A 144,179-nucleotide genomic window follows, 5' to 3' on the forward strand; every position below is an offset into this window, starting at 1 on the left:
AGGGACCTACCAGTCAAGATTATTTGTGCGTAGGGGTGCATCATCTGGCGCCTGGTCCTGGTCATCCTCGCCATTGCCCATGCCGTGAACTAACTCCATCACCTCGGGCTCGAACAAATAAGGACGTAATGGTCCATCGTCTGGCTCAATATTCTCACCATCGTCGCTTACTGAACCGGATTCAGATTCAGTTCCTAAAACTACATTTTCGCAGGAAAGCCGAGAGGATGTTTCTGACTCGCTATCATCGCTGGATACCTCGTACAATCCTTCTTCTTTGTCTGGTATATTTGCCCTTCCACGTTCATTCTGCATAGACGCCATGGTTTGTTATTGTTTCGTCTTCCTGAGTTTTCCTCACTTCCGGTTTGGCTGAATCGATCATTTCGTTTCTAAAAAAGTTCGGGGAAGCTGCAATAAAGTGCTTCTAACATGCGTAAGGCAATTATTATATTTTTTTAATCAGGTGTGATTGTTTCGGTACGTAATTATGCTTGTATATAAGTTAAAACGAAACTATTTGGGGTTCAATTTCCACTATCCCTTTAAGCACGTGGCTGGCAAGTCGAACCTGGTGGCAGATTGCCTCTCCAGAGTCGTCATCGGAGCAAACAAAGGAGTCCGATGGAGGTGTTTCGGGGGGGATTTTAGCCTTTGCAGACCATTTACATGCACACAACCTAAATAACACACTACAGGAAAGGGAAAACCTTAAAAAGGATGATAGGGTTTCTTTTAAGAACTGGAACAGAAATCTGTTAAAATGTTTAACTCTGAATTCAGGAGCTTATTTTATTCCTATATAATTTCAAGCAGGAAATTATGCAATATTACGCTAATGCAATATGTTTATTTTGCCATTTAAAATATTCTCACCCCACATTCATGTTCTTAATTATAAAAAAACGGAGCATTAAAAAGGAGATTGGATGGAAGTCAATGGGACTGAAAACCCTTTTTCACAGCCAGTTTTTTCTTTTTACACTTTTTTCACACAAAAAAAAACCCACGCAACTAAAATGCGTTTGTTTACTTGCGAACACGCTGAAGACAAAGACGACAAAATAACGAGAGATGCTGGTCAAACACATAATGCCCTGGATTTTTATTTCATTTTGTGACAATTCAAGAGGATTTTTAGTCTTTCCCATGTGTGTGTGTGTGTGTGTGTGTGTGGTTGAAGGGTCTACAAAAACAAAACAAACTGGGCCAGTGGAATCGGCTTTGGGATTGTGGTACAGACAGAGAAACTACAAGTAGCCTTGTTCAGTACCAAACTCTTCACAGAAGAGAGCGATGATTTTTTTTTGTAACGGTTATTTCTTTTTGTATGTCCCGAATGAAGGCACCCGATAACGTGTGGTTCGTGGCCTTTTAGCCGACAGGAGAGTTTCTAAAAGTAGAGAAAAACTGCTTTTTTATTTTATTTTCATACATCATGATGTAGAAGCTGGAATGATAAGGTCAGTTACTGCATTTTTTTTTACTCCCTTATATTTATTTTTTGATCAACAAGTAACAAAAGAATGAAGTGAGGGGAATTATAATGAAAAAATAAATGTGTGGGGGATACAAAAATATTTATTCTTAAAAATAAAAAAAAGGTTATCTTTGAGAGATTAAGTAAATAAAACCATCCGGTGCCAGACGGCGGAAATCATACAGAAGCAGCATTAAATCAACAAACAAATGATATAGTGCTTAGATAAATCAGAAGCAGCAAAGTCTTCTGGGAAAGATTCATCCCCCCCATTGTTTTGTTCCTCGTCTCAGGAATATTATATGTATGGAAGATCATTGTGGAAACTGACAAACTGATGCTTACGACAAACAAATCACACCCGTCGTGGTTTTTCTTCTCCGGCCCTGCGCCTGAATGCAACATGACGGGAACATCGTGGAAGTTCGTCCTACAGAAATCAGACGAGCCCCCGGCCATGTTCACAACATCCAAAATGATATTTTTTTTTTAAGTTTTCTTTTTTAATCTAGCTAAACACTGATAAGGGGGGAACCGGTGAGGGGTACAGTGTGTACAAAAAAAAAAGGGGGTTTGGGGTGAACGGATTTAAAAATAAAAAACATGAACGGGAAAATAAAGGTTTGTAAACACGGCACAATAAATAGATCCAACAGCAGGTCCCGCACCATGTGATGATGACATACATTTCTCTCACACTCGCACCAGTTTGTCGTTCTCTTGTTTTAATTTAGTTTTTTTTTTTTTATATCTCGAGTGCAAAACATCACAAATGAACAATTCTGTATTCAAGTAATGTTATATACAAGAACAAAGGGGTGGGGGTGTGTGGGAGGGTATTACAAATATGCAGTACTGTACATATAATTGTCATATTAAGAATTTACAGACGATCTCTTATCAACAGTAACAAATAGGGGAAATGGGGGGGAAGGGGAGGAAGAAAAAAAGATTTGTACGAGACGAGCATTGCAGTTAAGTCCCAAAACAGTTGCAGAGGAAACCAAGTCTTGCTCATTCCGCCACCAATAACGAACGATGCATAGCACCTAAAAAAGAAAATGGGGGTTCCTCTCCCCCTCCCCCCTACGTGACCTCCATGGCCACTGTGTTCTCTGACAGACTGTTCAGTGCTGGCTTCTCTTGTTCGTGATTCTCCCTGAAAACACAACGAAAACACAGTTAGCTGCGAGTAACGGCATCAAAAACCCACTGGTATCACTGGTACAACCCTAATTGTCAATTCAGGCCAAAAATGTTGATAAAAATGTCATATCTAAATATTTCCCCCCTACTTCTTTGGGTTGAATCGTTAAATCAACTTCAGTCCCGATTAAACTACCAAATATTTTACAGGATTTTAACCATTACAATAGTTTTTTTCCCCATACATATTTGGAGAAAGGGGGATTTTTCTTTTTTTCACAGCCTTGGATATGTCAAAAATAAGCAACAACATTGATTTTGGTTCATTATTAGTTTTTGAGTTACATTTTAAACGTACTTTTAATCATTAATTTAAACAATTTCCTATTCCAAAAACTGCCACAACATTATTTCCCACTTAAATCTTTTGATCAACTTTAGTCTTGATCAAAACTACGAAATATTCAATTATTTTCTGCATTTCAATGATGTAATATAGGCCTTTTTCCTTTCCTGGAGCCTCTTAAAAACATTTCTTTACCAATATCGTGCGGGCCAATCTTTAACCTTCATGGTCCTTTTTTTTATTAGCAATATATTTAACAAAATGAGGAATTTTATCCCTAAATTGTAAAGCGGAATGCATCCAACTGGTCTGTTTTATACCAATGTGTTTAACAGTGAAAAATATACCAAAATAGACCAGTTGGATGCGTTTCACTTTACAATTCAGGGATAACATTATTTAATTTTTTGTTGCCTTGTCAGTATTTTTCAACATGTATATATATAATTTTTGAATGTTATTTTATTTCCATTTGAGAAGTTTTTTCTCCCAAATTGGTATCAATAAAGTACTTATTTTATCTTAACATCATACTCCCACTGGACCTGGACTTTAACACCCCACACACACACTCAGACACACACATCCAGCACCACACACTTTTTACGCTGCTATGGACAGTCTTGCACTAATGTGGTTTTTCAAAGATATTGAAGCTGTTATTTGGTATATATTAATTGTTGTGCTTTTAATATGTGCATATGTATAAATGTGTCGGTTGATTGTGTATATATATATATATATTTGTTTTTGTATTCGGGATTGTGGGAAACGGTATTCAAGATAAGATAGGACTTTATTCATCCCGAAGGAAGTTGTTGTGCCAGAGATACAAAAATACAATAAACACAGCAGCACAGTATTAATAAAACTGTACACTAACAGTGCGGCAAAAAGAGCAATTCAAAACACAGGAAACATAGCCGGTCGCATATTCCGATCTCTCCGTCTGTACACACAAACTGAAAGATTGACAATAAAGTTGATTTGACTTTCACCTTCTCATCCCCACACTGGATGTTTTCCTCACCTGGGCACTATGTCCAGCGGCGAGGCGGAGGTCGCGGTGACCTTGGGTTTCTGACAGTTGGCGGCTGCGAGTTTTAAGGCGGACGTGGACATGGTGGTGCTGCTCAGCGTCCGGGGGGCGTGGACGCGCTTTCCGGTGGGAACCCCCAGGCGGAGGCTGTTGTTTCCCAGCAGGACCTGAGTGGTGTTAGTGGTGTTGGGGTGGTGGTGGGCGGTGCCGTTGTTGTTACTGGTGGCCGAGGGGTGGAGCAGGGAGGGAGTCGGGGAGGAAGAGGAAGGTGGAGCCACTGTGCTCGAGAGGTGAGAGCCCTTGTAGACACCTGGGGGTCAAAAGAGGGTGGGTGGATGTCAGGAAACATATCACTCGTCACCGGCTTGAAATTCAATATCAGGATCCATGTATTTATTATCCTCTCAAGAATGAAGTAGTCATCACACACGGAGCTGCGTGGGACACAATAGTTCCCTGAATAGTGTCCTTGTATCCATATCACAATATATATATATAGTTTGCCAAATATATATAAATTAGCCTGACTGTTGGTCGTCACTAAAGGGCATTTGTACAATCATTCTAATCAAGATCATTTTATTTTATGCTCGCTGTAGTTTCTGGTAATCTTACAGTTTTGTATTTTTCTGTTTTCTTTTAACCACTTCACGAACATGTTTTGTAGCCTGCCCTTCCTCTTTCTGTACCATGTGATCTATTAGTTCATAAATAAAAACTTTGATAAAAAAAAAAGTATATATAAACGGCTGCTGTTTTCCTAGAGGAAGCGCACTGACTGAGCCTCCCTGTGGCGCTTTGTTGTGTTTACGGACCTGAGGGGGAGAGGACGCCGTTCACCGCTCCTCCTCCCGGGCCGAGGTCCTCCTTGGTTTTCAGAGCCAGCAGTTTGTCGGCGGTGACGAGAGCCGAGGCGGCGAACTGAGCGCTGGCCTGGTCCAACGTATGAGACAGACCCTGGAAGAGGGAGGAGAGGGAAACTGTTAAGGTCTCATATTATACTGTTTTTCTCCAATATATCACAGGTCTCAGATATATACAGAACCTGTTTCTGATTGGCTGAAACACCAAACAGGTCATTGCAGCATTACCCATAATCCCCTCTGTTTCAGCCCTGTTTCCAAAGTGCTGATTCTCTGTCTGTTACTTTAGATGAAAGTAAGGAGCCCCTCCCCACGCCCCTCTGAGAGACATTTGGTTACAAAGAACTCAAAGGTGCTCTAGGAGGAGATTCAGGTGATAAGGGGGGGGGGTTACCTTGGTTGCTGATAGAGGGGACACATGTTGATGTAGAAGAGACATGAAGAAGAGGGGACACATGTTGATGTAGAAGAGACATGAAGAAGAGGGGACACATGTTGATGTAGAAGAGACATGAAGAAGAGGGGACACATGTTGATGTAGAAGAGACATGAAGAAGAGGGGACACATGTTGATGTAGAAGAGACATGAAGAAGAGGGGACACATGTTGATGTAGAGGAGACATGAAGAAGAGGGGACACATGTTGATGTAGAAGAGACATGAAGAAGAGGGGACACATGTTGATGTAGAAGAGACATGAACAAGTGCATTGTACATAATAGGTGACCTTCAAAGCCACTGATGGGGAAACCCACCTTTGTGCTGTGTGTAGTGGCGGTGCTGTTGGCTTTCAGCTGCAGCTGGACCTGCTCCAGCTGCAGCTTCTGCATCAGGGCCAGCTGCTCCAGATGCTGCTGGTACTGTTCGGCTGTGAAAGCTGACAGACACCGGGAGAAAGTTACACATCTGGGACATACATCCATACCTTGATATGCAAAAGATATTGCTGCATCAGTTATGAAGTCCTGCCGTGACTTCCTAATGTTTTCTTGTTGTGCTCTTTGTCTAATGGGGGGCAGTTTCACATTTGAGGAAAACAATAACACACATGATTATTCAGTCAATGATATACTGTCCATCCATTTATCCCAGTTCAATGAAAAGTAAAACGCATGGAGGATGATGTTTCGTGCAGTCAACTTCTGAATGAATCACATGCTCTTCTCAGATACATTTTGCAAGTGATTAGGCTCTACAATTTAGTTAAATAAAAATCACATATGTGACCTGCTCCATCGAAATCAGTCGCATTGACCCGAAGACACATTTTGAGTTGTATACACCATTGGAAAGAGGAGATTCCTAGCTTTCTAATGATATCTGGATTGTTGTTGTACTCCAAATATTAAGCGTCACATTATATAATGACTGTCACCGAGTCCTCATTTTGAGAGAAAGGCCTTCAAAGTTTCCTCTTCTCTGGAATCCATCGATCTGATTGGTTATTAGCAAATGATCAAAATACTACGGAGGGAAGATATTTTCATTTGGAGGGGAAGCTCGTGAGTGTGTGTGTGTATACGTGTGTGTCTGTGTGTAATTTTGCGTTTGTGTGTATTGCGTTTGTTTCCCCCCTCACGAGAAACACCAGCTGTTGTTATGCCTGCTGTGGCGTCAAGTTACTCCGCTCTCCGCTTGTAATTATGCCGAAGCTTCAAAGTTGTATATATCTTCTGAATTTGCCGAAACAAGTTTAATATTCTGAAAGCCAAGACTTTGTTTAATTGAAATCAGATGAAAACAAACTGTAACGGACCCTGCCGTGTTATTTATGATTACTCTACGCTTACATTCATAATGTCAGCCGGAGGGAGGGGGGCAGCGCTGCGGAAGAGCAGATTGCGAGTGAGAGCCGTCTTCGTCCATTTACAAGCTTCAAAAATGTATTTATCGTGTGATTTTGGAAATAAAAGTGTCATATTCTGAAAGCCAAGACTTTGTTTGTTTAAAATCAAACAAAACACCCGAACCCTGAAAAAATAGTTTTTTACGTAAATCCACATTTATTCTGAAATGAGCCGTTGCGACTTCCGACTGATTTCGATAGAGCAGGTCACATATTTCACGTTATTTTCGTCCCTGCATATCTCCAGTTGTTGTGCCAGAGTATTTTAACACGTCACCTTTTCTAATGAGAGCAACTTCAGCCAGATGCCTTTATTTTGTTGTTACTCCAGTGAACCAATTCCCGACAAACCCTCAGACAAACTTCTGGTTTCTTGAGTATTTTTTAGCACCTTAGTTATTCACCCTGTCAACGACATGTTCTTAAATCTGTCTTTAATGGCTTTCTATTGATCATGAAGTCTTATTCCCACATTACGAGGCATTAGTGTGGCCTTTTGTTACGCCTCAGTGCGGTATCGATTCCCTGCGAGGCGTTTACAGGACACCTGGAACGCCCTTCATGCAATCTGTCTCATTTCATTTACAACACTTATAAATTCAGCTCGGCTTATGGCCAACCTCGGCAGCTGCTCTCTGCACACTGAACCACTCTTGTAGTCAAATCTCTGGTCCGTGTCCTTCACTTTGTTGACATGCAGATCAGTTTTAACAAAAGCAGGAATCGATGGGCGCATCAGAACATAAATCCACTCCTGTGTGAAGTGCTCGTAGCAACATCTGCTCGACATTTCGTTTGTATTCAGAGCTCCACGCCTCCTAGTCCCACACACCCCGACAAACAAATCCTCTGCATCTCATGAATTTATTTATCAAACCCCAGATTTAATTGACACCGTGTGCAGAGAGGTGGCGCTCTGTGAATGCAAAGCAACACCTTGAAGACCTTCAGGATGCAGCTAGAGGACGGACAGAGTGTTTAAGGCGAGACACCCCATGTGAATAGGGTAATTTTTTTAACTTAAAAGTATCAGCTAGACATTTCTCCAGTTAATTACTTACAATAAGGCAATTGTTTTTTGTATTATAAGTTTTCTGAAATATCATGTTTAAATATGCAAATTAACCATTATCTCATTAAATATGCACATATTTTAACACATTTCAGGAATCGAAATCTGAACTTTGGATAAAGCCAGGTTCAAAATTCTTGTTTCATTTTGTAGTCATATTAGTATCTAAGGCTTTTACAGAAGGGATATTGGATATCTCTTTTTATCACTCCATAAATCAGCCCTAAAATATACATTTTCGCCATGTTGTTAGGTATACAATGTTGTATAATTCAGGCTATGAATGATATATGAACAAACCCTTCTGTAAAAGCCTTCATAATATTGATAGTAATATAACTGGAATGTTTGGTGTCTCTACGCGCGACTGAAGTTGAAATTTCCTTTAAAGATTGCAGTGAGGCGCTAGCTAAACCCTCCTGTTCTTTGGATGATAGCTTGCACATCGATGCACTCCGTGAAGGTATTTCATGTTCGGGGTCATTTGTTTTTTGTATAACCTTGCTTCGTGCAAGTGACAATTGTTGTCGTCTTCTCTGTGAAAGTTTTTTTCGCCGTTCTTTTGCCGTTTTGAGATTTCAATTTCTAGCGGAAAGCTAACCAGGAAGTGTTTTAGCACACCACGTGACGCATCTGAACGAATCACGTTGTCAGAAATTGACACCAGCCAATGAGATTTTGTTTCTTGGTTTAAGACCCCTTTGTGCTTTCACGATTGGTGCTGATACAAACGAAATGACCGTATTTGGATCCGATGAGATTGTGCAGGAGAGACACAGCTTTCCAGCGATACCTCTGTTGACATGGTGCACACAGCTGTCGCGGTACTTTATGTTACGTTAGAATTAGGGCCGGGAATTTAACTCGTTAATTAAGATTAATTAATTACACAAAAATGTACGCGTTAAAAAAATTAACGCATTTTAATCGCACTTATTTTTGCACAGCGGAACGTTTCTCACTGGATGAGTTTCAGGCGTACCGATTATACTGGAGCACCAACTAACGTTCATGACTTCAGCATGGGACTTCAAACAACAACAAACCACGGTGAACAATAGTCAAACATGAACGAACAAGCTGATGAGACCGCTTTGGTCGGCCCCGTGGATGGGACATTTTGTTTTAAAAAACGGAAGGAAGCGTCGATAAGAGCACGGCTGTGTGCAAATTATGCAAAAAAGAATGTGCACATCACCGCAGCTCATCAAGCCTAAAGTATCACCTAAATGCAAAGCATGTAGCAGCTAGCATGTAGCAGTTAGCCCGACTCCGAGTGCAAGGAACCACACCCTGACCCAACCCACACTCAGCCAGATGACTGGTTTCAGGGCCAGGAAGTCCACGTCTGAGAAAATAACCAGCTCACTGGATTGCACTCAGGGCTCGACATTAAGGACTGCCCGATGGCCCGGGGCCATCTAGTATTTAGCTCGGGCAATGAAGCCTCACCTGCTGGTTGCCCGATCGGGCAATCTATTATGCCAGTATCATGCCGCTCGTGGATCCAGTAATGAGTGACCCGACAGTAAAACTAAACATATCTATAACTAGTTTAGGTAGTTTGAGAGGTAATTAAAATAGCTACGTGTGATATTCTAACCTGAAGTGTGTGTTTTGTTCCGCTCACCGCTGCATGTGGTTATGCAGAGCTGCGTGTCGAGTCTCGACTCGTCAGCAGCAGCTGATCCCTCTCTCCCGTCAGATTAGACTTCACTCGCGTTTATGTCCATATCGATCAGATCCAGCTACTTCTAGCTAATGATAGGACTACCTGCTTATTAAAAGACAACTACACAATAAGTGTCGCTATGCAACTGGATGAGGCCACAAAGTATAGCGCAGCATTATGCATTTGTTTACATGCCCACCGGAACCCCGAGGCATTACCAACAGATCAACGCACAATCAACCCATACAGGACATCTCTTTCTCCACATTAAGTGTTAGACATTTAGAGTTGACTATTCTTGTCTGTCACATACTCTTCTTGTCTGTCACATAAGTGGCGCAACTGAAGCGGTATTGCTCTAAAGGGAAATTATTTTGACCGAAGATATTTAGATTTGCCGCCTAACGGGAACTCTGACGTGTGCTTCGCGGATGCGCTCGGCTCCTCTCGACTGCTGCTCGGGTCTGCTTCCGGATGAGGAGGCATTCGTTCGACCAACTTACAGTAGTTAACATTACAAACATTTTTAACAGGAGCCATAATAGTCTACATAACGTTTGTTTTGGCAGTTATAACTGAATGTAATGTTTTCTACTTTTTTCCATCTGGGAAGGCATTTTCCTTCATCAGATGGAAAGTGTTTTGACCAACAACTTAAGTATTTCTTATAACTATGCAGGGCATGCAAGCGAGCAAACACAAACAAACAAGTGAAATGAAGAATACAATTGAAATTGTACAATATAATATTGTGGTGGTTCATCTTATAATTCAGTCTAGAGAATGCACCAGACAGCATCTAAGACCTGCAAACATCTACATGTTCTAGGGGGACGGAGACCCCCCAAACCCTTCGTGCCATTTCGTCCGCCTGCATTTTTCAGGGCAATCTCTATTGGGCTCACGGCCATCTGTAAATTAGCTTAGAAGGCCCACAGGAACCAAAATCCTTAATGTCATGCACTTGGACTGTAGACCACTTGGAGTAAAATCCATGTGAAAATTGATTCTCACTGTTCTCAGGTCAAATATGTATATTTGATTAAAAATGCGATTAATTTCGATTCATTAATTACAAAGCCTCTAATTAATTAGATTAATTTTTTTAATCGAGTCCCGGCTCTAGTTAGAATGCTAACTTTTGGTGAATTTAGGAGAAATATATAGACGCAAATAGACAAACTATAGTAAAATAAACACTTAAATGTGTATTTTGTACGTTTTCCTTCCAAAAGCCTGAAAGAAAACATGTTATAGAATCAAAATAGCACAAAATCTCAAAATTGACCAGTACTTGAAAAACGATGTTTTTGCCTGCCGTGTCTCGCCTTAAAGGGGTCCAGGTGAAAGGAAACTAACGGTTTGAAAAAGGGAAGCAATCGGACGTGTGTGTATAACGACGTGTGCGAATAATTGTATGGATAGATGCCAATAACCTCTGAACTAGCATTCTTCAGTTGGACCAGGACACACATTACTCTTCTTATCCAGAGTAGTATCTCTCATCCACATTGATTTTTCTTTATGGGCCTAGTCTACAACAGAATTGAGAGGATATTGAATGTATTTGTGTTTTACTTTATTATTTCCATAATCCGCAGAGCTTGCCAACAGTTTCTAATGAGAATACTTTCTTCTGATGTGTGAAAACGGAATATTGGGATAGTTACTGGGATAGACATCCTGCCGATGCAATGACATCAAAAACTAAATTCCATGTACAAAAGGGAAATGCTTTCATTGTAGACGGACTTAAGTGAGAAATCATAGCTGCAGAAAGCTGAGCAAATAAAACCAAAAATACCGTCTCAATGCAACTGGATAAACTGTCTCTTGTTATAAAGAGGAAATTACTCGAAAAAAAACGTTAATAGATTGAAGACGCCGTGAGCAAACATGTTTGCAATTAAATACTTTTTTTTTGTCCAACCAAAGCTTATTTTCTTTGTTTTTCCTCTTCCAGGTTGCGGGAACAATAGCCGGGACTGCTTTTTCAATTTGATGAATCGATCAACAATTATTTTGATTGTTTGTTTATTGTGCATGCAGTCTGCAAACCCCTCCATAGCAACCACTCTGTACCCTTAAAGGTCCCCAATTTTACTGTTTCTCATCAAGATATTACAGCTCTCAGATATATACAGAACATGTCTCTGAAGTGTTTGGCTCCAACCACCAAACAGATCATTGCAGCATTACCCATAATCCCCTCTGTTTCAGCCCTGATTCAAAAGTGCTGATTCTCTGTCTGTTACTTCAGATGAAAACAAGAAGCCCCTCCCCACGCCCCTCTGAGAGACATTTGGTTAAAAATAATACGATTACAGGCTGTTTTTAACACTATTCAGACTCAGCTCTCTGAGCTTAAGCTTCTTTTAAAATGTGGATAAAACCAAGGTAATGCTCTTTTCAAAAGCTAAAAAGACACCAGAGCCTGTTTTGGATATTGTTACTATGCAAGGACAATTACTCAAGTGGTTACCTGTTATAAATACCTAGGTATCTGGCTTGATGATCGTCTTACTTTTAAACTTCAGGTCATTAAGCTGCTGAAAAAGCTGAGGGTTCGGCTAGGTTTCTTTCTCAGAAACACGTCCTGTTTCTCGCTTGAGGCCAGGAAAAGGCTCTGTGACCTTTGACCTGTGCTGGACTATGGTGATTTGATCTATATGAATGCACCTGCCAATTACCTGAACAAGTTAGATGCCGCCTATCACAGCGCACTGAGATTTGTCACAAATTGTAAAGCGCTTACTCTTCACTGTACCCTGTATGCCAAGGCAGGTTTACCATCACTCTCTGTACGGAGGCTCAGTCACTGGTACACGTTTATTTATAAAGCTTTGTTGGGTAAACTCCCGTATTATATCTGCTCTCTGATAACACAGAGAGTTGCAAGCAGCTATTGTCTGAGGTCACATGATGTAGTCTTGTTAGATGTGCCAAGAGCAAGGACTGTCTCAGGTAAGACAGCTTTTATGTGCGCAGCTCCACTTGCTTGGAACAATCTTCAGCAAGAATTGAAACTGAAAAATCGCATTTTTCTGCATGTTTTTAAAGCTAGGCTAAGTGAAATGCTTGCTGATACAATGGGCACTTGTAAATGTCTATAACTATGTATCCTGTAAATATAATGTATACGTGGGGGTTACCTTGGTTGCTGATTGGCTAATGGTTACACAAGCCAAAACATCGTTATGACATCATAAAGTAGCCAACATTTGATCAGACAGGTTTTTATAGAAATGGATCAAAAAGAGAGAGAATCTTTGTTCCTGAAACTTTCAGAGTCTCTTTTCACAGAGATGTTCACGTTGATGTAGAAGAGACATGAAGAAGTGGATTTCGCCTGATAGGTGACCTTTAAATCAGAGTGAGTAATACACCAGACTCCTTGTAGATTTAACAGTGAACATAAAACCCATGCAAGAATCAAGCAGAGAGAAAGAACTAGCATCTCAAAGTCAGTGCCGAGACGATACATCCTGCAGCCGGTCCACTTACCAGCAGTGGGGGGGGGTGCGTGGACGACCCTCCCCGGGCGCAGCGAGCCAAACGGCTGTCCCGCGGCTGTGGGGGAGGAGGCGGGTCGCTTCAGGCTGCGACTCAGCTTCCTGAATAGCGGGTGGGCATTGTCCAGCTCGTGTAGTGGTAGTGTCCGTGGTCTAAAGTGCCTCCATCGGCACGCACTTATATTCAACAGTATCTGACTGAGGTCCTTGGAAGAGGGGGAGGAGAGGGAGGAGGAACTTCTGTCCGAGGTATTTGTTTCTGAGGTACTGGCAAACTTGTCGGAGGCCGGCGAGCGCGAAGAAGCTGCAGGAGGAGGAGGTGACGGAGGAAGAGACGTGTCGAACTTTTCTGCATCCAGGTCGTGGAAAACGTTGTCGTAGTCCGTGTGCGCTCTGTCCAGCAACACCCTGCGAGAGGAGAAGTTAAAGCGACGTTAGTAAAGATAGAAAACCTACTTTTCAGGACTTATCTTATTAATCTTGATTATTTAATTTAAGTTGTATTTGATAAGGGGGGGGGGGGGGTACCTTGGCTGCTGATTGGCTAATGGTTACACAAGACAACACATCGTGATGACATCATAAAGTGGCCCAAAATCTGATCAGCTCGTTTTCAGACAGGTTTTTATAGAAATGGATCAAAAAGAGAGAGAATCTTTTTTCCTGAAACTTTCAGAGTCTCTTTCCACAGAGGGGACACATGTTGATGTAGAAGAGACATGAAGAAGAGGGGACACATGTTGATGTAGAAGAGACATGAAGAAGAGGGGACACATGTTGATGTAGAAGAGACATGAAGAAGAGGGGACACGTGTTGATGTAGAAGAGACATGAAGAAGAGGGGACACATGTTGATGTAGAAGAGACATGAAGAAGAGGGGACACATGTTGATGTAGAAGAGACATGAAGAAGAGGGGACACGTGTTGATGTAGAAGAGACATGAAGAAGAGGGGACACATGTTGATGTAGAAGAGACATAAGAAGAGGGGACACATGTTGATGTAGAAGAGACATGAAGAAGAGGGGACACGTGTTGATGTAGAAGAGACATGAAGAAGAGGGGACACATGTTGATGTAGAAGACACATGAAGAAGAGGGGACACATGTTGATGTAGAAGAGACATGAAGAAGAGGGGACACGTGTTGATGTAGAAGAGACATGAAGAAGAGGGGACACGTGTTGATGTAGAAGAGACGTGAAGAAGAGGGGACACATGTTGATGTAGAAGAGACATGAAGATGAGGGGACACATGTTGATGAAGAAGAGACATGAAGAAGAGGGGACACATGTTGATGTAGAAGAGACATGAAGAAGAGGGGACACATGTTGATGTAGAAGAGACGTGAAGAAGAGGGGACACATGTTGATGTAGAAGAGACATGAAGAAGAGGGGACACGTGTTGATGTAGAAGAGACATGAAGAAGAGGGGACACGTGTTGATGTAGAAGAGACATGAAGAAGAGGGGACACATGTTGATGTAGAAGAGACGTGAAGAAGAGGGGACACATGTTGATGTAGAAGAGACATGAAGAAGTGGATTTTGCACAATAGGTGACCTTTAAAATGTACTTTTTACCAAAGACTGATGTCAGATTGTGTCACATCTGTACATTTGAACAAAAGCGTGGCATTGCAAAAGCCAGGTATCCATACACCTAATAAACTGCACGGTTAAGCATATGACAAAAACAAAGAAAAGGGTAAATCTAAAGGCGCAGAAAGTAAACAAACAGGATTTTAACCGACCTGCCGCCTCGCCCCATGCGCCGCCGGGCCATCCCGAGGCAGCGGCGCGGCACGGTGAGCGTTGTGAGACTGTAGCGGAAACGAGCTTCTGCCAAACCGCCGTCCCAGGGTCCGCACCACGGCCAGCTGCCCACCCGGTCCTGACGCACCTGCAGACAGAGAGCCACGGTCACACCTTTCATTCTGGGTACAAAACCTCTGATGTGTAATTTGTATTATCTTTAATATTTTTTGGATGCATGCTTCTTAGTTAACATTGAGCCGTCTCTGGCTCTTTTCTGCTGTCACGATGTACATGTCCCCTCTGTGGGACTGATAAAGGCATTCTGACCATGGAGGTGTTTCTCCATCACCGTCACTAAGACACTCACAGATTGCATTTTACTGTGAAACGAGAAGAAAATGTCTTGATATCGAAATGATCTGCAGGGATATGTGACGTAAACTGAAGACTATGAAGGCGAAATTATAAAAACTAAAATGAATCTCTTCTGATGACTTTGTGGTATTCAATTCAAGCCGTCTTTCCCTTTCCAATCAATTTTCAAGTCAATTTGATCCTTGAACAAAAAAAGAGTTTCTCAACAAGAAATCATGTGAAAGCATCACTTTGTGTTGACTAGAGCAGTGCTTCTCAAAGTGGTCCGTGAGCGCCCCCTAGTGGTCGGTGAGTATATTGGTAACATTTCACATTTGAAATAAATACATTTATTTAAGTTTTCCGCACTCTCGCGGGAATATCTCCGCAATGGAACGAGCTAAAGTTTAACTTTCGATTGCATGATATAGCCCAGATAAACACCTTCATCACACATGTGGCCACTTGTTTGTACAATTTTCAGGCGATTTGTAAAAAAAATGTGTTTTTGGAAATGTGTGGAGTTAGGTGGTCCGCGAGTGTTTTTTTATTGGTTAAGTGGTCCTTGGTATGAAAAAGTTTGAGAAACACTGGACTAGAGGACACTAGATGCTCTGAAGAAAGTGATTCAGCATGAGAAAACGGACAAATCGACTAAAGAAAACTCAGTTACGAACACCAAGATGCCAGTTATCCAACTAATCGAGAGGCTTAGCAACACTCAAACCATGTTATAAAACAACTCAATGATGCTTATCGTTCCTGTTCTAACCAGCACTGCAAAGAACATTTAGAAACACCACTGCTGGGACACGAGGCCCTCTTAAACTCACCAGCATGTAGAAACAAAGCTCTTGTATGTACTTGTGTACAGCGTGTGGAGGATTTCAGTCCAAGTCCCTCCTCAAAACCACCTGTTCAGCTCAGCCTACTCACTGCAGCGCTACATGTTCCCTGTTACGGTGCTTTTGTACCGTCTTAAACCTTTCCTTAGAATATTGTATGAACTGTAAGGTGGGCGCTTTGAAAGGCGCCTCTAAAAACAGAATGAATTATTATTACTTACAGCGTAGTACTGGCAGCCGGCCTTCCTGCGAAAGGCGAAGGCACCGTCTGGGTCGTTCTCCTCCTCCGCTTCTGAAGAGCCTGAGTGCAGCTGTGGACAGAGGTCAAAGGTCAGTCTAGCACCGGTGCAAACGCAGAAGCTATAACACTGAAGCCCGTAGAGTCGTGCAGGAACGAGTCCTACAACCCGGAAGTGAGTTAGCATTTTACCACCTCCGGTTCCCTCGTCGCGGAGCCAACGGGATTTATGAACTAGTTTGTGGAAAACAGCTGTAAATAAGGTCTGTGGTTGAAGAGACATTAAATCCATCAGCAGTTACTCCACTGGGGATTTCTGAAGAGTTTACTTGTCTGAGAAACGATGGTTGTTAACATGTGGCTGAATAGGACTACAGGAGTTGTCGAGGCCGTTATACGTCATTAACACGTACACAGTCCTCTAAATTAGTTTGCCCTGTTCTGCTTGAAAGCAAGTACCTCCTGCAAAGTGTTCAAACTGTTCAAACAAACGCTTCAACTTGTACCATTTTCAATCTGTATGTCTGAATATGGATCTTAAGTTGGCGTGACGTTGAAGCAGCGACCCTGCTGTAGTTCCTTTATAGCATAACGTTAGCATTTTGCTTCTGGCGACTAGATTTATGCTTCGAAAATTATAAAAGTAGGGTAGACACGTGGATATTATCCGGCTGAACAAAACATGCATTTATGAAACAGGTTTGTTTTTTCCACAGACCTTATTTTTTTACAATATTCCAAAATCCTATGGAGAAATCCCGTTGCTTTTTTGTCGAGGGAACCCATGCGCATCTTACCTCCGGGTCAGCCTACAAATATACGTCATCACTGCACCGCTCTATTCACTCGTCTCATGTGGTTTTGCAAATTCGAGTAGATTTATCAGGACAAAAAAGAGGGGCAGTGGGAATAGAGTGGAGGTATGGGAAATGCATTCAGACTGCAAAGTGATTACTGAGACGATTGATTTTAGAAATGTGCGATGAACACTGTTCTGCTCTGCGTTTCTTTACAAGACTCTAAACCCATATAAAGTTGTTAAAGAGAGTCACGGTATACCTCCATGGACATGCATTCAACAAAAGAGTTTTAATTTCTACGTCATATTACAATTACATCTTCACCGTCATGTTTTTTTTATTTTAGGCAAAATCAGACCTGCAGATTTGGAGATATTCCCAATGCTGTATAATATTTGTTTCCTGACTTAAGTCCAAATTAAAACCGATATATAAGAATAGACGTTATGCAGAAATATCACTTGATGCATTGAACAAAAGAAAAGTAATCAACAAACGATACATTCTCTGAGACGAGCGTGTGCTTGCCTGAATGCCTGTGTGTGTTAGTGATGTTAACGATCCGATTCTTTTGAACGAAGGGAACCGAGTCCTACTTGGTGAGAGATGTTCTTTTCATCGTTGGTTCACCGCCTGCCATAAATCCACTCGCCTTTACGTGCACGGTGAAAAAGCTTGATTTTGTTCACCAAGCATATTCCGTGAAGACCCTCCCCTACTCTGACTGGTTAGGTTTAGGCAGGAGGAGTGAGATGTTGTGGGTTAGGGTTAGCCAATCAGAGGCAGGTCTTAACGGAATACGCATGAGAGAGAGAGAGAGAGAGCGAGAGAGAGAGAGAAGTCATAACAAGTGGTACAATAGAATGGGAGGGATGAAACCCTCTTTAATGGCACACAGTGACATGTGTTCTCTGCTTTTAACCCATCCTAGCACCAGGAGCAGTGGGCAGCTATTGCACAGCGCCCGGGGAGCAATGGGAGTGAGGGGGGTGTCCGGTGCCTTGCTCAAGGGCACCACGGCAGGGCAGGAGGTGAACTGGGACCTCTCCAAGTAGCGGTTCACACTCAATATTTTAGGTCTGGTCGGGGACTTGAACCGGCGACCCTACAGCTCCCAGTCCAAGCCCCTACTGACTGAGCCCCTGCCGGTGGTACAGGTAGACGACGTGTTTTTCGGGTGAAAGAATTTGCTAAACGCAGCAGCATTTGGATGCACTGGATAAAACGGAGTGCAACATCTGTAAAGCCAAAATATAATTAAACGCCGGGTCAACAAATAATCTCCACCGCCATTTAAAAAAAACCTGGCTCTTTTGAACAGCTCTCGGAAAGGAACGGAGCCATGAAATCCGTAATTCCCATCATTAGTGTGTGTGTGTGTGTGTGTGCGCGCGCGTGTGTGTACCTGGGAGTAGGGCTCGTCGTCCGAGCTGGGGAAGTCGTACTGGTTGAGGTCCTTGGCGTTGAAGACAGCAGGCCCCGGATGGTGGGGCGCGCCCGACGACAGCGGCAACGCTTTCGGCTTCTTCTCGTATTTCCTCTTCTGACGGGGGACTTCCGCCTTCTCGGGCTAAAGGGGGATAAAGGACGCAACTCGTGAGAATTAAAAAGCACCTAAAGGGTAGCCTACATGTCTCCGTCCTGTCTGTACAGTATTTATTTTGTAGAAGACATTTTAACATTAGTTTTAGCTCTTGTTTTTAAGATTAGATTTAACTTTATTGTACATTGAAATGCATCCAAGCAGAAAGTGCAAAGAGTAGCCAAAGGCATAATGTATATAAATGTATAAATAGGATTAAATATCTTCGATAAAGGAGCAGATTTAGAAGCATATACAAGTTAAATACATAATACAGAGTGAAAGCTCCGTGACTTTTTTAACTTGCACGTTTTGATAAGTTATACTTTCTGCTAGTGCTTTATATAATGTGTGTAGAATACTGTAGGTCTAGGAAGTGGCCGTGTGTCGGTCTATGGTTATACTGTACATGATCATTTAGTTCTTTCTTAAAAAAAAAATGGATCCCAAATCTCAATGACATTTAAATAAAGTATTTAACAAATAGAAACACACATCGTCATTCCTGGATGCCTCGTTTTAAAGTAAGAATAAAGCTCAACAAATATCTTTTGATAGAAGCGAGCCGCACCTTGGACTTGTAGTCCTTGAGGTCCATGTGGTCCTGGTGTCGGTACTGGTTAGTGACGGGGACCAGGGGAATGATCTGCGGCCTCACCAGCGCCCGCTCAGCCAACACCTCTGCCATCACCTCCCCGCTGTAGTCCGACATGACGTTCCTGGAGAAGAAAACCGGGATATTTCAACATGTTTTCATTTGAAAAGAGGAGTCCTTCTCCCCCTCGAACTACACCAATGAAACATTAAGCCGTCTTTGACTCTTTTCTGCTGTAGCAATGTACACGTCCCCTCTGTGGGACTAATACAGGTTTTCTGACTCTGATCATGGGGGCGTTTCTACATCACTGTCACTAATGGCGCATTTCCACTGCAGCGCTTAGCACGGTTTAAGCGTGCAAAGCCCGGCCCGTTTTTGGTTGCGTTTCCACTCGGGGTAGTTCCGGCCAATGGTACTGTTTCACAGTTTTCTGGCTCTCCAAAATCCAGGTTCTTTCCGGGCCAACAACCGGGCTGAGTATGCTAAACTAGTAGAAGAATCAATTTGACCGTGATTTAATTGTCATACACGTTTCTAAATGATGCCGAAGTAACAACATACTGATACCGGTTAGTAAAAACCATGAATTAATGCTTTGACAAGTCTGCAGACAGACGGCAGAGAAACACCTTTTAAAATGCGTGTTTTCTGAATGGAGCTTGGCTAAGCTAACGCAGTATATGCTCCGACCGTCCACACTCACAACAACGGCCCATACAGACATAAATAAACCAGTATCCTCCATGACACAGGCAGTCTGTGGTTTGTACTTGTTTAACTTTTGTCTAGTTTCTGAACAGATATGAGGAGCTGTGAGCTCTGAGTGCTAAGAGCTAATGTTGGTTTTCTGTGGTTCGCATTGAAGATGACGTCACGGCTCCGCCTACACTGCGTTACTATAGTTACTGCCCCAGTTCCTAAACTGTAATGTGAACGCATGAAGGCCTAACTATACCGTACTAAGCCGTGCGAGGCCCTGCAGTGGAAATGCGCCATTAGAGAGGCTTAACGATGCAGAAAGAGGGAGATAAATCATTCACCGTCACTAAGACACTCACTGATTGCATTACACTGTGAAACGAGGAGAAAATGTCTTGATATCCAAATGATCTGTAGGGATATGTGACAAACTGAAGACTATGAAGACGAAATTCTAAAATCAATCTCTTCTGATGACTTCTAGCAAAGTGAATTTTAACACTTTGTGGTATTCAAGGCATTTTTGTCGTCTTACGCTTTCCCCGTTTCTTCCACTGATCAATTTTCATGTCAATTTGATCTTTTGAAGAACTAAAAGAAAAGACTTTCTCCACAAGGAATTATGTAAAAGCATCACTTTGTGTTGCTTAGAGGACACTAGTATCTTTGAAAAAAGTGAATCCGAAGGAGAAAATGATTAATAACGGACTTATCGACCAGTAGCTACCAACACCAAGATGCCAGTAGAGAAAACTCACTAAGTTCTCCACTCTTTTTGTTCCACTTTATAACCCGCCTTTCTGTCTCCAGCTGGTTGTCTAATTGCCTTTTGTTTACGTCTCCGTGTGTTGTGCGTGCAGCCCTGGAGACGTTACCTCTTCTCAAAGATCTCCAGCGTGAGGTGCAGCAGCTCTCTCTTGCTCTTCTCCCTCCTCTTGATCATCTCCAGGATGGTGACGGCTCGGCTGAGATCCCTGCGCAGCTTCAGCATCTTCTCGTAGGACGATTCGTCGTTCTTACGGTTCTGAGTGTTGGAGGAGGAAATATATATAAGCGATACTTAAAGACATGATCGATGCCGATAAGGTGTCAACATTAAACGCTGTTCTTTAGGGCATGAGCCTCACACTAAGACGCGTAATGACAAGACATTCACACACAATTATCAAATATTATGAATCATTCGTATTTAAATTAAATGTATCGCATGTGCATCAAGTGTAGAAGTCAACAGGTTTCGATGCTTTGTCTCACTTCTTTGCACATTCATAAAAGCTGCATGGATGAAAGCAAACGGGTTGCCAAGATCATACATTTCACACCCAGGGTAAATTCTTAAAATGACCACTTGATGGCGTACAAATGCTTTACAAAAGAAACAGTCAATGTTCATCTCTGATCAGGGAAGATATTGGTTTTAAAATAAGCTGTAACGACATTATTGCATTACACTCAATGAGAGGTAAGAAGTGTTTCCACTGAAACCATGAGGCCTATATGCTATATCCTTTGTGTCCTCGGGCAAGGCACTTCACCTGAACTTGCTCCCGTGGGTATTGTCCACAGTGACCATTGCATGTATATATAAATATGTGTAATGTGTGTCTGTAAAGCGCTTTGAGCATCTGGAAAAGCGCTATAATAAATGCAAGGAATTATTATTATTATTATTATATGCTAAAATTGTTTCTGTTCGTATAAAAAAACGAACCAAATATCTGTTATTTCTGAGCAAACTGTCCGTTACTTGTCAGACAAGTTTGTTTGCTCACGGCAGAACAACCCCCCCCTCTCCTCTTTGTTATGTGTAGCCACTTTGATAAAAACAATAATGACTTAGTTATATGTTGTTTTGATTCGTGCCTTCCAAAAACTAAATGAAAAAAGATAATTATTATCATAAGCACAAAGCGACAGTGTAGAAATGGCAATGACATTCTTCTGACCTGAGCTCCTCCAACAGTGCAACATATATAATAAAAAGTCGTGCAAAAAGTCTATATGTGTGTCTAGAGAAGTCAAAAGGTAAATGTACTTATGGGCGACTGTGGCTGCGAGGGAGTGCGGTCGTCTTTCAACCAGAAGGTAGGTTGTGCGTTCGATCCCAGCCCGTGCAGCCAACATGTCGATGTATCCTTGGGCGAGATACCTAACCCTGAGTTGCTCCCGATGGCAAAACGGTGTGTGTGTGTGTGTGTGTGTGTGAATGTTAGGTCCTAGAGTAAGGTGCACTGCTCTGTATGAATGGGTGAACGACATGTAGAATGTAAAGCGCTTTGAGGGGTCGTAAAGACCGGATAAAGCGCTATACAAGTACAGTCCATTTACTTGTGTGAAGTGGCAGACAGGGTATTTTCTTTTGACAGCCTCAAGTGTTGAGAATCATCGCTCTACATCACAGGCTACCTCACAATAATCTGGCCAGTGACAGTGAGATTAAATTACATTACATGTCACTTGAAAGATGCTTTTTCCTCCCTCTGGAACGCAATCAAAACCAGCCCAGTCTCACAAAAAGACGTGTAATAGGTTAGGGTTGGTCGACAGGGCAAAACGTAGTATATTCACGAATAACCCTCTCAAGACGTGATCGCAAACTTTCCCAGTGAGAAAAACAACATGGCGGACACCCGATTAATTTTTAGTGGGAAATCCTAAATTGCAGGACAGTTTGGGCGTTAAAATGCTTTTTGATTACATTTCTAGCGAGAAGTGTATACTTTTAGAATCTACGTCCAGTGGATGTGGCGGATCCATAGTTTGATAGATATTACGAAGATTATTTGAGCTCCATGTTTTTTTTTACAAAGTATTGCATCCATGTCACGTCTTGAGAGGGTTATTTGTGAATATACTACGCTTTGCCCCGTCGACCAACGTAGCTATTACACGTTTTTTGAGAGACTGGGTTGTCACAATCCATAAGAGACTGCACTGACCTCACCAGCTTCAAAAACCGTACAAAAAACTCACCTCTTCAAACTGGCTTTTAATGTGTGATTGTTGTTTTATTGCTCTATTTTAATGTGACTTTTACTATATTTATTTGTCGTCCTTTTTTTCTTCTTTTTTTTCTACCTCTGCAAAGCAACTTACAAAATACAATGATTATTTATCCAAAGCGACTTCCATACACTCAATACTGCTTTTTCCCCACAATTTCTTGGTGAAGTGTCTTGCCCAGGGACACAACGACATGCTGACTGCAGTGGGGATTGAACCAGACCCCCTCTGATCCCAATATAAACACACTATCCCACTGAGCCACAGCCTCTTCTGAGATGTTATCAGAGTGTGAAAAAAATATTTCTCGGAAGAAGGAAACCAGTCTGACTTGACAAAGTATTTTCTACAAGGTGTGACGCTGCACAATGCATTTCTCCATAGTCATCGCCACACTGCTACCGATGCTTTGTTCCACTTATCAATACAACAGTATATTTTTTACACTTTCCCCGTAAACTAAAATTAAACAAATGTAGCTCTTGCCGTATCCAGCCAGCCAACTGCTTTTTCTGCAATTCCTCAACTTAATTATTCACGTGTTTTTCCCCATCTTATAACTCCACTTCTGCCGTTTCCAGACCGCTTTTCTCACTGCTCTTTAAAGTTAGTTACACTCCACAATACAACAGCTAACCGTGTCACAGAGTATTATTGCCTTTAAAGAAAAGTAATTATCAGCACAGGGATGAATCATGTATAAAAATTACTTTAATCCACTGCTTTTTCCCCACTTTCTAACTCCACTTCGTCTGTTTCCATCCAGCTCACGGCTTTTTCTGTCATGTCTTTACTTATTTATTAGCATGTTAAACAGATAACATTGTATTTTTTCCCTTAAACTTAAAAGCCTAACAGCATGAGATCTGGTATGAAGTTAAAAAAAAAAAAGTAGTGGGATGAAACGATAACAGGGTTCACCTTATGGCCTAAAATGGTGAAATGCAATTACTACAAACTACTACCGCGGATTGGGCTGAGAACGAGTCCGAGAAAGTTGCTCCCCCATGTGACGTAAGATGACGCGTTTGACGTAAAAAGAAAAGCAGTTTTTAGTAGCAGAGCTCAAAGCGGCTCCTTTCCCTCTGAATTCCTTATGTCTTGTAAAAAATATCAAATCCTGCATTAACTTCTTTAATTGTAATTTTCAGGCAAGGTTAAAGGTAAGTTTCAGAAACCGGCTCGAGATACACTCTTTGTTATATTCCATGGAATGCTCTGAACATCCCGATAGCAATGAATATCTGAAGTGCTTTGACAACAAATCCATAAAAAAATGTCATCTGTAGAAGCCGTGATACTGTAAAAAGTACAACCAATCGGATTGGATGGCCTACCTGCCTGTCAGCCTTCCATCGGGGCACACACTTATCTCGTGCCCTCATTGGTCATGTGCGCGTTCGTGTGTGTTGGGGGAGGGGCTCTGTGAGGAAGTGGCAGATTTTCTCCGGTTGTGTATTTTCAAATTCTAGCGATCTCGAGCCGGTTTCTCAAACTTACCTACCCCACCTTCAAGCATAAATCCATTAAAAAAAAAGAAGTTGCAAGTTGCTCTTTAAGCAAAAAGCATTCACCAAAGAGATCCAGTTTGAACAACTACCAAGACCAGAGCCACAAACAAAGTGCTGATAAAACGCTGAGTTTCAGACTACCGACCTTCCTGGTTTGCATCTTCTCTGTGCGCCGCCTGAAGGCCACGTAGGGGTCGCTGGTGCTGGAGCCGTCCCGTCTCTCCTGCTTGCAGTTTGGGATGAGGCAGTTTGCTCGGCTGGTTTTCCTCTTGCGGCTCCAGTAGTCGAAAACCTCCTTGATGAGCTCGTCGTCCTCCTTCAGCAGCAGCTTGGCCTCCGGAAGACTCACCGCCTGAAAGCAAGATGGAAGATACAAACATGAGTTACATCTCAGATGATTAAAAGATGGATTTGCACGGGTATTGAAAGGTTCCCTATTATACCGTTACTCATCAATATATCACAGGTCTCAGATATATACAAAACGTGTCTCTGATTGGCACCAAACGGATCATTGCAGCATTACCCATAATCCCCTCTGTTTCGGCCCCGTTTCCAAAGTGCTGATTCTCTGTTACTTTAGTTGAAAGTAAGGAGCCCCTCCCCATGCCCCTCTGAGAGAGATTTGGTTACAAAGAACACAATGGTGCTCTAGAGGAGATTCAGGTGATAAGGGGGGGCGGGGGGGTTACCTTCGTTGCTGATTGGCTAATGGTTACACAAGACAACACATCGTTATGACATCATAAAGTGGCCAAAATCTGATCAGCTCATTTTCAGACAGGTTTTTATAGAAATGGATCAGGACAAAAAGAGAGAATCTTTAGGCGCATTCACACCGCAGTACTTTTCCCACTTTAGTTCCCATATAGTTCCGAAATGTCGCGTGGGGACTTTCGTGGGGGGGAAAAGGTTCCTATGTCTGATTGGCTGGGCGGATTGCAAACCACGCCCCGTCAAACTCCCAAAAAGTTTTGTGAAGCCGCCATTTTATTACCCTCGCATTAGCATTATTAGCATTAGCATTAGCCCAGCGCAGAAATGCAGAGAGACTAACTTATGGCAACACAAAATAAACCATGGGAGCGGTGGAGATGAGGAGGTGTCGGCGTTCTGGCGATTTACTCCGAAGGCTTCAGTAGAAGCTGCTGGGACTCCGAGCAGCTTCTACTGAAGCCTTCCCCAACTCCGGGGACTTCCGGCCGGGGACTTTGGGCGGCAGTATACGCCGTGAAGTGGTTTGCGGCCTGCCAGTAAACCCAAAGAAGAAGAAGAAGAAGTGACGTCAGCAGCTCATTTGCCTAATCCTTCCCCATGGATTTATTCCGGTGTGAACGCGATCTGTACTTAGTTCATGCGAACTAAAGAGTTCTGATGAACCTTTGTGGGAAAAGTACTGCGGTGTGAAAGCGCCTTTTGTTCCTGAAACTTTCAGAGTCTCTTTACACAGAGGGGACACATGTTGATGTAGAAGAGACATGAAGTGGATTTTGCATAATAGGAGACCTTTAAGGGAGGTCAAATCTGATAATGAGGGCTCGTATGTGAATGGCGTCTTACCATAAATAGTCTCAAATTCATACAAAATGAAGGTATCAGTTTATTTTCATAGGTTCATTTTGTATTTGTCTATTAGGGTATTTCAGGGGCCTTTCTCTACAGGCGGCTGTGTTTTAAAGGGGATGCAGACGGAGACACAAACAGTGCCGACCTGCTGTCCACTGCCTTTCTCCAGCCGGTCGATCATCTCCTCAAACTGCAGGAAGCTGATCTCCATCTTCTTCTTCAGCTTGTTGACAAACGCGTCATCTTCCGAGTCCAAGTCGTAGTCGGGCTGCTCTGCGTCCAAGCTGAAAGCTGCAGAGAGGAACAAGGAAAAACACACTTTAGACATTTGGTTATTTAATAGCCATATATAACATAACAGATTTGTAAATCTATAAAAACGTAATGTTTCTTACTCCAGGCTGAAGACTTTTCTTTTGCTGCTGCTTTTAATTGAACTATTCATATCTTACACTTTTATTAATGTGTGTTTATTATCTTTGCTTTTTAATGAATGTCTTTAAATGCCATTTTCTTTATGTCTTTCGTTTTTGTAAAGCACTTTGAATTGCCTTGTGTTAAAAGGTGCCATATAACAACCCAGTCTCACGGCATTTCGTGTAATAGTCACCAAATTAATTTAATCTATTGATTCGTGTCACACAGAACGATTCTAAAAGCAATGTATTTCTATTGGTGCCTGCACCACGTCTTTTTGTCCGTTCGGGTCTTCAAAATACCAGAAGCTGTGTGGATCATAAAAAAAATGTCTTGCTCAATATCTTACCCTAAGCCTTTTATTTTAAATCGTATAACGTCAGAATTTTTTTGCCGTCCGCGAGGAAAAGAAATGTGGCTCAGAGCCTCAGAATACTGAAATCTGTATTTTCTTTTCCTTCTACTTTGTTATTATTTGGTGCAGGCAGGAAACACACTACCAATAGAAATACATTGCTTTTAAAATCGTTCTGTGTGACACGAAAAAAAAGGGGGAAATCGCGTTGGTGAACACGAATGAATAGATTAATTTCGTGACTATAACACGAAATGCCGGGAGACTGTGTTGTATATAAATAAACTTGCCTAATATTTCAAAAAGCTGTGGATGACATTGATGGGGGAGAATTATCTGTTCATAAGAGACACTTTATGTTCCTCCAGTTGGGAAATAGTTTTGACAGCAGAATTTTGACAGTCAATGTTCATAAATAACATTTCTTAAAAATGGAATGACATACAATAAATAGATATTAATAATAAAATAGAGGTATTCTCAGTAGAAAAGACAGAGTATCTTCACACCATAACATCTTTAAAAATAAATGAGAACACTCCAATATACCAATCTACTAAAAAGGGACAGAAGCATAGTGTACTCTATACATACAGACATTGTGCACAGTAGCTTTTAATTCAAAGTAAAATAAATCAGAATGAAAGACCTCCATCACCCGACTGTGTTCTGGGTTTTTAAAATTGTGTTTCATAATCCATATTTTCAGACAGTCATCGAGTGAAACCCCCCTCATGTGCACTTTGTCCATCTGATGTTAACCATTCTGTATAACGCTCGTGCTTTTATTCGTCTCTACTCTGACTCCACAGTAAAGTGACCATTAAAGTCCAGTTTAATTGGACTGCAGGCACAGCACGCGGCACGAAGAAAACAAGCCCGTTTGAACCCAAGTTCACTGATGAACAATATGAAATATGAAATAAAGGCTTTCTTTGAATCCTAACTCTTAGCCATCAATTTGAATACAGACCGACGAGAGAGCACATTTCTTTGTGCCCAAAACTGCATGAAACTCAGATTTTACATTATGATTTAAGCAGACGTTTGGATCCAAAAGAGGTTGCTTCGACACAAACCCTGCCAATGCATATTTAAAAAGCAAGTCATTCAGTTCTCATTTGGCGTTTTCAGCATCTTGTTTGTGTGATGGAAGTCTCATTAACACATGAGCAAAGAGACGTGAGTCCTCTGCCCACGCCTGAACCAAGGTTTCCCACACCCTGCAGTCCATATGGAGAATTCACCATCGTTTAATGAGTATTTAATTACAAGGTTTTCAGCACTGCTGCATAACTAGGCTCCAAACGCAGCCTGTCGTATGAAAAGAAAATTGCCAAGCACGAGAAAATAAAACAAATGTAAGCATTAATTTGAAAATGAGGTGCTAGGCTGCTTTAATGATATTAAAGTGTTCTACTATCATAAAAACGAATTAGATGAACATTTTAAAATAGCTTTCTAGATTGTAAATTTAGTGATTTAAAAAACACACATGCTCATTTTCAGGTGCATATTTGCCTCTGCAGACCATTTACATGCACACAAACCTATATAACACACTGCCACATAATAGGGCCTCTCTAAAAGAAAATGTGCCACATCAGGGTTTTTCGAGAAAAATAATGTATGATGTTCCCCAATGTCACTCCCAGCCAAAAGCACGGCCCGTCCGCTTTCCGGTGAAGATAATGCCTGAGAGCGAAGCGGAAAGTAATAGTTTCTTCATGTCTTAAAGCTGCCGAGTCATATATTGCACCTCAAACAACAAATACATCCAGAGTTACGGTGTCTTTACTTCCTCCACAGAAAAAAGGACAGTAAATGAAACGACTCGTCCACCAGCAGACCGACCGAACATCCATTCCCCATTTAATAATAATAATAATAATAATAATAATAATAATAATAATAAATGACATTTATAGAACGCTTTTTCTGGTGCTCAAAACGCTTTACAAGCAAGTAGTGTAGTATTTATGTATGTAGTATTTACTCGGAGATGCGTTAAACAAAGCCGTCTATTCTGTCTGACACCATTTTCATATTTTTGGAGTAATAATAACGTTTTTGACCAAAAGAAATATCGTTTTCTGTCATCGCGTTAACATTTTACGGGGGGAAATCTGCATCTTGGAATGAGGGCGCACGCCTTACGTTAAGCGGTTTAGACAAAACCCTGCATATTAAAAACAGTACAAGTACTTCATGACAATTAAAACTAAAACAGTTGGACCTGTCTGCAGACCGAATCATAATTAATGAAAACTAGGGATGCTCCGATCGCCGGAATCAGTATCGGCCGATACCGATCCGATCAAGTGGGCGGGGCCTAAATGGAAGATTTAAACATCACTTTAAATCTTCCATTTAAAGTGATGTTTAAAACTCAGTTAATGCTCATTCACTGGAGCTTCCACAAACAACAATCAACTTAATTATTACATTCATGATGTACATTATTCAAGTTTACATTCACTTTGGATAACACGGGAGAAATTAGTGGAAGCCTCTCTTTTCCTCTTTTCCTCTCCCCCTCTCTCTCTCCTGACAGCCTGTCAGTATCTCATGCAGCTCACTGACCCAGTAATGACTGAGTGACCCGACAGTGAAGAATAAATATATTTATAACTAGTGTAGCTTGTTCCAGAGGTAGATACATAGCTAAGTGTGTTAGGTCTAACTCTTGTGTGTTTCGCTCCGCTCACCGGTCCGGCGGGCGGAGCTGCAGGGTTTCTGCTTCACGTTGCATTCCGCTATTTTACTGTCTTTTTCGGACACCTTAAAATAATGCCAGACCGGTGAAGCCATGTTGGCGAGCTTGTTTTGCCGCACACAGAGAAAAGTGTCATGTATTTTACGTCATGCGATCGGCTCTCCCGATCGGCATGTTTAGAGAGCACCGATCGATCGGTAGAGAGTGAGTATCGGCCGATCTCGATCGGAGCATCCCTAATGAAAACAGTCACTGCCGATTAGAGAAATCAAGTATTCAGAAGCAGTTTTAAAATATGTAAAATAATGCGATTTGCGTTTGTTCGGGGCGACACGACAAGTCTTGTTATCAGAGAGAATGTAAAAACACAGCGGGGCCTAATGTTCCACAGAAAGCAGTACAGCTCGATCCTGCAGTATCTAAACTCATAAGCTCAATGCAGCTCCTTTATGCTGAAGATAAACTGTTCATTAAAACACACGGGACTAACGGCACACACTTGACTGGAATACATAAGTGTTTTCAGAGTGCAGCACAACGAGCAGAAGGTCAGGGGTGCATGAGATGATTATCAGACGTAATTACAGCACATTTAACCTTCCAGGCGACGGAGAGCACAACGACTGACTGGAAATAACAAACGGTATACAATATGTCCTGTTGTGTGGTACATTTAGTCCCATCTAACCACATGGCTGACCCGACACTTTAATGGAGTCAGCTTTGATGCGTGCATAATGAACACTGATCGGTTAAAGTTACATTAATGTCCTTTTAGTTTATGCAAAGAAAGGTGACTCGCTGCCCTTTCCTAATGGACCGGCCTATTTCTGACGCAGAAGACAGACGAATGTAAAAGCTTTTCCTCTCGCTGTTCTTTAACTTTTAACGTTTTCTAGTTTGTTTAAAGCCTCAGTATGTCAAACAAAGTCTAATTCAAACACATTTCATCTCCGTGTCTCAACAGGAGAACTCGCAGCAGGAACAGATCACACAGCTTCTGCCCTCACAATTACAGAGCAAACAATGTACAGACGAGAGCATGTGCTTCAGATTTAAGACGATAGCCTCAGTGCCGATTAGATAAAAGCAAATTGATTCGATCTAAAGCTGACATGACGGCAACGGAATGTGACCGGAAGGATATATGGTTATTGATGAGACTGTAACATCAAGCTGTGAGCAGTAGGGCTGCTACCATTCATTTCATTATCGATTCATCTGCCTTTTACTTTCCAGTCAAATTGATTAGTCTATAAAACCTCGGAATATAGTTTTAAAAAAGTCTTTCCAGTCTGCCAAAGTCCACGGTCATGACTTTACATGTGATATTTTGTCCGTTTAACTATAAATATAGGCACTTTATTTGATTTAAGGAGAACAATTATGTTTGAGAGCCTGAAAAAAGCATTTCCTGACATTTTTGGTTTAAAAAAAAAAAAAAAAAGACTCATCGAAAAAGACGCAATTATTTTTGACGAATGACTTGGCAATTAGTTGACCAATTAATTACAGTTCTCATGATGAGGCCAATAATATACATTTTAAGGAGTATCCCATTTTAAAATTGCAATATTTGTGTGCCCAGACTTGTTTTATCAACTGCCACCACGTAAAACAAGCAGCTGCATTAAAACAACCAACTCTAAACTAAATATCACATTTCAGTTCATTTTTTTTTTTTCGAGATCTAGAAATAATCACCACTGGATTTTCAACACGTTTCCCACTGTCTAGACCTGGAGCAATTAAGTCAGAAAGCAATTTGACAGGACAAAACATCTGTCATTGCCGTGTTCCACTAATGGTGTAGAGTACCGCAAATTGCTTTCCTTTGTGACACGAACACGGCAACAGAACGAAGCGACGAAGCCTACTCACTTTCTCTGAACTGGGCACTCTGACAAACCCACTTACTTTGACAAACATGTGACGAGTCATTAAAAGCTTATAAAACACACGCCTGATGCCATTAAAAGGATTACAAAAAAGAATTGTCGGAAACCACAGGATCCTTTTAATACCTGTGGACTCGGGAGTCACTTAATTGGCTTTTTTATTTAAGCCTTTCCGCAAACCAACTTATCCATCTTCAAAGCGCTAGAAAAACATCGTCTTGCAATCATAAGAGCTCTGTGGGAAACGGTTTACAATCAACTCTACGTGTTGAAGTCGAAATGTAATGAAAAATACACTAATGTGCATTATTGTACTCATTGGCACGTACAATTTTAATCTAAAGCCCCCTACATTTCTTCTAATGCAATAAAAAAAAAACTTCAACCTAATGAAACAACAAGTTCCTATTCTGCTGCATCAGACACCCATGTTGAACACCTGCCCTTTTGAAAGAACATTCATCGGTTTGCAACTCATATAATATCAATACATTACTTGTATATAAACTATTCTGCACTATTTCTATTAGATTATTTTATTGTATCCGTTATATTGTGTTGCACTGATGGAGGAGCCGGTGATCTAAGATGTTCACTGTCATATCTACACTGCAGCTACGCACACATGACAATAAAAGCCTTGAATCTGAATTAAGGGAAGCCCACTCACGCTGTATGTGAATTAGCTGCTTTGGCATCTTGAACTCCCCGGGGTAGAGGGATTCGTAGTACGTGATGTCGCTCTCCGCCTCGGGCACCGGGATGTGCATGTTGTCCCGCTTCTCTCCGTAAACCTGCTGCGCCGAGATGGCCCGCTGGAGATGGTGTTCCTGCAGAGAGAGAGAAGTGGAGGTGAGACACCTGGACCACTGAGGGGTGAGGATGGGGAGCGAAACTGGCATTGAAGGTCTCATATTATACTGTTCTTCATCAATATATCACAGGTCTCAGATACAGAACATGTCTCTGACGTGTTTGGCTCCAAACACCAAACAGATCATTGCAGCATTACCCATAATCCCCTCTGTTTCAGCCCTGTTTCCAAAGTGCTGATTCTCTGTCTGTTACTTTAGATGAAAATAAGGAGCCCCTCCCCACGCCCCTCAGATTTGGTTACAAAGGACTCAATGGAGCTCTAGAGGAGATTCAGGTGATAAGGGGGGGGGGGGGGGGTTACCTTGGTTGCTGATTGGCTAATGGTTACTCAAGACAACAAATCGTTATGACATCATAAAGTGGCCAAAATCTGATCAGCTCATTTTCAGACAGGTTTTTATAGAAATGGATCAAAAAGAGAGAAAATCTTTGTTCCTGAAACTTTCAGAGTCTCTTTCCACAGAGGGGACACATGTTGATGTAGAAGAGACATGAAGAAGAGGGGACACATGTTGATGAAGAAGAGACATGAAGAAGAGGGGACACATGTTGATGTAGAAGAGACATGAAGAAGAGGGGACATGTTGATGTAGAAGAGACATGGAGAAGAGGGGACACATGTTGATGAAGAAGAGACATGAAGAAGAGGGGACACATGTTGATGTAGAAGAGACATGAAGAAGAGGGGACACATGTTGATGTAGAAGAGACATGAAGAAGAGGGGACACATATTGATGAAGAAGAGACATGAAGAAGAGGGGACACATGTTGATGTAGAAGAGACATGAAGAAGAGGGGACACATGTTGATGTAGAAGAGACATGAAGAAGAGGGGACACATGTTGATGTAGAAGAGACGTGAAGAAGAGGGGACACATGTTGATGTAGAAGAGACATGAAGAAGAGGGGACACATGTTGATGTAAAAGAGACATGAAGAAGAGGGGACACATGTTGATGTAGAAGAGACATGAAGAAGAGGGGACACGTGTTGATGTAATTGATTTTTCATAATAGGTCCCCTTTAAACAGGCACCAGGCTACATTTTTAAAGACTGTGGTATCGATATTATCCGTTCTTACAAAAATGACGAAAATAGATGTCATATTTCTTATTACATAAAATACAACAGTGTTGGTTCTGTTCTCAATTAGTTTTTTCCCTTAAAAAGTAACAAAAGAACAGATAACAATACCATTAAGGAAGCGTATCGGTAAGAGGAGTAGTAGTGAAATCCTATTGATGTGTTCTTAATACAAACGATAACCTGCAGACTGAATTACTTCCAATGCAACAGATGGCGCTTTTCTCTTTACATTTAAGCGTAATTGTGGTTTGCAAACTGTACAAAAGAAAACAAGTGCCACACAGTTGAAAGTCTTTTTAGATCAGTTATAAAACTATATTCAGAACCGATATATATGGAAGAAAAAGAGCCTAAAATCTGAATTAGAAATACTTAAATAATCCCCGGGAGAAAGTGGTTTCCGGTGTTCCTTTTTAAAATTTATAAAATAGAAATAGAAGTAAAATAAGTGATAAATTCCTAAGACCGGCCTGATGTTATACTTGGGGAATCTGGTGCAGGAGAACTCACAGGTGGGGACAGATACCCGATTAAGGTGCTGCTGGCTGCCAGCAAGAAAACAATTACCAGAGCATGGTACAGAGCAGATCCACCTACAAAGGAGCGATGGCTGGGAGCAGTACAGGAGATATTTGATATGGAGAGATTCACACACATATTGAGGATCCAGGAAGGGAAATTTGAGTCCAAATGGGAAAAATGGGTTGAATATAAAAGAAAAATGTATGACACCACAAATTGCGAGTTGGAACCAGACCATGATGTTGCATTGAAATAGGATAGAAAGCTTCCATTTCACTGTTTGCTTGTGTTTATTATTATTTGTATTTTCTTCTTCAATCGGTCTCTAATTCAAGTGTATACTGAACTATATGTGGTTTTGTATGTTTATAAAAATGTCAATAAAAATGTAAGTGATAAAACCTTAAGTAAAACTGTGCTATAAAAGATCATGTTTATTTGGGGTTCATAATATGATTGACATAAACATAAGAAATCAAAGTAATATTTCCATAAAGACCAAATTAAAATAAACTCCAGCTGAAGGGAACTTTGTGATTTCAGCCTCTGCAGACCGTTTACATGCACACAAACCTATAGAACACACCACAGGAAAAAACAAAAAGCACAATAGGGCCTCTTTAAGTGAAGCAAATTCAAAACATGTAAGTCTGAAACAACACCACGTTTTTAAATGCACGCCAGCTAACTTAACTGAGGCAGACAACTGACGATGATCCCGTTACACATCGGGCAACATTTGTCCTCCAGATCGTGTAACGTCTTTAGCTTCACAGGGAGGACCTTTGAGGCACCGCAAGTGGCTTCTCTATTCACACCAGCGTTGCTTTCAGGAACATTCCCGTCTTGCGCCTTGTCAAACATGCCACTGGAATGGCATGTGGGCGAGGGGTGAGCCGAGGGGGCAGTTCAAGCAGCAGGCGATAATTCAACACCGCCACAAAACTCAACGAAAGAAGAAGCAGGGCGGAGGGGGGTATGCAATGTAGATTTACGCTGTGGAAACCGTCTCTTATTACTTCCAGGAACCCGGGAGGCAAAGAGCTGCTTACGTCCACTATAAGGGATTGAATAGAATACAAGTTGCGAGACATGGAATGTTTTTTCACTGACTTCTTGAATCAGAAACAGTCACTACATCAAACTCAAATAATTGCTGCTACATCTTCAGGAGAGTGTTGTAATTGGTTTGCTCGCTCTATGTGAAAGTGTCCAATGTCAACGATATCGTCATCTCATCTGCAATGGTGCCGCTTTCATTCACAAACATTCAAGTACTTCTCATCTATTCACAACCGCCATTTCCCCATAAAAATAAGGATTTCCGGTGGGATAGATTGTCCTGAACATCAACCCTTGCTCCCGTTTACACATGACCTCAAGCAAGATGTGTTGCTGAGCATATTAGGGATTGAGGGGACTTGTGAAAAACACCTGAACGCCAACAAACAGAACTGCAAGGTGGAACAAAATCAAACTAACACATGTCACGCTATTTACATTTAAGAAAGTGGAAACGTTTTCTTTTATGTGAAGGAATCTGTGATCAAAAGATAATTGATTCAACCTAGAATGATATGACCGTTGCATCCCTCAGGCCATAAGACTGTTAAACACCTGCACTTTTGAAAGAACATCCATCCGTCTGAAACTTATATATATCAATATTCAAATGACTTGTATATGGACTATTCTGCACTATTTCTACTATATTCTATCTTATTGTGTTGCCCTGTTGGAGGAGCCTGTGACCTAAGATCTTCATTGGCATATCTACACTGTAGCTATGCACACATGACAATGAAAGCTGGATCGAGACCAATATGACCATCTGCAGGTCTCCCTTGAAAAAGAGATCGTTGATCTCAATGGGATTTTCACCTGGTTAAATAAAGGCTACAAACAATCTAATCCCCATCATCTCAGGAGCACAAGTATTAAAGCCTGACACTGTTTCTGTCCGATGGCCTTATCTACCCTCCGTCTTTGTGACAAAAGCCGGCTGCTGCCAAGCCTGTTTAGGGGAAATGTCCCAGAAGGAAGGACGCCAGACGGGTTGAGTAACTGGTTTTCTGGCGGGCTTCTTCTTGTCTGAGTGGTCCCAGTCAGCGGTGGTAGCCGAGCCTCTGGGCGCTGAGCCACTGGCAGGCAGACTGTCAACAAAGCGGCTCTGCACAATCTCTCTCTGGGGAGGAGGAGTGTATTTATTGTATTCCGAGGTTGTCGGAAACACGGGGGGGAATGTGAAGAGGCGGTAGGGAATAGATTCAAGGCGTTCATTGTCATGTGTGCATAGCTGGTGTAGTTATGGCAATGAAGGTCTTAGGTCACAGGCTCCTCCAACAGTGCAACACAATAAAACAGATAATAGTGCAAGTAAATAAAATAAAATATAATATAATAGCTCATATGTTGCAGACAAAGTTAAAGCAACAGACACGGCAGCCATCTTTATATATCTGAAGTAGGTAAAGTGACACTTTCTATGAGTACACATAATTGTTGGCAGTTTTGTTTAGCTGTTGTGTCACATGTAGCGTTCATTGTTTAGTGATCTTGTTCATTTTTGTAAGTTGTAACACCTTGTTCAACATGCTTTGGCAATATGATGTTTTGGATATGGTCATGCCAATAAAGCTCCTTTGAATTAGAGTCAAGTAGAAAGTGTGTGTGCTTTAAATGAATGAGTGTGGTCCTTTGGAAAGTAAGAGACTTTGCTTACTGCAAGTCAGCCATGGTACAGTCACTGATGTGTAACGCAAGTACACACATTGAGGAGGATATACAACATTGAAGAGTTTCAATATGCGGTCAGATTTTGGTTTGGCGCGCTCTCTAGGGTTTACACCAAAATGAGATGTCTCCATAAAAACACTTGCCAAGTCACTGCTTCTTTTTGTGCAGGTTATGTGACAGCTCTACTCTCTACTCTCATCTGTTCGCTTAACTACCCAGCAGCCCTGCATGGTGAGGTGTGCAAAGCTTTTTCAAATGGCTTCTATACTGATTCTGATTGGTAGGAGTGTTCAACAAAAGGGCGAGGATTCATTTACTCCAACTACACATACAAATAGGGTTTGGCTAAATGGATCTACTCTGGCTCAGTATACGTCGATACATATTTTATGATCATAAATATCATGCTATAGTGAATATTGCGTAAAGCTCTGTGACAAACCAAATAGACTATTCATTTACTAACCCTGTACATCTCACAATTGGAATAAATCAAACAAAGATGTCTTCATATTACTTATACACAAGTACCAAACTGGTGTCAGTCAGTTCATATAAATACATACAAGCCAACAGCTGCTTCGATGCAGGTGTTTCCCTATCAACCAACAAGTCTCTACGAATTCATTTCCACTTGGAAAGAGAAACATTAGCCGTTTATGTTGTTCAGTATGCAATATCAAACTGTATTACCTAGATGTAATAGTTATTTATAGAGCAATACCAAAACATAATTCAGAACCGACTTTAAACACAACAGCAATAAAGAAGCACTGCATCCTGTGGTGAGCCTTAAAGTTGCAATTTCTGAACAATAAACCGCAGTCAGACGGTGCCGCGCCATTATATCAATGGAGACATTTTCTGATGAGACATTTATGTAAGCTGTTTTCCCACCTAGCTTCAAGCTCAATGTAAGCTGGATTTAGTTTTAATACAAGCTTCTCAGCCAGTGGGCTACAAGTTTTCAAACATTACGGTCGACTATGTAGCTCCGACATACTGTACGTTAGTGCAGTCGTCGACTTCAAAATATCGTCGACGACATATTTCCGCGTCGACGCATCGCTACACACACGTGGGTGTGTAAACAAAGCAAGAAGCCGTTCGCAATCGCACTTCAAACACAATGGAGACTGAAACGGCTGCCACCACCTCCTCACAGGATTGCGCACGAAGCCCTCAAACGAAAACATCTCGCCCTAGGTCTTCAAAAGCATGGGAATATTTTAAAGTTAGTCCAAAACGCAAAGATATTGTCATTTGCAGTCTTTGCCAAATGGAGTTGGCATATCACACAAGCACAACGGCTATGTTGGAACATTTAAAGCGGCAGCTAGCTGTGGTGGCTACCATTAGCAGCTAGCATTTGCTCTCCGATTTTTACATAAAAATGGAATTATGGATTATAAATTCAATCATTTTTGTATACATAGACGTTAAAAACCTATGGATTAACCGATTCAGCCGCGTTCTTTCTCGTTTTAATGCCATTGAACACGTCTTTTGATCAGATTGACAGCTACGGTGGTGAGACGATCTCCCTAGAAGCTCTGTAAAGGTACGTGTTGTGATGACTGTATTTGCTTCCCCTGTCGCGAGTCCGGATCACTCAGTGATGATACTATATACCTACATAATCTGTGGAGTCTCAGTTTTAATCGGATATCTTGTATGTGCAGCTACGATGAGTAATAAGGGTACTTTTATCTTGAGTTCTGTGCCAATGTCCGTTAGCATTTTTCGCTCATGGGTCATTTAGATGCTTCTTATGAGACTTGTGTTTTGGTAAACATGGTTTGTATCGTCAGATAGCTGAGATTATTTCCGTTAATCTGGTATAACACATTAATAGTTTGTTAAATATTAAGATCCCCTGAGACACAGTATCGTGACATATTTTTTTTTACATTACGTTTTTTTTACATTACGTTTTTTATGAATTGAACAACAGAAAAATAATCGTTAGATTAGTCGACTAATCGATCAAATAATCGCCCGATTAATCATTTTCGAAATAATCGTTTCCCCCCAGCACTACTGTACGTGTTAAGGGGCGGGACATCTCTAAGCTGTTAACCAATCACATCAGAGCTATCCAATCAGAGCAGACTGGGCTCTGGTTTCAGACAGAGGGTGAAAAGAGGTGATGCAGCACATTAAGCATGGAGACATGCTAAAAGTAGAGGAACAAAATATGAACCTGAAAATTAGCTTAATAGGCCTTTAACATAAAGAAAAGAGTATGTTAACTGCATAAAAGTGAACTTTATAATGCGTCACCTTCAGAACAACATTATGCTGTGATTTTAAACATGTTCAGCCTGGATTACATTTATTTTGAGTTCCAGAGCAACTGATAATCACCACGTTGGGCTTAGGGAGCAAAACTATTCAACACGGTCTGTGGTACCAAAGGCAAGAGATTGTATTTTACATTCATGGAGCTTTATAGTGCCATCTGTTCTGAGGATGTAGCTGGAGACGCTGCTGTGGACAGCCTTGCACTTTTATTTGAGTGCTTCCCTAAGGCTTCTAGATACGAAGCTCACAACGCTTACACTTTCACCCAAAGCATTTACTCTGACCCCCTCTATGAATGTACGCTCACAAAAACCTTCATGTTCCCATCGAATTCTCACTGAATCATTCCCCCGATAGGCGAATGCCAAAACCTCCGCCTCAATGTCCTCGGGCTTCTCCACAATAAGAGAAAACTCATAAAAATCAAATGGCCTTGAGCGAAAACACGCAGGCTGCCAAACCCGATCAAGCAATGCGTTTGTTTACTTTCCCGGCTATTTGCTGGAGTAGACTTAAATTGAGGTGAACAGTCAGAATACAGAACATTAGTTGATAGCTTTTTCCTCTCGCTTTCTCACACAAGAGTCCAGAAATAGCCCTGTAAAATCACCACATCCATCACTGTCAGGTCTGCTGAGGCAGGCCGAGCTTCCTCCACCTTCCGCGCTCTCGCCTCCGACAGCTACTATCCCAGACACTGTAAACCCCACTTAACATGACGGACAGCTGCAAGGGCTGCTGGGTAACGCTGTCGAGGGACGCATGCATACAAGGCGGTTTAATGCACCACGCAGTAGAGGGTGGTTTTAATAACCAGTGTGAGTAGGTTCGTGGGAATGAACAGCAATCAGATTCATGATAATGCGCTTTCGGCTCAGGCGGACAAATGACTGATCATGAATTGAGAAACTTTTACGGTTAAACTATGGTGGATAAAGGAGTTTCTGTAAGGGTATAATAATTCTGTAACGAGAGTAGGTCAACTTTTGCATCACTATGATGTAAAACTAGGGCTGCACGATTAATCTTTTTAATATGGAGTAGGTGCAATATTCCAAATCGCATTTAGAGCAATATTTGGTAAAGGCTAATGGGAGAAAATATAAGAATCAGATAAATACTTTGATAATCGCAAGGGGAATTGGTATCCTGACATTTAGATTGAATAAAAAGAATAAATTACATTAACATAGGTACAAAAAGTAAAGGTCATTGTGGAGCTGCAGAGAAGCCATAAGACCGTTTTCTACAGAATCAAAATAACCCTAAACCTTTCCTAATCCTTTTGTACAGATCATCTTAAGAAACTATCATTTCAACATAATGATTGAGAATAAAGTGATTTAAAAAAAATGATTCCCTCTGATAAAGCAATTGCAAAGTGATTCCCAATATTACTCAGAAATAATTGCAAATTTTCCACAAAGTGCAGCCCTAAATTACCGGTCATAAATTGAGGGAAAAAAAGTCACCCCAAAACCTCTACTTCACATTACATGCTTTAATGCTCAAAAACGGTCTTTCTTTTTCCTCGTACTGCTGTTAGCTTGAGAGAAACTCCCTCCCCAGGTCTTTGCAGGCCATTAACAACGCACAAAAACCTATAGGAACACTACAGAAAAGGGAAAACCCCAAAGGCACATTAGGGCCCCTTAATATAAATTATAAAAGTAGTGTATAAAAGCGTAGGAAAATCTCGAACAAAGGACAACTTTTACATTATTTTGAAGAAAATCCAATGACTCCCAAACAGGCCCTGTACAAAGTTTTCTGGCGTTTCCCACAACTTGGCAACTCAGCAGTGCCAACTAATTTGCCTAGCTTGCAAACCGTATGAGGATATAGATTGCAAAACTTGCCTCAAGACTGGTGTTAATTTCCCTGCGCACATTCACATCAATATAAAACTGTCAACAGTGGAATAAAAAAAAAAGCGGGAAATGGCTGACTCTGCAACTTTCACTTTCACAGCATGAAGGCTGCAGAGACTTTGGTCAGGTGACATGCCCTACATTTCCACCCAGCAAGGTCACACGCTGAGCAACTGGTGGTATGCCAGAGTGTGAGTCTCGTTCGTGGTGTGTGGTGTGTGTGCGTGCGTGTGCGTGTTTGAGTACAAGAACGGTGGTCTGGCAAAGAGGAAAACAGCAACAGATGCCTGTGGGCTCCCAGCAGGGCCGCAGACACTGACCTCACTTTCACCCAAACGCAAACATAAGACAAAGTGCCTGGCTCAAAACAAACAAGCCGCATGTGCCGAGGGAGTTTCGGCGATGACAGCTTTTCAGTAAAGCAACGCTAACACACACACTGCTGTAATTACAAAACCCACATGCATGGTGAGCAATGATCCTTGAAAAGCAAAGGAGAACACAAGCGTAAACAGTACAAACGAGCAAGGCTTAATGTAGCATACAGCCTGTTTTTCACTGGGAAAATGGTGTCCGACATATTTAAGGCTCTGAAATCAAGTCAAGTGTCGAGCGGGGGCGAAGTTAAAAAAGAAACTACAATGTCAGATGATTGTTTCGCAATTTGTCAACCACTATTCTGCATGCAGCATCGGCAGAAATGAGATTAAAGCATGAAAACAGTAAAAGCACAAAATAAAAATGTGAACCAGAAGAGGAGCACAATAGGGTTCTCCAAGTAACTTCTGTCTACTTAACAGGGCCGGCCCTTGGCATAGGCAGTATAGGCGAATGCTAGGTCGCATCACCAATCGGGGGGGGCCGAAATTGGGGGAGAAAAAATAAGTTAAAAATATATCCTTTTTTATTTCCATAACACAATTTCCCAATTTTGGATCAAAGTACATCTTATTATCTCATACTAACAGAACTACGCCTATATTGCGTACAGCACCCATAAACCCCCCCCCCAAATCAAGTTGAACTGCCCCAGAAAAAACAGGTTTATGTGAAATAGTTTTTTTTTTTATAATGGTTTGTGTGCAATTATAGGTTTTAATTTTGTATTGTGTTCATTTAAAATAAATCAAACTCCCAAAAAACGTATACAGCCATCATACTTATAACATGCAACTTAAAGTTTCGTCTCAGTAAACACATGATGATTACTGCGATTTCTTCCATTTGTCCAGGACATCCAATGCTCCCAGGACAGCAGCAATTAGTTGAATGAATCCCTGGCATTATGAAAGGTGTAAATCTACTAGTGTTTCAGAACAGATGTTTACGAGCAGAGTCACCACATATATGGAGAGCACACTGTCCATGTGGTTGAGGCTGCAATAAGCTCAGCGGGAGTAGGGCTGCAAAGAACTCCCTTTTATTAAATCTCAGATTCATTTGTTTCTTGGTTAATTGATAAGTTCAATTGATTGTTGGGTCTATGAAATCTCTGAAAACTGTGGAAAAGGGGGGTCCAATGCCACCTCAAGCACATGATGATGTCTTTAACAAGGTCACGGTTGGTCCACTACGCAAAGAGATTCAATACATTTACTTTTTAGAAGAATAAAGAAACTAGAGATATTCACATTCCAAACAGCGTGAATCAGTGAACTTTACTTATTGTTTCTAAACAAAGAAATATTAAAACTGATCAAAAGAGTTGGGTGATTTATTTAATATTAATCAACTAAAGTATTATTTCCTGCATGTAGCATAAAGGGACTGCATTTCTGTGTTGTACAATTACAATAAATGAACCGCAATATTTCCACAGGCAAGCACTTTCCCCCTGTGTGGACCAATGAGTTAAAAATCAAGGATGCACAACTAAAACACATGCCACTTGCGGTACAATGAAGCAACAACATCATACACTAAGGGCTGAAGGAGTGAGTCATGCATTTTTTTTTACCAACACAATAACTCAAACCATATTTCCTATCAAACACCTGACGTAGAAATTCAAAACAGACCTCTGATCATGTGCAGCAAGCCTTGGCCTACCTCTTATGATAATATAACGGTTACATAAGGGAGCTCTCCAGCTGAGCACAACACAGACTTTGAAGTGACAGCAACTGCAACCCCTCCCCCCGTCATCCTCCTCCCGTGCGCCACGTGCGCCGGTATGCCAGCCTGCTGAGCCATCTGACACACTGAACCCCTGACACACAGCCAGCACCAGACTGGCTGCAAAGCACTGAATAACAACAGCATCCACCAGGCAGGGAAGTCTGGACTGATATTCCCACAAGTGTCACTTTGTTAGGACCAGTGGTGGGGGCCCTTACAGATTTAAAAACCCACTACTGCATTAAGCCAGCCTCCCCCCCCCCAATACTTATCTAAAATAATCCGATGTGCTGCTAAGAATGATAGAAGTTGTCAAATAAATGTCATGCATAGAATGGAAGAACACATTTCCCATGGGTTACATCTAGTTTTTTCTAATCAAGCTCCTGCATCCAAAAGATAAGCACCAAAACACTCGGCATAACATCGGGAAGCAGTCTTTGTTTATTTACATGACTCAGTGACTCATCCCTTAAACTGAGCTAAAATATCTCCTTCTCTAGATAAATCATAATACACTAAGGATAGAACATGAACTCCCAGAATAGCTTGTGAAGTTATACAATTTGTATATTTGAAAATGTGCAGTGGCAAGAGAATTTGGATGTGGTTCAATCTAATCTGGAAAATCCAATGTCAAGACTGGGAACCCAGCGAGACTGTTCCAGTGAGTTGTAACAGATACTGGAAAAAAACAACCCTTTTTTCAAGAGCAACGTTATGTAAAGTCAACTTAGATGAATAAATAATATAAATATGTGAATGCAGGTTTGTGATGCAAGACTGGGACATTAAATATGATATCTCTCACACCGCTACATTGCAATGAAAGTAATATTTAAATACAGTGAAGATCACAACACAGCCTCAATACAAACAAACATCAAACGCTGAATAGTATGTCATGTCAAAGTGCTTAATAGCCTGTGATGACCTGCACTAAAGCATGCAATCATTATTTTGTATTAATGTTTTATATTAATTATAATTAATCAGCATTATCCTGCACAATCATCACTAATATCATTCTGCAGATTGTACCATTCTAGAATATTATATATTGTATTATGATTATTGATGGCATTAGAGTGTCATCAAAAGCTGCAGCTAGTTTGAATGACTTTGTATACTGCAGGGTAGCTTGTGAATTTACTCCAGGCGTTAACTAAAGTCATATTTAAGAGTTGATTATATTTCACACCATTATCCAGATCTGCTAAGTAACTAAAGGTATTAATGAATATATTGAAGTAAAAGTATACACACACGTATGCCTGATCACATTGCTGCTGTAACTAAACCATTTCCTCAATTTAGGATCAATAAAAGTATCAATCTAATCAAAACACATGATTTATTATTCTGAAATGGGGCCATTATGCATAATAAGTATTTTCACTTTAAGTTTATTTTGATGCCAATACTTTTACTTGAGTATCATATTGATTGCAGGACTTTAACTTGTAAAAGTATTCCTACACTCTGGTACTTCTACTTTTACTCAGTACAAGATCTGAGTCCTTCTTCCACCTCTGTCTGCCAATAAGCTATTGAATTTGAATCGAGTTTCCCCTCGGCAGCAGTGTTGACATGTGTGTACACAGCAGCAAAAAATGAAAATACTTGAATGTAAAGTACCTCAAAATTGTACTCAAGTAGTGTAGATAGATACTGTATTTATCCCAAGTTCGGAAATGATTTTGTCACAGCAGCATTTTGACAGTAAGGATACTTATTGACTTTAAACCACTGGTCGTAACTGTAAAAAGAATTGGAAACACTGTATGTCAATATGGCCATGCTAATAAAGCTATTTGAGTTTGAATTGAGTTTCCCCTCAATGCATGGCAGCAGTGTTGACATTTCTGTCTGCTAGCAGCACAGATGCCACATATAATCTGAAATCACTAGCTCCCCCTTGCCCTGGTCCTTTGCAATTACGCCAACACAAGGCCTCGTCCCGACACACAGGAGACAAAATGTCGGAATTGCTGAAGTCACATGACTCCTTTGTACTTAGAAAACCACCCCACGTACAAATAAAGCAGAGCAAACCTGCTTATCTCATCCAAAAACCACACATTATATCCCCGTGTAACCATAACAATAACCACCGTCACACAAACGGTCCGTTTAGAACGGAATTCCGTCGTGTTTCTCCTGAGAAAAAACAGCAGCCATTTTGTGTGAAAGCTTGCGCAGAGAAGAAAAAAAAAAGGAGGGACGCTTCATTTAAAAAATAATAATAAACCACATAAATTCAACATTTTTTAAATAAATCATACCGATTCCTCTTCTTTCTCCATCCCCGTGGGCATCTGCGGCACGGCCCGGTTAATGGAGGCATACTCGTGCAGGTCGGGTAAATCCTCGCAACGGAACACGGGCAGCGGCTTGGTAGCGTCCAGAGCTCGCGCCCGAAACGACAATTTACTCATTTTTTCACAACTCGAGATGCAATATAAACCTATCGGATCTCCTGATATTCACAACGGTACCGAGTGGCGCTTTCATGGATGTTTCTGTGCGGTTTTCTCTACTCTAACGTTGTAAAGCTTGTATTTAGGGCGTCGCCAACGGAGCCGGGGGAAGGGCCCGGATCTTGGTCGCTCTCTCTCGGACTGTTTTTTTCCGACGCTCCGCTCCCTACCGTTGGTTCAGTGCGCCATGGACAACATGGCGGACATTTAAAACTCTTTTGCTCTGTTTCGTTCGCAGCGGTCCAACCCCCAGCGCGCGGACCGACCATTCCCACACGGTCCCGAGCGCTTGCGCGTTGCGGGGGTGGGGGGAAGGGGGGCAAACTGACTGCTATACACACACACTTTATATTAATGATTGCAATTACTGTTAGGCGGAAATATATATTGTCTAAAAAAAAAATAGAGAATCTAAATGAACATTAATGAAACATGAGAAAGGAAAATAAACAAATAAGTAGATCCAATACAATTATACTAAATAAGTAGATACTAATTAATAAAAAGCCAAAAATACACAAATAATTATACTTACAATGTATACTCCATTTAGTAGATACTAATGAATAAAAGCCAAAAATAAACAAAGTGGATAAAAAAACATTACACAAAATAAGTAGATCCCAATTAATAAAAGCCAAACAAATTATCAAAGTAATAAATGTATGAATACAAAAAAAGGCTTGATTTACGTGTGTAAAACAAAAACAAGTAATGAAAGGCATAACTTGTTCTCCTATTTGCAAACACACATATTGACTTTGCAGTATACTATTAAACACCAGTAACATTGTAGCCACATTTGATTTTCAGTAGTAAATAAAGAGGAATCAAAGCTTATATATCAATTTTTATTCCATTGTATTAATTCTATTTTTAGGCATGTGTTTTGTATTTATTAAACCATACACACAACTACCCTACACATAAAGCAGTACAAAAAAGCCTCAAACTAAACTTACCTATAACTTTGAATATGTATGTTATGGTAATTAGTGTTATGCTTTTCAGTAGACCAAAGATCATCCATCCAAGTTTATTCCTTTTCGTATAGTCATGCGTAAATCCTTAATATATTATTTAAATATGTTTAATAAATACAGTACCCTAACATTCTAGAAAAGGTTCAAACTTGTTCTACTTTTTAGTAGACCTTTTAAATCATGAGAGATCAAAAGCTTATTTTCGAATTAATTCAGTTTTATTTTTTCTTTTTTAAAATCATGCTTTAGTGATATTATTTTAAAAAACACTTTTAAAATGTGACTAATAGTATACCATTACAGGGTGTCCGCGGGGTCTTAAAAAGTATTACAAGTTGATAAATCAGTATATAAAAATATATATAAATTGTCCAAAGAGGTTGTATTCTACAGTCTGCCTGAATGTAATCATGGCGTAGTGTGTAGTGTGATTCTGTGTAGTTTAGTTATGGCATCCCGTTGGGTTTGACGTCATCTGAACGGGACATTGCACGCTCACTGCTTGATAGCGTGCGAAGGTCCGTTTACGCCGGTTGTTAAACAACATCGTTATGGGGAAATGCAAGTCTGCGTCTAAATGGTTGGAAGATAAGGAGGAAGGACAATAAATTACTAAATGTGAGGTGAAGTGTGTCGTCAAGGTAACCAGTTAAAACTCGAAGGGGCGATGAGGTCTTCAAATGTATGGAAATGTATTAAAAAGGTCTTACATCTGACTTCAGGATACCCTGCATTATAATACAGTACACACAACTTCTCTACAATTCTGTAAAAAAAAGCATCAACTTTTTCCTTTAGTTGAATAAAAATCGACTATTTGTTATATATAAATTATGATTTTTTTTTAATGCTTTTTGTGATTTTATGCCTTTCATTAAACCTTTAAAATCATGAGAAATCAAATGGTTATCTGTTCAAATGTGTTCTGTTTTATAACTTCTCGTTTTAATCATGCTTTAGTTATTGATATAAAAGAATGTTGAAATGTGACCAATACAAATACCTTTATGAGACAATCCTACCCTAAAAGTTCTAGCAGTAAAATAAGAGCCTCAAGTTAAAATACCACCTTACTCTGAATTATTATTTTATGGTAATTGGTTGTATGTATTTTATTATTAGAACTTTAAAATCATGAGAAATCAAAAGGTCATCCGTCCAAGTTTATTCTGTGTTATAACTTTTCTTTTTAAATCATGCTTTAGTTATTGATATACAAACACACGAGTCGACTACCCTGACATTCTAGCAGTAAAAAAGCCTCAAACTTCTCCAGTTTACTAATATACTATTGATGGTAATGTGTTAATGCTTTTGTGTTAAACAAATCCTCAGCAGGGGTAGGAGTAACAAACTCCACATTATCCACACAAGCCAACGCCTAAAATACCAGAGGAATGACCGGATTACTCGGACCCAGAGAACCTTATCTATCTCTTCACCAGCTTTGGAGGAATGTTTATCCCAGGTAAACCTCTCCATGTTCACCACCTCAACACTGTCGCCCTCTTCTGGTGCAACAGGTTAAATATCAGGGCACCAACATGTGTTTTAAAGCAGACAAAACGGCACACAACATTTTCCTGAACGTGCATACCCAAAAGCAGCTATATTATACAGTTGGGTATTCCAGCAAACCCCATGGATTGGGAGAATTGATATGCCACACACAAAAGCCAAAGAAGGCATCTGAAGGATAATTCATGCTGTATCAATATTGTAAGAATCATTAGAACGTCTTACCTGTTGATGACATTTTGTTTATCCAGGGTCCACCCAGGGGAACGGAGGGTCACTTTTCATTATAAATCCACTGATGGCATCATGATGACCTGAAAGCAACAAAAACATTTAGCCAAAAAGTTACGCATTTCGGGACCTTTTCAACCATAACACAAAGCTTTAAAGAGGAAGTGACGCTTTGTTACAGGAAAAGATAAAAGACACGTGGCACTCGGGCTGCTCAATTCATCGTATTTTTAAATCGCAAAAAATGATACGATTTTTGTTGTTGAATTATACTTAAATTTCAGGGTAAATAAACTGTTAAAAACATACCGTTCCATTTATTTTTTTCAATAAATTGATGTTTTCAAAGTAAATGGATAATCGTTTTTAATAATCGTGATATCAATTATTGACCCAAATAATCGAGGATTATGATTTTTGCCATAATCGAGCAGCCCTAACGGTACGTCCACACAGCAGCTTTAGACGAAACTTCCACCGCTTCTCTGCCCTTAACTTTGAATGGGGATGACGTCACTTTGCCGCGCTTTCACCGAACTGCATTGTGGGGGAGCGAAGCGAAGATTTCCAGGATGTCCAGTATCTCCAGGATTCAAAAGTTGAGCAATGTTCCATTTTTGAAGCTGAGCTGGAAGCGTCAGCCAATTCACAACACGTTTTATTGCAAATCTTACAGTAGAAGCGCTAGCCAATCAAACCGCGTGTAAGCAGGGAGAGAACCAGGACCGCAGTTAATTTCCTCATCTTCCAAACGAGAAGAATCCCGGTAGCAAATCACCCGGTTCTTTACGACCAGAACTATTAACGGGATACAAACCGGAGGAACCAGGCATGGAGGGAGGTGGCAGAGACAGTGGGTGAAACTGGTAGGTTTTCGCCTGTTTGGGGAGTTTATATATATATATATATATATATATATATATATATATTGCTCGCAAAAAATCCCCAAGCTGTCAGACACGCCCGGCTCCAAGATTTTCAAGATTTTTGAAAGCTGCCGTGTGGACGTACCGTAAGTGGCACTCAAGTGAAATGATTTTGAGATTTCAACTTTTTTTAGTAGAGGGTTGTATGGGGGGAGCAAAGTGGAAACATAAGTCGAACACCTGATTATAATTGCAACGACCACACCGGGCTGTGTTTATAGGTTTCTCACTGAGTGGACTCTTTAGTGTGGTGAGTTAGTATTGAGTTTAGTTGATTATACAAAATAATACCATTTTTCATACTGCAACATGATTGGAGAAGGGATACATAATATGATGCCAATTAAAAATCAAGTCCTGGATGACAGTGAAGTTGATACACAACTATGGCCTCAGAACAGTCTCATAATACACTCATGCACACAGAAGGATTCAATGCCACACAAATGTGTTCCGTTTCATATGCATGTAAATAAAATCCAAATACAGAAAAAAGTTTTACATATGTATTTTTGATCCTCACATATTGTTTTCCGTTTAAAACCTATGCACCTGTAAACACAAACCGCTTTCTGTGCACGGATCGCTGCGCATTCGTGTGTGGGTTTTTGAGACTCCCCTGACGGTCAGCCGATTCGTACTTGTAATTTGTTCTATCTATAGCCAATCAGATGTCTCCTCCATTCTAAGCCAATCACATGCGCGCCCCCACGAGGGTATGATTTATTGCGTTCATGACACTTCATATACGCATTTTGCGCTGTCCGGTCAGCTCGCTAAACAGAGGGCGGAGCTTCAGGTGATCATGCAGAGCTGCGTGTCGCCGTCAGACTCAGCAGCTGATCTGATCTCTCTCGCGTCCGGTTACACTTCACTCGCGTTTATGTCCATATCGATCAGATCCAGCTCTCCTGGTCGGCCTTTATAGAGAGCACCGATCAAACTATTAAGAGTGAATATCGGCCGATAATGACCGGCGGGGCTCCCCCCGTTAACAGTTCACTGTCTAGCACTGGCTTCGTAGTGCACTGATCGATTAGGCTAAGCTAACCTGTAGCTGCTCCCTCCACACTCACAACAACTTCATGCAGACATAAATAAAGCAGCTGTATTCCACATACAGGAAACACACATTTAAAACTGTTTTTGTGTACACAAGCATTCATCAATGGTTCGGAAAGTGGCGCTGTACCTTAATAATATAAAGGCTTGTATTTGCGTGCATTTCCTGTTCGGAAAGTGGCGCTGTCTGAGAGTGGAGGTGTCCTGAGATTAGCCCTGCAGGCAGGCTCCATGGACCTGTCAGCTCCGGACAGCACAAAATGCGTACATGAAGCGCTACGTCATGAACGCAAGAAATCTACCCTCGTGGGGCGCGCTCATCTGATTGGCTGTAGATAGAAAAATTACAAGTACGAATCGGCTGACCGTCAGGGGAGTCTCAAAAAACCCACACACGAATGCACAGCGATCCGTGCACAGAAAGCGGTTGTGTTTGCAGGTGCAGAGGTTTTAAACGGAAAACAAATATGTGAGGATCAAAAATACACATGTAAAACTTTTTTCTGTATTTGGATTTTATTTACATGCATATGAAACGGAACACATTTGTGTGTGCATTGAAAAACACAAGTGTGAATCCTTCTGTGTGCATGTGTGTATTATGAGACTGTTCTGAGCCCATACACAACAGGCAGGTAGGAAATAATATAGAAATAAAGGGGGATATGATGAAGCAAAGGCCCTGTAGTAGGGCAGCTAAATTAATCGTGTTTTAATCGCAATTACGAAAACAAACGATTTTTTTTTAAATTCTACTTAAAGTTCAGGGTAACTGTTAAAAACATACTGTTCACATTTTCTCCACTAAATTGATGTTTTCAAAGTAAATGGATAATCGTTTTTAATCGTGATATCAATTATTGACCCAAATAATCGATTATGATTTTTGCCATAAACGAGCAGCCCTACCCTGTAGTCGTATTTGAAGTGACAATTCACAGTTACGCATAGAGTGGCGCAGGAATGAGTCCAATAACTGGAAATGAGTTCTTGGTTCGAGAATGCTTGAAATATGGTTTGGTAAGAACAGGCTAACAAGATTTATTTTGTTCTATGAGATCAAATACGTCAGTAAATACCCCATACCTATACCCCCATAACGTCTGAGGCATTTAGGCGTCTTGAAAACGGTGGTTGCTAACGATTGCCTAAATGAGACTGATAAACATCATAAGGCCGAACTTGAGAAGGCCTTAAGCTTAGAGGAGGTGCCATGTGGTTAGTTTAAAGTATTAGTTTACATTACATTTAGCTGACGCTTTTATCCAAAGCGACACAATAAGTGCGTTCGACCAACAAGATACAAACTTGAAGAAAACAGAATCATAAAGTACATCAGGTTTCATAGAGCTAAAACATTTCAAGTGCTACTCAACTGGCTTTAGATAAGCCAGTCCTTTATTAGTATATAAGTGCTTTGTTAATAGTTCTATCGCTCAAAGTGGAGTCGAAAGAGATGAATTTTCAGTCTGTGCCGGAAGGTGTGTAAGCTTTCTGCTGCTGTCCTGATGTCAATGGGAGCTCATTCCACCATCCTGGAGCCAGGATAGCAAACCCACGTGTTTTTGCTGATGGGAACTTGGGTCCCCCTCGCAGCGAGGGTGCAGCGAGCCGTTTGGCTGATGCAGAGCGGAGTGCACGTGCTGGGTGTACGGTTTAACCATGTCCTGGATGTAGGAAGGGCCAGATCCATTCGCAGCATGGTACGCAAGTACCAGTGTCTTGAAGTGGATTCTAGCAGTTGGGGAGCGGAGGAGCGGCGTGGTGTGGGAACATTTAGGAAGACCAGACGAGCCGCTGCATTCTGGATGAGCTGCAGAGGTCGAATGGCAGTTTAGCTATTAACTTCTAGCAATTGCATTTATGCTTTACCCTTTATACAAGTGGTGTTGAATAAAGTGTCATAAACATGTATAGCCACATATCTTATTTTCTGCAAGTATCCAAAAAGCAATGGAAAAATCATCCCATTGCTTTTTGTTGAGGAAGCCCATTGTGATGCTAAATGTGGGATTGGCCTATAGAAATATGTCATCACTGCACCACTCTATTGTCAGCAAATTAGCAAGCTGTCGTTAGCACTTTTAATATAGATATTTTAATATTGGTTAATATTGTCTGCTTATCTGTATTATTGTGTGCATTGGTGGAGAAGCCGGTGACCTAAGATTTTCAACGACATAATTACTCTGTAGCTGTTAGTTTGACAATAAAGAACCTTGAAGACTAAAGCCGCTGAAAGTGGCTCATATCTTGTTAAGTCAAAATATGTGCAACGTAAACAGCGGAACCTGAATGCCTCTGGAGGTCACCAACAATTAAAATTAAACCCGAGACCCTGCCTACAGTTCCCTTCAATTCAACTGTTACCTGTCTTCAAGGGAGCCTGGCCTGTAACGCTCACTCAACTAAATAAGGTTGAATTATTTATTTTTATCAGGAAAGATTTCTGTTATGCAAAGCAGCAAAATGAATGTCCAGGCAAATACAACTCCAGGAGAATAATTTGTAATACTTACCAACCGTTTTTAATTCAGGTCAAAACCATTGATCTTTTGTGATACATCCCAATTTTGGGGTTAGTTTTTCCCTTTATGACATCGCTATTAAGCTGTATTTTTGAGGAATGCCTTGAAAATGTTTTAATTTGCGGATAATTAACAGCCTAACATTAAAACGGGAAGCAAGGCCTCGGTATGATTACACACAATGACCAAACGTAGGGTGAAATAATCCAATCTTCAAATGAATTATTATGAGCTTGAGTAAAACACGTAAACCTACAAATAGAGCATCTCAACCTAAAGCAAACTGTTCTTCTAAACCTCACACTGACTCATACATATCTACGTGTGGGTGGGGTCACACAGGGAGTGGACACAATCTCAGGAATCCCCTTTTTGTTTATTTTTTGGGATTTACATCTAAAAATGTGTTGAACTGATAGTGAATTTGAGCTAATTTGGTATTCTAAGCAGGATTTTCGAAGAGTTTTAAACTACAACCACAAAAAAAAGGGGATGATGTGAAGCCGTCCCCATCGTTATAAGCCCATGTAGGGAGAGGTGGTGTTTCGAGGGGGGATCTACAGTAGATAATGCAGGGATATGAGGGATTCAGGGCCAAGCAGCTCAGGAAATGTAAAATCATGTTGACTGACCATAAAAAAGGGAGAAATAATGTAGACTCCCAAATCATTATTTATGAACTTGACATATAACCCTTTAATACTAAGTAAAACACATAAAACACACGGAACATCTCAACCTAGCAAACTGTTATTCATACTTTGTGCAAGCCTACAAATGTCCCATGTGGGTGGGGTTACCCAGAAAGCTGACACAAGCACAGGAAATCAATTTTTGAAGTTTTTAGGATTTAAATCGTACTTTATTGACCTGATATAGAAATTTCAGCTAATCTTGTGTTCTTAAATAGATTTTTGAAGAATGTTGAATTAAAATCACTACATGAGGTAGCTCTATCCCTAGCTGGGAGCTTCCCAAATCCATCTTTTGTTTGTAAAAAGGGGGTTGTTTCTTAAGCCTTCCCCCATTGTTAAGCCCATGTAGGAGAGATGTGTTTCAGGAGGGATCTACAGTGAGTTACAGTAATGCAGGAGATATGAGGGATTCAGGGCCAAGCAGTTCCCTCACACACCACAGTGTCTGCCTGGCACTGTTTACCTACACACCCTAAGCCTCTGATCCAACAATGTTACATTTCCAAACCAACATGATACAAAAAAACATAATCATGTAAAATAACCCTAAAAAAGCCCTCATCCACTCTTTAGCTCCACCTCCTGCTGATGTTATCTCTCCATGATAGCCAGTTTTACTTTAGTAGTTGAAATCCTATTGATGTGTTCTTAATACAAACGATAACCTGCAGACTGAATTACTTCCAATGCAACAGATGGCGCTTTTCTCTTTACATTTAAGCGTAATTGTGGTTTGCAAACTGTACAAAAGAAAACAAGTGCCACACAGTTGAAAGTCTTTTTAGATCAGTTATAAAACTATATTCAGAACCGATATATATGGAAGAAAAAGAGCCTAAAATCTGAATTAGAAATACTTAAATAATCCCCGGGAGAAAGTGGTTTCCGGTGTTCCTTTTTAAAATTTATAAAATAGAAATAGAAGTAAAATAAGTGATAAATTCCTAAGACCGGCCTGATGTTATACTTGGGGAATCTGGTGCAGGAGAACTCACAGGTGGGGACAGATACCCGATTAAGGTGCTGCTGGCTGCCAGCAAGAAACAATTACCAGAGCATGGTACAGAGCAGATCCACCTACAAAGGAGCGATGGCTGGGAGCAGTACAGGAGATATTTGATATGGAGAGATTCACACACATATTGAGGATCCAGGAAGGGAAATTTGAGTCCAAATGGGAAAAATGGGTTGATAAAAGAAAAATGTATGACACCACAAATTGCGAGTTGGAACCAGACCATGATGTTGCATTGAAATAGGATAGAAAGCTTCCATTTCACTGTTTGCTTGTGTTTATTATTATTTGTATTTTCTTCTTCAATCGGTCTCTAATTCAAGTGTATACTGAACTATATGTGGTTTTGTATGTTTATAAAAATGTCAATAAAAATGTAAGTGAAAAAACCTTAAGTAAAACTGTGCTATAAAAGATCATGTTTATTTGGGGTTCATAATATGATTGACATAAACATAAGAAATCAAAGTAATATTTCCATAAAGACCAAATTAAAATAAACTCCAGCTGAAGGGAACTTTGTGATTTCAGCCTCTGCAGACCGTTTACATGCACACAAACCTATAGAAACACCACAGGAAAAAACAAAAAGCACAATAGGGCCTCTTTAAGTGAAGCAAATTCAAAACATGTAAGTCTGAAACAACACCACGTTTTAAATGCACGCCAGCTAACTTAACTGAGGCAGACAACTGACGATGATCCCGTTACACATCGGGCAACATTTGTCCTCCAGATCGTGTAACGTCTTTAGCTTCACAGGGAGGACCTTTGAGGCACCGCAAGTGGCTTCTCTATTCACACCAGCGTTGCTTTCAGGAACATTCCCGTCTTGCGCCTTGTCAAACATGCCACTGGAATGGCATGTGGGCGAGGGGTGAGCCGAGGGGGCAGTTCAAGCAGCAGGCGATAATTCAACACCGCCACAAAACTCAACGAAAGAAGAAGCAGGGAGGAGGGGGGTATGCAATGTAGATTTACGCTGTGGAAACCGTCTCTTATTACTTCCAGGAACCCGGGAGGCAAAGAGCTGCTTACGTCCACTATAAGGGATTGAATAGAATACAAGTTGCGAGACATGGAATGTTTTTTCACTGACTTCTTGAATCAGAAACAGTCACTACATCAAACTCAAATAATTGCTGCTACATCTTCAGGAGAGTGTTGTAATTGGTTTGCTCGCTCTATGTGAAAGTGTCCAATGTCAACGATATCGTCATCTGCAATGGTGCCGCTTTCATTCACAAACATTCAAGTACTTCTCATCTATTCACAACCGCCATTTCCCCATAAAAATAAGGATTTCCGGTGGGATAGATTGTCCTGAACATCAACCCTTGCTCCCGTTTACACATGACCTCAAGCAAGATGTGTTGCTGAGCATATTAGGGATTGAGGGGACTTGTGAAAAACACCTGAACGCCAACAAACAGAACTGCAAGGTGGAACAAAATCAAACTAACACATGTCACGCTATTTACATTTAAGAAAGTGGAAACGTTTTCTTTTATGTGAAGGAATCTGTGATCAAAAGATAATTGATTCAACCTAGAATGATATGACCGTTGCATCCCTCAGGCCATAAGACTGTTAAACACCTGCACTTTTGAAAGAACATCCATCCGTCTGAAACTTATATATATCAATATTCAAATGACTTGTATATGGACTATTCTGCACTACTATATTCTATCTTATTGTGTTGCCCTGTTGGAGGAGCCTGTGACCTAAGATCTTCATTGGCATATCTACACTGTAGCTATGCACACATGACAATGAAAGCTGGATCGAGACCAATATGACCATCTGCAGGTCTCCCTTGAAAAAGAGATCGTTGATCTCAATGGGATTTTCACCTGGTTAAATAAAGGCTACAAACAATCTAATCCCCATCATCTCAGGAGCACAAGTATTAAAGCCTGACACTGTTTCTGTCCGATGGCCTTATCTACCCTCCGTCTTTGTGACAAAAGCCGGCTGCTGCCAAGCCTGTTTAGGGGAAATGTCCCAGAAGGAAGGACGCCAGACGGGTTGAGTAACTGGTTTTCTGGCGGGCTTCTTCTTGTCTGAGTGGTCCCAGTCAGCGGTGGTAGCCGAGCCTCTGGGCGCTGAGCCACTGGCAGGCAGACTGTCAACAAAGCGGCTCTGCACAATCTCTCTCTGGGGAGGAGGAGTGTATTTATTGTATTCCGAGGTTGTCGGAAACACGGGGGGGAATGTGAAGAGGCGGTAGGGAATAGATTCAAGGCGTTCATTGTCATGTGTGCATAGCTGGTGTAGTTATGGCAATGAAGGTCTTAGGTCACAGGCTCCTCCAACAGTGCAACACAATAAAACAGATAATAGTGCAAGTAAATAAAAAAATAATATAATAGCTCATATGTTGCAGACAAAGTTAAAGCAACAGACACGGCAGCCATCTTTATATATCTGAAGTAGGTAAAGTGACACTTTCTATGAGTACACATAATTGTTGGCAGTTTTGTTTAGCTGTTGTGTCACATGTAGCGTTCATTGTTTAGTGATCTTGTTCATTTTTGTAAGTTGTAACACCTTGTTCAACATGCTTTGGCAATATGATGTTTTGGATATGGTCATGCCAATAAAGCTCCTTTGAATTAGAGTCAAGTAGAAAGTGTGTGTGCTTTAAATGAATGAGTGTGGTCCTTTGGAAAGTAAGAGACTTTGCTTACTGCAAGTCAGCCATGGTACAGTCACTGATGTGTAACGCAAGTACACACATTGAGGAGGATATACAACATTGAAGAGTTTCAATATGCGGTCAGATTTTGGTTTGGCGCGCTCTCTAGGGTTTACACCAAAATGAGATGTCTCCATAAAAACACTTGCCAAGTCACTGCTTCTTTTTGTGCAGGTTATGTGACAGCTCTACTCTCTACTCTCATCTGTTCGCTTAACTACCCAGCAGCCCTGCATGGTGAGGTGTGCAAAGCTTTTCAAATGGCTTCTATACTGATTCTGATTGGTAGGAGTGTTCAACAAAAGGGCGAGGATTCATTTACTCCAACTACACATACAAATAGGGTTTGGCTAAATGGATCTACTCTGGCTCAGTATACGTCGATACATATTTTATGATCATAAATATCATGCTATAGTGAATATTGCGTAAAGCTCTGTGACAAACCAAATAGACTATTCATTTACTAACCCTGTACATCTCCAATTGGAATAAATCAAACAAAGATGTCTTCATATTACTTATACACAAGTACCAAACTGGTGTCAGTCAGTTCATATAAATACATACAAGCCAACAGCTGCTTCGATGCAGGTGTTTCCCTATCAACCAACAAGTCTCTACGAATTCATTTCCACTTGGAAAGAGAAACATTAGCCGTTTATGTTGTTCAGTATGCAATATCAAACTGTATTACCTAGATGTAATAGTTATTTATAGAGCAATACCAAAACATAATTCAGAACCGACTTTAAACACAACAGCAATAAAGAAGCACTGCATCCTGTGGTGAGCCTTAAAGTTGCAATTTCTGAACAATAAACCGCAGTCAGACGGTGCCGCGCCATTATATCAATGGAGACATTTTCTGATGAGACATTTATGTAAGCTGTTTTCCCACCTAGCTTCAAGCTCAATGTAAGCTGGATTTAGTTTTAATACAAGCTTCTCAGCCAGTGGGCTACAGTTTTCAAACATTACGGTCGACTATGTAGCTCCGACATACTGTACGTTAGTGCAGTCGTCGACTTCAAAATATCGTCGACGACATATTTCCGCGTCGACGCATCGCTACACACACGTGGGTGTGTAAACAAAGCAAGAAGCCGTTCGCAATCGCACTTCAAACACAATGGAGACTGAAACGGCTGCCACCACCTCCTCACACGGATTGCGCAACGAAGCCCTCAAACGAAAACATCTCGCCCTAGGTCTTCAAAAGCATGGGAATATTTTAAAGTTAGTCCAAAACGCAAAGATATTGTCATTTGCAGTCTTTGCCAAATGGAGTTGGCATATCACACAGCACAACGGCTATGTTGGAACATTTAAAAGCGGCAGCTAGCTGTGGTGGCTACCAATTAGCAGCTAGCATTTGCTCTCCGATTTTTACATAAAAATGGAATTATGGATTATAAATTCAATCATTTTTGTATACATAGACGTTAAAAAACCTATGGATTAACCGATTCAGCCGCGTTCTTTCTCGTTTTAATGCCATTGAACACGTCTTTTGATCAGATTGACAGCTACGGGGTTGAGACGATCTCCCTAGAAGCTCTGTAAAGGTACGTGTTGTGATGACTGTATTTGCTTCCCCTGTCCGAGTCCGGATCACTCAGTGATGATACTATATACCTACATAATCTGTGGAGTCTCAGTTTTAATCGGATATCTTGTATGTGGCAGCTACGATGAGTAATAAGGGTACTTGTATCTGGAGTTCTGTGCCAATGTCCGTTAGCATTTTTCGCTCATGGGTCATTTAGATGCTTCTTATGAGACTTGTGTTTTGGTAAACAGGTTTGTATCGTCAGATAGCTGAGATTATTTCAGTTAATCTGGTAGAACACATTAATAGTTTGTTAAATATTAAGATCCCCTGAGACCACAGTATCGTGACATATTTTTTTGTACATTACGTTTTTTAGCATTACGTTTTTTATGAATTGAACAACAAAAAATAATCGTTAGATTAGTCGACTAATCGATCAAATAATCGCCCGATTAATCATTTTCGAAATAATCGTTTCCCCCCAGCACTACTGTACGTGTTAAGGGGCGGGACATCTCTAAGCTGTTAACCAATCACATCAGAGCTATCCAATCAGAGCAGACTGGGCTCTGGTTTCAGACAGAGGGTGAAAAGAGGTGATGCAGCACATTAAGCATGGAGACATGCTAAAAGTAGAGGAACAAAATATGAACCTGAAAATTAGCTTAATAGGCCCTTTAACATAAAGAAAAGAGTATGTTAACTGCATAAAAGTGAACTTTATAATGCGTCACCTTCAGAACAACATTATGCTGTGATTTTAAACATGTTCAGCCTGGATTACATTTATTTTGAGTTCCAGAGCAACTGATAATCAACCACGTTTGGGCTTAGGGAGCAAAACTATTCAACACGGTCTGTGGTACCAAAGGCAAGAGATTGTATTTTACATTCATGGAGCTTTATAGTGCCATCTGTTCTGAGGATGCAGCTGGAGACGCTGCTGTGGACAGCCTTGCACTTTTATTTGAGTGCTTCCCTAAGGCTTCTAGATACGAAGCTCACAACGCTTACACTTTCACCCAAAGCATTTACTCTGACCCCCTCTATGAATGTACGCTCACAAAAACCTTCATGTTCCCATCGAATTCTCACTGAATCATTCCCCCGATAGGCGAATGCCAAAACCTCCGCCTCAATGTCCTCGGGCTTCTCCACAATAAGAGAAAAACTCATAAAAATCAAATGGCCTTGAGCGAAAACACGCAGGCTGCCAAACCCGATCAAGCAATGCGTTTGTTTACTTTCCCGGCTATTTGCTGGAGTAGACTTAAATTGAGGTGAACAGTCAGAATACAGAACATTAGTTGATAGCTTTTTCCTCTCGCTTTCTCACACAAGAGTCCAGAAATAGCCCTGTAAAATCACCACATCCATCACTGTCAGGTCTGCTGAGGCAGGCCGAGCTTCCTCCACCTTCCGCGCTCTCGCCTCCGACAGCTACTATCCCAGACACTGTAAACCCCACTTAACATGACGGACAGCTGCAAGGGCTGCTGGGTAACGCTGTCGAGGGACGCATGCATACAAGGCGGTTTAATGCACCACGCAGTAGAGGGTGGTTTTTAATAACCAGTGTGAGTAGGTTCGTGGGAAATGAACAGCAATCAGATTCATGATAATGCGCTTTCGGCTCAGGCGGACAAATGACTGATCATGAATTGAGAAACTTTTACGGTTAAACTTATGGTGGATAAAAGGAGTTTCTGTAAGGGTATAATAATTCTGTAACGAGAGTAGGTCAACTTTTGCATCACTATGATGTAAAACTAGGGCTGCACGATTAATCTTTTTAATATGGAGTAGTGCAATATCCAAATCGCATTTAGAGCAATATTTGGTAAAGGCTAATGGGAGAAAATATAAGAATCAGAAATACTTTGATAATCGCAAGGGGAAATTGGTATCCTGAACATTTAGATTGAATAAAAAAGAATAAATTACATTAACATAGGTACAAAAAAGTAAAGGTCATTGTGGAGCTGCAGAGAAGCCATAAAGACCGTTTTCTACAGAATCAAAATAACCCTAAACCTTTCCTAATCCTTTTGTACAGATCATCTTAAGAAACTATCATTTCAACATAATGATTGAGAATAAAGTGATTTAAAAAAAATGATTCCCTCTGATAAAGCAATTGCAAAGTGATTCCCAATATTACTCAGAAATAATTGCAAATTTTCCACAAAGTGCAGCCCTAAATTACCGGTCATAAATTGAGGGAAAAAAAGTCCACCCCACAAACCTCTACTTCACATTACATGCTTTAATGCTCAAAACGGTCTTTCTTTTTCCTCGTACTGCTGTTAGCTTGAGAGAAACTCCCTCCCCAGGTCTTTGCAGGCCATTAACACGCACAAAAACCTATAGGAACACTACAGAAAAGGGAAAACCCCAAAGGCACATTAGGGCCCCTTTAATATAAATTATAAAAGTAGTGTATAAAAGCGTAGGAAAATCTCGAACAAAGGACAACTTTTACATTATTTTGAAGAAAATCCAATGACTCCCAAACAGGACCTGTACAAAGTTTTCTGGCGTTTCCACAACTTGGCAACTCAGCAGTGCCAACTAATTTGCCTAGCTTGCAAACCGTATGAGGATATAGATTGCAAAACTTGCCTCAAGACTGGTGTTAATTTCCCTGCGCACATTCACATCAATATAAAACTGTCAACAGTGGAATAAAAAAAAAAGCGGGAAATGGCTGACTCTGCAACTTTCACTTTCACAGCATGAAGGCTGCAGAGACTTTGGTCAGGTGACATGCCCTACATTTCCACCCAGCAAGGTCACACGCTGAGCAACTGGTGGTATGCCAGAGTGTGAGTCTCGTTCGTGTGTGTGTGTGTGTGCGTGCGTGCGTGTGCGTGTTTGAGTACAAGAACGGTGTCTGGCAAAGAGGAAAACACAACAGATGCCTGTGGGCTCCCAGCAGGGCCGCAGACACTGACCTCACTTTCACCCAAACGCAAACATAAGACAAAGTGCCTGGCTCAAAACAAACAAGCCGCATGTGCCGAGGGAGTTTCGGCGATGACAGCTTTTCAGTAAAGCAACGCTACACACACACACTGCCTGTAAATTACAAAACCACATGCAATGGTGAGCAATGATCCTTGAAAAGCAAGGAGAACACAAGCGTAAAACAGTACAAACGAGCAAGGCTTAATGTAGCATACAGCCTGTTTTTCACTGGGAAAATGTGTCCGACATATTTAAGGCTCTGAAATCAAGTCAAGTGTCGAGCGGGGCGAAGTTAAAAAAGAAACTACAATGTCAGATGATTTGTTTCGCAATTTGTCAACCACTATTCTGCATGCAGCATCGGCAGAATGAGATTAAAGCATGAAAACAGTAAAAGCACAAAATACAAATGTGAACCAGAAGAGGAGCACAATAGGGTTCCTCCAAGTAACTTCTGTTCTACTTAACCAGGGCCGGCCCTTGGCATAGGCAGTATAGGCGAATGCTAAGGTCGCATCAACCAATCGGGGGGGCCGAAAATTGGGGAGAAAAAATAAGTTAAAAATATATCCTTTTTTATTTCATAACACAATTTCCCAATTTTGGATCAAAGTACATCTTATTATCTCATACTAACAGAACTACGCCTATATTGCGTACAGCACCCATAAACCCCCCCCAAATCAAGTTGAACTGCCCCAGAAAAAAACAGGTTTATGTGAAATAGTTTTTTTTTTTTATAATGGTTTGTGTGCAATTATAGGTTTTAATTTTGTATTTGTGTTAATTTAAAATAAATCAAACTCCCAAAAAACGTATACAGCCATCATACTTATAACATGCAACTTAAAGTTTCGTCTCAGTAAACACATGATGATTACTGCGATTTCTTCCATTTGTCCAGGACATCCAATGCTCCCAGGACAGCAGCAATTAGTTGAATGAATCCCCCTGGCATTATGAAAGGTTGTAAATCTACTAGTGTTTCAGAACAGATGTTTACGAGCAGAGTCCACCACATATATGGAGAGCACACTGTCCATGTGGTTGAGGCTGCACTAAGCTCAGCGGGGAGTAGGGCTGCAAAGAACTCCCTTTATTAAATCTCAGATTCATTTGTTTCTTGGTTAATTGATAAGTTCAATTGATTGTTGGGTCTATGAATCTCTGAAAAACTGTGGAAAAGGGGGGGTCCAATGCCACCTCAAGCACATGATGATGTCTTTAACAAGGTCACGGTTGGTCCACTACGCAAAGAGATTCAATACATTTACTTTTTTAGAAGAATAAAGAAACTAGAGATATTCACATTCCAAACAGCGTGAATCAGTGAACTTTACTTATTGTTTCTAAACAAAGAAATATTAAACTGATCAAAGAGTTGGGTGATTTATTTAATAGTAATCAAACTAAGTATTATTTCCTGCATGTAGCATAAAGGGACTGCATTTCTGTGTTGTACAATTACAATAAATGAACCGCAATATTTCCACAGGCAAGCACTTTCCCCCTGTGTGGACAATGAGTTAAAAATCAAGGATGCACAACTAAAAACACATGCACTTGCGGTACAATGAAGCAACAACATCATACACTAAGGGCTGAAGGAGTGAGTCATGCATTTTTTTTACCAACAATAACTCAAACCATATTTCCTATCAAACACCTGACGTAGAAATTCAAAACAGACCTCTGATCATGTGCAGCAAGCCTTGGCCTACCTCTTATGATAATATAACGGTTACATAAGGGAGCTCTCCAGCTGAGCACAACACAGACTTTGAAGTGACAGCAACTGCAACCCCTCCCCCCGTCATCCTCCTCCCGTGCGCCACGTGCCGCCGGTATGCCAGCCTGCTGAGCCATCTGACACACTGAACCCCTGACACACAGCCAGCACCAGACTGGCTGCAAAGCACTGAATAACAACAGCATCCACCAGGCAGGGAAGTCTGGACTGATATTCCCACAAGTGTCACTTTGTTAGGACCAGTGGTGGGGGCCCTTACAGATTTAAAAACCACTACTGCATTAAGCCAGCCCCCCCCCCCCCAATACTTATCTAAAATAATCCGATGTGCTGCTAAGAATGATAGAAGTTGTCAAATAAATGTCATGCATAGAATGGAAGAACACATTTCCCATGGGTTACATCTAGTTTTTTCTAATCAAGCTCCTGCATCCAAAGATAAGCACCCAAAACACTCGGCATAACATCGGGAAGCAGTCTTTGTTTATTTACATGACTCAGTGACTCATCCCTTAAACTGAGCTAAAATAGTCTCCTTCTCTAGATAAATCATAATACACTAAGGAGTAGAACATGGAACTCCCAGAATAGCTTGTGAAGTTATACAATTTGTATATTTGAAAATGTGCAGTGGCAAGAGAATTTGGATGTGGTTCAATCTAATCTGGAAAAATCCAATGTCAAGACTGGGAACCCAGCGAGACTGTTTCCAGTGAGTTTGTAACAGATACTGGAAAAACAACCCTTTTTTCAAGAGCAACGTTATGTAAAGTCAACTTAGATGAATAAATAATATAAATATGTGAATGCAGGTTTGTGATGCAAGACTGGGACATTAAATATGATATCTCTCACCGCTACATTGCAATGAAAGTAATATTTAAATACAGTGAAGATCACAACACAGCCTCAATACAAACAAACATCAAACGCTGAATATTATTGTCATGTCAAAGTGCTTAATAGCTGTGATGACCTGCACTAAAGCAATGCAATCATTATTTTGTATTAATGTTTTATATTAATTATAATATAATCAGCATTATCCTGCACAATCATCACTAATATCATTCTGCAGATTGTACCATTCTAGAATATTATATATTGTATTATGATTATTGATGCATTAGAGTGTCATCAAAGCTGCAGCTAGTTTGAATGACTTTGTATACTGCAGGGTAGCTTGTGAATTTACTCCAGGCGTTAACTAAAGTCATATTTAAGAGTTGATTATATTTCACACCATTTATCCAGATCTGCTAAGTAACTAAAGGTATTAATGAATATATTGAAGTAAAAGTATACACACACGTATGCCTGATCACATTGCTGCTGTAACTAAACCATTTCCTCAATTTAGGATCAATAAAAGTATCAATCTAATCAAAACACATGATTTATTATTCTGAAATGGGCCATTATGCATAATAAGTATTTTCACTTTAAGTTTATTTTGATGCCAATACTTTTACTTGAGTATCATATTGATTGCAGGACTTTAACTTGTAAAAGTATTCCTACACTCTGGTACTTCTACTTTTACTCAAGTACAAGATCTGAGTCCTTCTTCCACCTCTGTCATGCCAATAAAGCTATTTGAATTTGAATCGAGTTTCCCCTCGGCAGCAGTGTTGACATGTGTGTACACAGCAGCAAAAAATGAAAATACTTGATGTAAAGTACCTCAAAATTGTACTCAAGTAGTGTAGATAGATACTGTATTTATCCCAAGTTCGGAAATGATTTTGTCACAGCAGCATTTTGACAGTAAGGATACTTATTGACTTTAAACCACTGGTCGTAACTGTAAAAAGAATTGGAAACACTGTATGTCAATATGGCCATGCTAATAAAGCTATTTGAGTTTGAATTGAGTTTCCCCTCAATGCATGGCAGCAGTGTTGACATTTCTGTCTGCTAGCAGCACAGATGCCACATATAATCTGAAATCACTAGCTCCCCCTTGCCCTGGTCCTTTGCAATTACGCCAACACAAGGCCTCGTCCCGACACACAGGAGACAAATGTCGGAATTGCTGAAGTCACATGACTCCTTTGTACTTAGAAAACCACCCCACGTACAAATAAAGCAGAGCAAACCTGCTTATCTCATCCAAAAACCACACATTATATCCCCGTGTAACCATAACAATAACCACCGTCACACAAACGGTCCGTTTAGAACGGAATTCCGTCGTGTTTCTCCTGAGAAAAAACAGCAGCCATTTTGTGTGAAAGCTTGCGCAGAGAAGAAAAAAAAAAGGAGGGACGCTTCATTTAAAAAATAATAATAAACCACATAAATTCAACATTTTTAAATAAATCATACCGATTCCTCTTCTTTCTCCATCCCCGTGGGCATCTGCGGCACGGCCCGGTTAATGGAGGCATACTCGTGCAGGTCGGGTAAATCCTCGCAACGGAACACGGGCAGCGGCTTGGTAGCGTCCAGAGCTCGCGCCCGAAACGACAATTTACTCATTTTTTCACAACTCGAGATGCAATATAAACCTATCGGATCTCCTGATATTCACAACGGTACCGAGTGGCGCTTTCATGGATGTTTCTGTGCGGTTTTCTCTACTCTAACGTTGTAAAGCTTGTATTTAGGGCGTCGCCAACGGAGCCGGGGGAAGGGCCCGGATCTTGGTCGCTCTCTCTCGGACTGTTTTTTTCCGACGCTCCGCTCCCTACCGTTGGTTCAGTGCGCCATGGACAACATGGCGGACATTTAAAACTCTTTTGCTCTGTTTCGTTCGCAGCGGTCCAACCCCCAGCGCGCGGACCGACCATTCCCACACGGTCCCGAGCGCTTGCGCGTTGCGGGGGTGGGGGGAAGGGGGGCAAACTGACTGCTATACACACACACTTATATATTAATGATTGCAATTACTGTTAGGCGGAAATATATATTGTCTAAAAAAAAAAATAGAGAATCTAAATGAACATTAATGAAACATGAGAAAGGAAAATAAACAAATAAGTAGATCCAATACAATTATACTAAATAAGTAGATACTAATTAATAAAAAGCCAAAAATACACAAATAATTATACTTACAATGTATACTCCATTTAGTAGATACTAATGAATAAAAGCCAAAAATAAACAAAGTGGATAAAAAAACATTACACAAAATAAGTAGATCCCAATTAATAAAAGCCAAACAAATTATCAAAGTAATAAATGTATGAATACAAAAAAAGGCTTGATTTACGTGTGTAAAACAAAAACAAGTAATGAAAGGCATAACTTGTTCTCCTATTTGCAAACACACATATTGACTTTGCAGTATACTATTAAACACCAGTAACATTGTAGCCACATTTGATTTTCAGTAGTAAATAAAGAGGAATCAAAGCTTATATATCAATTTTTATTCCATTGTATTAATTCTATTTTTAGGCATGTGTTTTGTATTTATTAAACCATACACACAACTACCCTACACATAAAGCAGTACAAAAAAGCCTCAAACTAAACTTACCTATAACTTTGAATATGTATGTTATGGTAATTAGTGTTATGCTTTTCAGTAGACCAAAGATCATCCATCCAAGTTTATTCCTTTTCGTATAGTCATGCGTAAATCCTTAATATATTATTTAAATATGTTTAATAAATACAGTACCCTAACATTCTAGAAAAGGTTCAAACTTGTTCTACTTTTTAGTAGACCTTTTAAATCATGAGAGATCAAAAGCTTATTTTCGAATTAATTCAGTTTTATAATTTTTCTTTTTTAAAATCATGCTTTAGTGATATTATTTTTAAAAAACACTTTTAAAATGTGACTAATAGTATACCATTACAGGGTGTCCGCGGGGTCTTAAAAAGTATTACAAGTTGATAAATCAGTATATAAAAATATATATAAATTGTCCAAAGAGGTTGTATTCTACAGTCTGCCTGAATGTAATCATGGCGTAGGTGTGTAGTGTGATTCTGTGTAGTTTAGTTATGGCATCCCGTTGGGTTTGACGTCATCTGAACGGGACATTGCACGCTCACTGCTTGATAGCGTGCGAAGGTCCGTTTACGCCGGTTGTTAAACAACATCGTTATGGGGAAATGCAAGTCTGCGTCTAAATGGTTGGAAGATAAGGAGGAAGGACAATAAATACTATAGTAAATGTGAGGTGAAGTGTGTCGTCAAGGTAACCAGTTAAAACTCGAAGGGGCGATGAGGTCTTCAAATGTATGGAAATGTATTAAAAAGGTCTTACATCTGACTTCAGGATACCCTGCATTATAATACAGTACACACAACTTCTCTACAATTCTGTAAAAAAAAGCATCAACTTTTTCCTTTAGTTGAATAAAAATCGACTATTTGTTATATATAAATTATGATTTTTTTTTAATGCTTTTTGTGATTTTATGCCTTTCATTAAACCTTTAAAATCATGAGAAATCAAATGGTTATCTGTTCAAATGTGTTCTGTTTTATAACTTCTCGTTTTAATCATGCTTTAGTTATTGATATAAAAGAATGTTGAAATGTGACCAATACAAATACCTTTATGAGACAATCCTACCCTAAAAGTTCTAGCAGTAAAATAAGAGCCTCAAGTTAAAATACCACCTTACTCTGAATTATTATTTTATGGTAATTGGTTGTATGTATTTTATTATTAGAACTTTAAAATCATGAGAAATCAAAAGGTCATCCGTCCAAGTTTATTCTGTGTTATAACTTTTCTTTTTAAATCATGCTTTAGTTATTGATATACAAACACACGAGTCGACTACCCTGACATTCTAGCAGTAAAAAAGCCTCAAACTTCTCCAGTTTACTAATATACTATTGATGGTAATGTGTTAATGCTTTTGTGTTAAACAAATCCTCAGCAGGGGTAGGAGTAACAAACTCCACATTATCCACACAAGCCAACGCCTAAAATACCAGAGGAATGACCGGATTACTCGGACCCAGAGAACCTTATCTATCTCTTCACCAGCTTTGGAGGAATGTTTATCCCAGGTAAACCTCTCCATGTTCACCACCTCAACACTGTCGCCCTCTTCTGGTGCAACAGGTTAAATATCAGGGCACCAACATGTGTTTTAAAGCAGACAAAACGGCACACAACATTTCCTGAACGTGCATACCCAAAAGCAGCTATATTATACAGTTTGGGTATTTCCAGCAAACCCCAATGGATTGGGAGAATTGATATGCCACACAACAAAAGCCAAAGAAGGCATCTAGAAGGATAATTCATGCTGTATCAATATTGTAAGAATCATTAGAACGTCTTACCTGTTGATGACATTTTGTTTATCCAGGGTCCACCCAGGGGAACGGAGGGTCACTTTTCATTATTAAATCCACTGATGGCATCATGATGACCTGAAAGCAACAAAAACATTTAGCCAAAAGTACGCATTTCGGGACCTTTTCACCATAACACAAAGCTTTAAAGAGGAAGTGACGGCTTTGTTACAGGAAAAGATAAAAGACACGTGGCACTCGGGCTGCTCAATTCATCGTATTTTAAATCGCAAAATGATACGATTTTTGTTGTTGAATTATACTTAAATTTCAGGGTAAATAAACTGTTAAAAACATACCGTTCCATTTATTTTTTTCAATAAATTGATGTTTTCAAAGTAAATGGATAATCGTTTTTAATAATCGTGATATCAATTATTGACCCAAATAATCGAGATTATGATTTTTGCCATAATCGAGCAGCCCTAACGGTACGTCCACACAGCAGCTTTAGACGAAACTTCCACCGCTTCTCTGCCCATTAACTTTGAATGGGGATGACGTCACTTTGCCGCGCTTTTCACCGAACTGCATTGTGGGGGAGCGAAGCGAAGATTTCCAGGATGTCCAGTATCTCCAGGATTCAAAAGTTGAGCAATGTTCAATTTTTGAAGCTGAGCTGGAAGCGTCAGCCAATCAAACACGTTTATGCAAATCTTACAGTAGAAGCGCTAGCCAATCAAACCGCGTGTAAGCAGGGAGAACCAGACCGCAGTTCATTTCCTCATCTTCCAAACGAGAAATCACGGTAGCAAATCACCCGGTTCTTTACGACCAGAACTATTAACGGGATACAAACCGGAGGAACCAGGCATGGAGGGAGGTGGCAGAGACAGTGGGTGAAACTGGTAGGTTTTCGCCTGTTTGGGGAGTTTATATATATATATATATATATATATATATATATATTGCTCGCAAAAAATCCCCAAGCTGTCAGACACGCCCGGCTCCAAGATTTTCAAGATTTTTGAAAAGCTGCCGTGTGGACGTACCGTAAGTGGCACTCAAGTGAAATGATTTTGAGATTTCAACTTTTTTTTAGTAGAGGGTTGTATGGGGGGAGCAAAGTGGAAACATAAGTCGAACACCTGATTATAATTGCAACGACCACACCGGGCTGTGTTTATAGGTTTCTCACTGAGTGGACTCTTTAGTGTGGTGAGTTAGTATTGAGTTTAGTTGATTATACAAAATAATACCATTTTTCATACTGCAACATGATTGGAGAAGGGATACATAATATGATGCCAATTAAAAATCAAGTCCTGGATGACAGTGAAGTTGATACACAACTATGGCCTCAGAACAGTCTCATAATACACTCATGCACACAGAAGGATTCAATGCACACACAAATGTGTTCCGTTTCATATGCATGTAAATAAAATCCAAATACAGAAAAAAGTTTTACATATGTATTTTTGATCCTCACATATTTGTTTTCCGTTTAAAACCTATGCACCTGTAAACACAAACCGCTTTCTGTGCACGGATCGCTGCGCATTCGTGTGTGGGTTTTTGAGACTCCCCTGACGGTCAGCCGATTCGTACTTGTAATTTGTTCTATCTATAGCCAATCAGATGTCTCCTCCATTCTAAGCCAATCACATGAGCGCGCCCCCACGAGGGTATGATTTATTGCGTTCATGACACTTCATATACGCATTTTGCGCTGTCCGGTCAGCTCGCTAAACAGAGGGCGGAGCTTCAGGTGATCATGCAGAGCTGCGTGTCGCCGTCAGACTCAGCAGCTGATCTGATCTCTCTCGCGTCCGGTTACACTTCACTCGCGTTTATGTCCATATCGATCAGATCCAGCTCTCCTGGTCGGCCTTTATAGAGAGCACCGATCAAACTATTAAGAGTGAATATCGGCCGATAATTACCGGCGGGGCTTCCCCCCGTTAACAGTTCACTGTCTAGCACTGGCTTCGTAGTGCACTGATCGATTAGGCTAAGCTAACCTGTAGCTGCTCCCTCCACACTCACAACAACTTCATGCAGACATAAATAAAGCAGCTGTATTCCACATACAGGAAACACACATTTAAAACTGTTTTTGTGTACACAAGCATTCATCAATGGTTCGGAAAATGGCGCTGTACCTTAATAATATAAAGGCTTGTATTTGCGTGCATTTCCTGTTCGGAAAGTGGCGCTGTCCTGAGAGTGGAGGTGTCCTGAGATTAGCCCCTGCAGGCAGGCTCCATGGACCTGTCAGCTCCGGACAGCACAAAATGCGTACATGAAGCGCTACGTCATGAACGCAAGAAATCTACCCTCGTGGGGGCGCGCTCATCTGATTGGCTGTAGATAGAAAAAATTACAAGTACGAATCGGCTGACCATCAGGGGAGTCTCAAAAAACCCACACACGAATGCACAGCGATCCGTGCACAGAAAGCGGGTTGTGTTTGCAGGTGCAGAGGTTTTAAACGGAAAACAAATATGTGAGGACAAAAAAATACACATGTAAAACTTTTTTCTGTATTTGGATTTTATTTACATGCATATGAAACGGAACACATTTGTGTGTGCATTGAAAAACACAAGTGTGAATCCTTCTGTGTGCATGTGTGTATTATGAGACTGTTCTGAGCCCATACACAACAGGCAGGTAGGAAATAATATAGAAATAAAGGGGGATATGATGAAGCAAAGGCCCTGTAGTAGGGCAGCTAAATTAATCGTGTTTTAATCGCAATTACGAAAACAAACGATTTTTTTTTAAATTCTACTTAAAGTTCAGGGTAACTGTTAAAAACATACTGTTCACATTTTCTCCAATAAATTGATGTTTTCAAAGTAAATGGATAATCGTTTTTAATAATCGTGATATCAATTATTGACCCAAATAATCGATTATGATTTTTGCCATAAACGAGCAGCCCTACCCTGTAGTCGTATTTGAAGTGACAATTCACAGTTACGCATAGAGTGGCGCAGGAATGAGTCCAATAACTGGAAATGAGTTCTTGGTTCGAGAATGCTTGAAATATGGTTTGGTAAGAACAGGCTAACAAGATTTATTTTGTTCTATGAGATCAAATACGTCAGTAAATACCCCATACCTATACCCCCATAACGTCTGAGGCATTTAGGCGTCTTGAAAACGGTGGTTGCTAACGATTGCCTAAATGAGACTGATAAACATCATAAGGCCGAACTTGAGAAGGCCTTAAGCTTAGAGGAGGTGCCATGTGGTTAGTTTAAAGTATTAGTTTACATTACATTTAGCTGACGCTTTTATCCAAAGCGACACAATAAGTGCGTTCGACCAACAAGATACAAACTTGAAGAAAACAGAATCATAAAGTACATCAGGTTTCATAGAGCTAAAACATTTCAAGTGCTACTCAACTGGCTTTAGATAAGCCAGTCCTTTATTAGTATATAAGTGCTTTGTTAATAGTTCTATCGCTCAAAGTGGAGTCGAAAGAGATGAATTTTCAGTCTGTGCCGGAAGGTGTGTAAGCTTTCTGCTGTCCTGATGTCAATGGGAGCTCATTCCACCATCCTGGAGCCAGGATAGCAAACCCACGTGTTTTTGCTGATGGGAACTTGGGTCCCCCTCGCAGCGAGGGTGCAGCGAGCCGTTTGGCTGATGCAGAGCGGAGTGCACGTGCTGGGTGTACGGTTTAACCATGTCCTGGATGTAGGAAGGGCCAGATCCATTCGCAGCATGGTACGCAAGTACCAGTGTCTTGAAGTGGATTCTAGCAGTTGGGGAGCGGAGGAGCGGCGTGGTGTGGGAACATTTAGGAAGACCAGACGAGCCGCTGCATTCTGGATGAGCTGCAGAGGTCGAATGGCAGTTTAGCTATTAACTTCTAGCAATTGCATTTATGCTTTACCCTTTATACAAGTGGTGTTGAATAAAGTGTCATAAACATGTATTAGCCACATATCTTATTTTCTGCAAGTATCCAAAAAGCAATGGAAAAATCATCCCATTGCTTTTTGTTGAGGAAGCCCATTGTGATGCTAAATGTGGGATTGGCCTATAGAAATATGTCATCACTGCACCACTCTATTGTCAGCAAATTAGCAAGCTGTCGTTAGCACTTTTAATATAGTATATTTTAATATTGGTTAATATTGTCTGCTTATCTGTATTATTGTGTTGCATTGGTGGAGAAGCCGGTGACCTAAGATTTTCAACGACATAATTACTCTGTAGCTGTTAGTTTGACAATAAAGAACCTTGAAGACTAAAGCCGCTGAAAGTGGCTCATATCTTGTTAAGTCAAAATATGTGCAACGTAAACAGCGGAACCTGAATGCCTCTGGAGGTCACCAACAATTAAAATTAAACCCGAGACCCTGCCTACAGTTCCCTTCAATTCAACTGTTACCTGTCTTCAAGGGAGCCTGGCCTGTAACGCTCACTCAACTAAATAAGGTTGAATTATTTATTTTTTATCAGGAAAGATTTCTGTTATGCAAAGCAGCAAAATGAATGTCCAGGCAAATACAACTCCAGGAGAATAATTTGTAATACTTACCAACCGTTTTTAATTCAGGTCAAAACCATTGATCTTTTGTGATACATCCCAATTTTGGGGTTAGTTTTTCCCTTTATGACATCGCTATTAAGCTGTATTTTTGAGGAATGCCTTGAAAATGTTTTAATTTGCGGATAATTAACAGCCTAACATTAAAACGGGAAGCAAGGCCTCGGTATGATTACACACAATGACCAAACGTAGGGTGAAATAATCCAATCTTCAAATGAATTATTATGAGCTTGAGTAAAACACGTAAACCTACAAATAGAGCATCTCAACCTAAAGCAAACTGTTCTTCTAAACCTCACACTGACTCATACATATCTACGTGTGGGTGGGGTCACACAGGGAGTGGACACAATCTCAGGAATCCCCTTTTTGTTTTATTTTTTGGGATTTACATCTAAAAATGTGTTGAACTGATAGTGAATTTGAGCTAATTTGGTATTCTAAGCAGGATTTTCGAAGAGTTTTAAACTACAACCACAAAAAAAAGGGGATGATGTGAAGCCGTCCCCATCGTTATAAGCCCATGTAGGGAGAGGTGTGTGTTTCAGGAGGGGATCTACAGTAGATAATGCAGGGGATATGAGGGATTCAGGGCCAAGCAGCTCAGGAAATGTAAAATCATGTTGACTGACCATAAAAAAGGGAGAAATAATGTAGACTCCCAAATCATTATTTATGAACTTGACATATAACCCTTTAATACTAAGTAAAACACATAAAACACACGGAACATCTCAACCTAGCAAACTGTTATTCATACTTTGTGCAAGCCTACAAATGTCCCATGTGGGTGGGGTTACCCAGAAAGCTGACACAAGCACAGGAAATCAATTTTATTGAAGTTTTTAGGATTTAAATCGTACTTTATTGACCTGATATAGAGAATTTCAGCTAATCTTGTGTTCTTAAATAGATTTTTGAAGAATGTTGAATTAAAATCACTACATGAGGTAGCTCTATCCCTAGCTGGGAGCTTCCCAAATCCATCTTTTGTTTGTAAAAAGGGGGTTGTTTCTTAAGCCTTCCCCCCATTGTTAAGCCCATGTAGGGAGAGATGTGTTTCAGGAGGGATCTACAGTGAGTTACAGTAATGCAGGAGATATGAGGGATTCAGGGCCAAGCAGTTCCCTCACACACCACAGTGTCTGCCTGGCACTGTTTACCTACACACCCTAAGCCTCTGATCCAACAATGTTACATTTCCAAACCAACATGATACAAAAAAAAACATAATCATGTAAAATAACCCTAAAAAAGCCCTCATCCACTCTTTAGCTCCACCTCCTGCTGATGTTATCTCTCCATGATAGCCAGTTTTTACTTCTGCCATAAAAGCAACAACTAGTGATCTACATGTATGTTTTTATGCATTAAAAACATGTATTTTCGCCTTAATCTGTCGACATCACGACCTCCCTTTCTCCAAAGGGCTGACATAGTGATGAGGAAGTTTTTTGTGCTGAATTGCATCCAGCTGACCAGCCAGGAATTTGATTGCGTGTATGAAATCATCTGATGCTAGAAAACACTATTCACGATGGGGCCTTTCTGCCGAGCATCGACTCAAGTTACAATAATAAAAAAACAACAACAGTAGCGACAAAAATGTACTCACCATTTCGATGTTTCAGCACACGTTGAGGGATTTCTTTTTAAAAACAGATGGGGAACATTTCTGCAAGTTGGGGGAAAAAACGCAACACGACGCAGCTAAGCAAGAGAGACACGCAACTCACACAAGCTAGTTCTTGTCTTTTATAATAAATAAATAAACAAAAACGGTAGTTGATATCCTGGCCAGGGAGAGCCGCTTGTCTGCTTTATATCCACCTCGTCAAACAGCGTTTTTGTGTTTTCCTGTCGATGCAAAGCAGGCTGAAACTAGAGAGGTGGAAAAACCAAAGTGCTACTGTTGGGGGTTAACAACTTTGCTGTAAAACGCGGCCTCTGATTGGGCGACAGAAGCCACCAATCAGCTTGTGGAGATGCCAGGGATCGTGGCGTCACGTTCCACAAGGGCTGAAACGCAACGTGATTGGCTGAATACATACACTATATCCTGTAAATAAACAAAAAAGACTCGAGACATTTCAAATCGATAGTGACTATACTTGTAATGTACGTGCGAGAGTACTCCGGTCTTGTACTTGAGTAAAAGTAGAAGTACTAGAGTGTACGAATACTCCGTTACAGTAAAAGTCCTGCATTCAAAATGTTACTCAAGTAAAAGTACCAAAGTATTATCATCAAAATATAGTGAAAGTAGCGACAGTTAAAGTAGTCGTTGTGCAGATTGGTCCATTTCAGAATAATATATATGATGTGTTTTATAATGATTGATCATTAAAGTGTTCTCAAAGCTGGTGAAGGTGCAGCTAGTTTGAATGACTTAGTATTCTGCAGGGTAGCTTGTGGATTTACTCCAGGTGGAACTAAAGTCTGATTTAACACTTGATTATATTTCACATCATTAATCCAGATCTTTAAAGTAACTAAATGTATTCGATACATTTTTTTAGGAAAATTGCACTTTCACAAAGTGCAATTGACTGACTTTAAGCCAATGTTTAGCAAATGTTTACCAAGAATAACAAGAATATGGCAGCACTTTTTTTAATTAACAATTGTACTTCTTACATTTCAATTTATATATTTTTCAGTTGTTGTCGATCTTTTATTAATGTTTCTGAAATGGAGCAACTGTCACAAAATACAATACTTTTTTGCTAAAGATAATTTGTTCACATCCCAAAAACATCCCCAGTTTTATGTTGACTATTAAAAACAGAGCAGAATGTAAACAAGTAAACATTTTGAGAACAACAATGTAGACACAATACTCCACAAGACAGTAAATACACAATAACATTTAAACAATATAGGGGTACATTGTTTTTGATGTTTATTCAATAAATAATTTCAAAAATACAGAATAGCAAATGTGAATGTGTTGAAATAAAAAAGGCACTTAAAAAATGGTGACGGGTGCAAACTTTTTTTTCTTTACAAAAATCCAGGAGATCTGAAAATCGTTTCCTTACCACTGATCTTTAAAACCAAATTACATCATCATCATCATCATTCCTATTTCTTTCCAATAAAAAATGTTTTGATCGTCGCACCACAGAAAAAGTTTGGCTGAATTACTGACGCATAGAAAATAAAAAGTGGGACCAATCCCCACTTCATACCTACAAATAAAAACAAGGCATTTCAATAAAAAAAGCAAATTAGTTGGCGAATAAGGCAGGTTTGCGTGTTTTTGGCATAGCTGTGAAGAATTAAAGGACCTGAGTTGGCTTTAAATTAAGCGAGTAAAACCTGGAGCCAAACGGTAATACTACTGAACACTCGTTTTCTAGACATTTCAATTGATTGTTCAGACGAAGAAAGTCACACTATCCTGTTCTGTGGACACATATATGGCTTAACACAGAAACCAAAACATACTGTACACATGCTACCACTCTGCTGGCGCTACACGTGAAGAGTTTCAAACCAAAGAGACTTTAAAAAAAAGACACCTGGTCAATTTCAAAAAGACGGCAAATCAATCGTAAGACTCGGCTCACTGCGTGTTCGACTCCTTGATTCTTTTGGAGAGGAACCCTTCACTTGCTGCCCATCATCGACATCCATTTGAAACCCCTCGACAAAACACCGATGGCTCTATACATGTCGTTTCTTTATCAAAACAAAAAGGCGCAGACAATGCCTTGCCAGTCCCGCTCCGGATCAACACATTCTCTCGAGTTCCGCATAGTAAAAAAACAAAACATTTACACAGACTGTACACATTTCAGATGAAGCACAGAAAATAAAAAGAGTTAGTGAAACAAAATGAAATAGTGGCAAAATGCATTGGTGATTAGAACAAACGAACAGACAAACAGTGAGCATTATATCCCCCCCCCCCCGCCTGTTATCTTCTCCATACAGTGTTGTCACAAGGAAGGAAAGCCTCATCATTTGCCTTCGTACTTTGGATTGACGACAGTCGTTACGGCACTTTTGTAGATCGGATTCTCACCCTGAGAAATAAAGAACAACAACGAGAGTGAGTACAACCGGTTAATAGAGAAACACATCATTTACACACACGCGCCACATTTCGTCACAGTCGTGATCACGGACCCCTCGTTTCTGTTTGCATTTTATTGTTCTCTTTTATCCTCTCGCCTGTATCGACGTGTATTTCATCCTGTCTTCATAACTAATGCTGATGATGTATTTTAAAAAGGTGTTTATTATCATCTGGATGGGGACAACAGCTGGAATTGAGCAATGTCGGCTAAAGCTGCCCCAATTACTGTGTTGTGTGGCAGTTGGTCGATGGGGACCGTCCACGCCACTATAAAGAAATAAACTACATTTTAGTTTACTGCTTATTGTATATTCACTGTATTAACCCCTACTTTTAATCATTATATGAATATATATGTTTTCATTGCAAATTAGTTTTAACCTCTTATGTTTATTTTTTCCATGTTATTATTGCCAATTCTTTCTTTCACTTATTTATATTAACATATTTTTGCTTTACCCTTATGTTTATATAAACATTTTAATGCTTTTTTTATATTGCAAATTTGTTTTAACTTCTTATGTTTGTATACATATTTCTATTTAATGCACATTTTTAACATCTTGTATTTATACACATTTGTATCCCATAGTATTACCGTAACTACTTATTTGCAGTAATTATTGTATTTTTGCACACTTTAGCTTTTAACTTGTTTTGTTTATATAAATATTTTAATCCCATTCTATTTTTCTTTTTGTTGCACATTGTTACTTTAATTTCCTACAAGAAAATCACATGCTGTGCATCTCTACTCGGAGACGACACGTCTAAACCCAAAGCAGATCAAGATGGAGTGTTACAGTATCACAGCACACAAGAAAAACACACAACGAGCATGTGTGTGTGTGTGTGTGTGTGTGTGTGTGTGTGTGTGTGTGTGTGTGTGTGTGTGTGTGTGTGTGTGTGTGTGTTTAGAGTCTAACTGCTGCAGGCGACTGTTCAGTGTCAAACTGCCACTCATCAAGGATCTGCGCCTGAGGCTGACACTGAAGTGCGATTGGTAGCTACAGAAAACCCTTCGCTGAAACTAACATATGATTCGATTATCGTTCAACCCGCCTGATTATTTGGTCTAAAAAGTCAGAAAACGGTATATAAAAGGTTCGTCTTAGATTGACCGCTTTGTTTATTTTTATGATCCATACTCTCAATACGTCTGAGTCATTGTATTTCCAGACTCTTGGTGTTCGGGCTGATCGGACATTTAGATCTGCGGTCTTATAGTTTGAGCAGTTTTCAGGGTAAGATTTCTCACGACACGGCTGTCAAAAGGTCTGTCTCGTAAATTGAAGTGAGCTCGTTTTGACTAACCAACATCTTGGAGGTCAAACAAATCGATCTCCTTCGTTCCATTTGGAAAGTAAGACGTATCTTCCTCTAAATATTAGAAGCAATGGTTTCATCATAGTGTGGGAAAAGCATGCATCTCCAACATGTTTCTACTTTCCATGAAACATAAGTTTTGTGTGTTTTTTACGACAACAATTGGGTTTTAATGGTTTGTTTATCATAAAACAGCAGGATGGTTGTAATTTGATCTGAACAATGTACTGCATGAACAAAGGAAGGAATCTAAATGAGGTCCAAATAAAAACTTCTCGATTTGAACAGTTGTTTTTTATGGAATATGTGGTGACGAGCATTAAGGGAAAAGCCCAACATCACAGCAACTTCAGCCCCAAACAAACGCCACTTGTGTTAAGCTTCCTCGTTTCACAACATGCCGTCACTCCAAAGCAAACCCACAGAAAATCAGTCGAGTCGTGAAACAGAGAAAACTCGTGCAACGGGCGGTACGAACTTTGACCTAAAGAGAAGCGCCTTTATTCCCGTAGCTGGGATTCTGGAACTGGTTAATAGGACTCTTGTAAATGGGGTTTCCTTGCTGACATGGAGAAGAGAGGAAAGGGAAAACAGGACAACAATAAGAGAAGCAGGAGATACAGCAGTGTGAAAGAAAAGACATGAACGTCTGAAAGGAAACACGGAGCAGAACAACTAATGATGTCCGATAGGAACTCATTGTTGTTGTGGTGTTACGCTGGACAACCTGTTCCCATCGCTTGCTCCTCAAACAGGAAGGAGGGGAAGAAGAAGGAGATAAAGGAGAAGGGGAAGAAGAAGGAGATAAAGGAGGAGGGGAAGAAGAAGGAGATAAAGGAGGAGGGGAAGAAGAAGGAGATAAAGGAGGAGGGGAAGAAGAAGGAGATAAAGGAGAAGGGGAAGAAGAAGGAGATAAAGGAGAAGGAGGAGATAAAGGAGGAGGGGAAGAAGAAGGAGGAGGGGAAGAAGGAGGAGGAGGGGAAGAAGGAGGAGGGGAAGAAGGAGAATGCTAACTTTTTAGAGATATCTTTATTTAATGTCTATTTTGTTTTTAGCTCAATCCATAGAAAATGCATCTCTAGGAAAAATCCATCCGAGTAAAGTCAAGATAAATAGGATGTTTTCCATCCCTCTATAATGATCACATGCTCCCCTGTAATGGCACGAAAAATTGCAATTCAGATTATTTTATTAACGTTTTAGTTATTCCAGTAATATCCGAGTGATAAAACTTCACTAGGATATCTTCACTTTCATTTGACAGCAGTTCTGTATCGCTGGCTTACTTGGTCTGATGGACTCTGGTTTACCATAACAAGTCAAACCTCCCCGTCAGCACTCGCTTCTTTATCAAGACAACATAAAGGAACACATCGTTTCCATTTGTTTTATTACTTAAATTAACTTTGAAGTGCGTCTACCTTCTTCTGCTTAAGAAATAAAGTAACACCATCTGTCCAAGTAGCAACATCTCTTACACTCCAGCATTGATCATATGTTCTCCTGTTATGGCACGACCAATTGCAATTCAGATTATCTCACTGTTATTATTTAAACTTGTATTTCTCTTTCATTTGATACCAGTTTGATGGGTATAAAACCCACAGAACCTCTGGGACAACGTCTAACCAATACCAGTATATACAAAAAATAACATCTGTGAAAACATCCCTTTCAGCACCAGCTACTATACAATACAAAAGCAACAACTACTGTGTAATGCATCCAGGAGAGTCTCTCTCTCTCGTGCCGTGTGGACCGAGAGAGGCAGCAGTGTGCCCCTCTGTCAACACACACTAAACAAACGGAGCTGAGGTGGAGCGAGGACAGAGCCTACCTGACTCTGCGACTGTACATTTAGACATTCAGTTTAATATTCCATCTCTCACAAACTTATGTATATATAATAACTTGCTTTATATCAGGGGTGTCAAACTCAAGGCCCGGGGGCCAAATCCGGCCCGCGACTTCATTTTATGTGGCCCCACAAGAGCTTGCAAAGAATATAATGGCCGATTTACAGAATCACGTTGCCCATAAACTACATGTCCCACAATGCATCTCAAATTTCACTTTTTTTCTCAGAATTAGATTTTCTCTCTCAAAATGTCACTTTTTTTTGTTTTCCCAGAATTTGGCTTTTCTTTTTAAATCATTTTGTGACATTCTCACTGAAGAGACTTGCAATTATTTGCCCCAGACTTCTGCTTTCAGACGTAGTTAATTATGAAGTTATTACCCTATCCGATAATAATCCAATTCAGAGGCAATGATGTCCTATAATACATTATTTTACATATTTATATATGTATTTTGATATAGTCTTAAAGTTACAGCCGGCCCTTTGAGTGCAACCATAATGCTGATGTGTATATTTTCTACTTTCTTGTTTATTTCTAGTCCTTTAATTTGTATTGTACAATGCCATGTCTTTTTATGCTGCTGCAAAACAAAAATGTCCCAAATTGGGATCAATAAAGTACTTCTGATCTTATGTATTCCCTGTACAGCACTTTGGTCAACTGAGGTGGTTTTAAATGTGCTACATAAATAAATAAATAAAGATTGAGATTTCACGGCCATCAGACATTGGAATATGCTTCCAGCTGAGCTTCATCAGTGCGACGCTAGCTTCTGCTCGTCCCTGCAGCACTCTTATGTAAAAGCTGAAAAGACGCTCGCTCCAGGTGTTCGACATGTCCTCGTCTCGTGTGCGGCTGACTCACCGTGTCCCACTTGGCGTTCATCTTCTCCTTCTCGAACTTGGCGAACTCTCGGCGGTCGTGGATGATCATGAGCAGCTTCCAGATGAGCAGCAGGGCGAGGCCGATCAGCACGATGCCCGCCACCACGCCGGCCACGATGGGGATGATGTCGGGGCCGGCAGGGCACTCTGAGAGGGGGTGGGGGGTGAGAGAAACAACATGAAGTCAAAGCTAACATTCATACAAATTGTCTTAAAGGTCCCCGATTATACTTAATCATTTTAAACTATTAGTTCTCTCCCTTGCCTGTTGACGGTGAACCATGAGCAGGATTGTTACCCACAATAAAAACGACTACAGAGATAGCTTGGAGAATAACTATGCAACCAAACCGCATCATAAACATTCACCTGTTTGCAACTTACATATATCAATATTCCAATTGCTTGTATATAGATATTCTGCACTATTTCTATTACATTGTATTTTATTTGTATTTACTTGCACTTTGTTATCTGTGTTGTTGTGTCGCCCTGTTGGAGGAGCCTGTGGCCTCAGATTGTCACATCTACGCTGCAGGAATGCACACATGACAATGAAAGGCTCGACTGCAGCAGTCTAACCGTACCCAGCGTCTCCACCACGTAGACCTCCTTGGTGTCGTTCCTGATGGCGTAGGTGTAGTAGAACCAGCAGTCGTTGGCGTCGCGCTCCTTGCAGTGGGTCAGGGGGAAGCTCTGGTCGGTGGGCTGGGGCATCTTCTCGCGGTCCTTCACTTTGATCAGCTGGAAGTAGCTGCAGTCGTGCTCACACGTGTCCTTCTTCTCTCCGGCCTCGAACGCTCGGCACTGCACGCAGTCTCTGAAGGCGAGGAAGAAGGGTTCGTTTACCGTGTGTTTTATATATTCGTTAGTCCCTGTTCCCCATGGCCTTTGACCCCTAACCCATCACGGTCTCCCTGCTTCCACTCCTACTTATTTCATTTATTATTATTTGCCCCTTTTGTTTGTTTGTGCACCATGTAAAGCGGCCTTTGGTCCCTTGAAAGGCGTTATACAAATGTAATCTATTATTATTACACATTGGTAGATGTTTCGTATCTTGAGAAAGTGAACGACAGGATGAAGAAAGTGGAGGAACTCAGAGGCAAACATGTAGCCTATCATTTAGAGACTGAGGTCATGATACCGCAAATTAAAAACATTACATGTTTGAATGTCCTTATAATGTATTCAACTATATTCCCTGCAAATGTAATGTCCAAACGTTGAGGCGTCAATTCTGTTTCAAAGAATGTTCACACCAAGTAGTTAAATGTTACCGTCACGCATCTGTAACTTACCTCAAATCCATATTTACAAATACTATTTTTTACATTACGCGGAGCCCTATCTCTGGAACCCATGGGTCCAATTAGGTGATTGACAGCTCTTTGTAACCGTTAGAGCCAATAGAATCGAGGGGCAGTTCATACATCCATGTAAACATTACCATTGGTCAGTTAAAATGACTGGCACAGCATGCTCTAAAGCAGACGCCTGCTCAACAATATATGCCGTTTATTGCCGATAAATGTAACGATGGATTATCAGTAATCATTTCAAAGTGACGGAGACATTGGATTAACCTTCAGCAGCGTCTTTATGCCCTTGAACACAACTTTTGATCACAGAACAGCAAAGGTAAGACATATTTATTGTTATGTAAAGTGAAGTTCTGCGTTGCTCTTTCCTGGCTGCCAGTTAAAATCCTCAGAATTTTTAGCACTATTTACGAGTCTGTCTGGAATAAAACCTCTAAACATACATGTTATTTAATAATCTGTGACCAGTGGGAATATTATATTTTATGATGTCACAAAGTCGAGCTAAGCATGCTAGCTCCAGACTCACTTGTGCTCGGCGCAGACCCCGGGGCAGGTGGGGCAGATCTCGCAGGTAGGACCCTGGAACTTGGGGTTGGTGCATTTGCAGATTCCACACTCGCACGTGCCGCGGCCGTTACAGATCTGCCCGTTCTTGGCGAGGCAGGTGGCCGTCTCCAGCGAGCAGTCGCAGGCGCTGCCGGTGTAGTTGGCGTCACAGATGCACTTCCTGCACTCACAGCGGCCGTGTCCTGGGGAAGTAAGTAAGTAAGCAACATTTATTTATAAAGCGCTTTTCCCAGACATAGTCACAACGTGTTTGACAAAGCATTAAAACATCATACGAATCATAAAAGAATAAAAGATATATATATTATAAGCAATCTGAGCCTCCTGTTTTCAGGAATGAGCTGCCAACACAATACATGAAACCCTACGGAGAGCTGTGGGTTTTCTCATCAATATCAACCATCATTTACACACGATTGATTTGTCTAACTTCTCATTTATGAGGCAATACACCTCTAGTGAGCGGCCCCATGTGTGGCCCTCGGTGAGAAAAGTTTGGATATCCCTGATCTACATAAACCAAAAATGCACAGGATCTTATCGGCTTCGTTCCGAGGACTTGCTTCTTCCAACTGTTCCAAAAGTCCGTACTGAACTGGGGAAGAGGTTCAGCTACGCTGCTCCTGTGGCGTGGAACCAGCTCACTTTATGCTGCGTTTCCATTACAGTTTAGTAGCTGGGCAGTAACTATAGTAACGCAGGGTAGACGGAGCCGTGACGTCCTCTTCAATGCGAAACACACAAAACCAACATCAGCTGTTAGCTGTTAGCACTCAGAGCTCACAGCTCCTCATATCTGTTCAGAAACTAGACAGAAGTTAAACGAGTACAAACCATAGACTGCCCGTGTCATGGAGGATACAGGTTTATTTATGTCTGTAGGCCGTTGTTGTGAGTGTGTACGGTCGGAGCATATACTGCGTTAGCTTAGCCGATCTCCATTCAGAAAACACGCATTTTAAAAGGTGTTTCGCCTGCCGTCTGTCTGCAGACTTGTCAAAGCATTAATTCATGGTTGTTACTAACCGGTATCAGTATGTTGTTACTTCGGTATCACTTTGAAACGTGTATTACAATTAAATCACGGTTAAATATGTTCATTTGGTTGTAGTTGTAGCCCCCTGGCCAGCGATTCTCTCACTAGTTTAGCATGCTCAGCCCGGTTGTTGGCCCGGAAAGAACCTGTGAAACCGTACCTGTTAGCCGGAACTACCAGGCCTCTCTTGAAAAAGAGTGTTTTTTAATCTCAATGAGACCTATCCTTCAAAAGCAAACTGAAAACCCATCTCTTCGCATCTGACTTCCTTGTAAGCTAGCTTCCATCAACATTAGCATCACTCGAGTCACGCGCTTTTATCGCATGGCAATACTTATGTTATGCTATGACGCTTGTATTTTGCTTTTGTCTTTCTCTCACTTCTTGTGAGTTGGGGCTTTAATACATTTGGATTTGATTTGATAATCCTGGTTAAATAAAGGTAACATCAAATAAAGAGTTCACAGTGAGAACGGTTTCAGTCTCAAGAACTCTACGAGCCTCACCTCCGCAGAGCTTGTTGTTGGAGCGGTCGCAGTTGAAGTTGTCGCACTCGCAGTACTTCCCGCTGTAGATCTCTGCAGGGTTCTCTCGCTTCTTGCATTCGCATGTGCCGCAGACACAGTCTCCGTTGTTGCTGCAGATGTCCGTACCGTTGTCCTTTCGACAGTTAGCATCCAGATCCTCGGTCCGCACCTCGTCCTTGCTGCACTCGCAGAGACGCCCGATACGCCCGTCGTTACACCTGACGCAGGAGAACAGAGCTCAATCAGAGGAGGAACAAGCACTCAGACAAAAGGTAAAAGTACCACGGAGAAGAAATAGTTTGTTACGTGTAAAAGTTTGCAGTTCAACAATTCTACTTATGTAAAACAACTAGCAGCAAAATATAGTAACTGTGAAGTACCAAAACTAAAAGTACTCATTATGCAAAATGGCAAATGTTTGAAAAATATACATCAGAGGATTTTAATAAGTGGTGCAATAACATGTATATCTATTTATTTTGCAGCTTGTTGAGGTGAAGTGTTCTTTAACAATGTCTTACATGTTAGTTTCGTTGTCCATAATAGAATGTCATCATTAATTTGTCAAATATTTATTCTAATTAATAACATGAACCTGTAAAGCAGGGCTTTTCAATTAGTTTGGAATTGTTGCCGGTTGATGATCCAAAGCAAGGGGCCGGGAAAAAAAGGCTTGAAGTAGTGGAGTAGAAGTATATATAGGAAATACTATAGAAAACCTCAAAATGTACACAAGTACAGTACTTGATTAAATGCACTTGGAATACTTTCTACCACTGGCGTTAACAATAGTCATACATTATAAGCAGAGCATAATTCATCAAATACAAAAAAAGCATGATAATGTGAGAGTGAGAACCCTGGGCTCAACCGACAGGTTTGATCATTTGGGGGCGAACACACATATCTCCCTCGTTATTGATCCACCATGTGCTGTTGAAGCCCAGAATGCAACAGCTTGGACCAAACGCATCGCAGCACCTGGTGTTTTCTAATAAGCAGCTCTGCTTTCTGGTTAAAGAATACAGCTGTGTTTGGAAACACTCTAAAATAAAGCAGCAGCGATTCAGCGAATGTTTGGTCTGAATACTGACTTGCAGGCTCCGCACTCGAAGATCCCGTTGCCCTCGTAGCACTTGTCGCTGTCGGGCTCTCCCTCAGAGGCGCACTGACAGTCGCAGATGAAGTTCAGAACCACCTCCACCTCCTCGGTGAAGCCCAGCGGTTTGATTTTAATCACCTCAGGCTTTCCGTTCGATGGACACTTCTGGGACTCGATGGAAATCTTGAAAGACACCTGGAAGCCAGAGGAGAGTTTATAGAGTCATTATAACTATTAAAGGCTTTGAAGCCAAGTGTCCCGACTTCCAGACATGACTCGGATCATTTGATGCTTTTCTCATTTATTGTTTCTTTTGAATTAAAGCATGTTTTTCCCCCTTTTTATAAACTTGGAACAGCCAGTTCCCCCATGAGGAAGCACAAAGGACCATTTGGACATCCAGACTTTAAAGTAACACTGCAGCTGATTATTGAGATCTAACAGCCCTTGTGTTAGCAATGTTCTCCACACTCGGATATTTGGGATCCTCCATGAGTTCATATGTTAAAGACAGGGTTTTTCGTAATATTAGATTTCTAAACCAACGTTCAAATGTAGGCAAGTTTGTTTAAACCAGGTATTTCTGCACAGTTGCATACAGGGATTAGGCTAGGATTTAGAACCAGATTTAAATGAAAAAAGTGGATGATGACATCATAAAATAAAATAAAATGTAATGGGGTATAATCCAATATACACATGTTGCAGCCAAAGGAAGGTCTGTACCTCGTCTCCGATGGAGATGTTGGAGCACTTCCTGCCGTTCTCCCCTGTTCCCTCCACACCGTTCTTGCAGATGGATTTGTATGTGATGGTAACTCCTTCTGGCAGACGGCCATTTTCCAGAATGACCTCAGACGACAAAGACTGCCAAAACATACAATAAAAACCATCACTCCAGGCTCCAGTGCAGACACAATCAACAGACACCATTATTCCATTTCCAAACCCAGCTTCTTACGGGCAGGAGATGTTACAATGCTTGGCCTCACTAACACATGCAGTATGTGAAGGAGTGTCGTGGCTAAGGCTTAACTGTACTATTATATTTTATTATACATTTGTATTGTGTTGCTCTGTTGGAGGAGCCTAAGCATTTCATGTCATAACTACACTGTAGCTATGCACACATGACAATAAAAGCCTTCAAAGTCTTGAAACTTGAAAGTCTGAGTGATTTGGTAAGATGGACAACATTCATGTAACCTGAATGTTTGCATAGTATTTACTGTACAGGAGTTGGAGATACAGAAGTCTTAAAGGTCCCATGTCATGCTGTTCTGGTTGTTACCAGAAAAGCTCATTCTGAGCACACGCACAAACTCCAGGCTGTGGGTGTGTGTGTGTGTTTAGGGCTGGGTTTCACGGTGTCTCGCTGTCTCGCAGACGACCACTGGCCCTGCCCCCCCCCTCACAGGGAGGGGGGGCAGGAGCTCCAACAAGCCGTGTAGGACAGAGTGAATACACACAGGCTACTACACAGAGCTCCTGTTTGAGCCAATGTGAGTTTGGAACATTGAACAATGTAAATCTATTCTAGTCGACCTGTAATTCTGATCAGTAGAAATGGCCATGACGTGGACCTTTAACTTTGATTATTTGTTTTACATAAGCAAGTAAAGGGCCAATTTGTGATGATTTGTCGTATACAATTATTTAGCCTAAACATCTTTAAGAAGGATTCCAAATGAGGAGAGAAAGTCAGATCCCAGAGGCATGTCTCAAAGTGAAAGTCCGATGTGAAGCTGGTGCAGGTTGACTCACATTGTAAGCATCAATGATGAGTTTGATCACGTTGCTGGAGTTGGAGGACAGCGTGCCGACGGCGGATTTAGGAATGAGATTCTTCAGCTCCTGATGGAGACACAAGGTGAGAACAGAATCACAAACGCGTTCAATGGAAGAGGCTAGCTTCACCCGTCTGCACCGAGAACAACGTTCACCTTGTAGACGGGCTGGAACTCCTCGGTGACGGCGAAGATGGTCTGGATGTTGTGATCGCTCAGCTTCTGCACCAAATGGGCGATGGAGGGGTAGTCCTGTCAACGATAAACACACGCATAAATTAAAGCGGAATTCAGCCGCCATGGAGAAGCAGCGGTCAGTTATTAAGCGCCATAAATCTACTACTGCTTAATGAAATAACTTCTTATATTAAACTACAATGTAACTTGTATTGCATACCCGCCGTATTCTATTTTAGCCGGTTTAATTTGTGTTCTCTTGGCATTTTAATGAATGTTTTTTAATCTATTCAAAATGCACCTGGACATGTTCCTTTTGCACTTTGTCTTCATGCTTTTTAATGTGTTTTGTAATTGCATATTGTTGAAATGTGCTACATAAATAAACGTGCCTCATGTGAGAAACGACTTTTAAAATCAAGAAGAGGCCATCAGTGAAAGCTAAAAACGGCACACATGCTCAGTTGCGTCTCCCTGGATACAGTCTGCATATTCAATCAATGACGTACATAGTAGTGGCTCATGGTGTACATGTTGTTCTCCAGGTGACACTTCCCGTCGTTGGGCAGGACGATGCCGCCCAGTTTTCCGTCTCCGGCGAAGTGGAACCCAGCGTCGGTGGAGAACACCAGCAGGCGGGTCACGTTCCTCCAGCCGATCTGATTCTGGGAAGACAAACGGAGAGAGATTAATATTATAAACCTATTATAGTGTTTCTCATCAATATATTACAGGTCTCAGATATATACAGAACATTGCAGCATTACCCATAATCCCCTCTGTTTCCAAAGTGCTGTTTCTCTGTCTGTTACTTTAGATGACAACAAGGAGCCCCTCCCCACGCCCCTCAGAGAGAGATTTGGTTACAAAGAACTCAATGGTGCTCTAGAGGAGATTCAGGTGATAAGGGGGGGGGGGGGGGGGGGGGGTTACCTTGGTTGCTGATTGGCTAATGGTTACACAAGACAACAGAGGGGACATATGTTGATGTAGAAGAGACATGGAGAAGAGGGGACACATGTTGATGTAGAGGAGACATGAAGAAGAGGGGACACATGTTGATGTAGAAGAGACATGGAGAAGAGGGGACACATGTTGATGTAGAAGAGACATGAAGAAGAGGGGACACATGGTGATGAAGAAGAGACATGAAGAAGAGGGGACACATGTTGATGTAGAAGAGACATGAAGAAGAGGGGACACATGTTGATGTAGAAGAGACGTGGAGAAGAGGGGACACATGTTGATGTAGAAGAGACATGAAGAAGAGGGGACACATGGTGATGAAGAAGAGACATGAAGAAGAGGGGACACATGTTGATGTAGAAGAGACATGAAGAAGAGGGGACACATGTTGATGTAGAAGAGACGTGGAGAAGAGGGGACACATGTTGATGTAGAGGAGACATGAAGAAGAGGGGACACATGTTGATGTAGAAGAGACATGGAGAAGAGGGGACACATGTTGATGTAGAAGAGACATGAAGAAGAGGGGACACATGGTGATGAAGAAGAGACATGAAGAAGAGGGGACACATGTTGATGTAGAAGAGACATGAAGAAGAGGGGACACATGTTGATGTAGAAGAGACGTGGAGAAGAGGGGACACATGTTGATGTAGAAGAGACATGAAGAAGAGGGGCATGTTGATGTAGAAGAGACATGAAGAAGAGGGGACACATGGTGATGTAGAAGAGACATGAAGAAGAGGGGACACATGGTGATGTAGAAGAGACATGAAGAAGAGGGGACACATGTTGATGTAGAAGAGACATGCAGAAGAGGGGACACATGTTGATGTAGAAGAGACATGCAGAAGAGGGGCATGTTGATGTAGAAGAGACATGAAGAAGAGGGGACACATGTTGATGTAGAAGAGACATGCAGAAGAGGGGACACATGTTGATGTAGAGAGACATGAGGAAGAGGGGACACATGCTGATGTAGAAGAGACATGAAGAAGAGGGGACACATGTTGATGTAGAAGAGACATGAAGAAGAGAGGACACATGTTGATGTAGAAGAGACATGAAGAAGAGGGGACACATGTTGATGAAGAAGAGACATGGAGAAGAGGGGACACATGTTGATGAAGAAGAGACATGAAGAAGAGGGGACACATGTTGATGTAGAAGAGACATGAAGAAGAGGGGACACATGTTGATGGAGAAGAGACATGGAGAAGAGGGGACACATGTTGATGTAGAAGAGACATGGAGAAGAGGGGACACATGTTGATGTAGAAGAGACATGAAGAAGAGGGGACACATGTTGATGTAGAAGAGACATGAAGAAGAGGGGACACATGTTGATGTAGAAGAGACATGAAGAAGAGGGGACACATGTTGATGGAGAAGAGACATGAAGAAGAGGGGACACATGTTGATGTAGAAGAGACATGAAGAAGAGGGGACACATGTTGATGTAGAAGAGACATGAAGAAGAGGGGACACATGTTGATGTAGAAGAGACATGGAGAAGAGGGGACACATGTTGATGGAGAAGAGACATGGAGAAGAGGGGACACATGTTGATGTAGAAGAGACATGAAGAAGAGGGGACACATGTTGATGGAGAAGAGACATGAAGAAGAGGGGACACATGTTGATGTAGAAGAGACATGAAGAAGAGGGGACACATGTTGATGTAGAAGAGACATGAAGAAGAGGGGACACATGTTGATGTAGAAGAGACATGAAGAAGAGGGGACACATGTTGATGTAGAAGAGACATGAAGAAGAGGGGACACATGTTGATGGAGAAGAGACATGAAGAAGAGGGGACACATGTTGATGGAGAAGAGACATGGAGAAGAGGGGACACATGTTGATGGAGAAGAGACATGGAGAAGAGGGGACACTAGCTACAGAGCAGCAGGTCTAGATATCTCGCTCCTCACCTCGCAGACGGCCACCTGCATGATGGCGTCGAAGCCGCCCTCCGGAGAGTCCAGGTTTCCTGAGATCTGCTGCTGACTGACCAGGTTGTTGAACTCGTCTCCTTTGTCCGTCAGCTTCAGGACGTTCTTGTAGCTGAAGGGGCTGGTGCAGTTCTGGTTCCCCGTGCAGGGGTTGATGAGCCGGGCAGGCGTGGTGCTGATGTAAGGCATCACCGTCTTCTCCACAAACGAGCCGAAACCTAAAAAAGGAGAAGAATCTTTGCATCAGTCCAGAAGTTAGAGATGCAAAGTCAAAAGTGCTGCTTTGAACGAAACCTAATGCGGAGGTTAGAAAACTGGAATAACTAGAATCAGGGTTCATACACTTTTTCACCGACTTTTTTTTTCCCCATGACCTTTACCTAATTTCCCATGACCAAAGAAATGACTCTTTCTCAGCGGTGCCACTGAAAATGGTTTATTTTAACATGGAACAGGAAAATAAGGTCTGCATCTGAAACATGTCGTGCCTCAAACAAATCAAATAGTAGGCTTACTAGCTCCTACACGCTAAAGCAACTGTCGAGGGCGTGGTGTAAAAATCTCTCACCAGCGAAATACCTCGACAGTTAAATGCCATTTTACGTTTCATTACGATACAGTATTTATTATCGTTATAGTATTACTATTTCGGCGATTAGATAAAATATAAATTTGATGCAACTTTAGACTTTTCCAAAACTTTGGGAAAAATACTGGAATTAGCATTTTGAATTTCCATGGCTTTTCCAGGTTTTTAATGACCGTAGGAACCCTGATTAATTTCACGTGAAGACTAGGGGTAGAGGAGTGTGAGAATCTGGTTCGGGATATTGTCAGATATCAGATAAGTGCAATATTTGATTATGTACAGTATGAATGCAATAGGGAAAGTGCAATTTGATTATGTATGTGCAATAGGGAAAGTTCGGTACCTGTATGTTTCTTGTTGTTTCTTTGCCGTGTGATATATGTGATCTCTGTTCTGTATCTATGACTGATTGACCTGAATGTTTTTTATGTGTATTATCTCGATGCCCAAGACAAATTTCTCCTAAGGGAGACAATAAAACTCTATCTAATCTAATCTGGAACAAACTCCCAGAAACCCGCAGGTCCGCTGCAACTCTCACTACTTTCAAATCCAGGCTGAAGACTTTTCTTTTTGCCGCTGCTTTTAATTGAACTATTCACATCTTACACTGCACCGTAACTTTTATTTATGTACCCGTGTTATTCACATTTTATTATCTTTGCTATTTAATGTTTCCAATGTGTTTTGTAAAGCACTTTGAACTGCCTTGTGGTGAAAAGAGCTATATAAATAAACTTTAAACAGAAGAGCCTTTCCTTCCCTGATGCAAGGCAGATATAATGTATTACAAATGCTTTTATTCCAGACATTATAACGATGTCTTTATTGGGAGTTTTTCTTACCAATCCTGAAATCTGAGGTGATCCCCTGCATCTCCCTCATGAGGTCGGTGCCGAGGTTCTTCACGTTTTCCAAATCGTCCTTCATGGAGAAGGAGAGGTCCATGAGGTAATACAGGTCGATGGGGTAATCCTCCGCACGCTTGAATTTCAGATCGAAGGTCTGGGGCTCACCTGAAGGGAAAACAAACGATAGCTTTTAAGGAAATTAAAGAGGTGGTGACGACAGGTTGATGCTGTTCATCACCTTTAACCTGACATGGACAACTGAAAGTGTAAGACGAGTTTATTTACATTAATTTAGTTATTTATATTCATGCTGTTTTTTACATGTTTATTCTTATATTACTCTAATTACACTTGAGTGAACTTTTACGCGTCATATCCTGAGTTTCACTGCTGCTATGACGATCCATAAAGGTCTTTATTTAAGTGCTACTCCTGATAATTCAAACTTCTCTTTATTTAGTGATTTTCAAAACGTATTGTACACAGAATTAATGACTTCTGGTTTTGCTTTGAAGCGGGTCGACTAGTATTAGTATGTTAGTATGCCCGTATACCATAGACTGTTACGGTACGTCCACACGGTTCCGTCGCATTGAAGCTTGCCGGTGGGCGTGCCTGGCGCACGACCAACAACCAATCACATGAATCTCCCGCCCCGGACAAACAAGCACGCGGTTTGATTGGCTAGCGCTTGTACTGGCATATGATTTGATTGGCTGGCGCTTCCGTCGACGCTTGAAAAGTTGAACTTTTCTCAACTTTCGACGCAAGCAACGGAGGCGACCGCGTGGACCTACCGTTAAACTACCTACATAAAACAAACGCATATTTCCAGCCTGCTTTTGCAACACATTCACAGACCTGTCTCCGGGAGCTTAATATTTACCAGATCGGAGCGTGAGGGTGAGTTTCTGCGGCTGGATCTGGGTGATCTGCTCCGGCTTCAGTTTCTCTGCCACGTCCTTCTTACGGTTGGTGACCGGTTTGTCTTTGTCGATGTTGATGCCGCCACGTGGGTTCTCAATTTTGGTCACGGCACAATTTCTCTTCTTCAGGGACTCCAGATCATCGCAGCGGGCCGACTTGGACTCGCCCACAGTGAGGAAGTTCTGTGGAAAAGGAGGTTTTTGTGAGCAAATGAGTTCTTGATTAATATTCTAACTTCTTTCACAGACAGCGGATAGCAAGGTGTTCTCCCAGTATCAGGCGACACACAATGAGTCCTACAAAGGCAGTGTTGTGGTATAATAACAAGACATATTTACATTTAACACACATTTACCAAGCACCACTGTATAAGCTCATTTTCATCAGAGATGCATGCGAGGAGTCACCTGGGAAGTTCCCGTAAATAAAGAGGAATTTGTCTTGGTGTGAAGGGCATGAAGAAACATGTCGCCAACATTACAAACATGTTACAGGAGCAACAGAACATGTCAAACAAGATGTTGAAGGGTAAAGTCAGACATAGAAACTAGAACAGTTGGTTCTGTGTGACATCTGGGAGTGTAATAGCTGCAGATACAAGTGTATGGATCTCTGACATTAAATCAAAGAGTCAATCCACGATACCCTGCTGTCTGTTTACGAGGCCATTGTTCCCTGGCAGCATGAGAAGAGGAGAAACAGATGACCGCCTGGCTAAGAATAATAGATTGATGCACGTGATATTCCTGTGGGCAGAGCCACGGAGAAACTGAGACAAAGAGCTCAGTCAAAACTAAAATAGTGCTTTGACCCAATTCTATTAAAACCCCATGACCCACAGAAGCATTCTTCTCCCCCTGCATTCTGCCGTTCATTAAATTACATTTAGTGGACGCGATCCAGATCATCTGTAGTCGAAACACGATGAAACACTTCTGGTTCTGTAGAATATTAGGGTGTTATTATGGTGTATACACAACGTTTTGTACAAAGGAGAAGTTAATATAGAGAGGTGTCAAGTGTTGTTTCTCAGTGGTGTTAAACATCACATGTCCTCCGACTGTCCAAAGACTAAACCAAATGTACTTGATATATCCTCTTCAGCAAGCAAACACTTAAAATGTGCAGTCATGATGTTATTTCACAACGTCTGGGTAGGATATAAGTCAGCCTGACAGACACATGCTGGCAAGAATTATCAGGAATGCAGCAGTGTCTTGAAAAATGAAAAACTGAGAAAAATACCCCCAAACCAGAGAGATGTTGTTATCGCCAGTACCAGTGCTAGAGAGCAGGGACTTTCGCGGGAGAAAAAGGTTCCTATGTCTGATTGGCTGGGCGGATTGCAAACCACGCCCCGTCAAACTCCCAAAAAGTGTTGTGAAGCCGCCATTTTATTACCCTCGCATTAGCATTATTAGCATTAGCATTAGCGCAGCGCAGAAACGCAGAGAGACTAACGTATGGCAACACAAAATAAAACATGGGAGCGGTGGAGATGAGGAGGTGTCGGCGTTCTGGCGATTTACTCGGAAGGCTTCAGGAGAAGCTGCTGGGACTCCCAGCAGCTTCTCCTGAAGCCTTCCCCAACTCCGGGGACTTCCGGCCGGGGACTTTGGGCGGCAGTATACGCCGTGAAGTGGTTTGCGGCCTGCCAGTAAACCCAAAGCAGAAGAAGAAGAAGTGACGTCAGCGGCTTAATTTGCCTAATCCTCCCTCAGGAACTTATTCCGGTGTGAACGCGATCGGCACTTAGTTCATGAGAACTAAAGAGTTCTCATGAACTAAGTTCTGATGAACCTTTGTGGGAAAAGTACTGCGTGTGAAAGCGCCTAAAAAGGCACAAGAGGATGACTCCCAGCTGTGTTAGACGTTTTTGGGAAAGTTAACCATTAATCAACGCTGCCACATAAACCATAAATGGTGTATATGCCACACCCACAGTTATTACAAATTCTAGACAACTTAATTGTATTTTGTTCAAGACTGTTTGTGCTTTATTTAGTGAGAGAGACGGACAGGAAATGCAGGGGAACGAGGGGACGAAACGAAGCCTTGGTTGGACTTGAGCTCCCGTTCATATGATAAAACACCTCGGTAGCAGATTGATTGAACTCACTTCATCTCCGCACCATCCACACGACTCTGCGACCTGGATGCAGTCCCCACAGGACTGAGCGTTGGCTTTGATGCATACGCTTCCCTCTGAAAGACAAAACGCGGGTTCCTCTTAGCCAACATGACAACCAAGAATGTTTCCATTAGTTCACTAACTAAAAACAGCTTTGGTTTTCGGGCTGCAGGACACGACCTCCTCCCCATTTGAGAGCATCGAGTCGTGCTGAGAGAAGCTCGAGGCCGCTCACCAAGCGATGACTTCACCTCGTAAAGAGAAGCCAACAGAACCCACAGAGCCATAAAACCATGAATGAAGAAGTACAAAATGTGTGGAGGATAAAAGCGTCGATGTACCATGATAGTTATAATAAGAAGCAGAATAATTTTAAATACAAAAGGAGACAGTATTGCACTGGGGTGTCTTAAAACAGCTGGAAAACATGCAGCTAATATTTAACAGTAAAGATAACAGAAAAATAGCAGGATTAAAACTTCTTAGTTCTCACCTTGCTGCGCCCAGCTGCCACTGAGGACCGCCGATAACGCTGCTATTAAAAGAAGCCGCAGATCCATCTGTAACAAAGAAACAATACCTTGGTGTTAAAACAAACGGTGAAGAAATAGATCAGACTTCTTCGTCACTAGTGTCAGAGACGGGGAACAATGAGGAAAAAGGGTGTTATGAATGTTTAAGTCACATGAACTTGATGCGGCCGCAGAGGTTTAATGCGACAGAGATATTTAAAAAAGAGGGCCCGAACAAATCAATGAGAAACAGAAGAAAATAGGGCTTTCTTTTGGGATAAAGCACATCAGCTTTAAGTCTTTAAATAAGCAGTATTTACCAGACTTTGACCGGAGAAGTCTGAAGAAGTACGGCACATTTAAACCTCTCCTGTGATTGCCCGAAGCACAATTTAAAGTGTGCTTGAATTTCTCAGTAATAATTTAAATAAAACATAAATCTAAATTCTTGACAATGTCGTTCTTTTTAAAGCTTTCTCAATTTTAAACACAGATAATATTTGATCAGAATATTTCCCATTTGTCCGGTAAATTGAAGATGGTCTTCAAACGGAAACACTGCATGTTAGTTAGCAGATTATAAATAAACTATTCTCCTACCAAGTGGTAAATGGACACGAAAGAAGGTTATCATGGATGTGTGACTCCTAAAACATAGATAGTTAGTATTTTAAATGTACGATGACAAGATTGCGAATATTGAAGCCTTTGGTTTTCCTGCATTAAAACTCATTTGAATTAACTTTCTGTAGTTCCAGAAATATGTATTATTTAGCTTTAAGGGACACTGCAGTTGTTTTGATGATACCACCAGGGTGAATACATTTAAGTTAGATATACTTTATGATCTCGTCTTACTAACACCATCATGCCGTGTGTTGTTAAAGCTGTTTCCTGACATTGAGGGGAAATAGCAGTCAGTGTTAAGAAGCAGAGAGGAGGAGCGACTCCTTTTGCCTTGTCCAAATATGGAGGAACGATGTGCCCACACTCGATTTGCCCACTCAGCTGCCAGCCCCACCAGCACGTCCTCAAAACCACCATCCTACATACTTTCTACTTTCCTTCATGCTGTTACAGGCCTACGTAAAGGTAGTTGGAATCTTGACGGTGCATTTCAGATAAAACTCGACAAGAAGGAGACGGTGAACGCGAGACAATCAAAGGTTGCGTAAAAAAATAGAAGAACTGCACTCACGTGGTTTACTAGATGTATTCCTAATGAGTCTAACAGCAGATGACCACACATTCAGAAATGCTACAGAATGCAGCACGAGAAGAAAAACTGTGGTTTACTGAGAAGTCCCATGATGCATTTCTTCCACACTGAGCTGAGTCAATAGGCATTTACCAAACAGCCACAACGCCAAAAACAGGATATTATTCAAATCCCAAAACTGGCTAAATATTCTTTGTGTGACAGCAGCATGGAAAATGTCTAAAGTCGAGTTGGACAGCATTTATTTGGCAATATTTCTTCAGAAAACTAGGGTAGTTAATAGTCATAAGCTTGCAGAGAAGAAACTATTAGGGGGGGGGGGGGGTGCGTGTGTGTGTGTGATGCCATATTAGGTCAGGCTGTTCCATGCCTCTTCCTGCTATTTCCCACACTTGGGTGACACACTTCCTTCACTGCCCTTAAGCTTAGAAACTGAGACCTACTTCCTGTGTACTTACCCCAGTAAGATAGACACAGGAAATCACAAAACTGTTGCAAGAGGCCAAGTCAACAGCTGTGTCCAAGAATAGACTTTCCCTGTTGGATATGAAAGGCTAATCTGAGTACTAAGGGGTCAGTGGATTTATATTTACAATGCACATCAAGATAATTATACTTTGACGGTTGACTACGAGTAAAACTGGTGGCTGTTTATTCTGTAGTTGCTCAGGAAAAAGGTGTGATGTGTGTGCTGCGGGTCAAAGGGTACATGCCTCTGCAAAAACAACCACATCCTGTGAAAAGAGTGCCTAATGGCCAACTTAAATGTGAGTTTCCCCTTACGTGCTTCAGTGATAGTTATCATACTACTGAGACATGCATGTGAAAAGGCAGACAAAAAGATTTGAAGTGTAGTGGGGGAGGGAAACATTTGTAAAAAAAGTCTTAAAAAGCAGCCAAACGGGATTTATATTTGACGTTAAGAGTGCCTTTTAACATCTGGTCAGGGGTGAAAGAAACACATTTTCTTTTGAGCCCTTTAAAAAAACACAAGTTACGGGAAGATGGACAAAATGTTCAATCGCTAGATGAGCCAAAATAATTCAAGTCAGCACCAACTGCAAGGACTTTTTACACTATTAGGGCTCCTCCCCAACATTCCTGAAGTACAGCTTTGTTTACCGCTCTGCAGTCTGCACAGAGCTGCACATTACACAGAGCTGACAGGTGGGGGGTGTCGGGGGTCTACAATGCCTGTGTGTGAAACATACTGGCATTAGGGAAGCACTGGTATTTCTTGTCTGAATCTTGGGACATTTGAAAAAGATCTAGTCTGAATAAAATATTGAAAAGGACACTTCCCGAAAATATGCCTTTTTAAAAATGTTTATCTAAACTTGGTTTTATTGCCACAGCTCTTTGAATAAATAGAATACAACTGATTAAAAGAAATGGTGTCATTCATGAAGAATGTCACTACCTTTTTAGCTTTTAAAGAATAATACAGTATTATACTTTATTGCCGTATTAAGTCGGATCATTTGTCACTTTTCTGTCTGTTAATCAGTATTTTAATGATGTAACAATAACTAAACAATACATTGCTCATTGCAGGGAGTGTTAGCTGTATTGTTGCCCGACCGTTGGAGGACGAGACTTCACGGGTTCATTAGAAATGGTGCGACATAACCGTCTGCGCTGCTTCCACAAAGCTAGTCACATAAGAGCTGGCAGCAAGACAAACCGACGAGGCATTAGAGGACTGTGGTAAAACTGAACCTCTGGTGTGTGGTGAACTCAGCGGAAAAGAGGAAGTACATGTTCTCTTCGGTGTTTACCACACAGTAGCATTTTTAATAAAGGTCCTTTTTGTGCCATGGATAGAGATTCGTGAATTAACTCAATTAGCAAAGGACCTACAACTAGGGGTGGGCGATATGACGATATCGCCCACCCCTACCTACAATGACATGAAAACTATTCCGTCATCTTTTGCAAAGTTATCTAAATGGTTGAACACCCGAACATAAATACACGTGTCAATAATCACCATGTTAAGCAGATTAGTGCTCCGGTAACATGTGACCTGTGTGTGTGTGTGGTGTGGTGTGGTGTGGTGTGGTGTGGTGTGTGTGTGTGTGTGTGTGTGTGTGAAAATGAAAACAAAGGGTGCACCGTTTCAGCAATGATGTTTGCTAGTTTCATAACTAACATACGGATACACATACAAACAAAAAGAACAATCTGAAGCACCTGTCCCCACACCTTCTGATTTACGTAAGTATCTTCATATTCTAGTATGAAGATATAGTATACTTCTTCTAGCATCTTCTTATCACAGATTCACACACACAATACCCCCTCACCTGCCATCTTTCTATGTATAAACTATGTGGATGAAGCTGAAGAACATGAGGGAAAAGTGTGAATATGTTTGTGTCAGTTGCTGAAACTGGAATAAAACACATTTGAAAATCAACACCACCAGCCATAGAGTGTCTCATTACGTGTTTGTTTATCTAAACAATGTGGCAAACAGTTGTAGCTACTGTACGTTATTTGTACCACATATCAGGTGACGATGTGATCTCATGCTACTTCCCTGCTGGCAGATACTTCTACAAAGTCTCACTCTCCTCTTCATCCTTTCCAAACCCTATCGCTCTCTTCCTCCGTCGTCACGCAGAAACTATGGTGTGTGGCAGACCCGAGAGGCTAATATTTAGAGTAGCAGCAGCCCACCGTGTCCAATCATGACTTTGTATGGTCAGGCCGAGGAGGACAGAGACGACACATGCTTTGTGTTTCTGACGATGAGCATTAGCGTCACCATTTTTCATTTACATTTCTCCCGTTGTTAATAAAAGCCAGAGCGACGCAGCTCTCTCCAAAACAACCAGAGCGACTGGGAGAGTGGTTTTTCTAATATGGACATGTGGGATTTCAATACCACCACATAGTATCTATCTCGCTTTCTAAAGACATACAAGGTTTAAGGCTGTAGGCACATTTTACTTGTAAATAAATTGCCTTTGATTTGTTTAACAGCCAACCAATCACAGACCTTCATCACAAACAATCAGTTGGTGGTTATGTGCAGTAACCGTGATTTAGTTTGTCTATAACCAAATGTTGGCTCTTTCCTTCTGGCGAATGCATTTACTCATCACCCGGCTTAGCGATCGGAGGTCATTCGTGGCCCCGCACAAAATGTTTTAGCAAGAATTTCATTGAACAGCTGCAGAGAGGAGCCGACTGAAACTCAATCCTCTTCAGCGCCTCCTTGTCATGGTTCCCTGCCTCACAGGTCAGAGGCGCTCTGATTCAATCTGCAGTCTGCGAGGACGCCTCGGAGACCAGGGCCACAGAAGGAATTCCTCTGCTCACACAAAGTGTAGTTTTGTTGGAAATAGTCCACTCCCTGTCTTACATCTCCGCCGACTCAACAGTGGTGCTTCTGTTTCGTTGAACAGGCTTACGAGTAGGGATGCTCCGATCGCCGGAATCAGTATCGGCCAATACCGATCCGATCGAGTCCTAAATGGAAGATCTAAACATCACTTTAAATCTTCCATTTAAAGTGATGTTTAAGACTCAGTTAATGCTCATTCACTGGAGCTTCCACAAACAACAATCAACTCCCTAAACAGGCCCCACTGTCTCTGCCACCTCCCTCCATGCCTGGTTCCTCCGGTTTGTATCCCGTTAATAGTTCTGGTCGTAAAGAACCGAGTGATTTGCTACCGTAATTTCTCGTTTGGAATATGAGGAAATGAACTGCGGTCTGGTTCTCCCTGTGTGTGTGTGTGTTTCGCTGCGCTCACCGGTCCGGCGGGCGGAGCTGCAGGATTTCTGCTTCACACACACGTTGCATACCACTATTTTACTGTCTTTTCCGGACACCTTAAAATAATGCCAGACCGGTGAAGCCATGTTGACGAGCTTGTTTTGCCGCACACAGAGAAAAGTGTCATGTATTTTACGTCATGCGATCGGCTCTCGCGATCGGCATGTTTAGAGAGCACCGGTCAATCGGTAGAGAGTGAGTATCGGCCGATCGGAGCATCCCTAGTTACGAGTTATCTTTTTCTATCTTACATGTACATAGTTTTCTTAGTACTGCATTTTACTTCATGTAAAAAATGTAACGCTTTTATCCAAAGCAACTTGCCTACACTCGATACGCGTGACACACCTTTGGGAGCATTTCTGGGGTTAAGTGTCTTGCCCAAGGACACTTCGATGTAACCCTCTATGGAAATGAAACCTTTGGATCTTGAAACTGAAATCTTCTTCTTGTCGTCTTTAAAGAAAACCTATACGCTGATTTTGTCTACTACCTGTTTATATCAATGAGGGTAAAAGAAAATCCTCTGCCTTGTGACCTCTCAGTGACCCACTGTGAGCAAAGACATGTTTGAAGAATATTCTTAAACTGTAAACAAAACCGGCCTTTTCCTTAATTAAGGGTTTGCTTGAGTCTCAGTCAAAAGCAACTTCACCAGGGGTTTGAAGCAGACTACGGTCACCACTCCTTTGTTTACTTCTTCCTGTGTTCATTGACGGCAGTGAGCGTAATGAACTAAGGAAACACACTGTGCAAAGTCTGGGACTTCCTCTCCATACGGCCACTCACTGATAATCTACAAGACCGCATTCATAGTAGGGGTCGACCGATTATCGGCCAGGCCGATTATCGGGGCCGATATTCATCATTTGACCGATTATCGGTATCGGCCTTTTTTTTATAAAATTGCCGATAACACTTTGGCTCTGATGCGGCCGTTTCTCTGTCTGCAGTCACCACTCTCTGTACACGAGCAATGTCCCGCCCACAGCGCTATCTGATAGGCTATTACTGAAGTGTCAATCAACACTGAAGATTTTCCGGGCGGGAGGCGGGAGCCAGCCATAGAGGCGGGACCTTCTCAGATTACAGGCAGGTGCGAAGAACGCAGACAGAGGCAAGCAGCAGCGCTGAGCGGCAGAGCCATACATGTGTTTCGAAGGTAAATCAGTTGAAAGCCGAAGTTCAATAAACATCCCTATCCCCTATGCTGAAGTTGCAAAAACAGCACGATCTATTGATCCAATTCTATCAGCTTCCCAGTTACACAGGGACGCGGGAAGTCAGTCGTCTCACAGCGGAACTGTGGTGCGGACTGCGGAGGGGGGGCTGCGAGTGAAGCCTCGCAGTTTTTCAGGTTGATCTGTGAAGCTCATTAGCTAATCAACATGTATTTAGCAAATGTTTAGCAAAATATTAGAAGTGAGGCTACTAGTCTAACGTTAGGTCTACTGTAATAGCCTCACTTTTAATAGTTTGCAAAACATTAGCTAGCACTAGTGTTTTGCAGTTGCTAACAGCTTATTGGGATGTTATGCTATACATACAGGCATTGTTTTGATATAATAAATTAAGCATTATTGTTAGTTAAGCATGTCAGCCTGCAGCCCCACTTCTTGTCTCTCTCTCCAACTCATAGCAGATGGCTGCACTAAAGAAAAGGGCTCAGAGAGGAAACCAGTTGTAAGATGTTTAAAAGTTCATTAAGCATAATATAGGCTATGCTTAAATGCATTTCAAAGAAGTTGTGTTGAGTTGTGTTGGAGTTTGTGTTATTCTACATTTTGACATCAAGATTTTCTGATTTTACTGCAAATGTATATCGGTTCCAAATATCGGTTATCGGTCTCCTTGATTACTAATAATCGGTATCGGCCTTGAAAAAGCCATATCGGTCGATCCCTAATTCATAGCTTAACTAGGTGTGTGTTAGATAAGGTAAACACAGCCACAACAAAGTCTCATTAACAGGTGGGCTGGGGTCTCCTGGGTAGCGTTTGGTGGGTGTCATTCAAGGGAAAGAGTTGTTTAATCTGATTAAAAGTGAAATATTTTGATACACTTGACAGATGATCTGCCTCCAAGAGTTTCTGAGGCCCATATAACGCTGAATGAGCCTGGTGTTGTGTTAAGGTGGAGCAGGGCACGCCTGGGAACGGTTAGTAACTCTTAACGAAGTCCATGTTTAGACTGCGGGGGACCTCAGTTCAACAAACAGGCCTCACAATGTTCCCCCATATGGTTGAGTTTGTCGTATATGTACCGTTGTTGTCGCAAACACTTTGGTATGAAAACCAGGTGAGCTTTATGACGACTTGAAAAAACTAAAATCTTCAAAATGTGACAATTCTGCGCCTCCACCCACAACCACATCTGACAAATATCTTCAAAACAGAAACCGCACGAAACATTTCCTGCTAAATATGTTTTGTAAATGCATAACTTCCTCTGGTAGACAACAATGTCAGAAGTGTCAAAACAAATGTGATCATTTAAAGTTGTTTGGGAGCCAATTCCTTCTCTTAAATGGAGGTTAAATTGACCAGTCGTTAAACAACGATCACTCTATTCTTGGGTGCACATTTCATACGAGATGGTTTTACAGCGAATACAAAGATGATGAGTGAATTCAACACAGAAGCTAGCAGGACAAAAACAAAAGCAGCTAATACCCATAGTTCCTCTTTGTGCACGCATCAGACCAATTGAAATGCAAGAAATTGCAAAATCCACCACATCTCTAGCTGGTTTCTCAGTGGTTCCTGCTTTCATACGATCAGAGGTTAACCACGCTGTGCATCAGCCACGCCGTGCATCAGCCACGCCGTGCATCAGCCACGCCGTGCATCAGCCACGCCGTGCATCAGCCACGCCGTGCATCAGCCACGCCGTGCATCAGCCACGGCGTGCATCAGCCACGGCGTGCATCAGCCACGGAGTGCATCAGCCACGCCGTGCATCTGTGCATCAGCCACACTGACTCTTGAGAAAAAAGAAGTGTACATTAGTGCTGCACGATATTGGAAAAAACTGACATTGCGATTTCCCCCCCCCTGCGATATGAAAACACACAGGAATTGAAGAAAATACCGTTCCGAGCTAAATAAGAGCGTCAAATGACGGCAAGACGCACCCCTGGCGGAAACGCTGCTGTCAACACAAACCGTTAACTCAGCAACAAATGTAATTTACTAGAGTAGAGCTACTATCAGTTATTAAAAATCATCCTTCTAGGTAAAGAAACGCACACAAGAGAGAAAAATGTCTTGCACTTTAATGGACTGCTGAGAATTGAACTACACAGATTACTGTTTTTATCATCGATACATCTCCAGATTATTTACTCGATTCATAGTTGGTCTCTAAAAAGGTCAGAAAATGTTGATAATATCTTTAAGCCGAAATGAAGCCTTCAGATATCTTGTGCTACTAACAGTCAAAGACACAAAGAAGTTCATTTTACTATGAAATAATTAAAATGGAGCAAATCCTCACAATAGGAAAGTTAAGTTTGGCATTTAAACAGTCTGAATGAGTCACTGAAGCCATCCAGCTTGCTTTACCCACCAAACTACGTGAAGGCAAAACAAAGAATTCAAACTGAATTAGCCCATAATGTGTGATCACTGTATGCTACCGTTTGTTTGCATATTAACACCATCTCTGAAAAGTAATGCTAAACTCAGATAGTGTGATATTACACCGCTGTCCATCTTGCTTTGTTTATACACACACCTCATATAGCTTTGCTTTTTTCCTTCTCCACATTTAAGCGGTTGACATTACTTTAACCAAACTATGTAAAGCTAATATCAACGGATTAATACGCACCCAACCACTTCCATATCGGGTTTTAGCAAATGCTACATAAACCTAGACATGTTGGGTGTCCCAGATCTGTCACATGATGCATCTGGTGTTATCAAATGATGAACGCTGCACTAAGGTAAAAAAAAAACGGGCGTTCACTACGGCTGCACAATTAATCAAAATGCTACCAAATACACCGTATGGACGAGTGCTACATCTAATGTGCTGTAAGCCCAACAAATTGGTAATGGTAAAATAAGTGAAATATCTGAATGAAGTATTGTGGCGCTGCAGAGAAGTCGTGGCGTATTCGGCAATAGTAATATCAGGGAATCAGTTGAACCGATACATTCCTGCACTTTAACTTGATCTGCATAATGAAGTATGATTGCTTATGTTGTCCTCTCGTGAATGTTGTACGTCTCATTTGTATTTTTGATGACACGTTAAAAAAAGGAGTAGCTCTACTCATCTCATCTGTATAATGACAATAAAGGATTCTATTCTATAGAATATAAAACGACCTATATTTGCCGAATCTCGTAGCCATAGCGTTCACCCAAACCCAGAAATGCTCCTGTTGGGTGGGTCATCTGTTGGTCCCCCCCCGACGCTGAGCCAGACGGCCCCCCACCTGCTGCAGAAAGTCACAGTCCACTCTCAGCCCATTAGGTCCCCAAACAACTCAGCATGACTCTGCATCCATTGCCTTAATTAGAGCCGCACCCAGCAGGCCCCCTTTCCTCTCTCCAACCGGCGGCTGAAAGATCGGGAAGAACCCCTCGCTGCTGACCGCACACCCAGCATGTTTGAAGGAAACCAAACGTACAGGAATACCTCGATTATCCTGACAACATCTGGCATGACGCTCGATACTGAACTTTAAATGTGCTGTCAAACGACATGAGTGTTACCAGGTGATGGATGGGTGTCTCTTGGGACAAATCACGAGAAAGACACATTTTGACCAGCTGACGGTTAAAGAAACGGTTGAACGGATTATTAAACATTTATATCATCCCTTTAATCCTTTTCCTACGATGACGCATGGGTTCGGCTGGCGTCTTAATCATTATCACTATCAAAAAAGACAACAGCCAAGTGTATAATAACCCATTACTGTTTTGTAAACTATTTCTTTAATAAACGATAAGATACCAACAAGGTAAGTACAAAACGAACCATTATCACATTTAAGGAGAAGCAACGGAACGAGAAATACTGCCTTTTGTCGTTTAATAGCCGTATCGTCTTCCAGGTGGATTCATTATGAACCTCCCAGACTCATGCATCACCAGCATCACAAAAAGTAATGACAACAATAGGATATAACCGTTCTGTTGCAAAAAACTAATTGAAAGACAATTATGATCAATGCAATGTGTGATACTTCTGACATAACATCTGCTTTAAGATCTAAAAGCCATATCGAACAAATCTGAAAAACCAAATTCTCGCGTTACTCAATTAGACACTGCTTATATAAGAAAGAGTAAAGAAGTCAGTCGGCTGTATATGTTTTAAGTTGTAGAGCAACGTCAGGACCCGCTTGGTTGTATCTGCCATGAGGAGGAGAAGCCGACCTCCCCTCAGAGAGATGAGATAACACATTCCTTCTTAACCCGCTCCACATTATGTTGTGGAAAAGAAACGACGTCACTGAAAAATGGGGAGCTTTTTCCATCTTTCCAGCCTGAACCCTGACTCTACTCAGTACGAGGCATGAGGACATTTCTGGCTGTAAATAACTTGAAACCCTCACGGTCGAGTTTTTAAAAAAGCTGTTTCCTCTCAGACTGGATTTCATTTCTAACACCTCATAAATTACGTTATTTGCCTTTAAATATGACATTGTCTTATTTCTTTTTAACATTTTATCGAAGTAACTGATCAAAAGTCATAATATAAAAACACATTTGAGAATTACCTGAGATATTTATTGTTGTTATTAATGACTCTTGAAGTGCGTCTCGTTTTCTCTCTTTTAAAGCTGCCACTAGAAATGATTTGTATAATCGATTAAAACAGTTTTTTTAATGACATTTTAATCTATTTAATCTATCTTGTTCAAAAGTCAAACATTATGGTGTATTTTAATTGCAGAGCAGCAAATCCTAGCATTTTGAGCAGTGAAAAAAAAAACATTTCTGTCTCTACTGAAAGATTAACGGACAAATAGTTTTAGCCTTTTCCTTGTCACTTCTTTGTATGGCTTCTTGTTATCGGGTCAAATTATGACCAAAGTGAATCCTTAATTAAATACAGCTTTAGCAATATTCTGTACTACTCAGAATACCTACAAATATCTTTCTTGCCGCACATTCTCAAACGATGTCCCCCTTTTCGTGACTCTGCTATAAGGACTCCCAACACTTTCTCACAGAAGGATAGGGATAGAGCCATGACGGGATAATGTTTAAACCGTGATCATGACTCGTCTGGCCGTCACTGGGAGGCCAGATGACTCATATCTGACAAGTCGTGGGGGGGGGGGGGGGGGGGAGTTGAGTAATGCTGAATGACCCTTCAATCTGCCTCGGACACTCCTCGCTGCTGGCCGCTGCGTTTAAACATCACAACAATGTAACTAAGGGAAGTGACTCAGGGACCTGCAGGGAGTCGGATCTAAGTCTACAGACTCATGTCTACACTTACCATGCCTGGCGTATATTATCTGCACACATGTCATTTATTCAAGATCAGAAACATGCATGTTTTCTGATTTGACACATTGCTGTTGCTATGTCATTAAGATGCAACGACAAACTAGCACTCAACCCGAGGCGTTTTATTCCCCTGTCACTAAATTAGGCCCTGGTGAACGCAGATTACTAGTTGAAGGAATCAAGCTTCTCCCTGAGATTAACCAGGAAGGAAGAACACACTCCCTCAGGCTGCAGTTCCTTTACAGGAAGTGAATGAGGCAAGCAAGACCAATCTTGTTCAGCTTACATGTTGCAGAGTCAACAGTCCTGAATCACAGCTGTGGGCAAGGCTCAACAAGAGGCTCTGGATTCTGGTTAACCGATCTGGCCTTCTTTAAGAAGCCGTAGTGTATCCTCAACCACAGTTTGTACGGCCCATAGAGTAGTTTGGTCACTCTATCCGGCTGTGGTTTGTTCAGGCTGTTCTTTACATGTCTAACTTGATTTCAATGTTTAAAGACTTTCAACGGGCTTTTGTTTAGTTGTCTTTCATGTATGTTTTCCCCCACATGTATGAGCCTTCTGACGTTAAAGTGAATTCTGCTTTTGTCCAACACAAATGGTAAAGACATCAGCAAAGGGTTTTTATGGACACATTTTGACACAATCAAAATGTGACTTAGATAAAAGTACAAAAGTACTGGCATCAAAATATACTATAATAATAATAATAGGGTAGAAGAACAATTGAAATACTCAAGTAAAGTACAAGTACCTCAAAAGTCGACATAAGTAGTGCACTTGGGTACAGGTACTTAGTTACTTTACACTGTTTAAACTTAAAAGGGGGGAGTAATACTTGTATTAAAACCTATGCAGTAATGATCATGCCCATTAAAAAAATGTGTACTGTCCTCTGGACAACAAAAGGCTTTTAGGTCTGAGTGCCACAGAAAGATGCTAGTTTTTCCGACATGTTATTACATAAATGTGTAGGTATAAACACAAAGAAGGATGTGTAAAAGTATCTGTAAAGGTTTAAACTCACAGGGGAGTAATACTTGTATTAATAGCTATCCAGTACTGATAATTCCCATTATTTCCTCAAACTTTAAACCACCCAAACTGCCCTCGTTGGCCTACTTTCTGTACAAAGCCCAATTTAAGATGTATTCAGGGACAGACTTGAGGTGTAGGTTGAAATACATTTCACACATCATAGTGTTGAAATATAGCTTTAAAGGACATTTATGGGGGGAAAAAACAACTGCCTTTCCAGTGCTAGCTAGCTAACTTCGTTAATCCACACCCAAAGTTTCCCCCTGAAGACAAGCATTCCTCGCTTCTCCCCTTTTGTCGCTTACAGTCGATTTAAACATGGGTTAAATCTTAAAGAAAACGTAGGTGAGTATAACAACACTTACCTTATGTTGATGATAAACTGGTTGTTCCGTTGATTTAGAGTAACATTAGCCCGAGAAAGTGTCCTCTTTTAGAGAAATAAAAACGGTTAGTGAGGCGAGGACTAGCTGAAACTGTTATAAAGGGTTCGCTTTGTTTGACGCACCGCTACGTCGAGAACGTAACGTGTCCAATGAAAATGCGTCAACTAAAATTTATTAAATTATTTTTATTTTATGAATTAAATAAGGATCGAGGAGTGCCCGGATCTCCCGAACACGTTTCATTCGCGGCTCCGGTGCTACTACTGCTGTTTTTTAGTTTTTTTTAATGCTCCAGTTCATCAAAACTCCTTCTTGTTCATTAGACCCCGCCTACAGAGGAAGAACAGCGGCACGTAGGGGCCGAACAAACAAACACACATCGAACTGTGAACCCATCCTCACCTCGGTGAAAAGTACATTTACTCAAGTAGTCAGAGGTGGGAGAAGTACTCAGGTCTTGTATTTGAGTAAAAGTATTAGTAACAGAGTGTAGGAATACTCTGCTACAAGTAAAAGTCCTGCATTTAAAAGTTACTCAAGTAAAAATATAAAAGTATTGGCATCAAAATATACTTAAGTACTAAAAGTAAAAGTACTCTGTTATAATATGTTATCAATCTGATAAAATACCTTAAGAAGAAGCATAACATGACATGGGTAAATAATCAATACATAACCTTAACATGTAACTGAAATGCAAAATATATGTTGAAAAAGACACTTCACACTTTTAGATGAAGCAATGAAAGGACTTACTTTCCACATTTAGCATCTTAAATCGCTGTAATGTGTGATGCGTGTGTAACAGCTGATGCTGCCAGCTGGTGAGATGAACACATGAGGTCACCATCTCCATTTCTTTACATCACTGCACAATCATCCTGCCACATACTTCTCATAATCCGCTCAGGGAGAGTTTGCACAGTGCTCTTTCTCGTATCAGTTTCATGTATAACCAAGAGAGCTTAAACCACAACCTCAGGACTAGGGCATATCAGAGGTCAGTAGTCTGGTGGCTTTAGCTTGGATGTCCAACTAATTAATTATATCTCATGCAAGTCGTATAAGATAACGTACAACAATGAGCTGCTTTCTTCTATTAATGTTAATTAAAAACAAGTCTTTTAAAAATGTGTTCACAAGTGTTTAGCAAGTACACAATGCCATAAAGGAACACATTGGCTTAAGCATTAGCATAGCATAGCATAGCATAGCATAGCATAGCATGGCATGGCATTGCATTTCAACCCATACTGTATACATGTGCTTTAGTGGTATATTAATACCCCAAATGTGCGTTTAATTACATTTAAAATCCCGCCTTGATGCCGGTGGGATTATTAATTATATAGTTTGACAAAATGTAGAACTGGTAATGCAATTGAAGAAAGATCCCTGCTATATCCATTGTATCTGGCTGTGTGCAGTGCCAGGTGGCAGCAGAAGTGAAATAGTAGCAAACATATTTAAGTTATGCTCCTTACGTTAAATGTACATTCAGTTTCTACATGACACTGAATTATCAACAGCAGAAGTAACAGCTTTTATTACCTCAAGTATTACTTCAATAACTACAACTGTGTGGAGTCAGATTGATAAAAATACCTCTTTCTGTTTGGCTCTGACACAGCTAGACTACAGTAGAGATCAATGTGTAAGTATAGATTCTGCAGCAAAGAAACGAGAGATCAAATGAACGCAACACACCAGCAGCGTATGGGAAAGTGGTTCAGTGGCACCAATTTGGTCTGGAAACCTCACCTCAACCCAAGCCACATGAAGTTCACATGAGATCAGACTGCAGTTTACAGTTTTTCTCGATTGCTAACACACAGAAATTCTACATAAAGCACAATTATTTTAACTGACACTCAAAGAGCAAAACATCAGCTCGAATCTCCAAAACTCTAAACACGTTTTCAGCTTTTCACACAATTTGAAAATCAACATGGCACTTTTTGCAAACCACTGCACACGTTTCTCCACGTAAGACACAGGCATCTGACATGAAGCCACGTGTTAGCAGGTTTAGAACACTGATATTCAAAATGCCTCACACATGGACCAACGATCAAGAAACACGTTCCACCTGACCAAACACCTGGTAGCATAATTGTTGGCTCATCAATCAGGATGTTAGCACTATGAAAAGTGTACTTTCTTACAGCAACAATGGAAGCCAACATGGAAGCAAGAGCAAGAGGAGGAGCAAGAGGAAGAGGAAGAGGAAGAGCTGGGCTGAGAGTGAGAGGAGGAGGAAGAATACTCTCTAATGAAATGAGATGTTATCAACCATGGTTTGACGAGGAGAGAGGCTGGACGGAGGGTTCAGCCTAATCTAAGCCGATGTACTGTCGCCTCTGTAATCCGGACACTTAGACTTAAAAACAGGTTAGTTAGTTTTAGCTCTGCATAATTCATGATATCTCAGTGCTGATATCGGTTGTGTGAAACACTTCATTACTGTAATTGAATTGTTGGCATGTTGCAGACTATAACTGTACACACATCCTGCACAATGGACTGTGGTAAACTTACATATGCAACACAGACACTGACCGACCACTATGTCTTTGTTGTTTACCTGAAGGACTGAGAAACAAAGAGGTGGAAGGCCAAGGATGTTCAAAGAGGCAGGAAGCAGCAGTTACAAACTGGGTTTTGGCAAACAATGCATCCCACTTAGAGAGATCCGAAGTAACGATGTGCTGCGATGCATGTTGCACGATGTTATCTTTGAATAAAATGTGATTTTTTTTTTTAACAACTCATTTGTATTTCTTCATTTACTGTATTTCTGTAAACTCAAGCAATCTTTCTCTGCAGAAACCTCTCTGTACAGAGCATCAGGGGCGCCGTAAGGGGGTGAAAGGTTAGGACGATTCTAAGGGCCCGTGACTGACAGGGGCCCAAACTATTTTAGAACATTAAGAAAAACATTTTTAAATAACCAATGTGATATCTTTTCGTGGGGCCCAAAATCCCTGGCGGCGCCCCTGCAGAGCATAGCCCATAACAGATGGAAGTGCTTTAGATTACGCTCAGCGGTGTGTAGCTGTTATGAATGAAGTTATATCTGGTGCTAACGTTTGCATTTAGAAAGTGTTTATGTAGTTTTGAGAGCAGTTCTTCACTTAGCAGGAGGAATGAGGTGTTTTGCACTTTGGGTGTGTGGTTTTGTGAATTGTGTTTCGTGTTCTGAGAAACTGAGCAATTAAAAAAAAAAATGTGTGTTAGCAATCGAGAAAAAGTGTAATGCCACTCATAACACATTTCCCCTGATCTGAGGAACACAGTTTAGTGAGAAATCTAATGCTTGTGGTTTAACGTGCTGGAATCAGACTGTATATCCTCCTGGGACCCAGCCCATTGAAAATGTCCACTGTCGTAGTCATTTTGTTAACATGCATCTCCTTTTACTCTTTTGAGCAACTCTATCAATCCCTGATGTGCTGTACAGAGGACATTACATGTTATTTGTTAGACGCTTTTATCCAAAGCGACAGTACTATACCCACAGGAGCAATTTGGGGTGAACTGCCCAGGGCAACAACATGCTGACTACAGTGGGACTCGAACTTGCTATCTCCTGATTCAAAGTCCAGCACTCTACCCACTGAGCCACAGCTGCTCATCCTGGTCTTTTCAGTGATATGTCATTGGTTAAAATTGCATGCTGGGAAGTTCCTCTTTCTTTTCATCCAAAATGGCTGGCATACGAAAAACTAAATAAACTTATAGAAGCAGGAGAAGTCAAATATTGTTGAATAATTTAAATTGTTACCAAGAAAATCATATATGTTCTTGTTTATTAACATGTGAGGAACTATATAATTAGTTCTGAAAGCAATTAAATAATTCAAGTTTTCAAATAGCAGCCCTTTTATAAATGTCCATTCGAGTGGACGTCAGGACCGTCTTCATGGACTTTATGACTCAATATTGTTGCAGGAGACGGAACTGAAGCAGACATTTTCTGCACCAGATAGTTCAGGGAGATTCAGATGTTGAGCTCTCAGATGGAGAGAGATGAGGATTTCACACCTGGGATAGAAGAGGGTCAAGAAGAAGGGGGGGGGAAGATGCAGGATGCTCCATGAGCGCACAGATACAGACAGAGAGACAGATAGGGACGAGCTGGAAGGACATGGCCCCCTGTGGGCCAAGAGTCATCAAGTATGTCTTATTGTTGTTTTTATTTTAAGTGGAGCCATGAAAAATGAGAATTGCCTCAGGAATGCAAGCTTTGTTTCTATGAGCAGGTCAAATGGAGACCACATCCATAAAACTAGTCAAGATGGCCCTACAGCCCGTGCCGACTGGAGTCAATGAGGTACGTTCCCACTACATCGACTACAAAGTCTTTGAAGATCTGGAAAGATTCACCAAAAAACATAATAAAGGTGAATGTATTCTTTTATTAATATCACTCTATAACCATAATAAGTTACATAGTCTATCTCAGGGGTGCCGAACCTTTTTTGAACAGAGAGCTACTTTTAAAGTTGCCAGTCAGCCGAGATCTACCAGTCCAAATAGAGAGGCGTAGCCATTACTGACAGCCTACTACCAGGTAAATACACACTTCTACTTGTATAAAACTGACCTTTGTACGATTAATACTTCATAAAATACTGCAGATCCTTTATCTTACCTCTTTCTAATCTACACACATACAAGTACGTAACTGAAGTCACACAACAGTGTTGTTGGTACAGAGTTGGAGTTTATTCACACGTCACTACAGTGGGTAATGTCTTAAGAAACATTGAACAGTGCTGCCACATGTGACACAGGGAAAAAAGAAAAGACGCTGAACCCTTTCTTTGCCATTATATAAAAATAGTGTTGCTACAAAAGTATAAATTAGGCTTACTAATAAGACAACTCAGATCTGAAGCTACACAGGAATCTGCTGCCAACATGCAATAAAAAAGACACAATTAATAGAATCAAACCTTTTTTTTGTTGCATTTTAGTCGAGTATAAAAAGAAATGCCTTTTAATAGGATGCAAGCAACACTAGTTTCTTAACCTGAATTGATAATAGACTATAATCAATTTAACTTTGCATTCTTATACTATTTTGTACAATAATTATAATGAATAAGTTCAAACAAACTAAAACTTACAGCTGATTAATAACGGTATCTAACTTGAGTTTTTATTATATCAAAAACCTGTTGAAATGCTACTGTTATTTTTACTGTCCCGAAAAGCGCGTCGCAGCCTCCAGGAATGCTTCTTTCACAACTTCGCCGTCTTTGAAAGACTTCATGTGTTTCGCAAGAACGTGACTGACACGATAAGATGCTCTGTAGCAGCCTTGCTCTTGTTGTTGGGCCTGGTGAAAATGGACTGCTGTGCATTTAGCCGTCCTTTCAGGTCTCTCCCCTTTTGGGAGCGTCGGGCAGAATTAGGAGGGAATTCCGTCTCGTAGCGTTTGTTTTGAAATGTCGCTCCTAAATGAACCTTCTTCGATAAAGCCACGCTCGCATTGCAGATGAGACAAATGGACTTTGAATTGGAATAGATACAAAAATAATCATCCTCCCACTCGGAGTGAAAATTATATATGTTTTCCGTCTTGTGTGTGTGCGGACTGTCACTCCTGTTGACACGGACAACGTTACGAACTAGTGCACTGCCCACTGCTCACCAGCCACGCCCCGACACATGGGGTCACGCCGGCCAATCACAAAGCTTTGATGCGTTCAAGTGCATTATTCTGGCACAGGAAGATTATGTCATAGGACATTAACGATAAAACAGAATATTGTTGTTCTATTTTTAGACACATCTCGCGGTCGATCGCGATCGACTGGTTGGGCACCCCTGGTCTATCTGTTAATTGTGGCTGTCTTTTCAAACTAAAATGGTCCCGTCCTCTACAGTGGACATGCTGTAACTTTTAAAAAATTAAAGTAAATTAAAAAAGTCTAAATTGCAAAATGTTTTTTTAATCCCAAATAGGTAGGAAATCACAAAAAAAAGGAAATTGGAAAACACTTTTTTTCCTCGGGTCCCAGGAGGACATACATAAAGGGTGGAATATATAAATGGGTTAAGAGGGAACGCTGCCACTCTGTGGTTAATGTGGGATATGGCATGCAGACAGATATGGTGTCAGATGATATGAATGCCAATCCTCTGTTTAACAATGTTTCTGAGCTTTAGTTTTGTTACAGGTAACAGGGGATTTGAACCTTTTCTGTTTAACCGTAAATGATTTGTACCTAACATGTTGAGTATATAGTGGGTTCATACAGGAAAAGTCACAACATTACTGTAAGTATATTTAGGACGTGTTCACACTAATTGGATACAGTCTGTGTACACACTCTTTGAGTCTACTTAATTGTGTCCCTTCTCATTAGAAAACGTTCACCTTTTGTATGTAAAAACAAAAGGTAATCTACAGTTGAAGAGAAACAGATGGAAGTGACAAAACTAAACCTTTAGATATACAAAATACATGTTATGATTATGATGCGCCTTTAGCTGCGTATGGTTATAATAATAATAATACATTGCATTTCGAAGCGCTTTTCCAGGTGCTCAAAGACGCTTTACAGTGGTGATAAAACATGATAAAATAGAATTTAAAAGTTATTAGAACAAGATAAAATAACATTTAAAAGTTATTAGAACAGCAATACAGCATAATTCACAGATTAAAAGCCAGTCTGAAGAGGTGTGTTTTGAAAGTGGGGGGGTCAGTGCAGTCTCTGATGTGTTGGGGGAGGGAGTTCCAGAGGGGGGGGGGCAGCGATGGAGAAGCTCTGTCCCCCCAGGTTCGGAGATTGGTTCGTGTGGGGATAGAGAGGAGGTTCGCTTCTGATGAGCGAAGGCTGCGGGAGGGGGTGTAGTGGTGGATCAGGTCGGTGAGGTGGGGGGGGGGGCTGGTTATTGAGAACTTGGTGTGTTAGCAGAAGGACTTTGAAGTGTATTCGTTGACGGACAGGGAGCCAGTGCAGGTTTTGAAGGACGGGGGTGATGTGGTCTCTGGAGCGGGTGTGGGTGAGGAGGCGGGCAGCGCAGTTCTGGATGTATTGTAGTTTATTTAGGATTTTGGATGATGAACCATACAGGATACTGTTGCAGTAGTCCAGTCTTGAAGTGACAAATGCGTGGATGAGGGTTTCAGCAGCCGGGAAGGTGAGTGAGGGACGGAGGCGGGCAATGTTTTTCAGATGGAAGAAGGCGGTCCTGGTGATGTGGTTTGTGTGTTTGTCAAATTTGAGCTGGCTGTCAAAGATTACTCCAAGGTTGCGAATGTGAGGAGAGGGGGTTAGAGTGGTGCTGTCAAGGGTGAGGTTGAAGTTCTGAGTGGTGTTGGTGCGGGATGGGGGTCCGATTATGATGATATCAGATTTGTCGCTGTTCAGTTGAAGGTAGTTTGTTTGCATCCAGGATTTAATTTCTGAGAGACAGTTGGTGAGTGTGGAGTGAGTTGTGGCAGTGATGGTTTTTGTGGAGATGTAGAGTTGGATGTCATCAGCATAGCAGTGATACTGGAGGTTGTGGCGATGGATGATTTTTCCAAGGGGGAGTATATAGAGGATGAAGAGGAGGGGACCAAGCACCGAACCCTGGGGGACGCCTTGGTTCAGAGGGGCAGTGGAGGAAGTGCAGTTATTGATGTGGATGAACTGGTGTCTGTCGGTGAGGTATGATTTCAACCAGGAGAGTGCAGTGTCAGTGATGTTGAGGGATGATTCCAGGCGGGACAGCAGGATGGTGTGGTCGATGGTGTCGAACGCTGCTGTGAGGTCGAGGAGGATGAGGATGTTGATATTGCCGGAGTCTGAGGAGAGGAGGAGGTCGTTAGTGATTCTGAGGAGGGCTGTCTCTGTGCTATGTTTTGTCCGGAATCCTGATTGAAAGGGTTCAAACAGGTTATTGGAGCTGAGGTGGGATTTTAGTTGGAAGGCTACAACACGTTATAAATTGAATGCACCTGTTGTGGTGCTCGCAATTTAGAATAATTACAGTTTTTTGTAAGAGGCAATGAGATAAAGTAACCTCCTATCCTGACAGAAAAACATTTAGAGAAAATTAATTGTGACCCTGTCATGGTTTTGGATTTTTGTTTTAATTTTCCACCTTTTGTTTTGAAATGTTTTCCTCCTTGTGTCTTGTCTGATCCTACTCACTAGCCTCATCCCAATACCCCTCCTCGACTCCTCCTTTCCCTCACTCGTGTCCCTTCTTTGCGTCTTAGCTCCGCCTCCGTAAGATGCGAGCGAGAGACACGAGGAGGTGACGTGAGGACAGAGGAGTCCTCAGGTATTAGTTGGGATGTCCTCGTTCACTCAAACGTCACTTTTAAACGACGTCTGTTAATGATGACATGTGCACAGCTGTTTCCCCTCTCATCGGGCTGAACTGAAGAACCTTTAGAACCGGCCCATTTCTGGTTAAATATGTATTTAAATGAATGAATCTTTCTCTTGTTAGTCAAGGAATTCAATGTATGATGGTTGGTCCTGCTTTTGTGTTCCGTTTTTGTGTAAAATGTAGCCTACATTTAAATAAAAATATAATTATAGTAATGTGAAAGCCTTTTAGAAATGAATTGCACATAATAATTCCCACAGAGCTGTGAGCACTTATAGCACTTGTGACGCTTTTCCACTCATCTTCCAGTCGGTTTTCCTCTGTTGAAATCGACCAGCTGTGAAGGTGGGGGCGGGGCTTTTATACGCGAGTAGTGAAAACACTTCCTTGTAGTCTGCTCGCGTGTATCCTCCCTTTCGTCTCCTCCCGCACCCATCCTCCCTCACCTGTCCTCGACTCCTCCGTGTGCATTTCAGCTATTGGGACGTCCTTCAAAATGGCGTGTCTTGATCGATTTCCGGGTCAAGTCCCGGAGGAGGGGAAAAGAGGAGTCGAGGAGGGGTATTGGGATGAGGCTCCTGTGTTTGACTTACTGTCGTTAGTTTCCTTCCTGTGTCTGATTGTGCCTCTTGAGAGGCTTCTCAATTCTTAAATGTCCCCTCCTCGACTCCCCTCCTCGGCTCCCCTCCTCGAGACTTAGTCCCGCCCACAGGAGATGCGAGCGGAGGACCGAGGAGGGGAACCGAGTAGAGAGGAGGGGAAGCAGCAGACGTTTAAAGAAATGAGAACTCCTCTCCTCTGAGCGGTCATATTAAAGCGACGTCCATTCATTATTACGTGACAACAGCTGCATCAGCTGTCGAGTGTTTTGTCATATTTTATAATCTCTGTTGGATCACCTGAACATTGTTCCCCCACATATTTACTTTGAATGTATTGAGAGTGCGGTATAATGAGACAATACCAGGCTACAGATGCGGACACACAGACACAAATATATTTATATAAATATATGCAATTTAAAGTATGAGAGCACTCTCATAATAACGTAACACAATCAGAGACTGGATATATCCCCCCCCCCCCCCCCCCCCCCCTCTCTGGTCGCTGAAATGGGGAATTGAAATTACGGCCAAAAGTTGTATTTGCAAGTATTAAAAGTAAGGACATCAAACCAACTGAGACCCGTCTGTCCGCCGCATCTACGCACTGTACCACACACATCTACGCACTGTACCACACACACACACCTACAGCTCCTAAAGCATAATCAGGCTACAGACGTTGTGTATTTTATTATGTGAAGCACTAAATGGTTTTAGAAAAATATCGACTCTTTGTTTGTAGATATCTACTAAACTAAAGCAAATAAAGAGAGTAGGCATGTTATACTGATTTTACACACTGCTCTGCTTTCTGCAGGACCTCACAGCTGTCCTCACTGTAAACATCGCATTGCGATGAGAGCAGGTTCTAAAATAATATCCAGGGGTTGCATGCAGAGCTGTCATTGGCTGAGATAAGTCCGGCCGCGCGTCACGCCTCCACCGTTCCCGGAAATGCATCCGCGGAGGAGCCGTGGAGGAACCATCAGTGTATCCTCGGTTATAGCTCCTCCAGAGAGCCTCCTCGACGCTCGATCCTCGGTCCTCGGTGTGCATTTAGAGAAATGAGACGTCCTTCAAAATGGCGCGCTGAAATTAATTTCCGGGTCACTACCGGAGGACCGAGGAGTCGAGGAGTCGAGGAGGGGAAATTTGAGGATTGAGAAGCCTCTATTGTGTTCACCTGTTGCCCTTGTGTTTCTGCCTCCCCTGCCAGCTGTGTCTTGTCCTGTACCCTTCTGTGTATTTAGTCTTGTCTTCCCCTGTGCTCCATGTCTGTTTGTCGTCATTTCATGTCCCTGTCACCTATGCTTGTCCGTGTCTCCTACCTGTAGTGATGGCAAAATTGAAGCTTTGAAAGAAGCATCGAACCACTTGGACAATTGTGTCGGATATAGGTTCATTTCTCGAAGCTTCAGTTACAGCGACCTCTCCTGGCGAAGTGCAAGGCTGCAGTGGGTTTAACGTATCTTTGCCTTGAAAAATATTCGATGCACTCACACACTAAGACTGAATATCATGTTCTATTTGCAATTAAAGATTGATAATTGTGTGTATTGGGTTATTGAGAAGAGACTACAGAGTGCTGGACCTTTTTTTGGGCGGAGAGGGCCTTTTATCAGTTATTAAAGTATTAAAGTTGAAAAGCAAAGATTAAAAGTTTAACTATTCCGGGCTTTGAACCAGCTGCGCGGAGGACATCGCTGCATCCTGGCCGCCGGCTCTATCCTGGCCGCCGGCTCTATCCACTGGGCTATCTATTCCTTAGAGCATTGAAGTGATTTAATATTACTCATTTTCTTTTTGTTCACAGCTTCTCCACATTTCGAAGTGTTTCACGAGCCATAAGGACCTATCTTTCTTCCTGGCTTGCTCTATATATGATCCAATTCAAATGCAATGCCAACAACAACTCAACAGCACCAACAACCCACACATTGCACATTGTTTAGAGCGGTTATAAAGTGTTGAAGCGCTCAAATTAGAAACTGTTTCAACCTGTCACCTGTCAGAATAGAGACGAGGCAGTGCATTGAATCGCGTGAATGGACCGTGAACCAGTCAAGTGATTCATTCAGGAAATGAAGCAGTTGCTGGTTCGGACGTCACATGTCACGTGACTTGAAGCAGTTGCTGCTTCGGACGTCACATGTCACGTGATTTGAAGCAAGCTTCGAAGCACTGCTTCTATGGAATAGAGAGGCGAAGTCACGCCCATCTACTTCCGGCCCATGGGACCCCGGAAGCGAAAAATTAACATTGAATTCAATGGAGAGAGAACACGTATCTTTTGATCCCGTTTGAATTGTGCCACGAACTACACATATGATGTTTGTCAATCTTAAACAATAAGTTCCATGTCAAAAAAGTCACATTTTGTCGTAAAACTGTTGAAATATAAGACTATGAAAAATACGCGACTACAAAGACTACAAATCCCAAATCCCATTCTGGCTCGCGTAAGTGATGTCACAGGCGATAATTCTCCAAGTGGTTGCGACTCGTAATTAAAGCGAAGAAGAAGAAGAAGATCTCATAACCGATTTATTCCCTCCAATAAATAAGAGATTGCTAAAAATAAATGCACTTTTACAAGATGCATGTGTGCTTTGTACCAGGTTGTAATCACATAAGTGATCAAACCACTTGCTCGTTCTATCGCTTCCCGTCTGATGAAAGGACCAGGAGTCGCTGGATCAGACATATCAGGTAATACACATGTTGTGCATGGAACATATAGTCAAGTTAGCTACCTAGCTAGTAGCGACGAGTAGCGAGCACGTTAGTTAGCATTACATTACGTAGCCTTGTCATTTTTAGTAGCCTTACCATGAAGTTATTATTTTATTACATGAAGTAAGAGTAAGAGTAGATGGTAAGTATTTCGTGAAACATTTGAAGAGTAGCCTATACTGCGCCATCCACCGGGTGCTATGGAAGCAGTCAGGGAGAGTCGAAGGCAGGCAGGGAGCTTTGCATGACAGATTCTTCTGGACGTGTTTCATTGTGATGACAGTAAGGGTGAGTCAATCTGTTTGTTGGAAAGACAGTAGTTGAGTGATTACTGAGAGAAAATTAGTAGAAGGGATAATTATTCAAAGTGTTACTGTTGTGTTACTTTAAAGTGTTGTTACTGACCTTTTTCTCTTTTATTTCCTTTCCCTCACCTGTAACTGCTGAGACCCTGAGGAACATGCACACTGGACTGACCTGCTCTGGCAACCTGATTTCCACTGTACGTAATAGTATTTGGTTATGGTATATTATTTATATACATCAAAGGCACAATGCACCCCCAGAGACACACATGTATTGAGTGTGATATTGTGCATAGGTCATGTGAAATCATCTTTACATACTAGAAAACTGTAGGAGCGGCAACTTGTTTTGAAATTGAATTTTTAATATCCGATAATGAAGTTGATCTGTTTTCTTTATTCTTCTCTCTTCCCAGCTCCATCCATCACCGTGCTCTGTTCCTGCAGGTCCTGCTTGCTAATCAAGGCTCATATGTTTTCACACAATTACAAATAAAGTCAATGTATTGTATGACATGAAGTTGTGCTTCATTCGGAGTCAATAATACATTCATTCTGCCTTCAACTGCACAATGACTGTGGACTGCACCGACATCCATGTAGCTGCCCCCCAGTAAGATGAGCCAAGCAAGAGGGTCACTATCATGCCCAAGGACATCCAGCTGCATCCGCGAGAGGGCTTAGACTGACCTGAGACCAGCACACCCAAACACAACGGCTCTTTTAAGAGCCACCTACAGTTTCAAAGAGTTGCAATTCTACGTTATTATAATGATTAAACTGGTTCATGTGTCACTTAGTTTACTGAACCGTGATGAATGAAAGAAATTAGTGAGGTAGTGGTTTAAAGAAGTTACAAAGACATTAATATATGAGTGACAGGTCAGTGTAAACACAAGCTTCTGTCAATTATGGATCATTCAAACTATATACAAATAATATGTAATAAAGTTCTAAAATAAGTATTCGGTATATTCCTTGATAGCTTTTGGAGAAGGTTGTTTTTAAGTTTACTAAAAATCTATCGTTTCAACTGTTTCACTTTATAAAAAGGAACAGGTGAGAAGAGCATCATTGAGTTTCTTATTCTGTCAGTAAATTATCCAAATGAAATGTTTATCATTATTTTAGTCAACCCTAAACAAATTGATTGTACCTTTTTAATAATGACCTTACATGGTCGGCAAAGTTAAATTAACTTCAATCAAATCTGTTCTGAGAAAAAACTAATAAATGTTTAAAGATAGGAACTTGCCATCCCACTGAAAAACAGTCCGTAGAGATTTAAAGGCGTAGTTGTAGTTCAGTCCAACGTTTCATTTGGATTCATTTCTCCAACAGTCAACTATTTTCATAAAGAATATATATATTTTTCAAAGTCAACTTTATTGTCAATCTTACTCAGTTTGTGTTTATAGACAGAGAGATCAAAAAGACGTTTCCAACAATCCCAAATACGAAAAATTAAATTATACAATTTACAGATATGTAATGTATACAAATATATATATATCCTATATACACCATCATGTATAATGATGGTGTATGATGTAGAAGGAAGTGTGGTAGATAACAAGTAAATATAGAGTTACATACAGATCCATGTTACAGCAAAAGATGGAATAACTAAGAAGCACGCAGTATAATAATAATTACATGCAACAATGAAATAACTGCTCAGCGTCTCCACCACAATCCCAATCTGCTGTGTCCTGTTTTCCTCCCCTCTGCATAACACCCCATCACACATACGGAACACAACGCAGAGTCTGAGGGTGTTAAGAGTATGTTTATTTAAATGTCCTCCTCTCTACTGGCCAACACAGGGAGCATATGCTGGGTGTAGAATTGTTCCAGGAGGAGGAGATTTCCATGCCATGCAGGGTCTTTGGGGATGAGGATGATGATCGCCTCCTTCGTGGTCCACACAACAAAGTAGCAGACTCCGGTCTGTGATGTGCAGCTGCCCTTGGACCTGGTGCCAGTATGGGTGATATATGACCCACCCTCCTCACGGAGACAGAAGGATGGTAACTGGACTGCCTCCGCGATGGTCATGTTCATGTCACCAAAACCCTTGAATCTACACACAGCAAATAAACTCAAATGACACAACGAGATCACACATACAGTATAGTCGATATAAAACTGGCCGCTTCAATCTGAAGAGCAACTAAAACAAAACACGGGAGTGTACCTTGTTCTTGTGAACACTAATGTTATCCACAGCATACACAGAGACCACGAAGTTCTTAAGGAGAAAACTAGTTACTAAAACAAAACACGTTAGTGTACCTTGTTAGCTAATGTTAGCTAGCTGACATTAACGTTACACATTGCACTCATATTACTCACCGAAACCTTGTAAAGCCGGTCCCGCTGCTCTTACAGAACCGACTAACTCCCCTTTCGTGTATGTACAGCTCTCAACGTGTCCAGACTTGTAGCGATGTTCACCTCGTTTTATACTTTTATTCTCATTCTGAAAGAAACAGGTGAAATGTGCTAACGTGACGGCCGTCTTTGTGATGGTGACGCGTATTGTGCGAGACCAGAGACCTGTAGTTCACTCAGCGGTTTCACACACAAAAATGTGTAACTTCACAGTTTTACGACACATTTTTATTTTTTTGACTTGCAAAATATTCTTTTAAATTGACAAACATCATATGTGTCATTCGTGGCACAATTCAAACGGGATCAAAAGATAACCTTTCTCTCTCCATTGACTTCAATGTATAATGTTACGCTTCCGGGGTCCCATGGAGGCTCCCGGAAAGGGACGGACTTCGCCTCTCTATAGGAAGTCCAGGGTTGAAGCTCCGTTCGAAGCTTCAGTGTCAAACTGCCATCACTACCTACACAAATGTATTATCTTTTCAATTTACACACGGCATCTATTGCACGTCTGTCCGTCCTGGGAGAGGGATCCCTCCTCTGCTGCTCTCCCTGAGGTTTCTCCCATTTTTCCCTTTAAACTGGGTTTTCTTTGGAAGTTTTTCCTTGTACGATGTGAGGGTCTAAGGACAGAGGGTGTCGTATTGTCATACTGATATTCTGTACACACTGTGAAGACCACTGAGACAAATGTAACATTTGTGATATTGGGCTATATAAATAAACATTGATTGATTGATTGATTGACTACCTGCCTGTTCCCGTCTGTAAGTTTGTTCCTGTCTGTCGTGCTCCCCGGTTTTGTTTCTTGTTTTTTTCATGCCTTCGGCTTTTGATAATAAAGCTCACTTTTTGTTTCCTTACCTTTTTTTGTCCTTTTTTAAACTGCACTTGGGTCCGGACAGTACGAACAGACCAGTATGGACCCAGCAGTTTTTCCCCCTCAAGAGTTGGATCCACTGATATGTATATCTTTTACAAGTGGATGAGGGTATCTTCAAGATTTTCTCTGGAGCCACAAAACATATTTGATAGCTTGAAAGCTTATAAAGGGGTATATATTGTTACAGTGGAGGAAATAAGTATTTGATCCCTTGCAGATTTTGTTAGTTTGCCCACTTACAAATACATTAACAGTCTATAATTGTAATGGTAGGTTTATTTGACTAATGAGAGAGAATATCAAAAACAAAATCCAGAAATTGACATTATATAAAAGATACACATTTATCTGCATTTAACTGTGGGAAATATGAATAAACTGTGATATATAATTATAGGTTAAGATATCCAGCAGCAGTAGGCCTATATGAAGTAAAAGTTGCTCCACTTTTAACAGCTGTGTTGAACACATTAACGTAAACAAGATGAAAGAATCCAGTAATTCAATATATAAGATTCTAAAATGGGACATTGGGCAGAGTAAGTGCTTTTACTTTTGATACTTTAACTATTTTTTGATGCCAATACGTCTCAGTTTATGCTGCTTTATACGTCTGCTGCACTACATTTTAGAAGACAATATTGTACTTTTTAATAGCAGCTTTTAGTTACTAGTTAGATATAGATTAGTAGATAATTCAAAAATATAAATTATTAAATACACTTTGACAGATATTTCTAGGTTAAGATATCCAGCAGCAGGACATCAAGTTATTAAAATTAGCTCTACATTTACTAACTGTGATAAAACACATCAATAATCATTATATTAACTCTATGTGATTCTGAAAAGGGCCATTATGCATAAGGAGTGCTTTAAGTATATTTTGATACAAATGCTTTGTACTTTTACTTGTTACACAGTCTTTTTACCCTGTAGTATTTCTACTTTTGCTTTAGTAGAATATCTGAGTACTTCTTACACCACTGCTACCATGAGTGTGGAGCCGTGTGCTCCGAAAGCCTGAATTTAAAACACATATTTTACAGCTGAAGACTGTTTTTAAATGTAGAGCAGGTTGTGAGCGAGGCTCCGTTTGTAAATGAGGAAACAGTTCAGAGTGTCTGCTCCTCCTCCTGGAATGAGTCAGAGTTTGATGAGCCCTCCCTCTTCCTCCTGCTCTCAGACACAGCCAGCTCTACTCTGTGTTTCCTGGTTCCTCCCCTTTAGATCCACACTGAGGAGGAAGGGTGGAACCAACACGTGGGTAGAGCTGATAGGCCACATTCACTGCACACACACATCCTGTTCAGATCACAGCTCTCATAGTTTCAGGTTTCAGGAAGTGAAACTCAGACACTCTCTGCCACTGAGAGGAGAAATGGCGCAGAAAGGAGTTCAGCTGGACCGGGAAACCTTCTCTTGTTCGATCTGTCTGGATCTACTGAAGGATCCGGTGGCTACTCCCTGTGGACACAGCTACTGCATGAAGTGTATTAAAGCCCACTGGGACGGAGAGGATGAGAAGGAGATCCACAGCTGCCCTCAGTGTAGGCAGAGCTTCACACCGAGGCCTGTCCTGCTGAAAAACACCATGTTAGCAGCTTTAGTGGAGGAGCTGAAGAAGACTGGACTCCAAGCTGCTCCTGCTGATCTCTGCTATGCTGGAGCTGGAGACGTGGCCTGTGATGTCTGCACTGGGAGGAAACTGAGAGCCTGTAAGTCCTGCCTCGTGTGTCTGGTCTCTTATTGTGACAAACACCTCCAGGGTCATTATGACGTAGCTCCATTAAAGAAACACAAGCTGGTGGAGCCCTCCAAGAAGCTCCAGGAGAACATCTGCTCTCGTCACGACGAGGTTATGAAGATGTTCTGCCGCACTGATCAGCAGAATATCTGTTATCTCTGCTCTGTGGACGAACACAAAGGCCACGACACGGTGTCAGCTGCAGCAGAGAGGACTGAGAGGCAGAGAGAGCTGGAGGGGAGTCGACTCAACATCCAGCAGAGAATCCAGGACAGAGAGAAGGAGGTGAAGCGGCTTCAGCAGGAGGTGGAGGCCGTCAATGGCTCTGCTGACAAAGCAGTGGAGGACAGTGAGAAGACGTTCACTGAGCTGATCCGTCTCATGGAGAAGAGAAGCTCTGATGTGAAGCAGCAGGTCAGATCCCAGCAGGAGAGAGAAGTGAGTCGAGTCAGAGAGCTCCAGGAGAATCTGGAGCAGGAGATCTCTGAGCTGAAGAGGAGAGACGCTGAGCTGAAGCTGCTGTCTCACACAGAGGATCACAACCAGTTCCTGCTCAGCTACCCCTCACTGCCAGCCCTCAGTGAAGCTACACACTCCTCCAGCACCAACATCCGTCCTCTGAGCTACTTTGAGGACGTGACGGCGGCCCTGTCAGCAGTCAGAGACAAACTACAGGACGTCCTGAGAGAGGAATGGATAAACGTCTCACCGCCTGAAGTGGATGTTTTACTGTCAGCAGCAGAGCCCGCCTCCAGAGCTGGGTTCTTCAGATATTCACAGGAGATCACTCTGGATCCAAACACAGCACACACACAGCTGTTATTATCTGAGGGGGGCATAAGAGCAACATGCATGAGACAACCACAGCCTTATTCTAGTCACCCAGACAGATTCACCAAATATCCTCAGGTCCTGAGTACAGAGAGTCTGACCGGACGTTGTTACTGGGAGGTGGAGTGGAGAGGGGGAGGAGTTTATGTAGCAGTCGCATACAAGAATATCAGCAGAGCAGAGAATGAAAGTTTATTTGGAAATAATGACAAATCTTGGTCCTTAGAGTGTTTCCAAAACAGTTATTCATTTCGTCACAACAGCATCCACACTTCCGTCTCAGGTCCTCAGTCCTCCAGAGTAGGAGTGCACCTGGATCACAGAGCAGGTGTTCTGTCCTTCTACAGCGTCTCTGAAACCATGACTCTCCTCCACAGAGTCCAGACCACATTCACTCAGCCGCTTCATGCTGGAGTTCGGGTTGGTTTAGGAGCCTCAGCTGAGTTTTATAAACTGAAATAGCCTGAAGTCATTTGAGGAACTCTTCTACTTCTTAAACTCATTGTGTCCATCATTGTTGCTGAGAGCTGAGTGTTCATGTCTTCACTGCACAGAGATCAGCTGTCAAACATGATGGGATGTGCTTTAACGTCTTCTCACGAGTTGTTCTGTAGATGCTGGAGTTTCTTCAGGCGGCGCTCCTTCCTGTGTCTGTGTAGCCGTGGAGGCTGTCACTGCTCAGGAGGGTTGCTGTTAACCTCAACTCATATTTCTCTGCATGGAAATGTAGACTTTGCTCTAGATATTTGTTGAATATCGATATTGATGTATTTGTATGTTGTTGTTTCTCTTGTAAAGCTTGAGTCTTCAGAGAGAAAGCACCAGAGCTTCTCTCATTGTAGATATTTTATTCAAACTGTATTTTATTGTTGACTAAGTCTCAACGTGTTGAATGCATAATTGAAAGTTTGAAGAAGGAAATAAAACACATTAAAATAAAAGCTAACAGGTTGAGTTTGTCATAATTTGTGTTTCTATTTTCAAGATGTGAGATGAGTGCCACATTTACATGTCTGTAAAAAAAAATGTTTTGTTTGTTTTGTTAATAAAAGAGCTAAGAGGACAGTGAAAATCTCATTCTTTTGTTTTTTAAATCGTAAAATGAATGATCTCTCCTCTCCAGTGAAGCTGCACTAAGTTGAGTTGAATTTTAAATACATGTAGTTGTTTGTTATCCCCTACGGAAGGGGATTAGGATCAAATCTGACCAAAAGTAATTTTCTTTTTTATGTTCTGAGATTTAAGTCAGAATATTTGTTTTTAAACTTTTCTCTTAACAGTCACGTATTATACTGTGTTTCATCAATATATTATAGACTCATATATATATACAAAATCTGTCTCTAAAGTATTTTGCTCAAAATACCAAAGAGATCATGAAATAAAGCATAATCCCCTCTGTTTCAGCCCTTTCCCAAAAGTTCTGATTCTGTGTCTGTAGTTAAATGCTAATGAGCTGCTGCTGGCCACGCCCCTTTAGGGAAGTGTTTCTGGCGGATCCAGCAGATCCAAGGTAAAGGTGAACACCGCAGAGCAGAAGCGTTTCACAATGTCCACCCACAGAAACTCAGCAGTGCTGGATCTGAAACCTCAGCTCAAATCACCAAAACACTAAACACATGTTCCGCTGTGCACCCAATTTGCAATTCAACTTGGCACTTTTTGCAAAACACTGCACACGGCTCTCTAAGTAAGACACAGAAATCTGACATTTTCAGCTGTTTGCCATTTTCAAAACACTGCCATTAAAAACGCTACACACACATGAACCAATCAACACATGCACGTGCCACATGAACATAAACACGGAAGTGCTTTATTGTTGACTCAGCAATCAGGATGTAAGCACTAGAACGAGGCTCCACATAATACCTTTTTACAACAACAATGGATATATAGATAGCTGCAAGAGGAAGAAGAAGAGGGAAGATAAGAGAGAGGGAGGATGAACTGAAGTCAGTTGAAGAGTTTTTTTGCAGCAAAACGGTTAAAGCTGTCTTTTCCATTATGTATCCGATAGTGTTAATTTCGTCAGCTATTTTTTTATTTAGTTTTAGTCTTATTCCTGTGTTAAATTTCCTTTTTAGTTTTAGTCATATTTAGTCACCTTCATCCCGTTTTTAATTAGTCAAGTTTTAGTCAACTAAAAGTCTGAGTATTTTAGTCTTATTTTAGTCAAAGAAAACTAATTATTTGAGTCTACTTTTTGTCAATGAAAACTGTTGAGTCTTTTTTAGTCATCAGATTATATAGAACATTTCAGTCAAACCAATAATTTGTCATTTTAGTCAAACTTATTTCACAATTAGATTATATCTTGTCCTTATTTGATGAAAACACAGGTTGATTAAGAAAGCAGCTTTGCAGAGAGTATCTGGTCAGGTGTTACCTCATTCACACCAACGCAACTCCGGTTCAAGCTCCGTGCTATAGAGCTTTTCAGGTTCAGAGCCGGTTCTTCGGTTTAGCTCCGGCTCTTTTCACACCGCCCAGAGTCCGACTGGTGCTGCATCATTGCGTCATCGTTTGCGTCATGACGTAACCGTTTGCTGCTTCATAAAGCCAAACCGCGCGGAAACCCCTCACAGCTGACACTGACAACAACAACAATGGCCGATTGTGCTCCAGCTTCCTCTGTACCTCTTCGGAAGACCAGATTCCCAGTAGGTAGCTGGTCTCTTCAGTGGACCACTGCTGCTTGTTAAGTTTCTCCATCGTTGTGTACAAACTGGATAAAACACCGGCTGAACGCCGGCAGGAGTTTATCCCGCCCCCGCCTCGACGTTAGCGTGACGTATGTGGTGCTTTTGCTCTAGCCGGACAATTTGTTGGTGCTCGAAATGAACCGGATTCCAGAGCTAAGAGGCTGTTCCTCTGCGGTGTGAACAGGAAAACCCGGTGCCTTTCAAGCTCCAGCTCCTTTTTGACGCTCTGTGTAAACTTCGCGCATCCAATCACAGAGGTTGAGGACTGATCACGGGTTTGTCAAGCTAAGCACATGGTGTAGTCCCAAACGATAGCTGAGGATTCTGGGTAGTGTAGTGTCTTCGGCCATCCTAAAACTCAGAAAAAACATTTGTTTCTCCGAATCGAAGGGGAAAAATACAAAAGCATTGCACACAATTCAAACCAATCAATGTTGTGTAATTAACAAGGATAATCTGGTGTTTTTTAGTCGATGAGTAGTGCAGATATCACTGTATAATCAATCGACAGTAAGGAGAATTCTTACTTCCGGGTGTACAATTCTCCGTTATCCAATGGGAATGGACGCTCGTAATACAATACAGGGGACATGATCATTATCTTTTAAATAACGTTAACTAAAGGGAACAATCTATTTGACACAGCTGAAGCTCTGGCCTTCCTTAAAAACTAACTAATTTAATAAAAATCACAGTTGCATTACACACAATGCACTGTTTTTTGAGAACACAAATTCGTAACTAATGTAATTTTTACATTCTGACGATTTTTAAAAATTATTATGAATACAAATAAAATAAAAGAAGCCTACCGTGAGTTACTACAAGATATAAAGTAGATTTAAAAAACCGTTTTATAGAATAAAAGCTCACTGCGGGACGTTGTAGAAATGCGTGTGTGCACCACGACAAAGGAGCCTCATTCACTTTACATTGGGGTTGTTTGCGTGGTGCAGACACGCAAATGTAACAAAGTTCGTGACTCCACCACGCATTGTGGTGTAAAGGAGTCGTGGTGGAGTCACGCATTCTGGTGAGATCAGGTTTGCTTCGAAGCACTGCTTCTATGGAATAGGAAGTCCAGGGTTGAAGCTCCGTTCGAAGCTTCAGTGTCAAACTGCCATCACTACCTGCCTGTTCCCGTCTGTAAGTTTGTTCCTGTCTGTCGTGCTCCCCGGTTTTGTTTCTGTTGATTAGTTTCTTGTTTTTTTCATGCCTTCGGCTTTTGATAATAAAGCTCACTTTTTGTTTACCTTACCTTTTTTTGTCCTTTTTTAAACTGCACTTGGGTCCGGACAGTACGAACAGACCAGTATGGACACAGCAGTTTTTTCCCCTCAAGAGTTGGATCCACTGATATGTATATCTTTTACAAGTGGATGAGGGTATCTTCAAGATTTTCTCTGGAGCCACAAAACATATTTGATAGCTTGAAAGCTTATAAAGGGGTATATATTGTTACAGTGGAGGAAATAAGTATTTGATCCCTTGCAGATTTTGTTAGTTTGCCCACTTACAAATACATTAACAGTCTATAATTGTAATGGTAGGTTTATTTGACTAATGAGAGAGAATATCAAAAACAAAATCCAGAAATTGACATTATATAAAAGATACACATTTATCTGCATTTAACTGTGGGAAATATGAATAAACTGTGATATATAATTATAGGTTAAGATATCCAGCAGCAGTAGGCCTATATGAAGTAAAAGTTGCTCCACTTTTAACAGCTGTGTTGAACACATTAACGTAAACAAGATGAAAGAATCCAGTAATTCAATATATAAGATTCTAAAATGGGACATTGGGCAGAGTAAGTGCTTTTACTTTTGGTACTTTAACTATTTTTTGATGCCAATACGTCTCAGTTTATGCTGCTTTATACGTCTGCTGCACTACATTTTAGAAGACAATATTGTACTTTTTAATAGCAGCTTTTAGTTACTAGTTAGATATAGATTAGTAGATAATTCAAAAATATAAATTATTAAATACACTTTGACAGATCTTTCTAGGTTAAGATATCCAGCAGCAGGACATCAAGTTATTAAAATTAGCTCTACATTTACTAACTGTGATAAAACACATCAATAATCATTATATTAACTCTATGTGATTCTGAAAAGGGCCATTATGCATAAGGAGTGCTTTAAGTATATTTTGATACCAATGCTTTTGTACTTTTACTTGTAACACAGTCTTTTTACCCTGTAGTATTTCTACTTTTGCTTTAGTGGAATATCTGAGTACTTCTTACACCACTGCTACCATGAGTGTGGAGCCGTGTGCTCCGAAAGCCTGAATTTAAAACCAATATTTTACAGCTGAAGACTGTTTTTAAATGTTCAAAAGCAGGTTGTAAGCTAGGCTCCGTTTGTAAATGAGGAAACAGTTCAGAGGTAGCAGTCGAGTAGTCCAAAAATCAGCTCCTAAATTCTAACCCTATCTCCTATTCCTTGACCTCTGAGTGAAACATCACGGGGTTAAGGGATAGTGGATAGGAGAATTCAAAAGGACTTAGGAGAAGAGACTGCGGTACTTTAGAGAATCCGACTGCACTTTCACTATCCGACGTGTTTATGATGCGCCAGCAGATGTCATGAATGTGCGTCTGCGGCTGTGGGGAAACTATGGAAATCACAGTTTTCTATACAGCGGACTACAACATGGATGTTTAATAAGAACGAGGGACTACTGTAAACTCATCTAGAGACTCTGCACCGTGCTCTGATGCTGCTGCTTTGCTTTATGAACGTGGACAACAGAGAAACATATTCTTCAGGACCAAAGTTGGAATTGAAATAAAAAAGGAAAGTGAAACTTATGCTCGTCACCCTCTCCCTCCGGTCCACATTAATACAAATGATCCCAATACGTATGATTGTATGAAAATATCTTAAAATAAATACAAATGTATTTATTATAAACGTTAGTCCTTAACATCTATCACTGACTGTGTATATCACCATTCAGACATCTTTTAGAAGCTGAACAAACTCCACACAGCTCAGTAAAGACTGAAATGTTGACTTTATTTGATCATTTCAGTCAAAACTAACGATCATATTTCTCTTTTTGATTATAATACTGATGAACGTTCAAAACAAAGCACTTTGGCAACTTACCACCTATGTTTTTAAATGCTTAATAAGTCATTTCCTGCATGTTTTTGCAGTGGGATGTAAATAATGTACAAGCTTTCAGATTGCTGTAGTTCACTAAATAGAGACATTAACGACATGTTTGGTTTTGAAAATGTCCGAAAAAGTGAAAGAATGGGAGATAAATATTCCAAAATCTCAAAATTGTATTATATTTTTTGTGTGTTTGTGGTCCTCTTTCAGTTGAGACACTGTAGGATGCTTCCGGAAAAGACCAAACACGGGATGTCTTTCAGTCACCAACATGTGTTTTCGAGACACTGATATTAATGGGGAAACCCTGAAGGACTCAAATGTCTCGTCTCTGTTCCCCTAAACTCATTTGGGAGTGATGACTGCTTATTATCAGTCCCGGGGGACTGCGGCAGGCTGGCTTGACTGTGTTTTCCGAAGTGGAGGTTGGCTTGACCGCAGTCCCGGGGGTAACGCTGCCCTTCCTCTGCATGTTGTTTCTCTTTCAGAAACACAGAGGACTGTTTGTATGGCAAGGCAAGGCAAGGCAAGTTTATTCATATAGCACTTTTCAACGCAAGGCAATTAAAGTGCTTTACAAAAAAAAATGAAAGACATTAAGCATTAAAAAAGAAAAGCTAATAAAATAAACATTAAGGAAAAATACATGGATAAAAGTTACAGTGCAGTCTAAAATATGAATAGTTCAATTAAACATTAAAAGAAAAAGTACATGGATAAAAGTTACAGTGCAGTTTAAGATATGAATAGTTCAATTAAAAGCAGCGACAAAAAGAAAAGTCTTCAGCCTGGATTTAAAAGTAGTCAGAGTTTCAGCGGACCTGCAGGTTTCTGGGAGTTTGTTCCAGATATTTGGAGCATAATAACTGAACGCTGCTTCTCCATGTTTAGTTCTGACTCTGGGGACAGAAAGCTGACCAGTCCCTGAAGACCTGAGAGATCTGGATGGTTCATAGTTTAGCAGGAGGTCAGAAATGTATTTTGGGCCTAAACCATTCAGTGCTTTATAAACCAGCAGCAGTATTTAGAAATCTATTCTTTGACACACAGGAAGCCAGTGTAAAGACTTCAGAGCAGGAGTGATGTGATCCACTTTCTTAGTGTTAGTGAGGACTCGAGCAGCGGCGTTCTGAATCAGCTGCAGCTTCCTAATAGATTTTTTAGTGAGACCTGTGAAGACACCATTGCAGTAGTCGAGTCTACTGAAGATAAAGGCATGGACAAGTTTTTCCAAATCCTGCTGTGACATTAGTCTTTTAATCCTAGATATGTTCTTTAGGTGATAGTAGGCTGATTTAGTAACTGTTTTAATGTGACTGTTGAAACTCAGGTCAGAGTCCATGACTACACCTAGATTCCTGGCTTTATCTGTTGGTTTGAACATTGCACACTGAAGCTCAGCGCTAACTTTTATACGTTCTGACTTGGCTCCAAAACCATTACCCTCAGTTTTATCTTTCTTTAATTGGAGAAAGTTCTGACACATCCAGTCATTGATTTGTTCAATGCACTTACTCAGTGTTTGAATTGGAGCATAGTCTCCTGGTGAAATTGTTACGTAAATGTGTGTGTCATCTGCATAGCTATGGTAACTTATGTTGTTGTTCTTCATTATCTGAGCCAGTGGTAGAATGTAGATGTTAAAGAGAAGAGGCCCCAAGATGGAGCCTTGAGGAACCCCACATGTCATATTTGTCAACTCAGATGTGTATTTACCTTTATAAACAAAGTTGTTTCTATCCTTTAAGTAGGATTTAAACCAATTTAGAACTGTTTCCGAAAGTCCCACCCAGTTTTCCAGTCGGTCTAGTAATATGCTGTGGTCAACAGTGTCAAACGCAGCACTGAGATCTAATAATACTAACTCTGAAGTTCTGCCACTGTCTGTGTTTAAGTGGATGTCATTAAAGACCTTTACAAGAGCAGTCTCAGTGCTGTGGTTTGGACGAAAGCCTGACTGGAACACATCGAAACAACTATTTAAATGCGAGAAATGTATGATGTATGATGGGATCACAGCCCACCTCCACGTAAGCCTGGGCCGCACGCACCGACGACCATCCACTCAGTGGCCACTATCTCCCGACCGCTAAAGTGCTGCACGGTGGAGCTAGATGGGGTCTGCCTCCCGCTGCTGCTGGATACGGGGGCCTCCAAGTCGCTCCTGAATGTTTCCACACGTCTCTTTCCGCTCCAAACACTCACCGCAGACACCGAGGATCTGTACGGGTATGGACACTCTAAAATTGGAATGTCGGGCACAATCACCTTTGCTGTGCATTACGGGACTAAGGCTCTCCCCGCATTCACCTTTCAAGTGTCTCACCAGGGAGCCAACCTCATGGGTTTTGATTTGTTTTGTGAGTTGGGTTTCACCCTTGTGGACAATTCTGGGGCCGCCATCTTGTCTGTTGATTCGCCGTGGCATCAGCGCTGGTCTGCTCTCTTCAGTGGTTTGGGCTACCTCACCGCCTTTGACCACCAGCCCCTCCTCAAGCCTGAGGTACACCCCGTGATTCAGCCCATACGCCGCCTGCCTCTCACCCTGCGCGACGACGTCACCGCCTTCCCCTGCGCGACGACGTCACCGCCTTCCCCTGTGCTCCATGTCTGTTCATCGTCATTTCATGTCCCTAGTACCTGTCATCTATGCTTGTCCATGTCTCCTGCCTGTTCCTGTCTGTCGTGCTCCCCGGTTTTGTTTCTGTTAATTAGTTTCTTGTTTTTCATGCCTTCGGCTTTTTATAATAAAGCTCGCTTTTTGTTAACAAACCTTTTTGTATTTTTTAACTGCACTTGGGTCCTATTTTCCCCAACCTGATAGCTCATAGCCTACTGTGCCTTTCACACAGACAATAAACGTGAATTTTGAAATGACAAATAGGTTTATGTTTCAAGTTTATTTGCATTAAAAACGTGTTTTTAAACCCTTCTGTTCAAAGTTGATATTTTGTTTCTTAAAAGATTAAATCTTTAAAAACATGCTGTTTGCCATCTTTAAAGTTTGATGGAAGAAATTAGATATAAGTCACTGGCCTGCAATGCTTTACAAAAAATGTTGGTGTTGTTTCAGTTTTGAAGAGTGAATATGGATGTTAAATTCACAAATTAATAATCTTAAACAAGAACAAGATCTTGAGCCATGATGTTTTTAAAGTACAGAAACATTCAGAATGCATGACGATTCCTTCAAAGGTTTTCTAATAGACGCCTAGTACTCTTAATCTATAAAGTAATAATTCATGTGAATTATTGTGCTTGTTAGTGGCCTGACTGGCCCTCCTAATTTGGTCTAAAAGAAGTCAATGATGATCATTGTGAAGCTACATGGCTAATGTGAGATTCAGAAATTAGTTTTAAAAATCATGTTTTCATGTTATAGGCCTACCTTACATGAACCTGTTTGAAACCTTAATGACCCCATGATGTGATTATTTATATCTTAAAACCAACTATATTTAGATGTTCATAAATATCTACATTTATGTATAAATACATGTGTAGCAGTTAGACAAACATAATTAATAGATGATCTCATTATTACCTATTTTATATGTACTGACAAATAAAGTTTACTAAGCCCCCCAGGGCTCAACGCTAACTTTTAAAAGTGGTTACCAGGCTGGCAACTAGGCATCAGCTTTTGGTTGCCAAAACTGAAATACGGTTGCCATTTTTAGTCACCTTTTAAATAATTAAGATACTATACAGTTATACATCAACTTAATAAGGAACATGTGACACAAAATAATGTTCAAATGCTTTACAATAAGTAATTAACACAATTATTTGAAACTTAAAGAGCCTGTGACACGGTTTTCCCCCATCATCCAAACCCATCAATTTGAGTACATATTGTCCCCTTGAAAACCGTTACTGAACTTATTTTGGATATTTGTACTTTGATAACCATTAATCTGCCTTCAATGTTGACAATTTTCTGGATCTTCTCTGGGATTCTTCAAGTCCCGCCAAATGATGGGTGACGTCATTGCGGGCACAGCGCTCCAGCTGCACCGTCCAGGATCCCAGCTTCTGCATGTAAAGCTTTATATATATACAGTCAGATGTAAACGCACGACGGCGCACACAGCAGCAAGCTCAGACAGCGATGACAGGTTAATGTTGAACGTGTCTGAGAGCTCATATGAGGCTGAAGGATCGGTTTATGTTGTATCTTCTAAGTTTAGGAATGAGGTGCGTCAATATGGGCGATCATACGGCCATGTCAAATTGTCAACGGGGGGAGTGGGGATGTCAGGGGCGGCAGGTGCTGTATATAGTAAATGTAAATATGTAAATATTTGTGTCACTGCATCCTGGTAAAATACAAATATAATGTATAATGTCTGTGTCTTTGACATTAGCGCTGCTAGCCACCTGTGCCCTGTACTACGAAGCCAGTTCAACAGACCCTGGATATGTTTGAGTAACAAACAAACTAACAACAACAAACTAACAAACGAGATCTCGCTAAGCGGTCCTACGACGCTGGTTATCAACTCGGTAAATCAAGCCAGGGTTTCTCTCTCCAGCTGAGAGCGAGTTCACGTCTAAGACACGCGTGGATCTGACTTTAATTACATTTGTCTCGAGTGTTTCGTCAACATAATGTGTTAAATAATACTTCTGCATCCAGTCTGTGACACTGTGAGTGTTGCACGGCCAGATGAGGCTGGAGAAGCTGACTCAGATAAGAAATATATGATATATTATGATATTATATGATCGATGATCGACTGATTGATGATGTAATATGAATGATAAGTGCGACACGTCGGCGTCTTCTCTGCATACGGCAGTTTAAACTGTATTTCCTTTATCCTGTAATATGACTTGAGAGATTTAAACTCCGCACACTGAGTTCATCTATTTTCTATAGACGCCGGAGGCGGGCAGCGTCAGGTAAAAGAAGTTATTTAGCCTTCTCAAACCTGAGCCTCACGCGCCGCCTATGGGGGATGTGCTGGTGATTTATCCGACTGGCCCACTTCGGTACCGGCCCATCGGGATTCGTCCCGATGGCCAGTCCGCCACTGCACCCAGCCCATGTAAACTGTCAACGGGGGGGGCCTCGCTGCGGGGAAACGGTGGACCTAGTGTCCCGATCGGAGTGGGAATAATAATAATAATCCATGCATTTTATCCATTAATTTCCCCAACATTGTGGTAAAAAAAACACACGTTTAATCCATGTTGTTGGTGTACTACAACTACAAAAAGCATCGGTTTGTTTTCTCATCAGGAAATGCAGACCGGCTCAAACAAACGATCATTTAATATGTTCATATGTTCGCCGAATTGACATGAAAGCACTAATAAATGTAGTTTCATCCACTTGAGTTTACAACCACAAAAATAATCGATTTGTTTTTATATCACATCCAATGGGAGGAAATTCAGCAGCTCTCACTCCCGATTTGTAATCCTAATGTAATCATCATCTTCACCACGGTCATTTATGTTTATGTCACCGAATTGACATGAAAGCACTGACAAATATGAATATACTGTAGTCAACTTCATTACAACGTTATTAACGTGCCTAATCTCAGTAATTCACCATTTCTACGCATGACAACACACTTTGTCCGTGTTTGGCTCTCGAAGCGTTCCCGCATTGACGTCACTTCCGGCTTCCCCCAAAACTTCAAAATGAGTGAAGGAATTTCCCCGCGATGTTCGAAATTATTGATATTTAACAGAACGGTATCGCTTTTTCCTTTTTAAACTGACGGTTCGAGATTACTAGTAGACCAATATTTCATTGCACAACAGTTGTTGGGATGGTGTCACAGGCTCTTTAAGTGGTAGTAAACTTGTCCACCCTCAATTGCTGGTATACTAAATACCAGTAGTGCAGCTGTTGTCATGTTCTTCACAGATCCCTCAAACATGAATTGAGCAAGTCACTAGTTTCTTGGTCATCCGTTGTCTCCCTTTCAAATGTGGTTTTCTTGACCTTTGTGCTGCTGACCCCCAACTCCATTGGCCCTTCAGCATTGAAGTCTTGGATTGACCAGACTAATACATTTCTAATGTTAAATGAATTACAAATGAAAACCATTCACATATAATTAGATATTCATTATTAATGCTGTAAATTACCTTTTAATATGTCTAACTATATTTAAAATGTGTTTTTATAGAAGTGATTATATTTTTATGCCAATATTTTTCTATGGTAAAGTTTTGTTTAGCACTTTTATTTTAGTAGTAATACGATCGGGACTCTTATTTTGAAGGAACTTTTGCCGGAAGTCAATGCACAACGTAGCAGAATGTACATATATTTCGCCTCCCAAGAAGACTTTACACATTTCCTCTTTGCTTTTGGTTAGGGTTCATCTTGCGCGTTATCAGTTGAATCACTTTGAACATTCGTTTCAGATGTTGAGGTGTTGGGCGAACTTTTTACCCCAAAGTCAAACAACTTAATTTGCTTCGCCATTTGTTGTAAAACAAACACACGGCGCACCACGCACGTGAGTAAACGTGCATCGCTTTCTGGCTCCACACCAATGCACGTGCAACTTAAGTATCAGGTTCCGACTGGGTCACAACAATAATTAAATATCACTCTTAATACAACAAATAATTAACATTCATCTATTTTCGGGTACACATTTAGCTGTTTGCTGTCCTGATTTCTTCATGTTAAAAACTGGTTGGCACTGATGGCAACCAAAGGCCAAGAAGTGGTTGACATTTTTTATGAATGGTTGCCAATGGCAACCTGGCAACCGTTACTGTCGAGCCCTGCCCTTTTTTGTTTTAATTTATTAATTAGACAAAATGATTCGTGCTTAAAGTAATATACTGTTGTGTCTCAAACGGATAGACTATATTATTAATTAATTTGCCTAATAGTTGCTTAAAATGCTACAATAACATTTGCAATTCGTTTTTTATCTGCCATGTTTGGTATCAATGTCTCTCAGCCACCGTAGTGTCGTATCAGGTGGCGTGTCTTGTACTTGCTGCGGCTGCAGCTAGACCACTGGAAGGAAACACAACACACCGTGTCCTCATTGGTCCTGTTTCACCGGCTTAATAGAGGTTAGTAAACTGTGCACACATCATAATGAATGTCCCATAAGGTTCGCCTATATAATGTGACGGTCCGCTAACAGTTTAAAATGTTTGTAGTACTGTTTACGTGTTTAAAGGTGTGAAATAGTGTGTGTGTGTGTGTGTGTGTGTGTGTGTGTGTGTGTGTGTGTGTGTGTGTGTGTGTGTGTGTGTGTGTGTGTGTGTGTGTGTGTGTGTGTGTGTGTGTGTGTGTGTGTGTGTGTGTGTGTGTGTGTGTGTGTGTGTGTGTGTGTGTGTGTGTGTGTGTATTAGCATAGCTCCCCCGGTGCGGCGCCATTTTGGGGACAACGTGGTCTGCCGCGGTAATAATACAAGTGTGACATTATTTCTGAAGGCAATGAATATTTCCAGTACAGATATAGTTATTGTGAGTTTGGAATACATATGCACTTTATGAAAATTACCAGTGTTGGGCAAGTTACTTCCAAAATGTAATATATTACTTATTACTCTCTTTTGAAAGTAATAAGTTACATTACAAAATTACTGTCTCTGAAATGTAATGAGTTACACTACTTTAGTTACTTTTCTAGTTACTTTCACCAAAATAACCGCAAAAGAATGGCTAGGTATTTTAAATGCTAAAATGTAGTTTAGTGCAGCTCATTATACATCCAGTGAAGGGCGATGTGGTATAGCATAACAACTGTGTAGGCCTAACAACTTGTATAACACGGGTTAGTTGAATACTCGATTCTGATTGTAAATTCTTAACATGTGACACGTTGTTAATACAGTCGTACAGACCACTGTCAAGGACTATAATGAAGGTTGCTAAGGAGGATAAAGAAAGAGAAAGGAAAAGAGGTTAAAAGACGGAGTGCTGGACGTCAGATAAACCACCAGAAGAAGGCAGACAGGAAGTAAACACTAACAGGACACGGAATGGGCTCTGTAGTGTGTTTAGTATATGGCCGTGTGCAGGCCCAGTTCCAGAACAAAATGACTCAGGGTGAATCTGAGGTTACAGGGGGCGCAGCAGTAGTAGGTTTACATGAGCAGTAGTGGCCGGCAACAGCAATGAAAAATAGCATTCATGGTCCCCAATGAACAGATTATGGCATTTGTTATGTTTTGAAACCAAGCAAGTGAGAACATTTCAAGTGAGTTAAAAGTGCAATCCTGTAATATTTCATACAGTCCAAAGTGGACTGTGGCAAAGAAAAGCACAACAGCTTCAAAACTGTACTGATAAAACAAATGAGAACATATTGTAAATCAAGGCAAATATTATTTGAACCAGCTCATGGTTTGAAATGGCAAACATTGAAAAGCAAAAGTATTATTAAAACCATGTAGCCTACTAAACATCACCTTGGTCCCATCATATACTCTGGGAAGAGAGTATTTACTGTGCTTGAAAACTGGATCACATCATCATGTGAGGTTGACTTTGTGTGATCATTTCAGCTGCAACATTAGCTTGTTGATAAACTTGGGATATGAGATATTTGTGTAGCCATTCGTGGTGAAGGCATCTGTGCTATTGTATGCATTATTTTTGACCCAACATTTCTACAGGCAGGGCAGAATATGGCACTATTTTCACATATTCTAGCCCTTGTCTATTTGTATACCACGAGCTGCAAAATGACCACCTAACCCCACTGTACAGGCGGGTACTTGTTTAGATTTACCTGAGCAGGCTCTGTGTTGCCGTGGTATCCTGGCTCGCACCTGCGGGCCGCAGAGAGGCGGCGTAGTTTCGGGCAACGAAGAGTGCTGCTCCGGGGTTGAGGGCGGCGAGTCAGGCGGGAGTAAGCTAGTGTCCACAACGGAGGGTAACGTGATGTCCCCATCTGACCTGTTGCTGCAGTCTGCAGTAGATGCAGTGTTGCTGGCGTTTAGTGATGGTTGCTTTAACCATTTTCGTATAAATGATTATCCACAGATGTGTGTCACTGCTGTGGAAGCACTTTGGAAATGATGCACGCGCAGCGGAGCAGGTCACGCGCAGCTGACACAATTTGTTGTTAGTATTTTTCGCTCCGTTCTCTTTGTGGAATAGAGGGTGAATAACATTCAACTGCCCCGAAGATCCCGACGCGAAGCCTGAAGGGTAAACACCAGGTTTACTAATCTACCCGCACAATGTGTCTGGTGTCGGAATGTCTCGCTATGTTAGTACATTGTTAAAAAACAAAACACCATTTAATTTCGGGTTAAAATGTGTTGTAACTGCGTTACTGAGCATTGTAACGGGTAATATATTACCCACATTTCATTAGTAATGCGTTACATTACTTCGTTACAGCAAAAAGTAATATATTACTGTAACTGCGTTACTTTTGTAACGCGTTACACCCAACACTGAAAATTACAAGTTAGTTACTGCTAGTAAAAACAGTGTTAACATAATAATTGTTATTATTAGCTCCAGTTTATGCATTTTAGTAACATGCAATTAATGGCAGAAGTTTAATTGTCACATGACAGTTTAAATGGGTCATGATATGCTACTTTTGACTTGCAGTAAATAGAAGAGTAGTATTTAATACTGTTGAAAAAGATATTTAAGGTACAAGAGATGTTTTACTGAATTTGAAATACAATTGAAATGTCTGTTTATGAAATGCGTATTAGAGAGAGTTAATATGTTTAAATGATTTTGTTGTGTAATAAAACATCCAGAGAAGCGATCTGGGAGGAAACATAACACACTAGTGTTGCACGGTGTACCGATACTTGAAAGGTACCGCGATACCCTGCCGTTAAAAACGGTACGATTCCTCCGTTTCATTAGTATCGGTACTTTAAGAATGACGGGGAAAAGTACTCCCGTGAAAAAGTGCCGTTTTAATAAGAGCCGTGTGTGTTCAGCGCTCTGCTTCCACTCCCTGCACTGCAGCCGTGCCTGCAGTCCCGCTCCTCTCAAGCTGCAAGCACGTTCTAAGTCCCTCCCCTCTCTCGTGCACGCGGCCACGCGCTAGCTGCCAGAGCATGTGAGAAAACGAGAAGCATGGCTGCAAGTGGGAGTGCAACTGCCTCGGCTTGTTGACAAAAAAGATGCCAGAAGTCTGTGAACGGGCCGTTCAGGTGTTCAGTGCAGAGCTCCCTGTCGGAGCGGCAGAGCGTGATGTGCACTGAAAAGTTTTTCTGTCGCAATATTATCGTTGAGCAAACTTAACTAGCAAACTAGCATCACGATCTGCTAACGTTAGCTTTAGCCTTCGTTTTCTATTAGTTTTTTTCATAGGCTATAAACGGAGGTGGTATAAGTATATATCTTGTACTTGAGTAAAAGTAGAAGTACCAGAATGTAGGAACAATCCTGCAAACAAAATGTTCCTCAAATAAAAGTACAAAAGTATTATCATCAAAATATAGTTAAAGTAGCGACAGTAAAAGTAGAAGCACCAGAGTGTAGGAATACTCTGTTACAGTAAAAGTACTGCATTCAAAATGTTCCTCAAGTAAAAGTATTAAAGTAGCGACAGTAAAAGTAGTCATTGTGCAGATTGGTCCATTTCAGAATAATATATATTATATGTTTTATAATGATTGATCATGAAAGTGTTCTCAAAGCTGGTAAATGTGCAGCTAGTCTGAATGGCTTTGTAGACTGCAGGGTAGCTGGTAGATTTACTCCAGGTGGAACTAAAGTCTGATTTAACACTTGATTATATCTCACATCATTCATCCAGATCTGTAGAGTAACTAAAGGGATTAAATACATGTAGTGGAGGAAAAGTACACCATGTACCTCTGAACTGTAGTGGAGTAGAAGTACAAAGTAGCAAAAGAAACATTGAAATACTTAAATAAAGTACAAGTATCTCAAAATTGTACCCAAGTAGTACTTGAGTTTATGAACTTAGTTACACCAGTGGCTATAAAGATAGAAAGACTAAGCCTTGCACAGAGGCATGAAAATACATTTTCAAAATGCTCATCAGTGCTGCCAAAATGTTAAACTCACTGCTACACAATTAAAATAAATGCTTTTATATATATTTATATTAGATGTGACTCTTTGGCGTTTCTGTTCTTAGTAACACTGCTGCTTTAGTTGTTCTGACTGCTAAAATCATCTCTTATTCCTCATTTTAAAGCCGATATTCCGTGTTTCCCTTTTTTTAAGAAAAGTATCGAAAAAGAATCGGAATCGCAATTCTTGACTTGGTATCGGTATCGAAACCAAAATGTTGGTATCGTGACAACACTATAACACACCGTGTCCTCATTGCTCCTGTTTCACCTGCTTAATACAGGTATCATCACTGCTCAGGAAGTGAAACTCAGACACTCGCTGACACTGAGAGGAGAAATGGCGCAGAAAGGAGTTCAGCTGGACCGGGAAAACCTTCTTTTGTTCGATCTGTCTGGATCTACTGAAGGATCCGGTGACGACTACCTGTGGACACAGCTACTGCATGAAGTGTATTAAAGGCTTCTGGGACGGAGAGGATGAGAAGGAGATCCACAGCTGCCCTCAGTGCAGGCAGAGCTTCACACCGAGGCCTGTCCTGCTGAAAAACACCATGTTAGCAGCTTTAGTGGAGGAGCTGAAGAAGACTGGACTCCAAGCTGCTCCTGCTGATTTCTGCTATGCTGGAGCTGAAGATGTGGCCTGTGATGTCTGCACTAGGAGAAAACGGAGAGCTTGTAAGTCCTGTCTCGTGTGTCTGGCCTCTTATTGTGAGAAACACCTCCAGGGTCATTATGACGTAGCTCCATTAAAGAAACACAAGCTGGTGGAGCCCTCCAAGAAGCTCCAGGAGAACATCTGCTCTCGTCATGATGAGGTTATGAAGATGTTCTGCCGCACTGATCAGCAGTGTATCTGTTATCTCTGCTCTGTGGACGAACACAAAGGCCACGACACGGTGTCAGCTGCAGCAGAGAGGACTGAGAGGCA

At 41.1% G+C, this 144,179-nt stretch overlaps 3 protein-coding genes, 3 long non-coding RNA genes and 1 pseudogene across 8 annotated transcripts; 4 read left to right on the forward strand and 3 right to left on the reverse strand.

Moving 5' to 3' along the window:
- Positions 1 to 1,075: 1,075 nt before the first annotated feature.
- LOC117462234 (enhancer of polycomb homolog 1-like) lies at positions 1,076 to 48,120 on the reverse strand. Of its 2 annotated transcripts, none has more exons than XM_034104365.2 (14): positions 48,037 to 48,120; positions 31,986 to 32,145; positions 26,075 to 26,220; positions 24,509 to 24,715; positions 20,725 to 20,873; positions 19,124 to 19,271; positions 18,376 to 18,540; positions 16,154 to 16,243; positions 14,730 to 14,878; positions 12,969 to 13,384; positions 5,630 to 5,751; positions 4,827 to 4,968; positions 4,003 to 4,321; positions 1,076 to 2,639 (listed from the first exon to the last, which is right to left on the reverse strand). In XM_034104365.2, the coding sequence occupies exons 2-14, from the start codon at positions 32,083 to 32,085 to the stop codon at positions 2,567 to 2,569; spliced, it is 2,226 nt and encodes a 741-aa protein (XP_033960256.1). In that variant the 5' UTR covers positions 32,086 to 32,145; positions 48,037 to 48,120; the 3' UTR covers positions 1,076 to 2,566. The 2 variants fall into 2 exon arrangements, with proteins under 2 accessions (XP_033960256.1, XP_033960255.1); XM_034104364.2 differs by lacking the exon at positions 48,037 to 48,120 and adding an exon at positions 45,116 to 45,523.
- Positions 48,121 to 66,626: 18,506 nt separating this feature from the next.
- LOC117462839 (uncharacterized) lies at positions 66,627 to 74,944 on the reverse strand. Its single transcript, XR_004553846.2, has 3 exons — positions 74,648 to 74,944; positions 68,505 to 68,594; positions 66,627 to 67,326 (listed from the first exon to the last, which is right to left on the reverse strand). It is a non-coding gene; the product is annotated as an uncharacterized lncRNA (long non-coding RNA).
- Positions 74,945 to 75,917: 973 nt separating this feature from the next.
- Positions 75,918 to 108,795, reverse strand: LOC117461972 (integrin beta-1-like). Of its 2 annotated transcripts, XM_034103965.2 has the most exons (17): positions 108,526 to 108,795; positions 95,622 to 95,688; positions 95,117 to 95,202; positions 92,957 to 93,179; positions 92,065 to 92,235; positions 90,610 to 90,848; positions 88,219 to 88,374; positions 87,689 to 87,784; positions 87,510 to 87,599; positions 86,472 to 86,612; positions 85,738 to 85,940; positions 84,623 to 84,861; positions 83,040 to 83,262; positions 81,776 to 82,008; positions 81,169 to 81,335; positions 78,927 to 79,004; positions 75,918 to 77,063 (listed from the first exon to the last, which is right to left on the reverse strand). In XM_034103965.2, exons 2-16 carry the CDS (start codon positions 95,686 to 95,688, stop codon positions 78,927 to 78,929), a joined length of 2,412 nt encoding a protein of 803 aa, XP_033959856.1. In that variant the 5' UTR covers positions 108,526 to 108,795; the 3' UTR covers positions 75,918 to 77,063. The 2 variants fall into 2 exon arrangements, with proteins under 2 accessions (XP_033959856.1, XP_033959858.1); XM_034103967.2 differs by lacking the exon at positions 78,927 to 79,004.
- A 710-nt stretch (positions 108,796 to 109,505) lies between these two features.
- LOC139435666 (uncharacterized) lies at positions 109,506 to 111,213 on the forward strand. The gene is made up of 3 exons (XR_011644876.1): positions 109,506 to 109,546; positions 110,714 to 110,937; positions 111,137 to 111,213. It is a non-coding gene; the product is annotated as an uncharacterized lncRNA (long non-coding RNA).
- Positions 111,214 to 120,614: 9,401 nt separating this feature from the next.
- LOC139435683 (uncharacterized) lies at positions 120,615 to 121,045 on the forward strand. Its single transcript, XR_011644890.1, has 2 exons — positions 120,615 to 120,726; positions 120,946 to 121,045. It is a non-coding gene; the product is annotated as an uncharacterized lncRNA (long non-coding RNA).
- A 4,078-nt stretch (positions 121,046 to 125,123) lies between these two features.
- On the forward strand, positions 125,124 to 127,341 carry LOC117462256 (tripartite motif-containing protein 16-like). Its single transcript, XM_034104395.2, has one exon. The coding sequence runs from the start codon at positions 125,191 to 125,193 to the stop codon at positions 126,847 to 126,849; it is 1,659 nt and encodes a 552-aa protein (XP_033960286.1). The 5' UTR covers positions 125,124 to 125,190; the 3' UTR covers positions 126,850 to 127,341.
- Positions 127,342 to 138,597: 11,256 nt separating this feature from the next.
- The window catches only part of LOC117462836 (tripartite motif-containing protein 16-like), a 7,009-nt pseudogene continuing 1,427 nt past the window's right edge, over positions 138,598 to 144,179 (forward strand).

Source organism: Pseudochaenichthys georgianus, chromosome 17 (genome assembly GCF_902827115.2).
Source record: "Pseudochaenichthys georgianus chromosome 17, fPseGeo1.2, whole genome shotgun sequence".
Lineage (NCBI taxonomy): Eukaryota > Metazoa > Chordata > Actinopteri > Perciformes > Channichthyidae > Pseudochaenichthys > Pseudochaenichthys georgianus.

Excerpts from the sequence above, each read along its gene's own strand:
- LOC117462234 (XM_034104364.2), bottom strand. The coding sequence starts at position 45,268 with ATGAGTAAATTGTCGTTTCGGGCGCGAGCTCTGGACGCTACCAAGCCG. Across the intron at positions 32,146-45,115 it reads TGGAGAAAGAAGAGGAATCG|GAACACCATCTCCAGCGGGC; the intron begins GTATGATTTATT and ends CTCTCTCTGCAG. Across the intron at positions 26,221-31,985 it reads GCAGCTAATTCACATACAGC|CTTTCAGCTTGGACGCAGAG; the intron begins GTGAGTGGGCTT and ends TCCTCTCTGCAG.
- LOC117461972 (XM_034103965.2), bottom strand. The coding sequence starts at position 95,688 with ATGGATCTGCGGCTTCTTTTAATAGCAGCGTTATCGGCGGTCCTCAGT. Across the intron at positions 95,203-95,621 it reads TGGCAGCTGGGCGCAGCAAG|AGGGAAGCGTATGCATCAAA; the intron begins GTGAGAACTAAG and ends TTTGTCTTTCAG. Across the intron at positions 87,785-88,218 it reads ACACCATGAGCCACTACTAT|GACTACCCCTCCATCGCCCA; the intron begins GTACGTCATTGA and ends TATCGTTGACAG.
- LOC117462256 (XM_034104395.2), top strand. The coding sequence starts at position 125,191 with ATGGCGCAGAAAGGAGTTCAGCTGGACCGGGAAACCTTCTCTTGTTCG.